The sequence below is a fragment of the Mirounga angustirostris genome, unplaced genomic scaffold (genome assembly GCF_029215605.1).
Source record: "Mirounga angustirostris isolate CCGP_5_RB_7025 unplaced genomic scaffold, mMirAng1.0.hap1 SCAF_2, whole genome shotgun sequence".
NCBI classification, from domain to species: domain Eukaryota; kingdom Metazoa; phylum Chordata; class Mammalia; order Carnivora; family Phocidae; genus Mirounga; species Mirounga angustirostris.
Genome location: NW_026991710.1, coordinates 81151978 through 81283917, shown reverse-complemented (window position 1 = coordinate 81283917; position 131940 = coordinate 81151978). Strand labels below are relative to the sequence as shown.

The following is a 131940-nucleotide window of genomic DNA, read 5'->3' as shown; positions in this document are numbered from 1 at the left end:
TCAACTGAGGGGCCCCCAAATTTATCCTAGGCTTAAAGATGTAACCACTGATCCCAAAATGTTAGCTCTTAACCTAGGCCACGCATTATAACTTTAGCCCACGGATGAGCAGTATTTTAAAATGTATACCCAAAGTACACGGGAAAGTATCACTCTTTCTAAGTTATTTCTGAGAGAACTCTGGTTTCTATGTGTTTTTGTTTTTTTGGTTTTTTCTTAAGCTTTTATTTATTTACTTGACTGAGAGAGACACAGCGAGAGAGGGAACACAAGCAGGGGGAGTGGGAGAGGGAGAAGCAGGGTTCCCGCTGAGCAGGGAGCGTGATGTAGGGCTGATCCCAGCACCCTGCTTTCATGACCTGAGCCGAAGGCAGACGCTTTACCGACTGAGCCACCCAGGTGCCCCTGGTTTCTACGTATTTTTATCAAGTCTGAATTTTACTGGGAAGTCCTTCCCATTTTTTCTTAGATCCAAGGTCTGTATAGAAAATGTGATTTATAACTATGCCCTATGGAAAAGAGCACCCCATTCTTGTCTTTTTGTGTTACAGATTTCTCTTGTACAATTTCTCATTGAAAATTGCCTCAGGATATTTGGAGAAGACATCACTTCCCTCTTGGGCGAGAACTCAATGAGTCGTGGTAACAGCGAGAAGGCTGCAGGTACCGGGAGTAATTTAATTGGCTTTAGTGAGAAGCAGACAGCAAGGTTGCCAGGGGTCATGGGAGATGCTTAGACAGAGCTGTTCTGGAGCCCAGAGCATCGCCAGGGCAAGGATTTCCATGGGCTCCTTCTTCCGAAGGCTGGCTCACAGGTCAAGGGAGGTTCCACACTGTTGTGAGACCAAAGAAAGGATAAGATGAGGTCTCTAACTTCAAGAAGTTTCTAGTGTAGATCATAAGGGCATTAGGACTCATCATGGTATGCTACAGTGTTTGGGAATTTCTCTAACCAAATTTGAATGGGTGCCATATATATATGTCATATCATACATATATGTTTAGTTATATATATAATATATAATTAGAAATTTAGAATATCTAATTTTTAAACACAATGTATATACTTATGTATATTAGATGTGCTCTGGTTGAAGCCAGAGCAAGTGGCCTTTCTTCCCCTCCCTCCTCTTTTGGCTCAGGGGCTCTTGAGGCACCACAGGATTCCAGTGTCCTTTGAACTGGGTTGAAAAGAACTGGCATCAGTTCTTTCTCTCTAAAATTGTGGATAAAAATATTGTCTAAATCTTAGAATTGTTGTAAAGATTAAATAAGGTGATGGATGTAAAATAAATTTCAAAAAAAAGCCATTAATAGGACTAGGAGAAGTGCCCCTGAGACTAGAGCTAGTATATTTGAGCCTAGCTAATCACAGCTAACTCGTAGCAGTCCACCTTATAAAAGACTTTCGATTCAGAACTTGGAGACACATCTCATCAATCCCTCTATATTTTTGACATTTCTTGGTTTTATGACGGTTTTGTCATTGCTTTGAGGAAATCTTTAGGAAAATACATGTCATCAGGAATTAAGATAAATCTAGTGTAATGTCTGAGAATATGCTTATATAAGACAACTGTTTATTTTTCATTTCAGTAGTGTCAGGAAATCAACCTCTTGAATCCAAGCCAGTGAGAGTGAGAGTGATTTACAAAAAGGCACAACTGCAGAATGATACGAAGACCCCATCTGGCATGGTTCCACCCAGCTACCTGTCTACAGTTTTCTAAGTCACTGAAGAGTACCATCTACATAATGACACTTGACTCTTCCGTTTTCTTTAGTTCCTATAAAATAGAAAATAAAATGAACTGTTTTTCCAATGAATGAAAAATGAGCCCCTTCCAAGGAACTTGCTCATCCCATTAGAATTTTTCTTTTGCCTCATCTCATATTATCCATATTGAGGAAATCTTCCCACAAAGTATCTCCTCTGTCTTCAATACCTACCATCTCATATTATGTACTTTGTTGCATTGTAGTGTATTGCATATTTTTATACTGATGCAATAAAAGTAATTCCATCACTCAGTGGGTTAGACAACCATTTTACTTGTTTATGATTCATATCAACACTTCAGTGGAGGCTCATCTGAGCAGTTCTGGTCTCAGCTGAGGTCACTTGAGCACCTGCAGTCAGCTGGCAGCTCATCTGGAGCTAACCTAGGAGTCTGTTTATTGGTGTTGGCTCTCAGCTGGTCCCCATGTCTTCAACGAGCTAGCCTGTCCTGCATATGGTGGAGGAAGAGTTGCCAGAAGCAAGAAAGGCTTTTCAAGAGTTAATGTGGGAGAGGACTGTGCAAAGCACCATGCCAAAGACAGTGATTTACAAGACAAGGAGGCATTCATTATTTATTAAGACCACACATGATAATCAAAGCTCAAGGCAGCACCACTACTACACACATCCTTTTATTCATCGGCTTTTAATCCTCAGTGGATTATAATCAGCATTTCCTAAAAGGCATTCAAAGTGTGGTAGGAAGTATCTTTGAAATAGTAACTGATTTTTTACCTCAGGTATTCTTTGCCTCTATCCTTGTCCCGGTCTTAAGCTGTCTTACGGACAACTAAATCACTTCCTCAGGGAATAGAAGCTATAGGAGAATATGAGGAAAAGGGAGCCCTTTGTTGCTTATGAGTTTTAAAAATTTAGCTTTCTAGGAAACAAAACTTACTCATGGCATAGAGTAGAAGATTTAGGTGGAAATCTCATGGGAAAAGCCCAAAATCATTAGGTACATGGGACATCTGCCCCTTTTCCTGGATAGAAGCCAAAAGAAAGCAGGAAGGCCTCACAGAATAGCTAATTGACTTGTCTAAGAAAGACGGGGCCCCTGTGGGTCCACATAGAGTTTCTTATACCTCAGCATGGAACAGATCAGTAAGAAAAGTATTCCCATCAATTCCAGAATAGTATGGAAGAACTACAGAGAGCCACCAGGTTTGAAAGACATGTCTCAACAACAGTAGTACTGACCAATTCCCCAGGACCAGAGAACAGTGAGGACATCTCAGCAGATGCTAGTATACATCAATGACCCAAAGCAGCAGATAAGTGCCACCTCGCCATTTCATAGCCTTCTAACTCCCTGGCACTAGAAGACTCCAGAACATAGACACACTCCTGGGGGAAATTAAGAGATCCTGAATTTCTACCAATCTGGGAACAGAGAATCAAACTAGACACCAAGCGAGCTATTTAAAAACACAGAATTGGACATTTATTACATATGTCAATGTATACATTGAGGTTGGTATCAATATATATAGAATATATGATCCAAGCACAGTTTTCCTAGAAAGGGTTCCCTGGTCAAATAGGTTAGGGAAATTCTGTATTTTCCTTTTGAAGTCAAATGCTCCAGTTTTTTCCACACTTATTTGACATTGCTTGGCCCTTTTGGAGTAACCCCATTAATTAATGATCCTGGGAACATACATTAATAAACATCGCTCTGAATTTATTTCTTCTTAACTCACAGATTTTACCATTTCACTCACCTGCTAAGAAGCCATCAATAGATCTTTGAATTTTTTTTTTTTTCAGAAAAAAATGTCCTTTTTTAGATCCTCCACAATGCAACCTGCTCTAGTAATCAATTTTGTCTTCACTCTTTCCCATTGTAGATCCTTTGCTTTAGCTAGGTCAGAAACGTTACTGGCCCCTGAATAAGTCACACTCACTTTTCTAACTATAATCCTCACCTCTCCTTGGTCTCTACGTTTCCACCCACTAACTAGGTAGCCATCTGGGTTCTCCACTCCCAGAATTTCACAAAGCCTTCCTGATCTCAAATTAATTGTTCTTTACATGAGCGCTTGCCCCTACTAGACATTGGCTCGTATGCTGCTTTGCACCGTCGGGAATTATGCCAGTGTGTTCATACATTATTCAGCAAATCCAAATTCCTGTGGTAAACAACTGTATCTTGTGTTAGTTTTATATTACTTTTAATGCCTGGCTAAATTTCTACTCAAAAAAATATGAATGAATATGTTCAATTTTCGAAGGGTGTAGAGATTTTATACACATTGGTAGCAACTGCAAGTTTTAAAACTGAAGAGGTAGAATACAGCACATATGGAATTTCAATGGGTGGCAATAAGACATCATCAGTTTGACCAATTTTTTTAGATATGACTTCACAGCCTTATTCACAAGTTCTGGGATATATTATTTTTATTCATTATGTAAAAAATCTGATATCGGTGTGATGCATTTGGGAATAATTGCATTTTTGTATTAAATTTCTTCTAAATATCAACAATCCAGAATAAAAGGGGCAAAAAAACATGGCTGGGCAATGCATCTGTGAGTTTTTAAGCCAAGGAAGATATTAAAAAAAAAAAAAAATTGAAAAGAAGAGGAGCTAGAAATACCAGAAGGTAAAGAAAAGCTGAAATTGAACTTATTTGTCAATGGCAACTCAAGAGATTCCTGACCTAGGAAAATGGTTAATAAATGTTAGTATTTCCTTCAGGAGACTCAAGCATAATGTCTCCTTGAGAATAACAATTTATTTCTTAAATTTGAGGAAAAGATCCTAGGAACTCTGATAAACTGTAAAAGAACTTAATTGCCTAATCTAGAATGAATAAAAGGCAATTAGACATTCTGATATTGGCCTTTACCGTACCTGGGAGTAAGATGTGTGTAGTCATCAGTCAATCTGCACTTAGTGATGTAGTTAAGGTTAAACATCTCCAGAAGTAAAATAAAGGTACTTAGAATGACTCTCCTATTTTATTCCAGAAAGAAAGTGACTCACAGGCTACCAATATCAGCAAATTAATATCATGGATGGTTGGGATTAATTACCATGATAAATTAAGTGGGATATATATATATAATCACTCAATGTTTATTCCACAAAAGCAACATGTAAGAATTTGGTGAATGGAATATATATTAGTACAAGAAGCCACTTCTTTTCAGAGAGCACTGAACGATGCCTTTTATATTTTTCTGTAATTCTTTCTATGCTTAAGCCGAATGGGCCAGTAATACTCTGAAGATTTATAGTGGATGGTGACTCTATTTTCCAGTTTTGTTTTGTTTTACTTACCCACAACATAATTGGTGCTAAGAAAAAATTGGCTTCCTTATGGTCCTTGGCCTAAATGTCAGTATTAATTTAGTTGGCTTAATCTTTAAAAAATGGTATCATTCCTTTGTCAAATAAAAGAAACAACTAGAAAACCAAACTGTCAAAGGAAAGTTATAATTTCCTAAAATGGAAAAAGAGAAACTGCTTTGTAAGAATGGGAGTTTTTCCAAAATGTAAAAATATAAAACTAGTTGGGAAAGAAAAAACAAAACAACACCGTCTTCAGGATAGTGATTACCTCTGTGGAAGGAAAGAATGGGATTGAGTAAAGGGGGAAAAAAGAAACTCCAAGCACACATATATTAATTTAATTTCTTGAAAGATTTAAAAATGCTAACATTTCACCACGTGCTTTACACTTCTTAAGAAAATGTTAGAGGTGACTTTATTACATAAATATCCACAACATACCCATGCATACACACACACACACACAATTTGTATATATAAACATACAAAACATTGTTAAATGAATAAGTAAACTACAGAAATTCTTATCATTCAGCAATTTTATCTTTTTACCATAGGTTTTGTGATTCCTCTGTATGGATGACCTGGTTCACTCCGTCTAGTATTCCATTATATGATAATGCATTTATGTGTGTACACATCTACCTTGATCAAACTTTCTAGAGGCTTGCCTAGTTTATTAGCTTTCAAAGAAATAGATTTTAAAAATCATCTCCATTAATGTTTTTTCCTAGGTTATTAATTTGTGTTTTGCTTTTACCATTCTATTGCTTCAACTTTCTTACTGTTTTCACTTCTTCATCTAGCTTCTTGGATTAAATGCTAGCTCATTTAAATTTAGTAAATATATTTAATAAGACTATTCATAACTTCTAAGTACTGCTTTATCTATATCTCACAAATTTTTCATATTTTAGTTTGTTGATAAAACCATTACAGTTTATGATTCTCTTTGTGAAGTATTTTTTCACTTACTCATTGTTTAAGCTTTTGTTTTTTTCAGATTTTCTAACCTATAGGATTTTAATTACTAGTGGTAGTAGTTAATTTCTAAATAAATTACATAGTAATTAGATAATATGGTTTGAATAACTGTGACTTTTTGTGACTGAGAGTATACAGTTAATTTTATACATATCTAATGTGTTGCATGCATGCTTTAGGAGAATGTGTATCCTCTGTTGTGTTGTCTTTTGGGTGCAGGCATATGTAAATTCACAATTATGTCCTATGCGTTCCTCAGATTCTCTGTATATTCTCCAAATATGTGGTTTCTGAAAGAGGTGTTAAATTTTGCCATTATGCTTACATGAGCTTTTCAATTTTATTTTGTAATTCTGAATTTTTGTAGTTGTTGGCTTTTGGTGTTTTAGAGTTTAACTCTATATTGTTAGGCAAATACAAATTTATCACTTCTATAGCCTTTTCATGAAGTATAGCTTATTTGCTTTATTCACATTAATGTGTTGACTTCATATTCTATTTTGACAGATATTGTTGCACCAGCTCTTTTTTGGTTCATATATGCTTAGTATATTTCTTTTTTTTCCTTTTTATATTTTCTGTTTCAGAGTGTGTTTGTGTGCATGTGTGTATAGCAGTGTGCCTTATAAGCAGCATATAACTGATTTTTTTTATATCCATGCTGATAATTTCTGATTTTTAATAGAGTGATTTAATCTATTTACATTTATTGTCGTTACAATGTACTTTGAGTTACACTGACCACCTTATTTTGTATTTTTCTTTCATCAGAGATTTCTCCTGGTTTCTTTTTTCTTCCTTTCCTAATTTTTATGTGTGTACACATCTACCTTGATCAAACTTTCTAGAGGCTTGCCTAGTTTATTCATGCAGGCTAATTTTTGTTGGATTGATAATTAAAGTTTAGTATTTTCTCTATCAATTTTTATTTATATATATTAAAATTTCTCAGCTATTATATCTTTGACTAATTTGCTGCACTATCCCTCTATTATCTTTTACTAGAATCCACTAAAATTTTATGAAACGGTGATTCTCAAAGGACACTCCATATAAACAACTCTTTCAATTTTTCTCTTTATACTGCATCCTGAGTAAAATTCTCAGTTCTTTCTTCCAGTTTATTAATTCTTTAACTTTGGACATTCTAGAGTTAATTCTTTTAGTTTCATGTCTTTTTTTCACGCCTATATGTTTTCTGGGATTACTAATCAGATCTTTTTCCTATTCATGTAATTTTATATTTTTTCAATAAAGATCATTTCAGGGGCGCCTGGGTGGCTCACCGGGCTGAGGATACGATTCTTGATTTTGGCTCAGGTCATGATCTCAGGATCCTGAGATGTATCCCCGACTGAGGCTCCCCGCTCAGCAGGTAGTCTGCTTGAGATTCTCTCTCTCTCCCTCTGCTCCTCCCTGCTCTCTCTCACTCGTGGGCTCTCTCTCTCAAATAAATAAATAAATAATCTTTAAAAAAAAATAAACATCATTTCATTCATTTTCCTCTCTGATTTTGGTACCAAGAAGGAGGATGCTGCTGTGACAAATACCTAAAAATGTCAAAGCAGCTTTAGAATTGGGGAAGGGGTAGAGGTTGGAGGAGTTTTGAGGGGCATGCTGGGAAAAGTCCACATTGCTGTGAAGGGACTGTTGGTAGAAATAATAGATGTTGAAGGTGATTCTGGTAAGTGTTCAGAAATAAAAGCGAGAGCTTCAGGGATAGACTCTATCTTCTTAGAGAGTATGTAACTAATCAGGAACAGAATGTTAGAAATATGGATGTTGAACATCTTTCTGGTGAGATCTCAGATGGAAATGAAGAACATGCTGTTGGAAACTGTAAGAAAGGAGATCCTTGTTATGAAATAGCAAAGAACTTGGCTTAACTAGTGTTCTAGTGTTTTCTGGAAGGTCGAACTTGCAAGCTATAAGATTGGGTATTTACCTGAGGAGATTTCTCAGGGAAGTTTTAAAGGAGTTTGTTTCTTCCTGATTGCTCATAGTAAAATGCAAGAAGAGAGAAATGAGTTGAGGCAGGTATTAAGCAAAAGGAAATCAGGACTTGAAGATGTGGAAAATTCTCAAGTTTTCCAAAATCAGTTTGTCATTTCTACTCTAACACATGTGCTCATGCTGTTGCTGCCCCTAGATGGTTCCTCCTGTTCTCTTCCTGTCCAAATCCAACCTATAGAGTGTCAGCTTCCCAACAAAGTCTGTCTTGATTTGTTCAGTCATGTTGGCATTTTCTCTTGTGAATTTCTATAGCCTTGTAATCATTTTCGTGTAATGTTTGTGACAGGTAGTCTTTAAGGCACATCTTTTTTTTTTTTTTTAATTTTACATTTTCTGAAACTGAAGTACCCCCCTGTCTGTGTATATATGTTTTTTTTTTTTTTTTAGCAATTCTCTGTCCGCCCTCAAATGCTTTTAAATGGATAACACATGCATAATCCATGGGTTCTAGAAAATGAGGAAGTAGGAAACTTGACTTCGCAATTGTTCTCAGGTGGTCCTCCATGGCACCTTCCAGAGCCACCAAGAGCAGGGCTAACGCAGTGGGAAAGTTAAGTAAACCAGTGGAGCCCTGCTCTGGTCACTCTTACAACCTTGAACAAGCAGCTCACCTCTTACTTTCTTTCTTTCTTTTTTTTTTGTACTTTTTGACTTTATTATTTTATTTATGGGTCTGAGGCAAAAGGTTTTGTGAACCTGAAAATATTGGTATAAATATGTAGTATGTTTTAGATTTGTCTCTCTCATTAGAACACAGGCTTCTGCACCCAAAGGGACTAGCGCAGTTATAGCTAGATAATTGGGTCAGCTTGTTCTTGATTGGTTTGTGTGCAAACATCAGACTACATCCACAGTGAGCATTCCTCTTAATCTTTTCAAACAACTGTGTGCCAATCTCCTAAATGTTAGTTTCTTTCTGTCTTAATTTTCTTAAAAAAGTGGTGTCTTAGGCCTCCCAGAATGAACATGAATTATTGCTCTAGTATTTATACACAGCAAGTTTTAGATTTCTTTCCAAAACACATGCATGGGTTTTAAGGAAATCTGTAAATGGCTATAATTTAAGATCAGAAAGTATTACCCTTAAGATAATATTAGAATTTGGAAGGAAAAAAACACAACTTTTATTTAGGAACTTGTTATCTCGAACATAGAATTCTGTTCCTGCAGAATTTCAAGTTATATACTTAGTTTGGATGCAAGAAGCAAATGTTGGAAAACTAGAAGTAGGTGAAGTTTGAAAAGACTACACAGGGAATGAATTACATTATCTACTTTCCCCCTTTTATTTGGGGGGGGTGAGAGAGAAAACAAGCATACACTTTATTGTAAGAAACTGGCTCACTTGGGGTGCCTGGATGGCTCAGTCAGTTTAGCATCCAACTCTTGATTTCGGTGCAGGTCATGAGATTGAGCCCCACATCAGGCTCCATGCTCAGTGTTGAGTCTGCTTGAGATTCTCTCCCTTCCCCCTGCTTGCATGTTCTATTAATTAATTAATTAATTAATTAATTAATTAAAATCTTAAAAAAGTAATGGGCTCACACAATTGTGGAGGCTGGCAAGTCTGAAATCTGTAGGGCACGCTGGCAGGCTTGAAATTCAGGTAAGAGTTGATGTTACAATCTTGAGCCCAAATTCCAGGCTGGTCAGATAAATGAGAAATTTAGGCAAGGTTTCTATTTTGCAGTCTTGAGGCTGTATTTCTTCTCCTATGGAAAACTGGTCTTTGCTCTTAAAGCCTTCAACTGATTAGATGGGGCCCCCACACACTAAGGAATGTAATCTGCTTTACTCAAAGCCTACTAATTTAAATGTTAATCACACCTAAAAAATACATTCACAGCAACATCTAGACTAGTGTTTGGCCAAACTATTGGGCACCATAGCATAGCCAAGTTAACATAAAAAATTAACCATCACAGTGTCTCATTACCTATTAGGCTCTGTTTTCTGACATCTTTTCTTCACTCAGCTCTACTTAGTTTCACCTTAATCCACCAAATAAAATGCAACATGATTTCAGCCTTGTAAGGGTCTCCAATTTGCTAAAGACCTGAAATCCCCGAACTAATCAAGATTTCAGAGAGCTGTCTAGATGACACAGCCACAAAGACCAAATCTCCAGGAGCTTTGTGTGTCAGAGGTTTTCCTGCATGGTAGGTTTGGTGGAAGAGACAATGAGTGAAAGAAGTGGATTATGTGAGGCAGGTTGAGCTCAAAATGTTAACACAGATTTGTCCCTGAATTGACCTTATGGATGGTGTATCACTTGTGTCATTATTTCTAGAAGTAAATTTTCATGAAGTCTTTAAAGGAGTACCTTGATACATATGTCAAGACTGATGAAGTGTGGGTAAGTAAAGGTGGATCTGAACTGCTCTTTCCTGCTGCATTTGGAATCTCAGTGGTCATCTCCTGGATTTGTTTAGAGCAGAACTGATACAGCACATTTCGAGCTCTCAAAATGACATTTGAATGCATTCAAATGAATGCAAGTAGCTGTATAAAGTAAGCACTAAAAAATGAGATTAACCACTGCTAGGCTTCATGAGCCCTAGCATGTTTTTCTTCTAGCACCGTGGTAATAATAAAACTTACTTGTAGAGGTCTTGGCAGTTTAAAAGCAGCACATTTGTATTTCCACATTTGACTCTCCCTCCAAATAGCATGATGGTGGGAGGGGGGAACGCCTGGATGGCTCAGTCGTTAAGCATCTGCCTTCGGCTCAGGTCATAATCTCGGGGTCCTGGGATCGAGTCCTGCATTGGGCTCCCTGCTCGGCGGGGAGCCTGCTTCTCCCTCTCCCTCTGCTGCTCCCCCTGCTTGTGCTCTCTCTCTCTCTCTCTCTGTGTCAAATAAATAAATAAAATCTTAAAAAAAAAAACAAATAGAATGATGGATAAAATATTGTTCTACAGATATGGAATTTGGGATTCAGAATTCCGATTTCACTTGCTGAAGGACAAATAGTAAATACTGGGGTCAGAAGTAGATAGACCACAGCTTTTTCCACTACATCATCTACTCTGTTAAACATTCTTAATTGCTGTTCTGGGAGATAAAAGTCATTATGTTTCTAAAGGAGATTATGAACAGCACTGAACGACTTGTTTTAGTGGTAGGGGTTCTTACACAGGAAAATAAAAAGCAACTACTTGTGGCATTACTGTGAAAGCCCCTTACTATGAATTATCAGAGAAAAAAGTTAAGTTTACATGAATTTCATTGATTTAAAATGTAACATGAAAATGCTGGAAGAAAAAAGAAATGGTGTTTTTCAGTTATGATAATAAAGGAAGTAATTTTCTTTTGTGACTGGTAATTGCATTGGAAAACATTAAAAAAAAATACGTGCCACTCAAATTTAAGTAGATCTTTGAAGAAGTGGAGGAAGGAGGAGATTCATTCTGAGGATCAGCTTGATCTTTGCTTCTTTCACAGAGATCAAAAGATTTATTGTTACTTGAGAAGGAAAAGCAGAATTCAGTTAGGACTGAAATGAAGGACGCTAGGAGCAGAGTAGCTGCATTCTGTACTTCCTAATTGGGTATCCTGTCTCCAACTAGATACTCTTAACTGATTCTTCAAATTCTTAATTTCAGTAATTAAGTCATGTAGACATCGGAAGGATGTTAACAGAGTCCAGTAAGAGCAACAGGATTCAAAGTCATTGCAAATGACTAGAGGAGCAAAGAGATGAAGGAATTGGAAAAGAGGAAAACTTTTTTCCTGGCCCTCCAAAGTCAATCTGCAATGCCTCAAATGAGTTCATTTATCATTCACAAGCTAGATAATAGGTCTCAGAAATCTCAGAACGGATTCTCTCCATATAAATCCATCCTTTGTTTTAGGTTCAAAACCTAATTATTCCCATTCTGTCATCATCAGCTCGCGGACTTCCGAGCCCTGCCCAAATCAGAATTTGCTGGCTGAAAGTATATTTAGGGGCCTGAACTTTGTGGCAGAATGTTCTTAACTTCCCTAAAATCAAACTCATCACACACAATACATTAAGTTCTGAAGTTGTGTTTTTTTTTTTTAATGTTTTATTTATTTATTCATGAGAGTCAGAGAGAGAGAGAGAGAGGCAGAGGCAGAGGGAGAAGCAGGCTCCCCGCCTAGCAGGGAGCCCGATGCGGGACCTGATCCCAGGACCCCGGGATCACGACCTGAGCCGAAGGCAGACGCCCAACCATCTGAGCCACCCAGGCGCCCCTGAAGTTGTGTTTTTTTTAAAAGCACAACCATGACAAAAGTAAGTGATAAAGCCCCAACTGCATTTCATTTCCATGACAATGAAATGTCATGGAACAATGAAATGTTCTCTGTTTCTAAGAGAGGATCATACGTTCTATAGCACATAATTTAAGAAGGCAAGTTTTAGAGCAGTACAGACATTCAAAATTTGGGCCATGTATTTAATTATGTTTTAAACTGCAATTGTTATTCATTCTCCGTCTTTTGCCCTTTGCTTATCTCAGTGGACAAGCATATTCTCAATAGCCTTCCTCTTTTTCCACATATATGGAATTCCAACCATATAGAGTTGAGAATTAGGAAGGAAATTAGTATTCCCTAAACACCAGTCACTGTCCTTCATAGTGCTTCATTTTATTTACTTCAGAGCTTTCCTCAATATTGCCTCGAATGACCTTGCTCTTTTGTTCAGTTGTTCATGGTTAATTTGTCCCTCACCAGAATGTAAGTTCCATGAAAGCAGAGTCCTTCTCTGTCATGTGCTCTTCTAGATCCTGAGCCCCCAGAGGTGTGCTTGGCACACAGTAGGTATTTATGCTTTGGTTTGTGTTTGTTTTTGTTTTTGTTTAGAGAGAGAAAGCACATGTGCGTGGGGGGAAGGGGCAGAGAGAGGGAGAGAGAAAATCTTAAGTAGGCTCCACGTTCAGCATGGAGCCCGACACAGGGCTTGATCTCATGACCCTGAGATCATGACCTGAGCCAAAATCAAGAGTTGGACGCTTAACTGATTGAGCCACCCAGGCACCCTAAGGTATTAATGTTTTTTAATAAACTCCAGGCACAGGATTAGACACATTGTGAACATTACCTCATATAATTCTCAAAGTGATCTTGAATATCAATGTATTATCCCTTTTTCACACGGAGGAATCAAGCTTAAGGGAATTAACTAACTTGTCAAAAATCAAACAATTAGGAATTTAGGTCTGATGGTGTGTTCTGTTTGGGGTCCATGTTATAAGGAATGTTCCCAAAGTGGTCCATGGCTGTAAGTGAGAGGATTATGGATAGTAAACAAAGTGGCATTAAGTAATGACAGCATTAGACCATAAGAAAAGTATTCCCTCTAAAACTTCTTTGTAATTAATTTTATTACATCAAGGATAAAGTCTCCGATTGGTGCCAGTGCCATTAATCTGGTGCTCAGATTAATGCTTCCCCAGTAATTGCTACTCTCTCCCTCTCTCTCTCCTTATTTCACTTAAGGGCGGCAGGTAAGTCTATAAAGCCAGAGTTTGTTGGCAGTGTATAAATTTTCTACAACTTAAAGCAAGTGGTTCTGGTTTCCCATTTGCAATAGTTACATAGTTCCTTCAGAAATGAAATTTTAGATAAAAGTCCTGAATTTAGGGGCGCCTGGGTGGCTCAGTCGTTAAGCGTCCGCCTTCGGCTCTGGTCATGATCCCAGGGTCCCGGAATCGAGCCCCGCATCGGGCTCCCTGCTCCTCCCTCTCCCGCTCCCCCTGCTTGTGTTCCCTCTCTCGCTGTGTCTCTCTGTGTCAAATAAATAAATAAAATATTAACAAAATAAAGTCCTGAATTTACTTAAGGAAAATATTAATGGTACAGGGGATCTATTCGGCAAAAATTGTGGAGGTGGCACAGTGTCTGGTTTAGGAAACCCTGCTCTAAAGCAAATTTACAAAGCCCTGAAATAGAAACAAGCAACAGAAGGCATTGCTATGATCGGGAAACTCAGACACATAAAATAAGTATCTCCAAAATTCTTTAGAAGTGGTGTGCTTGAGGAACAAAAAACGAACTCGACATAACTGGGGAAAATACCACTGAGATACAAATTCTGGATGTACAGTGAAGTTATAGTTCCTGACTAATGGTGCCAAAAATACAGTGGGGGACATATATAAGTAACCAGAATACAAGTAGGGAAATAAAAAATGCCCAAAAGAAGAAAAAAATACACGTGGATGTGAGAAATCACAGCTCTACGGTGTTAGTTACCTTTAATTACCTTCTGTTATCATTAAGTTTGTTAATTATAATTAATAATTATTTACAGTAATGCCATATTTGTTTAAAGTCATAATACATAAATTCTATAAATATTATAAATTAACTTACTTAATTTCAATTAATAATTTTGTCATGCATGCTCAGAATAATGAGTATCCTTGCTAAGCCTATCATATAAAAGGAGAAATAAGAACAAATAGCTTTAATCTCATTGTAGATGGCACACAAATGCAGAATATTCCCACTTGCAAAAGGGCTGGGCACTCTTTCTTATAACTAACTGCAAGAAAAGCCTCGATGGCTTTGGCAAACAGGACCTGCTAAACTGCCAACCATTTAGAAGAAATCGGAATTCATAACCCCGGTAAAGCTGCCACGTCTTTAACATGGCACCAAATCAGGGCTCCACCAAGGTATGGTGCTGCCCGAGAAACTGTCATCACTTAGTACACTTCTGCGTAAACCTCTCCCGATGAAGGGACTGGATTTGCTCTTCTAGTCTTTATGCTGACATCTGTTTGTAGGGAGTATCGGAGTCCATTCAAATGGTCCCAAAGCTGGGGCTTTCTGTGAGCCACCTGTCCGTGGCTTGCTCCTTGTTCTGCCATCAGCTTCCAAGGTAGAAGCTATAAGCTAATACAGGACATCTGCCACTCTCTAGCTCCGGAGAGGCTATCTGGTGACAGGGCGGGCAGGGACCCGACAGCACAGACTCCACGTTCAAATTCTGATTCTCCCGCTTATTTGAGCGAGTTGCTTAATTTCTCGAGGCCTCAATGTCTTCAACTGCAAATTGAGTGAACGGATCTTATTAGGAGATTTTGAAAATTAAGTGAAATAAAGCAGGAGGTTATTCGGTGAGGCCGGGCACATGATAAGTGAAACGTCAGTTATCATTAGCTACTATTAGCCTGTGTTAGAAGTACAGTGTTCTCTCCTCTGGGCATTCCAGAGCCCTTGGGAAACACGAGCCTTTTCATCGGACGCTCTTGTGTCGGTACTTAGGGTAGCGCTTCAGGCCCGCTTCCCCCATGCAACTTTTGGCTGTTTCCTCAGCCCCTCCGAGTTCTCCCCCCCGCTCTCTCTCTCCCTCTCTCTCTCTCTCCCTGTACCTCCCCGGCCAGAAGAGCGACTCTGGAGGCCCTACCTCCCTCAGTGACTCAAATCCCTCTCCTTCTGCTACACCACCAAAGAGAAAGCCTGCATTAAAATTCAAACAGGGACTTTGGTTTCTCCAGAGACGTGACTTTCACCATAACCTCCGCAGAATCTAGTCTGGAACATTCTTCTCATTTGCCACTCGCTTTAGTTGGCTAAGAGTTCACATCGAATACAGTGCTTGTGCTAATCTTTTTATAGCCACTGGACGGCAGCTCCCTGGAAACTTCTACCTTTTGCTTCTGACAAACAGTATGTCAGACATTTGCCCAAACAAAACACAAAGAAAGTGCCTGAACTCCGCCTGTGCTATCTTTGCATGCCTTTCACTTTATAGCCAAGTGCTACGATAAAGACGTTGTGTACATTTAGTGAGATAGAGTGTGTAAGACCCTTAGACTCCTTCGCCTGTGTCTAGAACAAAATGTTTACTTCTTCAGAATATCTATCTGGAGGAAGAATCATTCCCGAATGGTCTATTTCCAGGAGTGTTTGCCGAGTGGGCAGTGGGCCCCCGCTGCTGGGTTCTCAAGCCCTGCCAGGCTGGCTTAGCCGTTTGGCTTTCTGAGAGCCAACTGGAACGAAGACACCACAGAACTCTTACTCAGTCCTTGCTTTTACTCATCCTGAGGCTTGATTGTTCACATCTCCTCGGATTCTCAACGTACCGGAGTACCCTTATTATAAATTACCTCTTTGGGCTTAGGCGAGCACAAGTGGATATCTGCCATGTATAATAAGAATTCAAATTTAAAACTGAAATTTAAAAAAAATTTAAGGACATTCAGTTTCTCAGCAATCTATTGGGCTTTTATACATCTTAGTACATTTTTCTTTCACTGTAAAAGCTCATCGACTTGTTTCAACAGCCAACAGGTAGGGTTAACTGCCTCTAAAAATATCAGGAAAGAAAAACACTCTCATTCAGTGAATTTCTCAAAGTAATGAGGAATATAAAACACACACGTACATAGCATTTCAGATTTCATTTTACCCTCGCCAAAATTATCTTCTTGTTAAAATGACCTAAATCTTTTGAATTAAAACAAGAGGAGTTTCTTATGATACTCAATATTCAATATTCTTGTGATATTAGTAATATGTGCCAACTCTAGAATTTTAAGTAGTGATATGATATACTTTTGCAAATGCGTATCATTTATTGTAGCAACAGATTTTAAGCAATTTGCGGGACTGGGAAGTCACAGTAGCTGCTTTACTTCTTTTTGTAACGTATATGTTAGGAAATTTAGTCCCACCATCCTTCCTCAGGCTCTTCTTTGACTATTTACACATACCCTTCCAACATACTACGCACTTTCTTGTCTCTGCATCTCCCCCTTAACTAAGTTTGCAAGGAAAACTTCTAATCATCCTGCAGGGCGTGATTTAAACATCACCGTCGGGGCAAGTATTCTCTGCACTTTCTGTCTATAGCTCTCTGAGCAGAAGCAATTTTTTACTTCCCATTTATTTTTCGTCATATCACTTTGTAAAAACATCTAGCATTTTTATATCTGCTCTATTAGTAATTTCAGGCCTGTCACCCCAAGTTATCTGTAAATCCCTTTATGGCAAAAACTAGGTCACGTTCATAATCGTGTCTTTCTAGCACATTAGACAATTTCTCATTGATGACTGACATTTAGTACATGTTTGTTGTTGTCAACAAGGAATTTCAGTTCAGAAAAATGTGAGGAAAGTTTCAGGTGGTCCTGGAGTGATGGTTTTGAGAATTACTAAAATGTTATTAAATATAGTACTAGGGCCTTTTCTGGTTTAGACCTATTTTTTCGATTTATGATTTTATTAAATCTTGCCAAAAGTTTTTCAAAGTAGTTTTATCAATTTCTATTCCAAGCAACAGTGTGTGAGAGTTCCAGTTGTTCCCTACCTTACCAACGCTTAGCATTTTCACATTATATTTATATACTTATATACATACACACCTATTACTCGATTTGGTTTGACATCTTATTCAGCACTTTTGTTTCTAATGTTTATAAGTGAAGTTGGACTATATTAACTAAACTTTTCCTAATTTAATCATTTCCTTCATTCCACTTTGGGTACATGCTTCCTTTTTTCTAGTTTCTTAGAGTGAAAACTTAGGTTCACACAGATTCAATAGTCTTTCTGGATTTGTATATGTATGTGTGTATACACATATGCATGTATGTATACATATATTTATATATTAGATATCATTAGATATATATCTTAATATATTAATGGTATTTATAGTATATAATATCAATCTTATGTCTTACATATTCTTATTAATATCTACTTTTTTACTGTATTAATTAATATGTAATATAATTAGTATATTAATATTAGCTATAGTAATATCAGGAAAATATATCTTAAGGTAGAATTATTTTCTGAAGAAGTTTAAGTTCTAATGATAAATATTTAATATATGCAATATATAATACATATAATATATAATCTAATATATAATAAGATATATATTAATGACATAAGTTTATCATATATCTTCATTTATACATAATTAATATGCATATATTAAATATAGATTACATATTTTATATTTGTATTTGTATGTATATTGTATATTTATATTGCATTTTAAATGTATATTATATATTTTATATATATTACATATAATATATAAATTATACATTAGACTATATAAGTAAATAATATATAAGAAGTTTAAGATCTAATGATATATATCTAATATATACATAAATATATATTAGATTTATATATGTGAAAGATATATTCAATTATATATTAGACTATAATTTCATACTTATATGTAACTTAATATATAATGTACACATATAATGTGTGATTGATATATATTATATGTCTATACATTATATATTATATAATTTATACCTTTCGTGCAATCTGCCAAGATAGGTGGGATTCTTTCTCACCAGACTAGCTTTCTGTGCTTATGCTACTGTGTTTTCTCCCAATTACTTAAAACAAATAAAACCCAGAAGTTCCTTACTTCTGAGACAGCTAGGATTGCTTACAGTTACCCTAATTTCTGCTTATGTTCATTTATAAATATTGTGCTGTCATTTCAATTACCAAGAAACCAAGCTACAACCATTCATTGTTCTCAGGTACTTATGCATCCATGTTAGAAATCAAGTGACCAACCTCCTCTGCTAATGCTTTTGACTCTTCTCAAAGCCAGCCACAGAATTCAGGAAAATCAAAGGTAAATGAATAAGCAAATTCAAGATGCCTTTTTAAACTATTTTGTTTTCTTTTTTTCTTACCCTACAAAGGAAACACTACTAGAAATAAACTTTATTTAATATTCCATCTTTCACAATTAGCTCAATAGTATCATAAAAGCTACAAGGGAAGAACTGTGAAATCAGACAAGTTTCACCCTCATTGGTTGTTACATTCTGGTAAAAGTGTTATTAATTTAATGTATGTCAGAGATTATATACTTTATAGAAAAGCACTCATATATCATACATAATATGTTACTATCCTAAAGGGAAACTGATGTAATCCTTATGTAACATTTGCATATTCTACCCAAAAAGAGGATTTTACTTTCCTCCATTCTGATGTTGTTGGTTACTGATATAATCAACCACAGTCATTCATCCTTATCCTCCACAGGTAAAAATTTCCTTTCCTGCTTGCCCCAAAGCTCTGACATTAGGCAGAGAGGCCAAACACTGTCTTCTATAAGGAAGGACAGTTTCAGAGCCTCGTGAAAAGGATTGTACCAGGCACTCTAATGACGCTTCAAGGAATGGACTCAAAATACAGCACAGAAGCAGCAGTTTGAAAGACACCTGGAAGGAGACTGATTTCCTGATCTTGCAACTTGTGCTGGGGGTATAGGGATCTTTAGGAGATTTCTCCAAGAACAAAAGAGCTGGTGGGTGCAATTTCCCTCCCCCGCCCCCCGCCCCCCAGTCTAAATATCTAGACAACTGCAGGATCCAGCATGAATACTCTTCACTTAGCTTGCTAACACCGTATGCCTCACCCCTGCATTCTCCTGCGGACCTGCCCACTTCAACACACCCTCAGCCAGAGTCCATCCAAAGCCGCATCACAAGCCTGGCAGTGTGCAAGCAGCCCTAACAGGGGCCAGCACCACTCCACAGTGACTCCTGCCCTGGGGAGAGGGCAAGAAAACCACATACACCAGTTTGTCTGCAGCCCCAGCAGTGGGTTGGGGGCAGACATATGGTCTGACTGCAGGCCCCACCCCCCAACAAAAGCTCCTCGGGGGACAACACAGGGAAAGTACCCTACAGTTCAGTGAGACTGAAGCTCTGGCAAACTGCTGATCTGAGTAAACTCAAGCCCAGGAGGGCCTCAGACTGGCCTATTAACAGCACAGAGACCAAACCCTGCCCACAACAGACAAAGAGAGCCATTGCAGATGACTGGACTAAAGACAAACACAGGTCAGCCACAACAGTAAGGCACATACAACACACATAGGAGACGCCTCTGAAGCATCAGGTTCTGGGCAACAGGGGACATTGCACTGCAGGGCACAACAGGAACTCTTCTTCAAAAGGCCACTACCTTCAAGAGCAGGATATGTAGCTGACTTTCCTAACTCAAAGAAACAGAGAATTAGACAAAATAAAGAGATAGAGGAGTATGTCCCAAATAAAAGAACAGCACAAAATCACAGCAAGAGAGCTAAATGAAATGGAGGTAAGTAAAATGCCTGATAGAGAATTTAAAGTAATAGTCATAGAGATACTCACTAAATTTGAGAAAAGAGTGGAGAACCTCAATGAGACTCTCAACAAAGAGATAGAGAACATAAAAAAGAACCAATCAGAGATGAAAAACTCAATAACTGAAATTAAAAAGACACTGGATGGAAAAGAGGAAGCACACTGGAGGAAGCAGAAGAATGGGTCAGTGACCTGGAGGGGAGAGTAACAGAAAGCGATCAAGCTGAACAAAGAGGGAGAAAGAATAATAACAAAAAATGAAACTAGACTTAGGGAACTCAACACCACCATCAAGCATAATAACATTGCATAATAAGGATCCCAGAAGAAAGAGAAGAGGGGGCAGAAAATGTAGTTAAAGATATAATAGCTGAAAACTTCCCAAATCTGGGGAAGGAAACCGAGATCCAGATTTAAGAGGAACAGAGGGCCCCCAACAAAACCAACCCAAGGAGGTCCACACCAAGACACACAGCAATTTAAATGGCACAAAGTAGTGGGAAAGAGAATTTTTGAAGCAGCAAGAGGAAAGAAACTAGTTGCGTACGAGGGAAACCCCATAAGGCTATCAGGTGATTTTCAGCAAAAACTTTGCAGGCCGGAAGGGAGTGACATGATATATTCAAAGTGCTGAAAGAAAAAAACCTGCAACTAAATACTCTATTCAGCAAGGCTCTCGTTCAGAATAAATGGAGAGATAAATAGTTTCCCAGACAAAAAAAGTTAAAGAAATTCAGCACAGCCAAACCAGCCTTACAAGGAATGTTAAAGGAGATTCTTTGAGTGAAAAGAAAAGACCATAAGCAGGAATAAGAAGCACAAAAGCAGTAAAATCAAGTATATCTACAAAAACTAGTCAAAGGAGTCACAAAACAAAAAGATGTAAAGTATGTCACCATACACCTAAAATGTGGGGAGAGAGGAGTAAAAATTTAGTGCTTTTAGAATGAGTTCAAACTTAAGGGGAACCATCAACTTAATAAAGACTGCAATATGTGTATAGATGTTACATGTAAACCTAATGGTAACCACAAATCAAAATCTGGTAATATATATGCAAAAAATAAAGAGAAAGAAATCCAAGTAATCCACTAAAGAAATCCTCAAACTGTGAGAGAAGAGGGGTATGTTCCCTCTAGACCTACTTTGTTGAGGGTTTTTTATCATGAACGGATGTTGTACTCTGTCACACACTTTGTCTGCATCAGTTGAAATTATTGCATGGGTTTTATCCTTCCTTTGTGGTTGTGATGTATGATGTTGATTGATTTGTGAATACTAAACCACCCTTGCATCCCAGGAATAAATCCTATTTGATCGTGGTGAATGGTTTTCTTAATGTATTGTTAGATTCTGTTTGCTAATATTTTGTTGAGGATCTTTGCATCTATGTTCATCAGAGATACTGGCTTGTAGCTCTCTTTGTATTTTTGGTAGTGTCTTTATCTGGTTTTGGTATCAGGGTAATACTGGCTTCATCGAGTGAATTTGGAAGCTTTTCTTCCTCTATTTTCTGGAACAGTTTGAGAAGCATAGGTATTAACTCTTTAAATGTTTGGTAGGATTTGCCTGTGAAGCCATCTGGCCCTGAACGTTTGTTTGTTGGGAGTTTTTTTGGTTACTGATTCAATTTCATTGCTGGTAATCAGTCTATTCAAATTTTCCATTTCTTCCTGATTCAGTTTGGGAGACTATATGTTTCTAGAAATTTATCCATTTCTTCTAGGTTGTCTAATATACTGGTATGTCATTTCTCATAATATTCTTATAATCCTTTGCATTTCTGTGGTGTTGGTTGTTATTTCTCCACTTTCATTCTGATCTTGTTTATTTGAGTCCTCTCTCTCTTTTGATGAATTTGGTTAAAAGTTTATCGACAAAATTGATAACTTTGTTGGTCTTTAAAAAAAAACAAAAACAGCTTCTGGGTTCATTAAGAAAGACTTTTTGAGGTGGCAACCTTTGAATACAGACTTAAAGAATGAGAGATGACAATCTATGTGAAGACCTGGGCCAAGTATATTCCAAGCAGAAGGAATAGCAAATCTGAATCTCTGAAGCAGCAACAAGTTAAGGGAAGAGCAAGAAATCTGGTATGGCTGAAGCAGAGTAACAAAAAAGGAGGAAGTAGCAGGTAAGTTCATTAAGGAGGTAAGGACAAGATCATATAGGGCCTTGTTTACCATGGTAAGAAATTAGAATACAATTCCAACCAAGATTTAAGCAGAGTAGTAACATGAGGCAATATAATTTTTAATAAGATCACCCTGGTTGATATGTGGAGGACAGACTGCAGAAAAACCAAGAGTAGAAACAGGGAGATAAGTTAGGTAGTCCAGATGAAAAACGATTATGCACTGAGCCAGAGTGGCAGCTGAATAGACGGTGAGAAATAATTATATTCAAAATATACTTTGAATATAGAGTTAGAATGGTCCCTCTAAGAGCCCAATCCTAATGAAGAAGAAGCTCAAACTCAGAGAATTGAGTTCTCTCCTGCTGGCTCACAGGACAACCTTAAGTTTTCATGATAGGTTAAGGACCTTGCCATAGCTTAATGGGAGCTGAATTTCTAAAATATCTGGGCTGGCCATAGTGTGTCCTCAAAGCTGGGACAAGAGTTCCCATAGCTGCATATTTGACTGAGTGACTGACAATACTGTTCTCTGTGAGTGCCAAAATAAGCAGTTCTTTTTCCTCTCATTTGCCCATGAGGATCCATTATTAATACTTCATCTTTTTCATATACCTTGTTAATTGGTGGAGTAAATGATTTTGTAAAAAAATAATTTTCCTTTTCTTGGTAATGGAAAAGTCTTCATGTTATCCAAGCATAATAACCATCATTTATTAAGTGTTTATATAAGTCAGACTACACCAAATTTCTTACATATTTTATCTCATTTATTCATCTCAATATGCCTATGAAGTAGGTATTGTTATGACCCTATTTTTTTTTGCACATGAGGTAACTGAAGCCCAGAAAATATAACTGACCTGCCCAGAACCACATGGCCCATAAGAGTAAGAGCCAATGTTCAGACCCAGAACTTTTCCCAAAGTCGTTACTCTTAACCTGTATCATATGCATACACAAAAATAGGCTGTGGATAGCAAGAGGAAACCGATATAAATATTGTGAGACGGAAGAATATTCTAGCTTTCCCTTCTCATTCACATGTTCATCCAAGTCCGTTATACTTAAACAAAAAATTCCCCATTTCAGATCTTTGGGGGTCTTCTAGGGATTCTTTTACCTACCAGGAAAATTTTCCTACAATGGTGGAGATTTTTTTTAATAAAAAGGAAGAGAACAAAAGTTAGAAGTTAAAAATGGAAATGATAGAGAATAGTTTCCCCTCTACGTCTAGGTAAATTCATTTCACTTAACAGCTCTCTTTAATCTTGGTGAAGATAGAGACCCTGAGCGAGTAAAACCAGTATTCTTCCCAACACCTGCTCTCACACAACGAGGACTAAGGATAATCAGGGAAGAAGAACCTACTCAATCTGCATCACATGCTTCACTAGACTGGCATTGTTCCAGACGAATAAATTACTTGACTACAGAAGGAGCAGTTATATTGGAATTTCAACTAAACAACTACAATAAGAGCAAAAAATAACAATATTAACAACTATGGATTTGTGCACTTATTAATTGTTCAGAAATGTGAGATCCACAACTCTGATGTGTCTGTTGTCCAATGCTTGGTCTGTGGTATACAACAAAAACTTTTCCCTGAAAATTCGTGTGAAATTTACATCCAGTGAGATTCACAGAACCCAATTTTTTATTGTCCATTTTGTCCGGGACTCACTGCCTTATTAAAATCACTCTCTGTCAGCTATTTTTTTCTAATGTGTATTGGTTTCTTATTTAGTCAAACTTACACATTTTATTTCCACTGAATATGGAATTCTAATTCCTTATTATTTAACCTTAACTCAAATCTTACCCTTTTTTTGATAAATTAGGACACACTGGTCTTATAAAATATTATTTGTAATTATCTGCTAGTACATTCCTCTCTTCTTCTTTCATTTGACAAGTGAGACATACAATAACTCAATCTTTATGTAAAGATATTTGATGAAATAATATAGATTTTACAGAATACTGTGTATGTTATTTCTATTGAATAATTCATTTTAGTGTTTCCATCCATCAAAATATAGCATTCATATAGAGTTTCTCGAATAAATTTTTTGCCCCTTATGAACAGACATATATAAATGAAGTAACTGCCTTATAACATGAACTTGAGTTGACTTATTTATTTGTATGTGGGGGTTTATACACTGATTTGTCTCCAAAGATCAGTTGAATTAATTTTTAAAAATGGAAAACATAAAAATTTTACTGTGAAGACTACAGGGAAGGTTTTAATTAAGGAGAAGGCTGACAGATTTTCCTGGTGATGACAACACAGACCTTGTTAAATTTCTTTGTGAGGACAATGAGAGAAAAGATAGGAAGGGTGCTTTTATAAAGTTATTGTTATTATTACTCAAGTCAATGAGCTGTTAAGTACAAGCTTAATTATGACCTCTGTTCGTCATCTTGATACTTAATAATGCACCAGATGTGCTTTTCCTGCTTTGTCAATTGCCTGATCTATCAGTTGACTGAGTATTCCCTGCCAAATGTGTAACTATCTTCCATCTCCAGAGGAGATAGATGGTTTATCCACATCTAGCCTCCAGGCAAGTGCCAACTCATTTTCTTCTCAAAAGATCTTGCTCCCTGGGACAGGTTCCATCAGAAATTAAGCTGGACATTTGTTGCTTACTCACCACATCTTAGGTCAGAAGAAACATAGGAAACAGTATCTCAACTTGATAAGTGATTGAGCTATGTCAGATGGCAAAATAACTTTAAGTTAAACGGTTATTTTTGACATGGAGTCTTTCCAGAAGATTCACTAGCTCCAGAAGTTAATGAAATGAGTGTCCTACACAGATACAGCAAAGGAGCACTACTAATTCAAGTGCTGCTCTGCAGCTAACAATTCCGTGGAAGTCTTTCATTTATTTCTCAGAAAAGTTGAGCTCAAATTGAATAAAGAATTGTATTTTTTAAAAGATAGAGAATGAAAGATTATAAAAAGGAGTATTTGAGATTCTTATCAATGGAAAGATATAAATTATCATTTTTTTCATTCTAAACTATCCTTTTACTAATGCAGAACATAATTCTCCAATTTTCAAAGAGTAAAAACTGATATTAAATTCCAAATTTACTTACCAATTGAATTACCCTTCAGCTATTTCAGGTGCTCACTATTTTTTATTTTTGGTCTTCATAGGAAAATTTAGATCATAGTTTAGGTCAAACAACAGCCTTACAATTTTTTGTTTTGTTTTGCTTTGGTTAGGTAAAGTATTCTTTACTCAAAACTCAAGAGTTAGTCGTCAGTATTGTACTGACAAATACAGCCTAGGTAACATACACAATTATTTTTGCCTTTCAGAGTAAAAGACCTTTGTTCTTTAGCAGATACACACACATACACACACACACACCTACAACTTGAAAACTGAGCTTCCGTTAGGCCCTTTCGCCATCTGTCTGTAGAAGAAATCAGTCATTTGATAGGCTTTGTCATATAGACTGACCATCTGCAATCCTGGTAACAGTATTTAAGCTATGAGATCCCAGTAGGAAATCTGTTTAAATGTGCTTTCTCAGGTCATCCAATGCTTCATGTTTTCAACTATTTTAAAAGTAAATAAAAGGGAAACCTTGGTTATATTGGGAGAAGTTTCCTTTTCAAGCAGAATGATCTAAGTAAACACTTCTGAAGATGATATCTGGATGCATACAATTTGACATTGTGCATTTCTGCAAAACTATGAGATTAGTTGAAGGTATCAATTAATAAATAGGGATTATGAAAAGTCATTTTAACAAATATAGAAGATTTTGATATATTCACAGAAATAATATAATTTTGGATATAATATTAGATAATTTTAGTTCTTTAAAATTAACATAAATTAACATAGTTACTTTCAGGAAATTTAATCCCAGAGCTGAAATAAGGCTGTCTATGCCAGACTATCAAATATATAGCTAGCACAAGCCGAATGTACTAGAGAACAAAATTAGAAGATGACTTCACGAAGAGTTCCATGGCAAAAGTCATTTCTACAAATTATAGAAAGAACTATTAGTTTCCTCTCATAAATATACAGTAAGAGTATTTAGTTTAAGTTGTGAAAGGCTATCCACTCATGAAGGCTATTCATTAGATACTTAATTAAATATAAGGCATATTTTACAAAGGTACATTTTATGTGTAGCATATAATTCAATATTATCAAAATGCCTTAGTGTCCCTCAATCTTATAAAACTTAATATTCAAGAATGGGTCTGATTTCACTGTTTGTTCTTCATAAAACCAGGAAAGAGATAGTTGCAAATAATCCAAATTGTTCCTTCTATTATTAGGCATTACAGAGTCACTGAAGCATCTGTGGCCCCAACAGTCCTGCTTTCTAACTATAGACAGTCACCATGGGCTAGTGGGTACCTATATCCTCTAGATAACATAGAATGGAGCAGAGAATAAACACCTGTTCTTCAGGATCAGCACTCACTACCAGCCCTGGAGTCGTTCCTAGCAATTCCCCTATCCCTTCTACTCTACAGCTGGCCTTTTTTACTCATCCCTAACCTCAGCCAAGTTCCCTGAAGGTTATTCTTTGTCTCCTTAGATCTTCTACATACAGGTCTCTCCTCTCAGCCAGACTTCCTATTGAACTCTCTTGGCCATCTTGCCCAAATGCCACTTAACAGCTCAGGATGATCATCTGTGTCTTGTCTCTCCTTCTAGATTTAAAGTTCCTTGAGGGTATATACCATATTTTATGCCTCACTGTGATCTCATGTAAACCTACAAAGTACACTCAGTAAGTTTACATTAAGTTGATCCTAGGGCCATACAATTTCAACATAAAATTCATTGGACTGGATCAGAAAGAGTCAGACTTTAATTTACATGTTATATTGGAGTTGGCTGCCTGAAGAGCTGTGTGGATAAAGACTGAGCAGTGGTTATCTGCTGTTTCTGTAGGACATGAGAAAGATGACACCCATGCAAATAGTTGTGATCTTAGCATGAATTCGAGGCAAAGAGTTGCAGCTTCTCATCTAAATGTTTTCGAAAGATTCTGTAGAAGTGGTCTTGCGTGAACTTTTATAGGATAATATGTACTCTTGGTCACGCTCTGCTTCTGTATTGGTCAAATGAATATTTATTTATTTCCTTTAGACCAATGGGACCAGTCTCTGGCCAGGAATCTGGGAAATGGGCTAGGTAGAGCCCAAAATGAATGCTGGCTTTTGGAGTGTAGGCTTTTAGGATTGCATAATACTATCCTTTATAATTACTGCACTCCTAATCTGTAATGATAGGCCATGTAAAAGGATATTCAGCGTCCACAAAAGACTGACTCTTCATAGTTCCTGGCTTAGTAGTAACAACCACAATGAGAATTTCTTGATTCAGAAAAGCAGAATAAAATTCTCTAAATTTCAAAGAGTAAAAATTATTATTAAATTCCATATTTTCTTACCAAGTGAATCACCCTTCAGCTACTTCAGGTGCTCACCATTGTTTTATTGATTCCTTGCTTCAAGTTTCGTTTTATCATATTTAATAGCAATTATTGACATTTTTTATGACTTCTCATAAAACTGGAGGCCAAAGCAAGTGGACTCACTTGCAAAAATTCTGAAAGTAAGATTAGTACTTCCATCTTCCAGAACTTCCTAATCCTACATACACTAAAGGAACCTGAGTGTCACTAAATGTGTGCCTTGGGTTCTCATCTCTCCATCTCACATCCTCCAGCTGCACCAACGGTTAAAGCCAATCTTGATAAAAGTTCTTTATTAGTGTGTTCTCATCAAAAAACACCATACTCTACACTAAAAAGCTAAGGAGTCAGCCAAGTTACCATTTGCCTTTCATCACTGTCTTAAATCTTGGAAGTTTAGATTTCAGAAGACCAAACAGTAGTCCATTTAGAATTATAAAGCATTATGAAACCAACAAGGTGCTTTAATTTCACTCAATTTACATTTAGGACCTCTCAGCTGCTATTTCTCAAGAGTTGCTGAGAAACAGTTTTTACTAAATCTACAGAGCATTTTAAAAAGGGTGTAATTTTCCTCCTACAACATGGAATGTAGAGAAGCTAGCTAATCAAAAGCAGGCTCTTTACTAATGTAACAGTGATACAAACAATATTAAATATTAAAAGTTTTATTCTTGGAGAAATATTTATGAGTTATGGGAAGAACTAACACATAAAAAGTATAAAAAGTAACCACAGAAACTTAAAATATTAACAGCACATACAAACAAATGGGTTAGCCTGTACTGTGAAATGGTAAATGGACTGAACAAAATATTATGTTCCATTTTCTCTTATCTACACTCATCAGAGTTAATATTGTGCAAAATGCTGGGCTATGCTATCTGTTCCCATTTGTAAAGAAGACTTCTGCACACTTTTCAATGCTCTCTTTTTCTTTTTGATAGGCAGAAAGTTTCATATATACAATTTGCGTATTTTTCTGTCAACGGTTTCTGCAGGTCAGTGTAAAAATAGAATGATTTGATCTTTTTAAAAGTGTGCTGCTTTTTGAAAGAACTTTTAAAGAAAATTTTTAGAACTGGGTGTTATACACAACTAATGAATCATTGAACATGACATCAAAAACTAATGATGTATTATATGTTGGCTAATTGAATTTAAATAAAGAAAAAAATTTTTTTATTTCATTTGTTTTTGAGGGAGCAGGCACAAGAAGTTTAGAAAGATTAGGCATACTTTATTCAATGTATTGAAATGATTTTATTTCTCTTCTGGTACACTGAGGTATGAGCCATTTAAACACTCAAATGGGGTGATCCTGTGGATGGTACAATGACAAATACCTTTTTAAAGAAACATCTCATTAGTACTTAGCTGGGAGGGCAGAGTACCAAACTGAAGGCAGAACCTAAATCCCTTTTTCAGCATATGCATTAAGAAGTAATTGTACATCTAAAACCTTTAGAGTCTTTTCAGTTTCGTTGCCCTGTCATTATAAATATGCACTGTATGGTTTCTCTTCTTTAAGAGCTTAAATATAAGGCAGGCATATACATTTCTGTCAGCACCATCCCAGTCACATCATCTCTCTCCCACATATAAATACTTACATAAGGTTAATTTATACCTGCATTTAAGAATGTTTGTATTTTGTATCCATATGATTTTAATTTTGTAGAATATTAGGTTACTTTACATTCTCTATATCATAAATCCATCTGTATCGCATCCCTCTGTCAGGAAGGCGTGTCTAGTATCTGTCCAAAATCCCTCCTGTTTTCGTGGACGTCTATTTCCTCTGTGTGTGACCTTCGCTGATACAAAAAACAGCTGTTCACCATTTTCTATGTAATGTCTTTTTACATGGATCAGACTTTGTATGTCAAACTGAATTCCGGGGTGCCACAAGAGACTTGGGTAGAAAACCCTACGTTTGATTTGGGAAAGAAAATTCTCTGTACTGATGGGAATAATTGCACCATTATACAGCTTTATTATTCATAAGCTGGCTTAGTCTTTGAAATGGAAAATTATGATCTAATTTAAATTCACACATTTAAGATATTAAGCTGATCCCTGCTGTGCAACAGCTTGAAGCGTGTATTCCAACACCGTCCTCAGAAAACTATTTCACGTGAGCCCAGGGCTGCTAAGAGTAAAAGGTGATTTTATTAAGTGTGATAAGACTTCCAAAGACCATGAAAAGAAATAACCCTTCCTCAAAGATCAATTGCTAACATATTTACATACAATACACAAAAGTACTGCCAAAGTAATTTAAGAAAACTTTTTTTTTCAAATTGCCCCCACAAATATCTACTGGACACATGCTACATCGCACTCACTATGCTTTATGACAGTGTTATTCTAGAAGGATTCCTGAGGTGGCCTCCACGGATCCTTCTCCTGGTGTTCACACCCTGTTGTGATTCCCCTCCCCTTGTGTGAAGGCAGAAGCTTGACTTGTTCCCCACAAACAGAATATGGCAAAGGTGATGGGATGTATGTAATTATGTGTATGTGATTGCATGGTTATGTACATAAGATTATAGTCCCGTCTCGCTGGGGTCTCTCTCCCTTGCTAGCTCCAAGGAAGCAGGCAGTCATGGTGGGATAATGAAGGCAAGGAAATGAAGGCGGCTTCTTGAGGCAAAGGGGGGCTCCCAGCCAACAGCCTGTTGGGGTCCCAGCCAGAACTCAGCAAGAAAAAGAATCCCTCGGTTCTACAACCACAAAGAATTGGATTCTGCCAACAGCCTGAGTGCACTTGGAAGCAGATCCTTCTCCCACTGACCCTCAGATGAGGCAGCTCTGGCTTCCCGCCCGGTTGCCTTGTGAGACCTCCCCTGAGCAGAAGACACTGTTTAGCGGAGCCTAGACCCCTTATTCACAAAAACTGGGAGATGACAAATGTGTGTTGCTTCAAGCCACTAACATTGTGGTAATATTGTTACAAAGTAGTAAATAACTAGGTCCTCAGTCTTTCTTTGTCTTTCTTGACCTTGAAGTCTTGGAAGCATACAGGCCAGTTATTTTGTACAAAGTGCCTCAAACTGCGTGTGTTTGTTTGGAAATCCCTCAATCCGATCCTCAGGATTAGATTTAGGTTCAGGAATAACATAGAAGTGATGTTGTGTCCTTCTCAGAATATCCTATTTAGAGGTTTATATGCTTGGTTTGTCCCAATATAAGTGATATTAAATTGATCACTTGGTTAGAAAGGTATCCATAAGTTCTCTCCATTGTAAAGATACTATTTCCCCATGATGACTAATAAAAAACTTATGAGGAGATACTCCATTCATCATCAAACTCTCACTGATTAGTTTTAGTAACCATTAATGATTCTCTTACTACATAATTCCTTTTGTATTCATTAGTTAGCATTCTACTGTAAGGAACATTCTCTTCTTTCCTATTTACTTACTTATCTAGTGATTGACTTATAGCAGAGTGAAATTACAGTTTCTTATTTTAGTCAGCTGTTAAAATTTGTTACTATTACTGTATCCCAATTTTGATATTTAAATTGCCCTAGATTTGTCCATTGGAAGCTCCCTGCAGATATATCCTCTGTCCTTCTGATATATTGCCATCTTTTCAAGCCTTTCTAATTTTCTAGCAAAACAAGATTTTCCAGGCTTATCTAATACTTTCTGTGTCCTAGACCTGGAATTTTTTCTCCACAGACTTCTGATTCCTTTTAAAGTGAAGAATGGTTTTTAGACACCAAAATCTGGGTACTAACTGTACTCATTGCTACTGGAATGTCATAGCTTCTAGTACTTCTCAGTGACAGAGCTGAAGTAGATACAGAGATATATCCAACAAAATATGTGTAAGACAAATATACTAAAAACTACATTACTGGGAGACATTTTAAAAGACTAGAATAAATGGATAAATCCACTATGTTCATGGATTATAAGACTCATTATTATTAAGTTGTCAATTATGAAAATGTCTTAGCATCTTACAAGGCTGCAAGTCTATATATTGGCTGGGATTGTGGTCACATCTGGGGCTCGAATGGGGAAATATCGACTTCTGCACTCACACAGGTTGTTAGCAGAATTTAGTTCCTTGTATTTGTAAGACTGAGGGATCCATTCTCTTGCTGACAGGAACTCCTTGTAGGCTGTCAGCTGGAAGGTACCCACAGCTCTTAGAAACTGCCTGCATTTCTTCATCATGTGGGATTTCTCCCCGTGATACAACTCACACCCACACACAACCCCACATGTTTAATTTTTAACCTCCAATTCCATTTCAACACCACAATGTACCTTCTAGTCTTCCCCCTTCAATAGTGAGGAAACTGGATCATAAGTGCAAATATATTATAAGTGCAAATATATTAATTTTCTCAAGCCTGGAATACACTGGAAGGTTGCAAAGGGGACAGAATATACTGTATGGGATTTGAATGAAAAAAAAGCAGGTCAGTCACTGATATGAGGAATTCTTAATCGCAGGACACAAAGTGAGGGTTGCTGGAGTGGGGGGTGGGGTGGGAGGGATGGGGTGACTGGGTAATAGACACTGGGGAGGGTATGTGATCTGGTAAGCGCTGTGAATTGTGCAAGACTGTTGAATCTCAGATCTGTACCTCTGAAACAAATAATGCAATATATGTTAAGGAAAAAAAAAAAAAAGGAAGAAGAAGAAGGTAGCAGGAGGGGAAGAATGAAGGGGGGGAAATCGGAGGGGTAGACGAACCACGAGAGACGATGGACTCTGAAAAACAAACTGAGGGTTCTAGAGGGGAGAGGGGTGGGAGGATGGGTTAGCCTGGTGATGGGTATTGAGGAGGGCACATTCTGCATGGAGCACTGGGTGTTATGCACAAACGATGAATCATGGAACACTACATCTAAAACTAATGATGTAATGTATGGGGATTAACATAAGAATAAAAAAATTAAAAAAAAAAAAGCAGGTCAGGAAAGATTTCATGACTCCTGTAATTCACATTCCTTTTTTTGAGAATTTGATCATCATTGATTTATTTTTTTCTAGTTGTATGATCAAAACCTCAAGAGTAGAGGTAGGTAGAAGTCAAATCATGCAGAACTTTGTAAGCCACATTAGAGAGTTTGGGTTTTATTCTACTACGACGGGAATTGGAGGCCTTTCTGTTAGGCCTCCATTGTGCATTTGTTTGTTGTAAATAGCATGAACAGCATTTTTAAAGTTATTTCCTGATAATGTTTATTATTTACTCAATCTTCAACTCATTCTAAAACAAGATTGGAGATGCTTAGGGCAATCCATACCAGTAAGTTAAAACATTAAAAAATCTATCAGATAGGGATAAAAAATAAAATGGAGCTGGGAAACAAGAGGTCAGGGTGAGGTCACCTTTAAGAACTTTAAAGTTACAGAGATTTGTTACAAATTTTATCTGAGATCTCTGGAGACTAGAACAGTTTGAAATAACTCATCCCCCAAACCACTGTGATATGCTCACTTCAAGTAACCAGCCTTCACAAGAACCCCCAATCTGCCATGTATACCACACAGAATTCAGACTCGCCAATGGCAGAATCCACGGATTGTTTTTCTTGCAGTAACTTTTCAGAAAACTCTCTGGTTTCTGATAATTTAACCCTTTCAGGTTAAGAGAAAAATGGACAGTTAGATAGTGCTTGTTTATTTAATCAAGGCAGCCAGCTGAAGCAAACAATTCAAGCCAAAAATTCACTTCATTTTTTGTAGGAAAGTATAGTTTTAAATTATAACTGACCCTCTGTTAGGAGAAATGCATGGATTTCCACAGGGAAAAACTGAGCACTGAGGACAAAGTCTCGAGTTCACGAGCACTGTAATCACACATCAGGATCACAGAACTCGCATTTTAAAATCCGATATAATTTATTGCACATTATTTCACATTCTACTGCTTTGCTTACTTTTTGTTGGTTTGTGGTTACTTGCATACATCAGTAAAGTTTCAGAAAAACTATAATTGTAGAAGGACAATTATTTAATGCAGGAAGGATAAACCATTGCATTGGCGGATTGGAAGACATTTTTTAAAGTTCTTATATTATCAATTTAATTATGCATTTCTATGTAGTAATACTCATTCTATGAGTAATGTCTAACATTCTTGCCAAGAATAGTTTGAAAGGACTTTGTTAAAAGTATGTCAGCCAGATGAATGGATAAAGAAGATGTGGTATATATATACAATGGAATATTATGCAGCCATCAAAAGGAATGAGATCTTGCCATTTGCAACGACGTGGATGGAACTGGAGGGTATTATGTTGAGTGAAATAAGTCAAACAGAGAAAGACATGTATCATATGATCTCACTGATATGAGGAATTCTTAATCGCAGGAAACAAACTGAGTGTTGTTGGAGTGGGGGGTGGGGTGGGAGGGATGGGGGGACTGGGTGATAGACACTGGGGAGTGTATGTGCTCTGGTAAGCGCTGTGAATTGTGCAAGACTGTTGAATCTCAGATCTGTACCTCTGAAACAAATAATGCAATATATGTTAAGAAAAAAAAAAAAAAGAAGAAGAAGAAGAAGGTAGCGGGAGGGGAAGAATGAAGCGGGGGAAATCGGAGGGGTAGACGAACCATGAGAGACGATGGACTCTGAAAAACAAACAGGGTTCTAGAGGGGAGGGGGGTGGGAGGATGGGTTAGCCTGGTGGTGGGTATTTAGGAGGGCACATTCTGCATGGAGCACTGGGTGTTGTGCACAAACAATGAATCATGGAACACTTCATCTAAAACTAATGTTGTAATGTAAGGGGATTAACATAAGAATAAAAAAAAAAATTAAAAAAAAAAAAAAGTATGTCAGCTAAATCACTATGGGTATATCACTGCTAATGGTGTCGTTCACACGTTGTGAAACATACAACTCCATATTTCATTCTGCCCCCAAATTAGGTCATTGCAAAATACCGTTATTAAAACTGCAAATTGCGGGACAAGGAGATGGAGATGAGAACAAAGCAAAAGGAAGACACCAATTCCTTTTTGGAAAGCATGATTGGGATAGGACAAAATAGAGTAGGAAAGCTGAGCCCTTTGAAACGGATACTTTTTTGTGGGGTGTGTGTTAATTCCATTTAAATATAAATGACTAATAAAACTTGGGCTAACCAGTCTGCTCTGTACTATCCCCGGGTAGCGTCTATGCTCTCTAACCTAATTGTACAGAGGTTCCCTTGTCTTCTGACTTCATACACAAACCATGATGATTACTTCAGTTTTACCTTTTCCTTTTCCCAGAAAATCTTGTTGCAGTCATAAAAAGGGAATGTTTGATGCAAAGACGCCTACTTTATAATTATTTGTGGTTATTAACAACATAGTAATTACGGAAATGCCTTTGTTGGAAGTTACCCACCAGGAGCCGCAAATCCGTGGCACACCCCCCCGGGCTGCCTGGGCTCGGAGGAAGGTCGATCCCTGCACCTTCCAGACCCAAGCCCTGGGGAGGAAAGCGAGGCCGGGCGGTCACTGTTCACTCAGACCTGAGAAAAGTCGCCAGGGTAGCCGCACCTCTTACTTTTGGTGGAAGGTTCCCCTAACTCCAGCTTTCAGGACTTGGGATGGGCGCACACATCGCGACTCTCCCTTTCGTACTGTGGGGCACTCTGCGAACACACCCCCAGTCACCTCTGCGCGCTCCCCCGGAACCCGCTCAGCCCACAGCGCACCCCAGCGGCCGAGCGGCCTCCTTCCAGCGGCGGCCACTTAGCGGCCGGAGAGCTCGCCAGTTGCCTCCGCCGCCGCCTTGGAATCTGGGGACCCGACAGACGGCGAGACCCAGCCTCCGCCCGACCCCGGCGAGGCCGCGCGGCTGCTGCGCCTGCCCCACCCGCCGCACCTGGGAGCGGTGATCACCAGGAGAGGTGGGGCGTGGCGAGCGGCTGGCCGGGCGCCGGAGCAGCTTCGCCAAAAGCCAGCCGGACCGGCGCAAGGCGGAGGGGGAGGGTCTCGGGGCAGAGGCCGGCTCCTCCGAGGGAGAGACCCCAGCTGGGGTGGAAAACGGCACAAACCAGCTGCACAGACGCTGGGCGCGGATCATGGAGCGGGCCAGCCCCGGCTCCGGGGAGTCGAAGCTGCAGCGGGACCAGGATTCCGTGGAAGCGTGGCTGGATGATCACTGGGACTTTACCTGCTCTTACTTTGTTAGGAAAGCCACCAGGTAAGAAGAGGACCCCTGGAAGACCCACCCGGGGCGCTGAGAGTGACCTGGGGGCTCATCTCTCTCCCTTACTGAATTTTCCTCTTCCTTTACCATTAAACGACCTCGGTTCCCAGGCCCTTTGCTTTTGAAGTAGGTCTTTGGTCCTGTTAGGGTGTAGACACCTCGACTTTATGGCTAGTACAGTCGAAAAGCCCAAGCGTGGGATTCGATCCAACTTGCTCAAAAAGTTCAATGCAAAAATGTACATGCGGACCCCCCCCCCCCCAACACACACACACACGGCCGGTGAGAGCAAGATTATTCCCTGAGAGCAAGATTATTTACATACATCCGCGCTCACGGGCCTTCCCCCAGCCCTTCTTTAGCCTCCTAGTCCCCCTAAATCTCCTCAGCGAAACCAAAACAGTTTTGAGCCCCTTCCCTGCGGCTCCGGAAGCACCATTTCCAACTCGGTCCCAGCAGCTCCGCTCCTCCCCCGTCCCCCCTCGCCCTGGCCCTTGGCGGGCGGGGAAGTCGGGGTAGGGGCGAGACCACGAGGAGCCCAAAGGCAGCAACATGCCGGAGTCTTCCCAGAGTAAGCGCTGTCGCCTTTTGCCCCTTTCCAGTCCCTTGCTTGGCCCGGCGCTTCCTTTCACTCTCTCTTGCTCCCAAGGCGGCGCCGCTGAAAGGGCTCCGCAGAGGGGTTCGCGGCGCGCACACAAAGGGCGCTGGGGAGGCGCGGCGGGAGCCGACAGCGGGGCGCTGACGGGTCCCGCGCAGCCCCAGCCGACCCCAGAGGCCAGCTCTTCCCGGTCGAGAGCCAAGCGCCGGGCGGCCGCTGCCGAGGGCGGGGAGGAGGGTGCCTGTCCTTTGGGAGGTGGCTGCCCGGGGGGCAGTTGGGGCGCGCGTGGGAAAGGCTCCCGTAGAGTTGGGGAGGAATTGAGGTTGAAGCCGAGGAAGGAGGGGCCGGAGCAGAGAGTGGAGGCGGGCGGATGCCCTGAAGCCTGAGGAGTTGGTGAGAAGCCGCTGCGCGGGCAAAGGCTTCTACACGCGGACTCCGACTGACTCCAGGACGCGCCTCTTTGGAGAAGAGTCCCGGACCCGCCGCCGCCGCCGCCGCCGCCTCCAGGCAGCGGCCGTCGGGCAGCCGGCGCTGGCTGCCTTGGCCGCCAGGAAAGCGCACTCAGGGCGGTGATGGTGGAGCGGCCGGCCGAGGCTCGGCGCTGGGCTCCCCCCCGCCGGCGTTCGGCCTCCGCTCTGCCGGGCGCTCCCCGCCAGGGGGCGGCGCAGCGCGGAGCGAGCGGGCTGCGGCGGGCGGCGGCCCGGTGGCGGGGTCGGTAAGGGAGCAGGCTTGGAGTCACCGCCTCCCCTGGGCACGTCGTCGCCCCCCGGCGCCTCCCGGAGTCCAGAGTCTGCGGAGGCCGCGTGGTCTGCACTTCGACCTTCCTATGTTTGCTGTGTTGCCCTTTGGAGACAAAACAAGGTAGTCCCTTCAGCATCCCCCCACTTGCCACTTTACCTTGGGGGCGCGGGGCTGGGTGCTGGCTGGGGGCGCCCAGCGGGGGCGGGGGGGCAGAGGGATGCTTCATTGAAAATGGACTGTCTGATATTTTTGTCTTCCTTTATTCTCTTACGGTGTATTCCTTTGGGATTTTAGAAGGGGCTCTTTTTAAGGCAGTTTCTCCTAAACGAGTTTGTGTCGATTTCATCCCTTTCGGGGGTTTTGGACCGAGGCGATAGCTTAGGGCAAATCTTATCTCTTCTGTTTAATTACTCCGCCCTCCTTTTAAAGTCCTCTTTCCCCGCTTTGGCTGTCTTCCTTCAAAATCTGAATCTGGAGCAACCAGAGGATAAACCCTGAAAAGAAAAGTGGTTTCTTTTCAAAGGACAGTTTCCTGCGAGTTCGGGGTGAGGCACGAAGGCCATCTAGATCTGGAATTATTGATTGTTGTGGGCCCCCAGTTTTCAAAGGTCACCTGCTACTCCGAGGCCATCTGTCCCTAGTTTCCTTTCACCCTTGCACACTTCCACTTTTCTGCCCCCATTGAATGGGGAGCGGGCAGGAGAGCTGGGCTGATTTTTTTCAGTGTGTCAGGCTGTTCTTTGGAGATGTTCTGTAGGCAGATTATTAGTAGTTGAAAGAAAAAAGTGATTTGTCTTACAAATCAACATCAGTGTCCTCTTCTTTTTTTCCTTCTCTCCCTTTAAACACAGAAACTTAGGATAGTTTGGTGATCTTTTTAAGTAGTCATACATAAGAACACTTCACTCAGAGCCTGCCAAATCTTTGAAAGTAACATTTTATTGGAAGTTAAATGGAAGGGGTTACATTTAATTTTCTTTTCACATTACCTTTTCTCCCAAGTAGCACAGGATTACAGTCCTCATTTCTCAAAGTTACACTTTTCTGTGTAAAATTCAGATCATCTGAAACTCTATATAAAGACTTTTTTAGTTACGGTTTTTATATTATAGTTGATGTTGACAATAGGCTGACCACTTTCTATGACATGTATGTGTATATATATTCTTATATATTTCTAAGAGTTTATGTTGAGTAAAACTTGGAAAACGAAAGTGTAAAATATTTAAGAGTAGTACAGGCCCTCATTAAGTATAAAGTGCTGAAAGTTGTCAGTTTAAAGAATACGATCTAAGAGCTTGTGTGTAGTCAGAGGTTCCTGTTTGGGCTTATATTTGGTGGCATTAACTAGAGATTTAAGATTGAGAGATTAGACAGTAGTTGATTATAAAAATTCCAAACTTCTAAACCCAGTGTGATTCATATGGTTGTGGTAAAAACTTATTGCAGACATTTTAACTTTATAGCTAGGATTTTTTTTTTTTTCTTTTAACTAGAAGCTGTTACTCTGCTTTTATCCTGTTTGTTACACTCTGTAAGTGTAAAATGAGTACTGTGTGTGATTCAGGACCCCATGAGACAGTTCTGTAGAAACATTTAACATGTTTTTAAATTTAAAATAAATTTGGATTCACTTAGATTGGCCATCTGTGCCGGTAAACAGGCATGTTGATGGAACTACTTCCATGCATGACATTCATGCATGCTTTTTTATCCTATTCCCAAACTGAATGATCTGTACTCAGTAGTAGTCACTGAACAGAATGAAGGTTTCTGGCATCCCTAAATTCTCATTTAAATACCCGTGAATTTTGGTTGACCTTGAAAGCAGTTCGGCTGCTATATTACATTGTTTCCTATAACTATCTTCAAATACAGAGCTAAGCACCTAGTTCAAAGCTACAAGCTTGGAGCATAGATGCTTTTTAGTAATCACAGCCTGTTTATGTGAATTTGAGTGTCAGTTGAACAATTCAGAACATAATCTATTGGCATAAAAATTAACTGGAGACTAGTAAACTACAACATATGGAAACTCCCACCCTCACCATTCTAGACAACTTTGCAGTTCTACCCGCCTGAGATACTACTGTGTTAATTAAGGGCTCTAATCTTCATGCATTTGCAAATGAAGGCTTCCGGGTGCTAATGCCACTTTAACAGCTGTTGTTATTCTTGACAGCATATTAAAATAATGTTACCTTTCATTAGTTACTAATCATTTCTGCCATTGTGGGTTATGTTTTAGATCATTTAGTATTGTAGGGGTAACGTGATTGACTTCTTATTGCTTTGTTTTGTACTAGGCAAAAGCTTGAGAATATTTGACATATAATGGAAATAGGAGTTACTAATGAGGACCAGTTTGACCGCTTGGATCAAAGTCCAGAAACCGAAGTTTTACACTTCCATGTAACTTTCTATGAGAGACTTTTTACTTGACACTGCAAAACTGTGCTGAATTAGTTGACATTCTGGGTCCTGTGTTTGAGACTTTTTTCTTTTCTCTTTTCTTTCTTTCATATTTTTTTCTTATCTCTAAAAGCTGTAACATTTTTATTGGCAAGATATTTGTATTAAAATCAGATGATGGATATAAAATAAATATTGCCATCCACTTTTTAAAAACACTGTTTCTGTAATTACATAGGAATATCGTTTTCAGTTTTCAAACAAATGATTTGTTAAGCATATTTTATTAAGCTGTCAGTAGTGTTGAAGATAATAAAACCCTGTGGTTATTGACTCAGTGTGACTTTAATATTATTTATAATATTTTTTATGATGGTAATTCTGATGCAGTAATGACCTTTTCTTTTTGTATTGTTTATAAACAGGGTTCATATGTGTATCAGATTCTTTCCTCCTAAAAGAAGCTGTAGGAGCCCTTATAATGATGTTTCTCATTGCCCTTCTATCGCTAGTGTTCTCAGGGTTTCAAATTCAGATCCGTTTTAGAGTCTGCAATGCAAGGTCATGATTCCTAACAATGTGGTAGAATTAATGCAGTGGCAATTATTCATATTTGCATATCTCAAAATAAATCTATTTGCTTAGCTAACAAAAACTTAAGTAGGCATATAGTACAATTCAGTAGCTTTTTTTCAGATCTGTGAAAATGGCTGATATTTTCATAAGATCATGTTTTCAACACCTCAAGGTGTACAATTTTTAGCATTTTGAATATGGTGTGCAACAAAATTTTCTTTTAAAGTAATTCCACGTAAATATTTAAGTATTTAAAATATCTGAAACTGACCCTCCCCCCTCTCATGTGCTCTCTCTCATTCTCTCTCTCTCAAATAAATAAATTCTTTTTTTTTTTTTAAGGTTTTTATCCATTTATTTGACAGAGAGAGACAATGAGAGAGGAAACACAAGCAGGGGGAGTGGGACAGGGAGAAGCAGGCCCCCCGCGGAGCAGGGAGCCCGATGCGGGGCTCGATCCCAAGACCCTGGGACCACGACCTGAGCTGAAGGCAGACGCCCAACGACTGAGCCACCCAGGCGCCCCAATAAATAAAATCTTTAAAAAAAAAACCCAAACCAGGTTTTGGCGTCTTCTTCCCTCAGGCCGGTCTAGTAGACCACAACTACACACGCCCAGCCGGGACCCTGCGGAGCTTGACCACCCAGAACTGGGCGACCACGCCTACCCCCTGCGCCTGCGGACAGGCCAGCTCCGAAAAGCGCCCAGAGGACCTGCAGGCCCCGCCCCACGGGGCGGGGCCTAGAGGCTCATCGCGCCTGCGCCGAGGCCCGAGGGCGTGCTGCGCCGTTACTTTTGAAACGAGTGGCGGGGAACTGCTGTGGGCGTCTCCGCCGTCGCTCTCTGCCGGGGGGAAGCGCACTCCTTCGTCTGTAGGACTGGCCATGGCGCTGCAGCTCTCCCGGGAGCAAGGCATCACCCTGCGCGGGAGCGCCGAAACCGTGGCCGAGTTCTTCTGTAAGTCCTCCTCGCGCAGGCCGGAGGGCGGGGTGAACTGAGGCCAGGCCGCCCGGTAGGCCCGTGGCTCAGCCACGGAGGCGGGGGAAGCGGTAGGGGGCGGAGGGGAGGCCGCGAGGCCGCGAGGCCGAGAATTAAGCTCTCTCTGCCCCAGCCTCCTGCCCGGCGGGAGAATCTAGGAAGAAGCGGATGCAGACGCCGCCTCCGGGCTCCTTGCTAATGGTGGAGCTTGAGGCCTAGGTGCTGCTGAGGCCTGCGGCGCGATGTAGCCCCTCCACCTGCAGCGTTGCTTTCAACTACAGAGCCAGGCCCTTTCCGCCCGCCCCCAGCCTCCGCGACTTAAGAGGGCGTAGGGCCGGGGTGGGGGCCACGTATATTTTTAACAACCCCTCGGCCCCTCTTTGATTCTGGTATTGGCGGTGATGGACTAGATTTAGGAAACGCCATTCCGGACCAGGACAGTTGTGCCTTCTGATAGAATCTGGCAGGACTTGTGAGGAGAAAAGGAGGAAAAAGAGGGAAAGGTTTGCTGAGAGCATTGCAGAGAACAGTTAATCAGTTGCTAACTGAGATGCAAAAGCCTATTTTGACACCCTCTAACCACATAATCTGAATTGGGACTTGGATTACAGTGAGTTGTAGTACTACTTTGACAGTAGATTAATGCCGTTTGGCGCTTTTCTCTTTTTTTGCCACAGAAATGCAGGTATCGTGTTCTCTCTTAATTAGAAGCAAGGTTTTAAGAATGTTTAATGCCACTTTTTACCTACTCTGCTTTCAGCAAAACACCCACAAACACGTTAAGGCATTTATGGTTTTATACCATTAATGAAACGTAGCCACATCTAAATATGTTTTATTTTCCAGAGTTACAAAGTGATAATGACTTTTCTTTAACATTCCTTTTGTTTCCAGCATTTGGCATCAACAGCATTTTATATCAGCGTGGCATATATCCATCTGAAACCTTTAATAGAGTGCAGAAATATGGACTCACCTTGCTTGTAACAACGGATCCTGAGCTCATAAAATACCTAAATAATGTGGTGGAACCGCCGAAAGGTATTTAATTGTTGCAAACCATTTTGAGTTTTGCAGGCCTTGTAGAAACCCATATTTTCTGGCATCTTGGTGGTCATTTTTCAGCTCTGTACAAAAAGGTATAAAACACTACAGCCTCAAATATAGTGATTCTTAATTGGAAGGAAGCAAATAATATATAAATTGAAAGAAAGTCCACCCTTCCCATACTGCAGTTTGAGTGGGTTGAATATTTTGATATTAGGAATCTGATATGGCTTCACAAAACTGTCTCCATCAACTTCCTTAGAAATGATTTTTGCAGTTCATGTAGCCAGATGGAACAAGTTGGAATTTTCTGTCCTTATGATGGTGTTCACTATCGGAGAAAAATCCACTGTATATTTTTAACATATATTTTCTGTAACTGCCTAGAGTTTAAAGCCATCATTACTTAAAGGAAAATAAAATTGGATCCAACCTGGAAACTAAACTTAAAGAAAAGAACTACTAAGTAATAGAGCACCCAGTAGAGTTTTATTTTTTATATATTTCCATTTGTCTTTTTTAAAATCCTGCCTTTAATCAGTAAGCCTTTTCTATCTGAACACTCACTGTTTTTCTTTAGCTCAAGAAATTACTGTATTGAATCAATACTTGTTCTCCATCTATTCCTTTTTCCCCTCATATTTTTCTCTACTTAGGATTCTCACTTCTAATTTTTCTGTTGTAGGATGTTTCTCCCTAGCTCCCCATTTGATCTTCCAAAACTAGTTCCAAAAAACACTAGTCATCTTTTTTTCTTAATTCATGAGTCATATATATTTCTTTGTATCAAGTAGCTTTATTTTTAAAATTAGATTAATTGGGTTTTTTTTTTTGGATTATCTTCAGGGCTAAAAAGTAAGATTATTAGTAAGCAACTAATAATCTATATCATCTTAATTTGATGGAGAAGCAAACCCCACCTAAGCTACTGGTTTTTGGGTTGTCTCCTTTAAGACTACACTGAGGATATTTCTTCACCTCGGATGTATGCAGACCTTCCTCTTTAATTTCTCCCTTTTATTTTAGTTAAAATGGAGGAATTGCTCTTCTTAGAGGCAAATTGTTCAATCTGAATCCCCATTCTTCTAGCCTTAAGGATTTTATCCTAGTTCTTCTCTGGTATTTTTGATTTCTTTGTTTTGATCTCTCTTCAGTTTTAAAAGAAAAAAATTTCCACCCACCCCAAATCCTTAAGTTACTACCCAATTTCTTCCTTTTCAGAGCTAAATTGAGAAAAAGTTGATATATGTCAAGAAAAAGTTGATACATACGACAGCCCGTGTCTAGCAAGTGGCTATTTTTGTACTGCCTGCAAACTAAGAATGTTTTCAGATTTTTTTTTTTTTAAGATTTTATTTATTTGAGAGAGAGAATGAGATAGAGCATGAGAGGGGGGAGGGTCAGAGGGAGAAGCAGACTCCCTGCTGAGCAGGGAGCCCGATGCGGGACTCGATCCCGGGACTCCAGGATCATGACCTGAGCCGAAGGCACTCGCTTAACCAACTGAGCCACCCAGGTGCCCTGTTTTCAGATTTTTAAAGGGCTGTTTTTTAAAGACTATGCAACAGAGACCTAGGTGGCCCACAAACCCTAAATATTACAAAATTGTTTTGTCTCTTAAAAAAAGAAAAAAAAACACTACAGATTCCTGAGTATACTATCCCAATTTCCAAGATTAATTCAGGGCTTGTCCTGAGGCCCTCTTCTCACTATAATCTCTCTCTAGGATGATCTCTGACATGTACATAGCTTCACTAACAACCTTGGTGTAGTTGACTCACAAATGTACATCCAACCCAATTCTCCTAATTGTGCTCATATATTTCGTGGCTCCGTTGATATCTTCATCTGGCTATCCCAGTGATACCTGAAAACTAAACTTAAGGCGCTCCTGGCTGGCTCAGTCAATGGAGCATGCAACTCTTGATCTCGAGATATTAAGTTCCAGCCTCATGTTGGGTGTGGAGATTACTTAAAAATAAAATCTTAAAACTTAAGCATCATCTCCCATTTGCATTCTTTTTCTCAGTGAATGGATCAGCCATCCAACTAGCGATATAAACTAGGAAGTTGGGAGCTATCTCAGTCTTTCTTCTTGCTTACTCATAAGTAGTCAATAAATCCTAACAGTTTTAACCATGAAGTCTCTTGAATCTATCTACTGATCCATCTCTACCAGCTTATCCTTCTCTAAGCCTTCATTACCTCTTGCTTGAATTGCTAATTAATTGGTGTCTCTAGATCCCCTCTTTACCTCTACTCTGCTTTCCACATCACAGCCAGAAGGATAGTTCTGAAATACAAATTTAATTACATCACACCATACTTCAAATACAGTAATGACTTCCCTGGTTCTTGAAGTGTAACTTCTTTAATTTGGCCCATATGGCCTTGCATGGTCTGACCCCTGTGTATCCTACACAAACTGACCTTGTTCATTCTCCCCTTTCTTTACTGCAGTTGTATTACCCTTCTTTCAATCCTCTGGTCAGATGCTCTTCCCTTTTCAATATTTAAGACCTGTACTCTTTTCTGTATCATTTTGCATATTTAATGATAATTTATTTGTAGAACTGAAGTTAAGTGAGAACTCCCTGAGTGAGTCCAATTTTCCTCTCTTATGCTCTCATTGCGTCACATACTGCACCTTCATAGCGTTTACCACAATTAGAATCTTATATTTATCGGTGCAGTGATTAGATTAATGGCCATCTCCTGCATCTTACTTGGATTAGGGTGTACTTCCTGTTTTCTACTCTGTCTTCAGCACTCAGTACTATATCTGGTACAAATACTGAGAATTTGAAAACAGGAGCTAGGTTATTGTGGGGCAGGTTTTCTGTACAGGTTGGCAGAGTTCCAAAATACTAGCGGTAGGAATTTGCTGAGGATAGAAAGTGAGACCTGGGAAGAGAGTTGTTTTGTAATGCAGTGAAACAAAAAAGATTCCTTGTTATGTATTGAGATTGGTTATACAAGTGTTCAGTTCAGAAACTGGTGGTTGTCATCTCAAATATTGAAAGTGGTGAGGTACTTGAAAGGTGGCAATTTGATATTGAGTGTGACAAGACTGCCAAAGATGACAGGTAAGTATGAAGTAAATTGCTTCCATTTTTACAGATCTTTTTCCAAAACTGTTTTCTTTTACTAGATGAGTTCTACTTATATTGAACTAGTTTCATATAAAGTAGTTTGTTTCTAAGTATGTTAGATGTGACCTTTAATCTCCTGTGGAGAAGGATTGGGCTCACAAATTGTGCTCACGAAAGAATTTTGCCTATCACGGACTTTTAACATAATTGCGCTTAGGCTAAATCCATAAATTTCAAACTTTAGTGTTTATGATGCTATATGTAAAGCTACCATGCTGTCCGTCCTAGGTGGGCCATTTCATGAATTGTAGAAAGGTACTTTTAACCATGAAGTATTATCCTAGACTTTCTCCCAGCTTACTGTGCAGCTCTACTGTATTTCATTTAATGCTACAAACTTCTTAGACACTCCCCCCCTTTTTTTTTTTTTTTAGGATTTTATTTATTTATTTAATAGAGCATGCGAGAGAGGGAACATAAACGGGGAGTGGGAGAGGGAGAAGCAGGCTTCCCGCCAAGCAGGGAGCCCGATGTGGGGCTCAATCCCAGGACCCGGGAATCATGATCTGAGCCAAAGGCAGTCGCTTAACTACCTGAGCCACCCAGGCGCCCCTCTTTAGACACTTATTAAACTGAAGTTTTTAGATTATCTGGATGGGAGATGCCCATCATTATATGCTAATTTCTAGCATCGTCCTAGGCATGCTTACCTGTAAACTCTGAACTATCTCTCATAATGAAATGATGGAGTTTGCTCCTGAAGCCTTTGGTCTGTTTTAGAAAATGTTTAATTATTAACGCCATACACGATTAACATCTTATTTGAGGCAATAGGAAATTAGACATTTAGGCATTACTAAAAATGCCAAAATGATTATACCGATTCAATATTTTAGATACTGCTTGTTATCTTTATTTTAAGACATGCTGAAGCTTTCCTGACTTGAAGTACTTGGCAGGTTTTCTAGTCATCTGTTATTTAATGACCTGATACTAAGAACAACCCTAAAAAATGATTGGAAGGATAAATGAAATAATAGAGATACATATTGGGCCTACTAAGTTTCTTAAGGACATATATTTATTTTCATTTAAAAAAAAAAACTCCTTTTGAATGCATTACTTATTTGATTTTGGAAGCATTTAATCAGATAAATAATCTTACCTGTGTTTCAAATAACTTGTTAAAACTTAAAATGAATTAATTGGTTTCTTTGATAGTGCACCCAGAGAAAAGTCTCAGAAAGCTATCCAAGATGAAATCCGTTCAGTGATCAGACAGATCACAGCTACGGTGACATTTCTGCCACTATTGGAAGTTTCTTGTAAGTATTATACAACTTCACACTGGCTTAAATTTGTTGTGGAAAAGACTAAGCTACTACTTTAAGAATTAACGCGCTCATTAAGTTTTTTCTTAATTATAAATGTCATGTTATATGAATGAGAAAAGTGTGATAAAGCTAAAGTAATGCTATTTGCATTTTATTTACAAGTGCTGAAAAGGAAAGCAATGAAAGTATTCTACAGTACTCACTCTTGAATATTTTGATGTAATTTCTTTCATTTTATTTTCTACACATTTCTATGTATATAATTAAGATTTATAGCTATAATTGTGTCTTTGTTTTCTTAGTTACTCCTTCATTCATCAGATATATCCTAAATACCTACTACATGCGAGATGCTGTTCTGGGCACTGGGATACAGCTGTCACAGAACCAAGGTATTATCTTTTCTATGGCTTAGATTCATGCTGTCTCATGATTAATTTTATACTTTCTGCAAATATTTTTAGTGGTTTTCTCTTTAAAAAAAAAAAAACTTGAGTTTTTCATAAAGTAAAAGGAGTACAGTGTTTTCTGTACTAAAATTTCCATTGAGGAAAAGCAATTAGTTAATATAATTGATTAGAGATCAAGGTAAACTAGCTTTTCTGACACTATAGATGGTTCAAATGTGAAAGACACAGGAAGGGTGGTTGTACTTTAGAAAAAAATAATTGTACTTTAATGATCTTATCCCCAATTTAGGTTCATTTGATCTACTGATACATACAGACAAAGATTTGGTTGTACCTGAAAAATGGGAAGAGTCGGGACCACAGTTTATTACCAATTCTGAGGAAGTCCGTCCCTTCGTTTATTTACTACTACAATCCACAAAGTAAATAGCATGGTGGCCTACAAAATTCCTGTCAATGACTGAGGATAAGATAAGGACAGTGATGTACTTATAACTCTCAGATGTGGTTTTCCTGAAACCAAGTCAACTATAGTTGATACATTTTGTTTCACTGGTTAATTTTTAGATGGGGAAACTTAACATTATACTTCTATTGAACTGTGCATAATTGTTCCATTTTTTGGTACCTGTATGACTTTATACAGGGTTGGTATAAATTATTGCACATTGTTCAGAAGGGAACTAGCAGATTACATCAACATTGTTAATGTCAATTCCTTTAAAGGTGGTAACTGTAGATGGAAAGCTTTTGCCTAAAGCTAAATGCCTTCTTAAACCTTTTGGTCAAGTACCTTGATTCGGAATATAGGTAGGGAGATATTTAAATATAAAATACAGCAAAAGAAGTCCGAATATTCAGAGTCTTTGTTTAGATCCTGAAATTATCTAATGATAATCTGTAAGTAATGAAATACTTCTCCTGTTAGGTCCTTTTGCCATTTATTTTATTTGTATATTTTCTGTATTAAAAGCATTTCCAATTATTTGATTTTAATTTATATAACTTGAACTTACAAAGCTATGTATATTGCCACTGTTTAAATTCCTGTGATACAGAACACTTAAACATTTCTTTTTATGTTTTATAAAATCAAGCTTTAAATGATGTAATAAAGTTAAGTATGTATATTTTAATTTGTCTTAACATATTTTTATATTGGTGTGGTATTAACACAGTTAAATAGTAGGATGGATTCAGTATAGCAAATAATATCTTGTACCTACCAGGGCCTAAGAATACAAACTTGAGTCAGTCTGGAGGTGCTTTCAATTTAATGGACAAGCTTTGATTATACCCCTTTAATCTTATAACTGTGGACTTAAAATAAGCATCATTGTTTGTATAAAATAATACATGTCATTTGTTAGCGTATGTTGGGCTGTAGAACTTTTCTATACTCCTAGCCTTATTGCTAGCCTAGTCTTCCTTATTTTGCCAAGGTCAGTTGAAGGCAGACTTCTAAAAAGTCTCTTCTAATCTCTGTTCTAAATCTTATCTCATTTTGTAATAATTAAGTGCTTAGTATCAGGCACTGTTCTAAGCTCTTTATATGTATTAACTCGTTAATCTTCACTATAAAGTAAAAACACATAGCCTGTATCCATTCCTTCAAAAATTACAAAGTGAACACCTGTTAACGTGCCACGTATTGGGATGAATGAAACAGGGTCCTGGCCTTTCTGAAGTTTGAGATATGAAGGAGAGGAAAGTACATGGCAAGCTTCCAAGAAGTAACTACACAGATTTATCACATATGTATTTGTCTTTGTTATTTCACCTGAATGATCTGTTTGATCCTGTTGCCTGCTTGTTAAGAATAAAGGGCAATTCTCTCACTACAAGACAAGTGTAGGTCCCCGTATTTGATGATGGGTGTAGTGAATGCTGTTGCGAAAGCCCATTCCCTTGAGAGTTGAAGCTATCTAATTTTAGAGGTCCACCCACAACTCTTGCCTGAATAAGAAAAGTAGTTATGCAGAAATGGAAATGATTTTGAATTAGGTATGGTCAAGAGTCTGGTTTTCCAACATGAGATATAGTACAAAGTGGTCACTAGTAAGATTAAAACATTTGAATTCTTGGCTGTACATAACCTTCATAACATGACACATTAGGTTGAGAAAGAAAGCAGAAATGGAAGTTCAGTAGAAATATGGAGAGAGTTGAAAATTCTGGAACTACTTTTGGGACAAAAGTTTGAAATTCTTTTCAGAAAGCAGTAACTGCTTTAGGAAACACAATGCCTCTGCTAAATGGCCGGAAATAATGTGGTTCTTCCCCCACAAAAGCTCACTGGTAGCAACTTTCTTAATATATCATTGATAATACTTAAATTTCTGTCATTTGTGTTTTTATTTACCAAATTAAATGACCCTAATATTATCACTTTTAATTTGTGATTTCTAACATTGCTAATTTCCCCCCCTTATAGATTATGTATCATTTAAGAAATACAAATACAAAGCTATGAGCTTTGTTGGTAAAGCTCAATTGGAAAAGCTTTGGCCTATGGCTCCAGCTAAACTTGTCCTGCCTTCTTTCCTCTACCTTGAAGCTCACCTTAGGAGGGAGATATTTAAACCAACAGGTTCAAGAATTGGGAATGACTGATGAGTACTGGGTGTTACATGTAGGTGATGAATCACTAAATTCTCCTGAAACTAATATTACAGTATATGTTAATTAAGTAGAATTTAAATAAAGATTTGCTAGGAAAAAAAAAAAAACAAAACGTGCGTGACTTCCATACCATGTGAAACAGAGAAGCCAAGATTCCAAGAGAGTCTGATAGGCCTCTGATAGGCCTGGCCTGGACTCTGACTCGGTTTTGCTTACCATAGGTACAGGAATGAAAACAACATGTTCCGATTGGGCCTGTCGAGGTCTGAAACAGAGCCCCAGATGGGACTGAACCACACCCGGTCTTCAGGACTCTTCTCCCAGTGTCATCAATTGGACAGGGAAGTCAAGCCTGGATGGGAATTTTACACAGAGGTATAACGATCTCATGTTTTAGTTGGCTTTCGCTTCATAGCAAACAACCATAGAATAACCGTAAGCATTTTTTTTTTTTCCTGTAAGTCTGTGGATTATCTGGGGTGCTTGTTTTATTCTCATGCAAATCTGCAGGTCACATGTTTCATTCTACCATTGAAGGGGCAATAGCTAGCCAGGACTTTTAAAGCTTAGTTTCCAAACTTTGACACTGACATTTTTGCCCACATTCCACTGATTTTGGCCAAGTCTTGTGGCTGAGCCAAACTTCAGTGGGGCAGGGAAGTATACTCCTCCCATGGAGTTGGGGAAAGGGGTATGTGAAAATGTGATGAAAGTGATAATATTATTATTAGACAGGACAGATCAGAATAGCTATAATGCCGCATTGTAACTCATTTTCCACCAGATGTCACTAATGCTGCAATATTCAAATTAAGGTGAACTTTTGACTTTAAAGGCTGTAATATTCAGCTTTTCTTACTGGAAATTAACAGTGGGATTTCTGGCTACAAAAATATAGACATCCAAGGAAGGAAATACAGCATCTGTAGTTGGCTAAGCACTTCACATGAATTATTTAATTTAATTCTCATGCTTTAGTGCACAAGTAGAATTGCGGAATCAGCGGGCGTGCAAACTGCACTACATTTTTTAGAGTTTAGATGGGTCTCTTCTGTCCATGACCAAGGAAGCTCATCTGGCTCCTCAGCAAGCACATCAAAAGGAGTGTTTCTTCACCCGTTTCCTAATGGCTCTTACCTTTGACATCCTCTTAGCAATTGAGTGTCCAGAGCAAACTGGTTTTCATTTACTCCGCTTTACAAAACTCTACGTCTCTTTGGGTGCATTTGTATTTACACTTTCCTCAGATGACTTCCTGTAACTTATCCATATTGTGCAAAGAATAAATCAAGTGTGCATTTGTGAGCAGTTGTGAAACACTTTACCCACTAGTCAAAAGAATTGTTCGTTAAGTAACCTCAGTTACTCTTTAGGGAATTAATTTTTGGCTAAAGTTGTAAATAATAATTTCTTATTCTTGTTTTAATTAAATATGTGAAATTAGATTTTAAGTTATTTTGTTCAGTGTAACCGTGATAAAAACTTGTGTTGGAATAACTATGGAATAGAAATGCTGCTAAATTCCAAATTTTATGAGCTACATTTTCTAAGAACAGATCTTTAAAGATCTTTCCATTCTTCACGAACATGGCTTTGAAAGCCAGCAGTATTAACTGATGCTTATTAAAAAAAATCTAGTTGGGAAAGCTACTTAATCTTCATTAGAGTTGACAATGCTGTTCCAATCTGGCAAAAACACTGTAGCCTTAGCAACAAAACTATTAGAAAAGGCCTAGAGAGAAAAATGTCAAGAGTTGACCCTCTGATTACACAAGTCAGTTTATGTTACCGTTTCACCTATTTTTGTGCTCTTACCATTTGATCTATTTTTATACTAGAGAAACATCATTTCATTTATTTGTATAAAGTCCATTGTCATCTGCGTTTATCTGCACCATTTTGCTATGCAAGCTTGTTTGCACAAAGGTACACATCCTATCAAAATCTTTATTGTTTTGGCATTTTATCTGTGCTGAAAAAGGCCTCTGAATATAAGCACGACCGCTCAGGCTCCACTTCCATGCAAGGGAAAGATGCCAAACCTCTTTAAAAACTATCTAGATAGGGACATGCCCAGTGGATACCTAGACATGGATGTGAATTTCTTTCTGAATGGCAGTCTCGCTGACTCACACGCATTTCCTTTAATCCTCACAACAACCCTAGGAAGGTTATTGTTGCCATTTTACACACGTAAAACCTGAGATTCAGGGAGCCTAGGTAATTTGCCCAACTTCAAACATCCAGAATCTGTCCCCAGGCCCGACCCCAAGGCCAATATTCTTTCTAGTATATCTCCTTGCTTCTCAGAGACTAGGGAACAAAGGAGGGTGCCCCTGCTCCAGTGTGCACAGACTCAGCCAAAAAGACTAGACTGCTACATGACTCTAACCCCAAGTTGGGGAAGGAGAACTCAACAGTATTTTGAGTATCAAGTTTCATTAATTTTTTAAAAAACACTTTTTCATAACAAGCGATCATTAAATGTTTATATACACACAGTATTTTGCTGTACCATAGCTGCATGCATCTTCTTCCATCAACATTTTCTTCTCTCATTCTTTCACTTGTTTTTGTAACTACATGCTGTGTTGGAATTTGAACGAGTGAGAAATAGAGGAGACAGAAGGCGATTGAGATGTATGTTATCATCCAAATCATGGGGTTCCCTAGCAAAGCTGGGTAGAGTGAGGCTTAGATCTCAAGCAGAAACAGGGTTTGCTACTACACCTCCAGAAATGAGCCGGGAATGGCCAGGCAACTGCAGGCATCCTCGCGCAAGCCCACTCCAACATGGGAGCAAGAAGCCCTGCGTCCTGAACGCCAAGGGCACAATAAGAAAGCACTTGACTCGAACTCCTATAAGTCTTAGAAAGGTCTTTTCTCTGTTGCTTGGAATGGTGTGAGAGAGACAGTGGAGAGAGGGGCCCCAGATCTCTGCCCAACAGCACCTTCTGTCATCAGGATTGGAATGGAGACCTGGAGAGTGGAGTAGCATGCATCCCTCTCGTTGAATATTTGCCAGCTTTTTAAGCTTTTTAGTGTATTACACTGTGCGTTCCACGGGCGTCCTGTGAGTTGCTTTAGGTAGCATGCTCACGGGCATTTTTTTTTTAATTTTAGTAACTATGTATTTTAATCTGTATTCAGAAAAACGTATAACATGTTCTAACACATTACCATGAGCGAAGATTCTAAAGTCCACTCTGAATGTTTAAAGAAAAACATATCAGTATTTTGTATGGATGATGCAAATGTAGACAAGGTAAGAAGGCCGCGCACACACGATGGGAGGCTGAGAACCAATGTCGTAGCCCTTTGTGCTCCAGCCTCCGAAGGGAGCCAGGGCAGCAGTCCCCTTAGCGGAGCCGCGCCTGCTCCCGCTACTGCTGCGCTCACACACGCCTGAACTCGCCTCCTCCCCACAGAGTCCTTCTGGAACTGCTGAAGGGCATCTTGCTTTCTGCCCACAAAAGACTCCGGCCCCATGAGTCCGGTAGAACGCCATGCAGCACGCTAAGCTGAAAGTTAACTCTCCGGTCCATTTCGTATCACTAATTAGGTCCAGTCATGTTGTCCAAAGTGGCTCACCAGACTTTGATGAAATGAACACAGAGACTGTATCCACACGAAAATGTCCCAAATTTGAACAATAGGACACTCTTTGTTTATGACTCCACTTCCCCCCAAACTAAATCCCCTCACAAAAGCCCATAGAAATTAAAGTCCAAGTGCCTTCATTCTCAATCGTATACAGTTGGCTCAGTGTCAGCCAGAGGCTTTTACGCAGAGCCTGGGTTCCGGTAGCTGTAGCGGTGTCCTGGGATTTCACAGGAATGGGCGTAGCTTCTTCAGCCTCTTCAAAGTTGGTTCGAACCTTGAATTAGTTCTAGTCTCCAAGGGCCCAGCAGTCACAAAAGAGACTGCATCTCCCCTATAGAAGTTGTCACAAACAAAACTGTGGTCCCCCAATTAAGTGAATAGGTAATGGCGTGGCAGGTAACTTAGTGCTCCCTCTATTGGAGACAGCGAGGACCTGGGAACTGTTGGGTTTCAGTCCCAGGGCAAGCCAGCCAGAGGCACCCGCCTTGAGTCCACAGCCTGTGAGTCCGTATTCACTGAGCACACAGCGCCCAGCAACCGTTGTGCTTCCACATGTTTAATATGTGTGTGTATTTCTTTGTGTTTGTTGTTGTTACTGTTTTGTTTTGGTGACTCGTGTGTAGTCATCTCCCATATATATTGCCTACTTTCAGGGAGGGACCTTTTCTTTTTTTTTTTTCTTTCTATTAACATATAACGTATTATTTGTTTCAGGGGTACAGGTCTGTGATTCATCAGTCTTCCACAATTCACAGCGCTCACCATAGCACATACCCGCCCCAATGTCTATCACCCAGCCACGTCATCCCTCCCACCCGCCACCACTCCAGCAACCCTCAGTTTATTTCCTGAGATTGAGAGTCTCTTATGGTTTGTCTCCCTCTGGTTTCATCTTGTTTCATTTTTCTCTCCCTTCCCCTATGATCCTCTGCCTTGTTTCTCAAATTTAGAGAGTGACCCTGAGACATTATTGCCTTCTTCGAAAATTTAGATATTCTGGTTTCATTTCCTTGTGTCTCGTGTCCCATGCTTTTGGCACTTTGGTGCAAGATTGTGGTCTAGAGAAAACGTCTACTCCCAAACTCCTCCGAATGTGTTCTCTCCAGAACAGTGGAGTGAAACACATTCTCCTCTGTCAGTGCATGAGGAATGGGGTAATGAACGTCACCCTGCTCCCTTAGCACTATGTTTAACTTACTGATATGCCACGTCTTATTTGTTCTGATAGTAGTAATTGTCATCACTCTTCCATAGACTTTTCATTCCTACCTAGGCAAGCTGAGTTGGACCTGGCTAGGAAGTAGTTGACCAGAACCAAGATTCTAAGGAAATAAAATACCACGGTCACAGTGAGAGCCAATGAGTCAGGATTACTCTTTGTCAAGAACGAACAGAAGGATACCAAAGTTTAGCAAGACTTTAAGAAGATTCTAGATATCACAGATGAAAGTAGTCAAAAGTTAATATTCCAAAGAGTGGCGCCATTTGAAAAGACAGAACACAAGCACAAACAAATAAAAAGGATTCCAAGACACTTAAATTAAGGGCAGAAACTTTTCTTTTCTCTCTTACTCCTTCCTGTCTCAGTAGGATCTGACCACTGGTGTAAGGAAAGAGACTGCAGCTGGGAAGGAAATGATGCCAAGAGCTGCAGCTGCAAAGAGTCAGGGTTTTTTTTTTTTTTTTAACTTTTATAGTGTAAAATTAATACATACACACATTTTAAAAAACAAGCAGTACAGAGTGGTACCAAATGAAAAGGAAATTCCCTGCCTGAACCTGTTCCCCAACTCCTCATTTCCAGCTCCCTATTTTTAAATATTTTCTGTTCTACTGGTGGTTATCACAATACCTCTGAAACCTATTTAATACTTTCATTTCTTGTTTTATGAACTTGAAATAGCATCTATTGAAAGATGAGAAACTTATTTCTTTTATCCATCTGCTTCTACATTTTCCAGTTACATTGTTTTGATTTTTCTGGTTATTACCATTTTAAAGAGTATGCTTACGTCTGTATTTTGTTACATCAATTTTAGACAGTGTATCTTGATTTTTTGCTATATAAATAAATAGGTGAAAAAGATCTGTGACATTATCTCTTCCACGTCTCTGCTGCCTTAATATTCAGACTTCCATTTTTTTTATATTATCAATGTTAGTATTAGTCAGATTCTTTTACAGTTGTTGTCTTCCAAGTTTTGTTTATACGTTGATTCTACAAATTAAAATAGCATTTCCATTATTCCAATGATTAAATTACTCCTTACCGAAGGACCAAATAGCTCTACTTACTGAGAAAGAAAGGGTAATCTTATGTCATTAAAACTGAAAGATGAATGTTCCAAGTGTCAAAGTCAAGTGGGATTCCTGAAACTCAATCTTCAAGACTTTCTAGTACATTTAATTTGGTCGATGATATCTTTAATTTCCAAAAAATCTTTTTCTTTGTTCTTATTTTATAGCCACCCATTCTTTGGCTTCTTGACTCTGAAGATGTTAGTTGGTTTTGTTTTCTTAATCAGTTTTTTTTTTTTCCTGTTCTCTTACTTGTTTTCTTTAGGATTCGACTGTTACAATATCTGTTCCACTTGGACCTTCTCATTTTTGTTTTTCACTTACTCTAAATTTTCTGGGGTTTTTTCCCCCATATATGTGAGTGATGAAAAAGGTTGACCAGTATTGATAGCGTGATTTGCCACTGCGGTATTAGACCTCTTTCATGAATGAAAAGATGGATGGCAGGTTCTGTGTACATATAAGCTAGTAGTACTGTTTTAGGGTACATTTAGATATTTTGTTCACCATGTATTTTTTGAAAATTGACTTTTTAAAATACTACATTGAAATTAAAATATCGTATCTTATTTACTTAGTTTTTTGGTGCACCTCAAATTTTGTGTGCCTGGTTTCACTCACTGTAGTATCTATTTGGGCCAAGGGCCTGAAAGGTTAAATGTAATTTCCAGGTATGGTCAGTAGAGGGCAGCAAAGGGTAGTGGAGTGAGCACTCGCAGCCAAGGCCTGGGCATCCCTTTTTTCCCTCTATAGAGATAAAAATCCATCAGTGGTAGTAGAAAGTCCAGAGTGCCAGAATCAGGAGAGAAATTACTCATAGGGATACTGATCCAGAATGGGGATCAGCTGAGGAGGCACAATTCACAGCCTGGTATCTATCTTAGCGATGTGAACCACTAGACATCAGGAGGGGAATCATTCGACTTTCCCAGTCCTGACTCCTCCTACTCCCTGCCTGTCTAAAACCTCAGATCTGGCTCCGTAAAATAACAGGAGTCTCCTGTCCATCTTGGGAGCTGATGCAAACTTCCTGACTGAGAGTTAGGACATGGTCCCAGCAGTGGGCTAAGTGTTCCTCAACCAGCCATTTCAGGGAGGAGAGACTGAGTGGGATAGGGGCACCATAGGCAAACACTGACAGCTGATGAAAACACTCACATATGTGTCAGTTAAATAATCTGGGAGCCAACCTAAACGGGATGTGGCTTAAAATATATTTTCTTTCCTCCTCCAGAAGGAAAACATTGTTTAGGTGAGGAAAAACTATATGACTTTGAAATTAGACAAACTTGACTCTGCAGATTATTTGGTATGTGGTTCTCAGTTACTTCACTTTATTGAGCTTCAGTTTCTCCATCTGTAACATGGAAATAATGATTCTTACCTCACAAATCTGCTGCAAGGAAATGAGATGATGTCCATAAACTGCCTGGCAAAGAACTTGGCAATTTGTAGTTACTCAATTGGCATTACTACCTGTTCTCTCTCCCTGTCTTTGGTCATGGGGAGAATACCCATTATATTGTTGCTATTTTTGAATAAAAAGTCTCATTGTCTCCTGTAAGCATAACTAAATTATTTGAAGGATTAATCTGTTAGGTACCATACTAACTTTTCTGCAGTATGATCTCATTTAATTCTCACAACAACCCTATGAAGCAGATGCTTTTATCATCATTTTGATTTTGCAGATAAGGACATTGAGGCTTTAGAAGTATAACTGGTTTACCCAGTGTCATGTAGGTAGTAAATCATAAGGAAGGATTAAAACTAGGTAATTGGATTCCAGAGCTCATGCTCTTGACACTACATAATGTTTTCCAATATACACATTTAATCAAAGATTTAAAATTGTAAGGGAATAAATCAGAGAAGAAATTAAAAAATACATGGAGACAAATGAAAATGAAAACACCATGGTCCAAAAACTTTGGAATCCAGCAAAAGCTGTTCTATGAGGGAAGTTTATAGCAATCAAGGCCTACCTCAAGAAGCAAGAAAAATATTGAAGAAACAACCTAAACTTACACCTACAGAAGCTAGAAAAAGAACAAACAAAACCCAAAACCTAAAGAAGGAAGAAAATAATAAAGATTAGAGCAGAAATAAGTGAAATAGAAACTAAAAAAAAACCAATAGAGCAGATCAATGCAACCAGGAGCTGGTTCTTTGAAAAGATCAACCAAATTGATAAACCTTTAGCCAGACTCATAAAGGAGAGAGAGAGAGAGAGGACTCAAATAAACAAAATCAGAAGGGAAAGAGGAGAAAGGACAACCAACACCACAGAAATATGATGGATTATAAGAATATTATGAAAAATTGTATGCAAACAAATTGAACAACCTAGAAGAAATGATAAACCCCTAGAAACATATAACCTCCCAAAACTGAATCAGGAAGAAATAGAAAACTTGAACAGACTGATTACCAGGAATGAAATTGAATCAGTAATCAGAAAACTCCCAACAAACAAAAGTCCAGGAGCAGATGGCTTCACAGGTGGATTTTACCGAACATTTAAAGAAGAGTTAGAAGGAAAGCTTCCAAATTCACAAATTCATTCTGTGAGGCCAGCATTACCCTGATACCAAAACCAGGTAAAGACACTTAAAAAAAAAAAAAAAAAAAAAAAAAAAGGACGGCTGGGTGGCTCAGTCAGTTAAGCGTCTGCCTTCAGCTCTGGTCATGATCCCAGAGTCCTGGGATCGAGTCCCCCATCGGGCTCCTGGCTCAGCGGGGAGCCTGCTTCTCCCTCTCCCACTCCCCCTGCTTGTGCGGTCTCTCTCTCTCACTCTTGCTCTATCGCAAATAAATAAAATCTTTTTTAAAAAAGAGAGAACTAAAGGCCAATATCTCTGATGAACACAGATGCAAAAATCCTCAACAAAATAATAGCCAACCAAATCCAACAATACATTAAAAAAATCATTCACTGTGATCAAGTGGGATTTATTCCTAGGATGCAAACGTGATTCAATATTCACAAATCAATTAACATCATACATCACATCAACAAGAGAAAGGATAAAAAGCACATGATTATTTTAATAGATGCAGAAAAGCATTTGACAAAGTACAATATCCATTCATGATAAAAACTCTCAACGAAGTAGATTTAGAGGGAACATATTTCAATATAATAAAGACCACATAAAAACCTACAGCTAAAATCATACTCAATGGTGAAAAACTAAAAGCTTTTCCCCAAGATCAAGAGCAAGACAGGGGTGTCCATTCTCACTACTTGTATTCAACATAGTACTGGAAGTCCTAGCCCCGGGAATAAGACAAGTAAAAGAAAGAAATGGCATCCAAATGGGTAAGGAAGAAGTAAAACTTTCACTATTTGCAGGTGACATGATACTATATATACAGAAAACCCTCCAGACTCCACCAAAAATAGACTAGAACTGATAAATGAGTTCAGGAAAATCACAGGATACAAAATCAATATTCAGAAATCTGCATTTTTATACACTAATAATGAAGAAGCAGAAAGAGAAATTAAGAAACAGTCCCATTCACAATTATACCAAAAATAATAAACTACCTAGGAATAAACTTAAACAAGGAAGTGAAAGACCTATATTCTGAAAACTATAAAACACTGATGAAAAAAAATTGAAGACAACATGAATGGAAAAATATTCTATGCTTATTGATGGAAGAACAAATATTTTAAAATGTCCCATACCCAAAATGATCTACAGATTTAATGCAATCCCTATCAAAACACCAATAGCATTTTTCACAGAACTAGAACCAATAATTCTAAAATATGTATGGTACCACAAAAGGCCCCAAATAGCCAAAGCAATCTTGAGAAAGAACAAAATTGGAGGTATCACAATCCCAGATTTCAGGGTATATCACAAAGCTGTAATAATCCAAACAGTATGGTACTGACGGAAAAGTAGACAATAGATCAACAGAACAGAATAGAGAATCCAGAAATAAACCCATGATTTTATGTACAAGCAGGGAGGCAAGAATATACAATGGGAAAAAGATAGTCTCTTCAAAAACTGGTGTTGGGAAAACTGGACAGGTACATCCAAAAGAATGAGACTGGACCACTCTCTTACACTATACACAAAAATAAAATTCAAAATGGATTAAAGACCTAAATGTAAGACTTGAAACCAAAAAAGTCCTAGCAGAGAGCACAGATAGTAATTTCTCAGACACTGGCTGTAACAACATCTTTCTAGACATGTCCCCTGAGGCAAGGGAGACAAAAGCAAAAATAAATTATTGGGACTACATCAAAATAAAAGGCTTCTGCACAGCAAAGAAAACCACCAATAAAACGAGAGGACAAGTTACTGAATGGGAGAAGATATTTGCAAAGGATATAAAAGGTTAGTATCCAAAATATATAAAGAACTTATACAACTCAACACCAAAAAACCAAATGATCCAATTTAAAAATAGGAAGAAGACATCAACAGACATTTCTCCAAAGAAGACACAGATGGCCAACAGACACGAAAAGATGCTCAAATCACTCATCATCAGGGAAATGCAAATGAAAACCACAATGAGCTATCACCTCATACCTGTCCAAATGGCTAAAATCAACAACACAAGAAACAACAGGTTTTGGCAAGATTGTGGAGAAAAAGGAACTCTTGTGCACTGTTGGTGGGAATGCCAACTGGTGCAGCCCCCTGTGGAAAACAATATGGAGGTTACTCAAAAAATTAAAGATAGAATTGCTATATGATCCATAACTGAGTATTTACCCCCCAAATAGAAAAACACTAATTTGTGGGGTGTCTGGGTGGCTCAGTCGGTTAAGCATCTAGCTCATGGTTTCAGCTCAGGTCATAATCTCGGGATCATGGGATCGAACCCCACATTGGGTTCTGCGCTCAGCACAGAGTCTGCTTGAGATTCCCTCTCCCTCTTCCTCTGCCCCTGCCCCCACCTGTCTGCTCACCCTCTCTCATTCTCAAATAAATAAATAAATAAATAAATAAATAAATAAAATCTTTAAAAAAAGAAAAACACTAATTTAAAAAGATATATGCACCCCTATGTTTGTTGCAACATTATTTACAGTAGCCAAATTATGGAGCAAGCCCAAGTGTCCACATATATATATATATATATGTGTGTGTGTATATATATATATATATATATATATATATATATAAGTGTCCATATATATATATGTATATATATATACATACACACACACAATGGAATATTATTCAGCAATAAAAAAGATGAAATCTTGCCATTTGCAACAACACGGATGGATTTAGAGGGTATAATGCTAAGTGAAATAAGTCAGAGAAAGACAAATACCATATGATTTCACTTATATGTGGAATTTAAGAAACAAAACAAATAAAAAAGAGATAAACCAAAAGACAGACTCTTAGCTATAGAAAACGAACTGATAGTTATCAGAAGGAAGGTGGGTGGGGGGATGGGGATTAAGAGTACACTTATGATGAGCACTGAGTAATGTATAGAATTATCGAATCACTATATTGTACACCTGAAACTAATAATAACACTTAATTATACTGGAATTGAAATAAAATAAATATAAAAAAATTAAAAGAAAGAAATTGAATTAAGAAAATAGTCTGCATGGCTCATTCAGTTAAGCATCTGCCTTCGGCTCAGGTCGTGATCTCAGGGTCCTGGGATCAAGCCCCACATCGGGCTCCCTGCTCATAGGGGAGTCTGCTTCTCCCCCTCCCCCCCACCCCCCTCTCTGCTCATGCTCTCTCTCTCTCTCACTTCTCTCTCAAATAAATAAAATCTTCAAAATTTTTTTTTTAAATAGTCTTGTCTTTGCAACATGCTTAAAAATATTGGTATTATGGGCATAGGATTACCTTATACTATCTCTTCTATTTGATATTTAGGGTGAAAAGTTAAGTGTTCAATGAAATAGATGAAATAGATGAAATAGATGAAAACAAACCCTATCACTGTTATTCTATTTAGAGCTCATTCATCAAATTAAAATAAGTAGCAATGGTATTTTAGAAGAAATTAAGCTTTAGCTATTACTGTAAATGTAACTATTACATGACTAAGGAAAGCTCCCTTTATCTTTCTAAGAAAACTTTTCTCTCCTTGGCTTTACTACAAGTGGAAGATAGAATCAGAACACTACATCTTTCTCAATTAATTCCTGAAGATTAGTAACTCACAATCCTGGTTACAAAGAAGAATCACTCAAAAAATTTTTCAAAATACAGGTTTTCTGGATCTGATGAATCAGAACCTCTGGGGGTTACAGAGGGAGTGCCTGAAAACTCCCCCAAGTGAGACTGATGCATATCAGTATTGATAAGCAGATACTAGATTCTAGAAGGAGAGTTTTCCTGGTCTCTAAATCTCTAACCTCTCTGAAGGGAGAGGCAGAGAAATGGGACATAATCTGGGAATTGGGGAAGGTGCAGAGATAAGTTTGCCTACATTTTTACATTAAATAAATGTTGACAGATGCTTGATGGGAGGCCAGAAAGTGTTGCCCCATGAGCCTCCATGGTTCTAATACAATCAAACATGTCCAGACTAGCACTTGTCCCTTTAAAAGTGGTGAGAAGGGGCATCTGGGTGGCTAGTCGGTTAAGCTTCTGACTCTTGATCTCGGCTCAGGTCGTGATCTTGGTTCAGGTCATGATCTCAGGGCTGTGAGATCGAGCCCCAGGTCAGGCTCCACTCTCAGCACTGTTTGTGCTTGTCCCTCTCCCTTCTGCTACCCCCCACCCAAATAAATAAATAAAATCTTAAAAAAAATAAAAGTGGTGAAAAGTCTGAAGGCCACTATCTACATGTCACTTCTGTGCTAGTTTGGTTTTAAGATGAGAGGCCTCAGTAAAGTCTAAAAGGTCTACCAGAACTTGTGCTCTTGCCTCTACCTACTTTTTCAGGCATATTTCATGCTCCTGTACCTTCTGCCTGTATCTCCAAACTAGCAAACTCTTCCATGTCTCTGAAACGTCACATATTCGCATTCTGTCCCTTCAGCTGAAAAATGTATCTTCCCTTCCAATACACTTCTCTTCTTGTCCCTTCCCTCTGCCTTCCTCTTTTCTCTCCTCTCTCTAATCAATCCCTAATTATTCTTTAAAGCTCATTTTAAAGGAGCTCTTCAAAGGAGACTTCTTCACAACTGAAATCAGGTGTCAGGTCCCTCTTTTTTTTTTTTTTTTTTTAAAGATTTTATTTATTTATTTGACAGAGAGAGACACAGCGAGAGAGGGAGAGCACAAGCAGGGGGAGTGGGAGAGGGAGAAGCAGGCTTCCCGCTGAGCAGGGAGCCCGATGCGGGGCTCGATCCCAGGACCCTGGGATTATGACCTGAGCCGAAGGCAGCCGCTTAACCGACTGAGCCACCCAGGCGCCCTCAGGTCCCTCTTTTAATTTCTCATCTCACTCTTTAATTTTTCTCTGCAGTACTTTCCAGAGTCTGGTGTTACACAGTTATTGATGACACTCTTTGTTTAATTTCTGCCCCCCCCCACCCCCCATTTAAATCCTGGTTTTGTGAGAGTTGGGCCTGGCTCTCTGTTGCCCAGACCTAGCAAGTGTCTTTCTCCTAGTACAGGTTCAAACACTATCTGTTGAATGAATGAAGTAAATGAGAGAGAGACTAGTTTAGGTCATGCCTTTTCCCCATCCATCCATGCCAGAAAACTCTTTCATTCACCCATTCAAGAGAATTTTTGAAATCCTCCAATGTGCCAATGTTTGTGAGAATTAAAATGATAAATCAGACATAGACTCTTTCCTTGAGGCCCATAGAGTCGAGTGGGGAATAAAAGAGAGGGATTCACATACCTGTTAGAGGTGCCTATAAGGGAAACCATGAACTTTGTTAGTAGGATCAAATTTCAGTCCTCCACTGTTGTCAAAGGAAAGACACTGTCCGTGTGAGAAGAGTGGGGGCCCTCACAGGAAGCTGAGTGACCTCCTGAGTCAGCTGGATTTGAATCCTTCATGTTATGTCGCAGCTGCTTGAATTGAAAGCGTCTAACCTGTCCGTGAAGCACCTCCTCACCTGTAAAATGGTCAGTTTTCTAGTGGACAGGGAACACCGTCTCCACAGAAAATGTTTTTAACAGACTACTGTAGGTTCCGTCACACTGAAGAAGATGTCCGCACGGCAAATAGATGTTTAGCATCACTAACCATTGGGGAAATGCGCGTTAAATCCACAGTGAGATATCATGACACAGCTATCAGAACAGCTAAAATAAAAAATGACAACACTAGTTGCCAGTGTGGATGCTAGTGTGGATGTGGGGAAACTGAATCACTCCCACAGTACTGGTGAGAATGTGAAATGGCAGAGCCATTCTGGAAAACAGTTAGACAGTGTCTTAAAAAACAAAACAGAGCAGCTACCCTAGGACCTGGCAATTGGAGTCCTGGGCATTTAGCCCAGAGGAGAGAAGACCGACGCTGACACAAAAACCTGTACACAGATGTTTACAGCAGCTTTATTAGTGAACGCCCAAGCCTGCAGACAATCCAGAATTCCTTCAGCAGGTGGTGAAGCAAACTGTGATACAGCCATATCCTGGCATACTACTAAGAGACACAGAGAAATGAACTGTGAGCACCTGTGGCAATCCGGATGACTCTCCCGTTATGTTGATTGAGTGGAAAAAAGCAAATCACAAAAATGTTACATACTATATGATCCCCTCTGTATACCATTCTTGAAATGTCAAAATTATACACATGGAGAACAGATTCATGATTGCCAGGGATTAAAGAGGTGGGGGAGGTGGAAGGAAGTTTGTGTGGTTGTAAAAGGGTAATAGGAAGGATCCTTGTGGTGATGGAAGTGTCTGGAAGTCTCTATCTGTAGAAAATTGATGTAATCTCTCTGTATTATTTCTTACAGATACATATGAATCTATAGTTATCTCAAAATAAAAAAGATTACTTTTAAAAAATCAAAACGTGCAGGCCAAATCAGGGAAACAAGTATGTCAGTTTGGCAGTTACGACATGAGCCTTAGATCCGTGACATCATAATGGTAGTGCTCTCAGGTTACTGTGGAATCCTCAGGCTTCAAGCATTTTACAGTACTCTGCCTAGTGCTGTAGACTCACTTGATTTTCAGTCCTGAGAACTGAAGACAAAAGGATGTTCACATCATTCAGAAAGTATGCAGAACTTATAGGTGGTCATTCAAGGCTTCACTGCAGAAGGTAGTCTTTTGATATACTATTTTTGAGCCTCAAAACAGACTGACAATAACAGGAAGTGTTGTTCTCTTTTGTTTCTTCTAATACGTGTACACTAATGAGTAACTTCAGCACCAGCTTCGTGAAAGGCTACTCAGGTTCGTAAGATTCAGTGCTGCTGAGCTGAAGAGAGCAGGGTTTACATTCTCGGAGGAGACACTTTCTTGGCTCCACGAGAGAGAATTTTCCCAGGTCTATGAAAATATCTGTCCTATTTATGAAAGAACTTTTGCATTCTGTTCAATTTAGCTGTTTTACCTATGATGACCAGAAAGTCCTATCAGAGCTCAGTCAGAGCTCAGCCAAGTAATAGCTAAACTCTTGTGTTTAGAAACTTTTTGACGTTTCCAGTATTTTTGCCGATCTTTGAGAATTTTCCCCCCAAGTTTGAATATTGATTTAGATAAGATTTAGATAGATTTAGATAAGTAAATTTCCAGAATCTTCAGTTGTCTTCATTTTTATCTTAAGATGAAAGCAAATTGTAATTAATTCTTCACACACACACCATATCATTTTGTTTTATATTAGGCCGCCAATTGTCATGTTTGTTGTTGTTGTTTGTTTGCCTTCTTGTAATACACTCTACCTCTTGATCCTCCCCTTCCTAAAAGCTCATGATTAGCTTTGCTGCTTTCTCCACCCCACTGCTAAGTGTTGGCATGCCCAAGGGCTTTGTCCTTGAAACTGTTCTCCATCTGCATCAATTCACCAAGTGACCTCATCTCTCTCTCCTTTTTTAAAATATTTTGTTTATTTATTTGAGAAAGAGAGCATGTGAGAGAGAGAGAGAGAGAGCTCAAACAGGGTGGAGGGGTAGAGGCAGAGGGAGAAGCAGGCTCCCCGCTGAGCAGGGAGCCCGACGTGGGACTCGATCCCAGGACCCTGGGATCATGACCTGAGCTGAAGGCAGACGCTTAACCGACTGAGCCACCCAGACGTCCGACCTCATCTCTTTCAATAGCTTTCTATAACTCAGCGATCCCTGAATGTGAGCTCTGGAGCTCTGCTTTCGGGGTTGAGACTAAATTTTAGTGTTGTGCGAACCTTGACATTTAGCATAAAACTCTATTGTATATTTGACTAGTAACTAGCTGCTCCGTGGTGTTTGGTGGGTTGCAGGAAGAGCTCTTCTGTTGAGGTGGATGCCTGCAGCAAAAGCACTACATCATCTGAGGGTGCCGCCCATACCCTGCTTATCCACGGCCCCGTCGAGCTCAAGAGCGGCTGGAGGAGGCAGAAGCGGCACCTCTTCTTATTCAGCGATTTCTTGCTGGTGTCCAATACCAAGTATGTATACTAAGCAACGTGCCCTTGTGATGATCACGAGGTTACATTTCCATTAACCCTTACCATAAGAAGACATGACATTTTTTTTCTTTTGTTTTTGCCCATGTTTGGATCCTTCATTCATTCAACAAGTACTTATGGAGGTCTTGTTTTGTGCCATACCCCCCTCCCCCCCCCCGCCTGCAGAGAATACAGTAGAGAATGTGACAAGCAGTGTGTCTCTTGCCTGGAACTTACAAATGACAAAAATAAGAGGGGTAATTATAGATTGTGATTAGTGCTTCTGATAGAAAGTAGACAGGGGGCCGTGTGGAGATGATGGGAACGTATGCGAGAGGGGTAGTCCAGGAGGGCCTCTCCTAGGTGGCAGCACTGAAACTAGATCTATGGGATGAGAAGCAGCCACAGTCCTAGACAAGGTGCCTGAACCTTCTAGGCTGAGGGACCGGCAGGCTCCGTGGGTGCAACCTGACCCCTGGGGGGAGGGGCTCAGGAAGGCTGATTTGATGGGAGCCGAAAGCATGGGGCATGCGATCAGATGTGAAACTGCGCTCAGGGTCCAGGCACACACGGTCTTCACAGGCCATGTTGAAAAGTGGAACTATTTTGCCAAAGCCTTCTTAACTAGGACTGACCGACTCTGATTTATAGCTCTCGCAAATTTTTCTGACTGTTGGCAGGTAATGGGTGGATGGTTAAGCGAGAGTGGGGGCAGGGAGACTGGTTAGGGGAGGCAGTAGTCCTGATGGCTGCTCCCAAGGGCTCCAGGATAGGAGTGCAGTGAAAAGGAAGGAGGCAGCAGACAGCCTGGGAATGTATGCTGGAGACAGAACTAACTGCGTGCACTTTCCTCTCAACCCTGAACACAAAGGTAACTGATAGCCAGCCTGGAACCTGATGATTGCTCAATAATGTCCAAAAGCAGGTGGATGGGAGGTCAGCTGTTTACTTGCTCTGTCTCTGTTTTCATTACTCACAAAACATCATGAAAGACAGACTATTCCAACAAACCAAAGATCAAGAAGCTTTTAATCACCAGAAAAAGAACTACGCCCCCTTTATTTTGCTGCCCTCACCAGCTCCCAGTTATGCCATGCCATTAGTAAGACATGCAAGTACTAACTTGGCAAAATGCTGTACTCAATCTGAGTGACATTAATGATAATTTATCAGGGGCTTACTACATGACAGATGTTATGCTAAGAACTTCATGTATGTAATCTTCTCCAACCTCACAACTACCCTGTGAGATGGGATTATTTTCATTTTAGAGAAGACCTCTGAAAATCAGAGGTCTGAAGGTTTTGCCCAGGTCACCATATTAGTGATGAGTAGAGTCTACGTTTGAAATTAGGTCCGTTTCTTTCAAAGTACAGGCTTTTATTCTACGTGTGGTGCTGCTGTTTCTATTATTTCTATTTTTCTGAATTTCATGCAACATTCCATGAACACCTAGATTCTCTCTCATTATTGAAATCAACCTTTCCTTTATGTTGAGTAAACAACTCCAATCTGCTTGGTATCTGGTAAGAAATAGGTCAGAATGCTTAGTGAACTGAGAAATGAAGGTAGTGTAGCTGTCCAAAAAAAAAAAAAAAAAAAAAATCAGAGGCAAAGACAGAAATAGTAAAATATATTTGAGATGAGTGATATTGCCTACAGATGTAGCCTTGGAGGTGGTGATGTCATGAGGAGGACAGAGAGAAAAAGACTGTCCAGGTCCTGGCATGAGGTCCATATGACGCACTCTGCTCCTCCTGATAGAGGGCCACATCATTATTTTTAAAAAAGCAGACTAGTTACCATTCTCTTTATTTAACCAAGGTGAGTACAGGAGACTAAAATGTGTGGGATGCATGCTGGGGACCACACAAGGAGCATTACAGATTCCTCATGTAATTTCCCCACAGCCCTCCAAGGCCAGTATTGTTACCATCCACCGACTGCAGAAATGAAAGTGGGGATGGAGGAAGTCTCAGGAATGCACCTGTCATCCACAGGGAAATGATGGGAGAGACTCCAAGCCAGGCCTGCCTTCATCCCAAGGCCACACTCTTCCTGCCACACCATGCCACACCTACTCTTGCATGCTCAGCCTGAGACACGCTAACAAACAGCAAACTCCTTTCCTGCTCCTTGGGACCTTGCAGAGCACTCACATTCGATTTATAAGGGGAACAGGTTGTCCTTCACTTTGTTTTCATCTTTGTAATTATTATAGCACTTAGGGAGAGGAGAAGACCTTTCTTTTCTTACTAGAGCCATTTATTGTCCTGGATACTGCTTACCTCTCAGCGGGTTTTACGGAACCTACGGTGTTCTGCTGAAAAGATTTTATATAAAGGCAGTGTTCTTTCCCCATGAGAGAACTGCATCCTTTTAAGAGCTGAATTTTTTATTTTGATTGGTTCACTATTACAAAAGAAGTGCAACATTTTTCCTCTTCACATATTGCTTTTGAGATAGGTCTTTGTGTCTACGCAAGGGTTTTTATGATGTGACAAAATCTACATCAACGTATTTAATAATGTTCTCTTTAAGAGACTCAGCTCCGGAAAGATTATCTTATATACTTTTTACATCCATTTGGAATATTAGAAAATGTAAGTGATCTCAGGCACTTGAATTTGGTTTCTAAAACCAAGGCCCTTGACAGAGAGAGAACACAGATTTTTGGAAGTCCAAGTTCGGGACACCATCAGGGTCAGGTTCCCGCGAGAGCTGTCTTTCCCGCGAGAGCTGTCTTTCTGCTTGCAGATGGCTGCCCTCTCGCCTATGCCCTGTGGGGTTTCCTCAGCGCCTGCACGTACACACACACACACACAGAGCTCTCTCTCCCTCTTCTTACAAGGGCACCAATCCTACTGGATTAAGCCCTTACCCTGATGGCCCCATTTACACTTAGTTACCGCTTAAAAGCTCTCTCTTCAAACATGGTCATATTGGCAGAGAGGGCTTCACGGTAAGACTGTGGGGAGCAGTGGGGGAGGGGACACAATTCTGTCCCTAGCAGTCACGAGCAGCACTTCATGCTGTGGCCGCGTACAAGTTTTTGCCACAGTTTTTAGAAAACGACCATGAGGACATTCCCATAGTAAATATTTGGGTATATTTATGATCACTGTTAATATTGGAAAAGTTTACATTTTTTTTCTCTAGAAGGAAACAACTAAAAAGAAATAGCTCCTGCATTAACAACCTTGTTTCATCCCTGTCATCCTTGTTCTTGGAGGATTGTGTTATGCCCTGAATCAATCTGTTCAAATTAATAATCTGAATTTAGGGCCTACGTTTTCCAATTAGCCATAAGAAGGGGTTGGGGTGACCCAGGTTCCATTTTACCTCAGCTCACCTACAGGCTTCAGCTGGAAACTCTCATCTTTAGGTTGACGCTATAGAAATTATCACAAATTGGGTAAGTAGTTGACTAATTGCTACCTATTTATTCTGTCAAAATTAGTGAATTTTAGTTTGTGTGTAATAATAAAAGGAATTTAAATGTTTGTTTCTTCACAAAGAAATTATATTTCTCTAGTCGTACAAGATGTTAATAATAGTGAAAATTGTTTGGGGATTCTTTTCATACACCTTCAGAAATTTCTCAAGAATTGAGGTCAGATGGAACCTTCCTTATTACTTTTGATATTCATTAGAATACTAAATAAGTTATTTTTCAAAGAAAATTATTACTTTATTTTTAAGAACAGTATCTGCTTGATAAATATTAAGATATTAATACTAGTAGAGGCCCATGAAGAATTTACAAAAAGGAAGGGACTGAACTTAGTTCTTTAGACATCACATTCCTCATATGTAGTTATTAAAGAATATAAAATGAAACAAAAAATGAATTTAAATTAGGTCAAAAGATGAAGATGACTATTAACTCATTATCCGTGAAATTACAAAGAATTACTTACAGAATATAACAGGACCCCCACTCCCAACATCTGTAAAAGGATACCCCTATCTTAGAACAGGGGAAATCCCCCTAGAATCCTGTAAATTTCCACAGTGCACTGGGGCTTCCCTTCTGGTATAAAGGTTGAGGTAGCAGAAAGCAAGAGTGATATCCATCATGTTAATACAAATATAATAAAGGACTATTTTTAGAAATAAAAACCACAGTTCTTTCTCCTCCTCTTTCTTCTCCTCAAGTCAGTTTACATCAGATTAATACTTTCTAATTTCTACTGAGATAATCCAGTTGGGTCAGTGATTGAGAGTGAAGAAATGCAGTAAGACCCTAGAAGAATCCACTGAAGTATGAAGCTTTGTTGTAATAAACTTTAAATATTTCCAAGCTAGTAACCAGCTTTGTTAATATAATGTCTTGAGATTTATCCTCTCACTCCCCAGATAATCCAATGAGAAAGCCTGATGGCTCTGGGGACCGAAGTGAGGCTGAGTGAGGGTAGGAAACATGAGAAGGGTAGTTCATGGAACGATAGGTCAGCACCCACAGAGGCCAAGTGGTTACAAACATGGGCTCAAGAGTTAGGCTGTCTGGGTTCAAACTCTCTTGCCTTTGGCAATTTAGTTGACCTTTCTGTGAGTTTCCTTATTTGTAAAATAGAGCTAATAAAGACCACCTAGTGTAGTTGTTTGAGGATTACATTTTTTATATTTGTATTTATAAAATATTTAGAACAGTGCTTGGCATATGATAAGTGCTCCAAATGTGATAGGACAGTCGAAACCATGCTCTGGGCTTTGGGATAACTCCTTGGTTTGGCGTAGATAATCTTGGTGCTTTCTTGAACTAAGGAGAGAATTACTGAAATGCCTTTTTCCAGGTCAATGTATTTGGAAGTTCCCACACAGTACCTTGGGTGTCTGTATACACACAGATACCTACATTAGAAAAAAAAAAAAATCTTAAAAACCAACAGATATATGTCTATCTTTCCCATTAGCCATATATTTTTACCTTGACAATGCCTTTGGAGTTACTATCTAGAAAAATGATTTTATCTGATATCTGATAATGATTTTATCCGATGACTTTATTCATTGTGTCATAAACTTTGAATCTAGATTATCCTTCAAGTGTGCTTCCAGCAAAATTATTTTTATTTCATAAAACCCATTGGAGAGTCTTAGCTTTAATTGTTCCATGAATCACTGGAGTCATAGGGATTTTTGCACATGAGGTGTCTTTGATCTCATTTTAGTTTAGTGTTTCCACATGTGTTTCTGAATAGTAAGGAGTTCCAGAGTGGTGTGTCCAAGTTCCCTAAGCATCCCTCAGAGGGCTTATAACTATTTAAATCCCAAGCCCACCTGAGAGTTAAAGTTGTGAATTAACCAAATTAGTCAATATGGTGGTTTTCATGTTAGAGATCAAAGAAGATTAGGCAGAAATTGTCAAAAAGCAATTTCACCACTGACAAAGTTGATCACCTTCTGACTCCTCAGAGAAATGGGAAGTATCCATCACTCACATATAAGACCTCCTGACCACTGATCTGGGATTGATTGATGATGGATGGATTGATGATTTTTAAATTGGGCTCAATCTGTAGGCTAACAGTTTTTCAGTTTTAGCCAGAATCTAAGGGAAAATGATATGGATAAAATTTTAAGAAGGGAAATTGAAAATAACCTATGCTTTAAAGGCTAGAAAGTATTTTTTTAAAATTAAGGGTTGAAAATAACTTTTAAATCTTTCTGATCCCCCCCCCAAAAAAAAAAAAAATCTTTCTGATCCAAGTTTATTTTTTGTTCTTGGTTTGTCTCTCTCTCTCTCTCTCTCTCTTTTTTGAAGATTTATTTATGTATTTATTTATTTTAGAGAGAATGAGCGTGAGCGGGGGGAGGGGCAAAGGGAGAGGGGAAGCAGACTCCCCACTGAGAGGGGAGCCTTACATGGGGACTCGATCTCAAGACCCTGAGATCACCACCTGAGCCGAAACCAAGAGTTGGATGCTTAACCGACTGAGCCACTCAGGCGCGCCCCCTGGTTTGTGTCTCTTAAGCAAAAAATTGTATGACTATTTTTATAAATCGTGTATCAGGTAGCTTTGTTCAGCCCCTCAAATACTTTTTGAAGTAAGCAAGTCATAAATGAATAATTAACTATAATAATAACCATAAAACTATATATAATAAGAAACAAATTCTAACAATAATAAATGAATTAATGGTTTTCTTAAAAAGCTCTGGAATATATAGTCTTTACTCAACACTCAACATTCAGAAAAATGGCCACTTGCTGCCATTTGAGGAAGTGTTTTCAGGGCCTTCCTAGGGCCAGACTTCGCTCAACACACACTTTGTAAAGGTCATGTCACCATTTGCTGTGCTGGGCACAGAGGGTAATAGAGACAAGGGAGGCATGCTGTGCCCTGGAGCAGTGAGAACTGGTCTCTGATGAGCACAGCTGTTCCCATAACATTTATGAAACAAACTAACAGAGGTCTTGTTTGGGTATCTTTCTAGGTATAAGAAAAAACTTAAGATAAAAAAGAAAATACCACTGAACACCATGTGGACTGCCAACTGTATGGACAGAGTGGAGGATGCCAACATCTGTGCTGGGAGGTCCTTTATCCTGGGCTGGCCCACGGTGACCTTTGTGGCCACCTTCGGGTAAGACCGACCGTTTGGTCTTGTATTTACATGGGTTAAAAAGGAAAACATTTTAATCTGATTATATGTCAAGCCAGTGACTCCCTTTTTGACTTCCCATAATGACACTCATTTGCCTTGTACTTTCCCCCAAAAGGTATGTACACATGGGAGCAAGTAGATAACATAGAGTGGGAACTATTGGAGTAATTTCTTTTGGTTTTGATCAGTGGTTTTTCCCATGGGCTCTAGGAGCCACTTGAGGAATTGGGTGTTTTAGGCATATGGAAGGAGAATCAAGAGAGTGAGGTTCTAGAACCCCTCTCCAATATCCTGCCCCCTAATTCCCAGGGGGTATGTGTCTTTCTAAATCACTGGCATATTTTTCTTGAGCAAGTACTATTAAAGAGTCCAATTAAATTTGAAAAATTGCTCTTATACTCCCAAGGTCATTCCTTTAAAAATAGTATGGAATTATACAAATAAATTAATCATGTCATTGAATATGAGGTTGCCTGAATTGCTGTGTACTGATTATCTTAGTTGGTGTCTCTAGAGAGGTGACCATCTAAAACAAAAGTATGATTGCATTGAGTAGAGGTTAGTTGTGCAAGACACATTCTTAGGCTGACACGAGGATGGGGAATGTGACTCTCTACCCCGGACATCCTGAGCAGACACTCCTGAGTTTACAGGGGTGGTGCAACACTTACATCTGCTGTTTGAAACAACCACACCCCAAGTCTCATTCTTGTTTTGCACAATGAGTGTTCATCACATGCACTTAACACCCTTCTTTCTTCTCCTCACCCCACTCCACCAAAATGTCCCACGTCATCACAAAGGGAAGACAACGAAAATGTTTACAAGTTGTTAATTTATGAAGTCCTATAATGCAGCGTTGACTTAAGGAGAAGTTTTCAAAGCTTATTGGGAAGAAATATGTATTTATATGCTCTCCGCATGTCTTCTTTTCCACGACGTATTTCTGTAAAGATTCTCAGTTCCTCTTGCTTCCTGTCTTCTCCATGTTGCAAATGGAAGGAAACAGTTTCAATTGGGAATGTATAAAGTCTTTGACAGGGGAGTTTCCAAGAGACTTTTTTTCCCTAACAAGGAGGAAAATGGGGAAGCCAGGCTTATACATGCTATATTAGTTAAAAAGCTGTGTAAACATATAGAAGGCATTTATAACAATTCCTGGCACCTAGTGCTTTTGCTATTTGTGATTATTACTGTTCTGCAGATCAGCATGGCTAACTAGAAGCTGTGTCCATGCGCATAGGCAGGCTGGGACGCTAAGTGGGCGTTCCATTTTCCAGATGGGACAAATCCTGAAACAGCGATGGAGGGGTTGGGGAGCAGTGTTGCTGGGAGGAGTATAAAATGTGGCAGCCGCTGTGAACAGTTTGATGGTTCCTCAGTAAGTCAAACAGAATTACTATACGACCCAGCAATGCCACCCCCAGATAGATACCCAAGAGAAACATAGGTCCACACAAAAATTGACACACAAACATTCATAGCAGCATTGTCGACAATAGCCAACAAACAAACAAACAAACAAAAGTAGAAACAACCCAAGTGTTTATCAACAAATACACAAAATATGGTACAGGAGCTAGAAACAGGAAGGAAGGAAGAGTGACTGCTTCGTGGACACAGGTTTGCTTTTGGGTGAAAAAATGTTCCAGAACTAAACAGTCACGGTAGTTGCACAAAACTGTGAATGTACTAAAGGTCACTAATGGTCAATTTTATTTTGTGTAGTTTACCACAGTAAAAAAACGCTAGTAAGTGGTAAGGCCATGTATGCATGAGGCTTAAAACATTCGCAACTTTGGGTATTAAATGCTGTGAAAACTTTAGTTGAGAAAAGACTAACCTTTAGTAGTTTAGCACTAGCTGGATTGATCTTGCTCAGAGGATCACAGTAACGAAGAATGTTTTCTAGAAACTAATTTAACACATTCCAATCTACTATGTGTATAAAGAAATAAAAATATTACAGGTGTTTTTTCCTAAAAAGCTATTCTTGTTTCTGGGCCAAGATAGTTCCATCCAAATGCCAAATTCCTTAAGTATGATTTAATTTGAATAATAATGTTCTTTATATCTGAATAGCACTTGCAGCTGCAGGAACACTCGGGGTATAATTAACCCTTTTCCAGTTCTGGAAACTGAAGATCAGCGCAGTTAAGCAAAGTGCCCATGATCACATAGCTTGCATCACATAGTTACAATTAAGTGTTCAGATTCAAAACCAACTTTTCTCCCACTTTAGGGTCTACTTCCCATTGCTTTAATACGCTCATAAAAGAGTGGGGTCCCTCCAAAGCGCAACTATGAGGACAGTATGATATTAATACATGCATCCACATCCTTAACAACTGGCTGCTGATATTTTTTTTTCTGGAATGGTGATCTTATTTTGCTAGTATAAATATTGTATCTATCTTAATTTTTTCTTCCCATTTTTTTTAAATCGCAGTTCTTCGGAACAAAAGGAAAAATGGCATTCTTTCCTTCAAAGGTATCTTGTCACTATACATATTATACATCTTTAACCCATGAGAAAAGAATAAATCTCTTCAAAGCAGTGCCCCCACACACTATGCTTCCCCTACTTAGTAGAAATTGTTAGACTATCCTCAAATAATTTCTTATTTAGATGTACCCTGGCTGCTATTGCAAATAATCTGCTCTTATTTACATGCACATATTGCTTATTTTTGATGAAATTCTGGTTATCACTCTCATCTTCCCCTTCTCTCAGACCTAATGATTGGAGCTAACATTATTCTCAAAAGATACATATTAAATTTTCTTAAGTGCAATTTACTCTCCTGAGTGATGCTCAAAGCACCTTCTCATTCCTACCCTTGAAGGTGCTGGGCCCTCCAGTCTAGGCAGGAAAGCTTTGATGACTGGATCTGCTACTCACATCTTACATGACAAGAGCAACCTGTTGTTTTCTGAGTCATGTCTTATTTTCCTGAAATAGTTTTGCATGTTTTCTTCCAACCCATAATTTGATGTTGCTGAGTTTATTTACATGCATTTAAAAATAACAGAGTATGTTGAAAATTTTAGCCACATAGATCAATTTGAAAGTAAGCTAATAGCTAATTCATCCTACTCTATTTGGGGTTCTTATTGAATTTGATTAGGTATATCAGTCTGGCCAAAGAGAAGGACCAGCCCAAAAGCATTCCTCTCAGAATCTTCACTGAGGACATCAAGAACTGTGCCTGTGTAAGTGTTTTTAAGACCAAAAATTAAATTCCATGTTCCTGATTCAGATAGAATGAAAGAGATGGAGATGGAGATGGAGATAGAGAGAGGGAGGGAGGGAGGGAGGGAGAGATGGGGAGGTAGGAAGGAGAGAGCAAAAGATAAGAAGAGAGAGAGTATTTAGAAAAGTACCATGTGGGAAAATGTATTTTCCTGTCTACACGTGTCTTTGTATACATAAAGAGTGAATCCTAGGTAATATGAAGCGAGAGGAATCCATGCCACGGTACTTAAGCATGGAAAGAATATTGCATGTTAAATATCCATAATATTTCCCTGGCTCTTTCTAATAGCAACAACACTGGCTTCTAATAAGGTGATTTTCACATGCAGGTATTTCCTACTAGAATTAAACATTTTTCCCAATGGTTACTACTTATGTACAGAATGGTTTGGATTGTTTCCACAGTTCTCCACCCTCCCCCCATTGACGCTTTATTTGGTATAACTGTAAACTCACAGAAAAGTTGTAGGTATAAAAATAAAACAAAAAACACCCCATGCACCCTTTACCTAGATTCAGCTATTAGTAACATTTTACTCCACTTGCTTTATCATTTATTTTCTTTCTCTGTCCCTATTATGTGTATGTTATACTTATTTTTGAGGGTCATACAAATGCCATGGCCCTTTATCCTTAAACCTAGGTATTTCCCAAGAATAAAGATATCCTCTTATATCACCATCACACAGTTATCACCTTTAGTAAATTTAACATCGGTGTAATACTTTACTCTGCCTTCCATGTTCCCATTTTGTCAGTTGACCTCAATAATGTCTCCTTTCCAGTACAGGATCTCCTCAAGGGTCAGGTATTTCACTTAGTAGTTATATCAACTGCAGAGGGGTTTTGAAAGGTCTTTTGATCCAAGGAATATCAGGGTTGAATTGAGCTCAGAGGGATGACACTTTTAAGGGATCAGCATATTTCTATCTCATTTTCTTTTGGCTGTTGGGGGAAAAAAATCAAAACAGTTGCCCATTCTTGATATAAAATTTGATTTCTGAAATTGTAGTGCAGTAGCCAAAACATTTGCAATGATGAACAAGATACTTTGGGTATCTTTAAGTGACATTTTTTTTTTTCCTGTTATACTTTACAGTAGCTCTAGGTCACACAAAATAGTATTTGAAGGTGGAAAAAGTGGTAGTTATTCCTGGCCAAAGCAAAAGCCATGCAAATATTTTGATTGGTTTCTAAGCACCAGGTAGATGCATTGCATGAAGGAGATAAGGCCAGAGGGTTCTCTAGCAGCAGAGCACACTCTTGTCTCTGCCTGCTTTGATTTCAGCTGTGGCAGTGGGTTACATTCAGAATTTTCCATGGAAAATTACCTTGAAATCTTTAAAAATCAACTTTATTTATGTATAATTTACACAAAATAAGCATTTCTAATGTTCTTCACTTGTTCCTGAACATCCAAGTTTCCCTCTAACACTGTTTTCATTTCATCCTAGAGAGATGATCCTTAGCATTTCTTGTGCAGACCTGGTGCAAACAGATTTTCTTAATTTCTCTTATCTGAATATGGCTTTATTTCACACTCACTCTTGAAGGATATTTTGAGGGATGTAGAATTTTGTTCGCAAACCTTTTCCTTTCAGCTCTTTAAAGATGTTCCACTGTCTTTTTGTCTTTGTGCTTTCTGATGAGTAGTCTGTGATCAATCAAACATTAATCCCCTATAGGTGATTTGTCATTTTTCTCTAGCTGCTTTCAAGAGTTTCTCTTTATTTTTGGTTTTTAGCAGTGTGGCTATGAAGTATCAAAGCATGGTTTTCTTTGAATCTGTCCTCTTTGGCATATTCTGAACTTCTTGAATTTATAAATTTAATTTCACCAAATTTGGGAAATTTTAATCATGATTACCTCAAATATTTTCTTCCCCATTTTCTCTCTCCTCTCCTCCTGAGAGTCCAGTTATATGTATATTAGACCCTTTCATATTGTTCATAGATCCCTCAGACTCTTAATTTTTTCAATCTTTTTTTCCCCTTTTCTTCTTCAGACAGGATAATTTCTATTATCTATTTTCAAATCACTGACTTCCTTTTGTCATCTCCATTATGCAATGCAGCCTAGTCAGTAAATTTTTTCTTTAAGATATTTTTCAGATAAAAAATTTCTGTTTTTAAATATTTTTAGTTTCTATGCTAAGATGCCTCTTTCGTTTATTGTGAACATATTTTCATTTGTATCATTGAGCATTATTGTAATAGCTGTTTTTGGCTAACAGTCTGAACATCTAGATCATCTCAGGGTTGGCTTCAGCTCTTGAGAATTGATCACATATTCCTTGTTCTTCCTATATTAAGTAACACTTTGACTCATATAAAAAAAAGTAACATTTCTTTTTCTTTTAAATTATTTCAAAAAGCAGCTTATTTTTCTGAAGTCATTTGTTTACAGAGAGCTCTATCTACTGGAATTTATCTGTTTTGGAGAACCTACAACATGCAGGAAAATATACATACATCTCTGGAATTACTATTTTGAACATAGTATGTTCCTTATACCATGAAAACCATTATCTTGCAGACCAGATAAATTAAAAAGTGATTATTAGTATTTCAAAAGAGATTTTTTTTTCTTTAAAAAGATTTCATGGGAGGGATGCCTGGGTGGCTCAGTCAGTTATGCATCTGCCTTCGACTCAGGTTATGATCCCAGGGTCCTGGGATGGAGTCTTGCATCAGGCTCCCTGCTCAGAGGGGAGCCTGCTTCTCCCTCTGCCTTCTCTGCCTGTGGCTCCCCCTGCTTGTGCTCTCTCTCTGACAAATAAATAAACAAAAATCTTAAAAAAAAAAAAAATTTTGTGGGAAAGATTTTAAGTTGTACTGAAAGGCTTTCAGACATCTTAAAAAAAATAGCAGAGCCATTACTTCTAACTAAATTTCAAGCTAAGACCCAGTCTTGAATCCTCTAGACAATTTAACATAGGAAGCCCCTCCTAGACAATTTAACATAGGATATCCTTGAGTTTGGGTGCTCTGAGTCCTACTGCTAGGTTCTGAACACTTTTTTTTATAATCCTTAAAGCTCAAGTAGTTTGAAATCAATGAACACTTTTGTTTATAAAAGTTCGATTATCAAACAACTTTTGGGCCATCTGTCATATCAAGCAATTGCATTTCAATTCATAAGAAGAAAAATACAATGAAAGAACAAGTTTCTTTTAACTTTGTTTTTAATATTTTTAAGGACTGTGAGTGTCCACTTCTGTTGCTTGTCTTCTTCATGCACTGTTTCTCAAAGAACACAGGCCTCATTGCCTAATAATGTTATAAAAAGTGTATGCGTGGTTGGTTACATATTGTCCTATTTTAAAATGTCTTTTGGAATTCGGGTAGTTTTATAGATATCATCTCAGATTCCTATCCATCCCTTTCAGATAATTTTCAATAACTGTTTTCCTTGTTGTATGGAGCAGTTTCTCAATATAAGGTGTGATAGAGAGATATTATAAGTAACTACTCACTGTCAGAGTTGCGAATGGAATATAAACTTCTAAAATTTTCAGTCTCATTTCCTAGACTCATTGGTTTTATTTGTCTCAACAGATTTCAACAATGGAAATCTTAGTAACCATGATGACACAAAGACAGTACTGACTAAATAGTAGTTTAAAAAAAAAAAAAATGTCTGTCACAGACGGTTCTTATTCTGATTTTGCTGAAACTGAGTATGTAATTGCGAAGAGAGAAAAGTATCTAGCTCCTCCTTTTTAAACTATCTCCCCTCTCTATTTTGGGAATAGCCTTATGGAGCTGAGGGTCAGTTCATGTCCCCTCGTGGAATTCTGTTTTTCTCTTTCTTGCTTAAGCTGCTATATTTTGTAAGCCACAAATCCTTGAAGGGAAATATATGTTTCATTGAAATGTTTCCTACTAGCTTCATGTTATGTAAAGAAATGAAAATATAATCAAGGGTGTGTGCTCTACATATGCTTTACTTTGTCATTAACTGAAAACAAGCTTTGCCTTTAGAGTATGGATAATAATTTGACAATAATTATTTGGTCACCTGCTTTAAATTTTTAAAAATTTATAGCAATTTTTCTTATTTCTTTTTTACAGTCTGTAACTGTAACAGTAACAAATTCAGACACAGTGAATGACATTATCAACATGTCACTACCAATGCTAGGAATAACTGTAAGTTCCCTTGCAAACTATTTTTAATTTAAAAACCATCTTTGACTTTTGAGATTTGTGTGTGTGTGTGTGTGTGTGTGTGTGTGTTGTGTACCTCCCGTTATAAGACAGCTGATTATTATACATATCATAGTCATATTTTGTCCCCCAGATTTAGAAATTGAAGGCAGCAAAGCTATATTATTAGCCTATACATGGGTGCTCTTCTTGTCTTCCCATTTTAAATTTTCTGCGAATTCAAAATCATAGCATAAAATTGGGCTATAATTTTAGAGTGCTAATAACAACATGCAGTTTATTGTATATATTTTATACACAGACAATAAAATATTTCTAAGTTTCTAAATATTTCCTCCTCTATTGGACTCTTCTGTCTGTGTCTTCGTTCCTGATTCCTCCCCATCCCTGTTTACCCTGGTCATCACCCAAGGACTCAATCCCAGTTAGATGAATCCTAAATTATATGTTTTGTTGTACATTTTGACATAAAGACCACATGGCTAGAAGCTACCTCCTCTTGATGCAGTTCCTTGGGATGAGGCGGCTCACACCCCTTATGAACTGGTAAAGAGGACAAGTTCTGAATAAGACCATGATCTGGGGGCAGTTGCGTACATATCACTTTCATCTTGTTTTGGTTTTAACGGCCTGTTCCTTTATGTTTTGATGGTGCTGGTGTGAGTTGCTGGATTTTTTTTTTTTTTTTTTTTTTTTGATGAAAAACATGGACATATTTGAGGATGAGGTTTTCTAAGGGAAAAGAGCGGGAGAGTGATAGTCAGATGGACAGAACTGAAGGGAGCACTTGTAAAGCACAGCTTCTTATATAAAATCCTCTATAAATGCAAAAATGTCTTGCTATTATGACATGACATAATTACAAGATTCTTACTTAAATTCTGTCTGACCCAATGGTATAATAAAGCCCCTTAAAAATTCAGAGCAACTGGAATTTAGCATAAGAAATCAATGATTTCTGTACAAACAAAATTTAATAATATATCTGAAATAAAATTGAATTTATAGGTACTGAGTAAAGCACATATCTACATTGATTTCTAACCTGTATGATATATATACCCTAAATAGGAATTAAGTCTTAGAAAGAGAGTGAGTGGTTTTAGGGATGAAGTTGAGGAGATTGATTAATGATGAAGCTCATTTTATTTCATGTTTGTGATTTTCCTTTGCATAAAGTGATCAATCTCAGCACACAAAGAATTTCTGTTTTAATGAAGAATTGGGGTTATTTGGCTTTATGTATGCCTGATTTAAGGGATCCCAGCATAGCATTTCCAAACCCTACCCTACCTTACTGGCTCTCACGAGTTATTTGCAATACAATTTTGAGCAGATTTAGCTATGTGTGTGTGTCTGTGTGTCTGCGTGTGTCTGTGTGTGTGTCTGTGTCCATACCTATGACCTTTCTTCATAAGGGCAAGACCATGATTTTGAATCAGGAGTCCAGGGCAAGCATAGTACCTATCACCAACAACTCCACGTCAAACATTTTTTGCTTTAGTCTCCTGGAAGACTCTCTAAAATAGTTCAGCGATCTTTATAATTTAGATGTGTTTGTTTCAAGTAGGACTTCCAGGTTTACTGGGCGGTAATTCTGCTGGGAGTAATTGTTTTCTGCATCTGATATGTTGTCTAGGTTAGAGTCCTTGTTCTTTCTCTCCCTGAAGTGGGGCTTGCCTGCACCAAAGCCAGTGGCTGACTTCAGTCCACTATCTCCTCAAGGCCTCTTGGGCGTTTGTCTCCTTTTGCCCAGGGCTGCTGAGCTATTGATGCCTTTCAAGTTACTTTGCTCAGGAATAGTCATAGCAGGGTATATGGCTCTCTGGACAATATGCATGTCAGGGCAGGGACATTTGGCGGCAAAAGCCAGCATTATCCAAGGAATCTAGAGACAGCGGACGGCAGGACTCTGAGATTAGAAGTTTCCTCCTTAGCGAAGGGGCACAACTGTGATTTCTTATGCCATGGGCCACCCACACCGTGAGGGGCTGATTGTACTGTGGTTTCCTGGCCTTTATCAAAAATGACAAGAACCTGGGACGGTCCACTGGAGGCTATGAGGGAACAAGTTAACAAGTACTGTAGCTACCTCCATGGACCAAATGGCATTTATACTGGCCCCAATTCTTCCTTTCTGGAAACAGAGAAATGCAAAGGAAATGTGTTCTTCAAGTACTGTGAAAGATTTGTTATGATGCATAGTTCTTTTTGTTTCCAAGGGCTCTGAGAAAGACTACCAGCTGTGGGTGAGTGCTGGCAAGGAAGCGTCCCCACACCCACTCACTGGTAAGTGTCAGGGAAAATCTAAGATGGGATTGATTAGGTTCAAAATTGTAACTCTACATCTCAAAGTAATGGTTGTTCTGTCTTCAGCTTAAATACCCTTAAAAGTGAAAATCACATGCAATATTCACTCTCACGTTTATTAAAGAATTACCAGGTGCTTACTTTTTCCCAGGCACTGAGGACATCTCTTCATTCATCAGCTTAAGGTCTAGTTAGGGAGAGAAATGTAAATTTTTCGTTTCTACTTCATTTTACCTGACAAACAGAGCTGTCTTAAAAATTTTTTTGTTTATTGTTTACTTACTTATTTACTCACTTAGGTATGAAAGCAAAGAATTGGAATTTCTTTTTCCCATCCATTTATTTTTCATATTCCAGTCTTGAATTCCAGTTCCTAACAACTAAATAGCCTCTATTTTGTGAGAATCCGCTAAAATCCAATCATGTCTCTGAATCCAGGTATAGGTATGTATTTAACACCTGCTCTGTGCCCAGAAGTTTTCTCAGCATCATAAAGAAAATGAGATAATCACATTTAAACTCCTCAAGTCTTCACTGACTAAACTACCTGCACTTTGCTGTTTCTCAGGCTTTTTCCATCACTGTTCTTAAGGTTATTGATAAACAGATTACACCTCTCCTAAAGTAGTTATCAGCACAAGTTCTCTAAAAAAAAATCTTTGGATTAGCAAAATTGTTCAGTGCTTACCAGAAATAGAAGGATTAAAAAACCAGAGAAAAAAGAGAGGATCTGTAGCAGACCTTGAAGTATAGTAATGTATGGTAATGGTGACAATGATTTCTGCTAGAAATCTTAGAGCATTCCTTCTTACATGCATTTTTCAAAATCTTTTTAATAATCCTGTGAGGCGGGATGCCTGGGTGGCTCAGTTAAGTGTCTGCCTTTGGCTCAGGTCATGATCCCAGGGTCCTGGGCTCCTTGCTCAGTGGGGAGCTGCTTCTCCCTTGGCCTGCCACTCCCCCTACTTGTGCTCTCTCTCTCTCTCTCTGACAAATAAATAAATAAAATCTTAAAAAGAAAATAATCCCGTGAGGCTATTACTCTTTTTCAAGTTATCTAAAGAATATTTTCAAGTGATCTGGAAATCTAAATAACCAATTTCTTTCTACGAAATGTATATTCCCAGTCTTAGAATACAGAGAGTCACCAAGGGCATAGCTGAGGAAAAAAATCCCCCCCACCATTTCATGTTTCATATTAATATTGACATCTCTGTAAAAGTCGGCCAACCACAAAAAGGAAAAAGTCAAATACTTAAATATATTTATTTTAATAAAGTGATTAATTTAGGTAAAACAATAGAGATGATAACTTTTTAGACTTTGAGCAGCTTCACACACCAAGGCAGCTCTAAGGAATCCAGAGAGCCTGTCATTCATGATGATCCATTGGCAGCATTCAAAATGCATTTTTAACCAATGCTCTCAATTCTCAACTGCAGATTATCTCCTGGTTATCTTTGTGATTTGGTTGTATTGCTGTCGTAGAAGCTTCTTTTTCCTTAAAAGAGGGAAGTCACTGTGATTCTTGTGAACACATCACTGACACTGCATCCATGACAGATGAGAAGGAACAGCAAAAGCTCCCCAAGTTACATTCAATAATAAATCAGAAACGACAGAAAGAGAACTTCCATTCTGTTCTTAAAAAATGAGATCCATATCCTATAGCACAGGGTCTTTGAGAATTCTATAGAGAGGAAACAATTTAAAGCATACAAGAACAAAACAAATCACTTGGCAGGCAACTCTCACTGACTCTGGGTGCAGTTTTCCACTCTGTAAACATCGTTTTGCACTTTGCTTCTGGGTTCCCAACACTGTGCAGCCTTCCCTCTGATCATCACCTGGCAGGACTCCCCTTGGAGGAAGGGCAGCAGTGGGAGGGAAGTATAAAGCATAAAAGCAACCCATCCCACTGCCCTTGAGTAGCTCTGCCTCTAGAAATTGACAAAATGAAATGAAAAAAAATCTGCTCAACTGACATTATGTGAGAGAGAATAGCAATTCTTAATATATATGTTCAATTATTTAAAAAATATTACCCACCAATGCATATTAATATATTTACTCTGATCCTTATAAGTTTGTGTGAGGGCAAGCATTTCAAAGGATGAATGTAAGGCTCAGAGGGGTCAAGTAATTTGCCTAAGATGTGCAGATCTCGTTAGTGTCAAGGCAGAAACTAGAAGGCCTTAAATATTCTCAGATGGAAACACAGCAAAAGTCAGCATTGTGCAATGCACTGATGAATCTTTGTATTCCAAGTAAAGTAACATGCTTTAAATTTTTTTTCTCTTTTAAAAATCTTTTCCTTGGGCACCTGCTTTTTGCAAGGTGTCTCCAACAAGAGCGAATATGATGCTCACTCAGGAGGCACAGAGTGAGTGCCAGAAGCCCCAGGAGAATAGCAGCATATACCAGTGTGATGCATACACTCATGGGAAGGGGGATTTGATCAGAGCCATCACCATCAGCCTGAATCTATATTTTTTCCATATAGGACATAAACATCCCTATGGAATTAAAATGAGCCATCTTCCATCTACCACACTGCTGCCGCAGACACCAGAGGACTCCATCTCTCCTTCCACCCTCCAGGAGTCCCTCCTTCTGGAGCAGGGGTTCGCAGAGATGCAAGGCCAGTTCATCCTGAAGCCCAGGCACCCAACGCAGAATGAGCAAGGGAGAGGTGAGCCCCTTCCCTTTCTTCAGGTGTCTTCTCTTGGCTCATGTCTCCACTCTTGCCCACAAATTGAGGACACAGAGCTCACTCTCTCTGTGGGGGGTGGGGAGGAACAGTAGAGGCAAGAACCCCCAAACTGCACAGAATCAAGCTTAGAGAAACCCAAAGGTCTTAAGACCCAACTCACTTCGAGGAAGGTTGTTTGCTTGTTTTAATTCTCCTAGGTAGACTGTTAACTCCTTTCTCTGTATCCCCAGAACACTTTCTACATATAATTATGTGAGTATACATCTGTGTGTCTTCTTAGAGCACAAGCTGTTTGTGGCCTGGAAACAGGTCTTCCCTATTCCAGGGTTTTATCTAGTATCTCAGGCCATCACAGGATGGAATCAAATGACTGCATGGCTTAGACGCACCTGGAATGGAAGAACTCCAGTGGAGTAAAGAGTTATGGAACTGAATTGGATTTATTCTGGGCTTAGGCTGAAGTGGCCTTGGGCTTACAGTTAGAATTCAAGTCTCAATTCTGCCCCCACTTTCCATGTCTGCTTCAGACACAGGTCAAGGCTGGAGCTAGACTGAATGTTTATGGTCAGGGCTTTTTCATCTTCCTTCTTGCTATTTTTTTCCCTACCATTCCAGTATTCTCCCATTGATATTTTTTTCTCTGATGAAAATGTGTTATTCATCTGAGAAGTATTGGGCCAAAATAGAAAGTATTTTATTGTTATGATTGTTATTCTATAAGCACAAGGTTTCAAAAATTTTATTTTTTAATATTCATACCCTAATTCAAGCATTAGGAAACATTAACCCAAATCTTGCCAGGACTGTTTAAGAAAGAATAGGTTTCCATGAAGTTAGCTTGTTTAATCATTCCTATATTTTTCATGGCTATAGCATATATTTTTATTAGTAATAGAGGCAACATGACCTCTAACAGCAAATAATGTACATTATAAAACATCCAGCTAAGCCTGAAAATACCTTGGAGAAAGTATAGGACTCAATGTGTACTTATTTTCTGTATATACTCATAGAGTAGCTAGATATATAGCTTTGTACCAAGGGATACAACATTCTTCTTAAGAGCATTCTTCTTATTAAAGCTGAAGAATGGAATATATTTGGGTAGTTTTAGAAATAATAAAACTAGGGGAAGAGTAGGGAACCCAGGTTGCATACAACAACTCAACTTACATATTAACACGTATCTTCAGCAAATGCATACATTTTGATGTACAGGACTCTCCTCCTGGATTTAAGAATGTGTTTGCTTTCTTTCTTCTCTCCTTTTAAAATGGTAGGGGTATCAATTTCAGGGCAGGAAGAAAGAGCCTTAGTTAAGTAAAGTGGTAGCCATCCTTCATGATTGCCTACCTTCTAGAGGTTGCAAAATTAAATAGAGAATGGGAGTGATGTCTGCTTTGGAGGGGGAAGAGACTGATGTCTAGACTGCCTGAGGCCTTCTGAGCAAGGAAATTACTTTTATCAAGGCTGCCACGAGCCATGCCTTGTGCTGAGTAGTACATTACATTTAGTTCAACGAGTTGTAGGCAGCAGCATTTATGTTAAAGTGAAGCAAACCAAAGCTTCAGAATCTTTGAGTAATCTAACTAGGTGGCAGAACCAGGATGCTTCTGGTTCTTAGATCCTGGTCTTTCTGGTCAGGTGCCATGAGTGTTGCCACCCACGTGAGTGGATACGGTGATGCACTCACTACATCCCAGAAAAGCCCAGTGGACAGGTGTTTATGGGTGTTTGGTGAAATGTTGCTCATTTGTTTATCCTTCTACAGCTTGGCTCCTCTGTGGACTTTTAAAGAATTCAGTTATTTAAGCAGATTTTGGAAGCAAATGTTAAGGTATCTTCTAAGGAAAACATTCGTAGCTGAGCAGTAGAAACTTTCAACTCAGCTTTTCACTGCAGATCACCTTTTCTTTGTAAAGCTCTTCTTCTGCATTCCTTTGATAGAGAATGTTGGGTAATTCAAAATCATCTCTGGAAATTGGGGATAAATCAGGCATTCATAATCTCTCATTGTTTTTCTTTTTGTATGTTTTCTTTCAAGCCTTGTACTGGTATGGTGTATATACATGTATGTTTGAGTATGTGTGAGGAATTGGGTGCAATTCATTGTGGATTAGACTCTTTTCAGTAAATATCAAACATAATTTACAAAAAAAAAAAAGTCATCTCTGGGTAGCTTGGTGGGGTATCACAAAAAAGCACAGTCACCTGGAATCTTACCACATAGCCAGCATGTAATGACTATTTCCCAAGAACCCTGACTGCAGGAAGTCATCCTTGGGGATGGCCCAGAGCAGAGACACCAGAGGCTGCCTGAGAAGTGGGGTCAGGCGGATCATGTCATGAAAGGCAGATCCTTTTGATCATAGAAAGATGAGCACTCAGGGGCACCTGGGTGGCTCAGTCGTTAAGCGTCTGCCTTCAGCTCAGGTCATGATCCCAGGGTCCTGGGATCTAGTCCTGCATCGGGCTCCCTGCTCAGTGGGAGTCTGCTTCTCCCTCTCCCAATCCCGACCTGCTTGTGTTCCCTCTCTTGCTGTCTCTCTCTGCCAAATAAATAAATAAAATCTTAAAAAAAAAGTTGAGCACTCAGAAAGCCAAAGAGGAAACTTAAGGCTGGGAGGAGACTCACTGTGAAAGCAGATGATTAACAAACTCAGCTTGATTTGAATATCAGATCTTTTGAGCTTTTAAAATCAGATCTGACACTGGATGAATCCACTAATCATACTTACCAATAGGAAACAACAAGTTAAGTGCCTCATGATAAAGCCCAACGGGCAGTAGATGGGATTGAAAGCATTGACACTAAATCTGATCAAGTCTCTAGGTTTAACCATCAGTTTGCAGGATCTGGGGAAGAACTCTTAACACCGTAAGAATGCTATTGGCCAATTTCAAAACATGGAAAATTCTACACAAAAAATGCCTCAGTTTCCCTCTTCTAGCCATTGCAGTGAATGTACCGTAGAGTGGGAATGGTGAAAATAAGGTTAAGCGGGGTGCCTGGGTGACTCAGTTGTTAAGCGTCTCCCTTGGGCTCAGGTCATGATCCCCGTGTCCTGGGATTGAGCCCTGCATTAGGCTCCATGCTGGGTGGGAAGCCTGCTTCTCCCTCTCCCGCTCCCCCTGCTTGTGTTCCATCTCTCACTGGCTCTCTATCAAAAAATAAATAAAATCTTTAGAAAAAAAAAAGAAAAGAAGGTTAAGCAAATAAAACAACAACTACTACTACTAATTTCACTTCTTCCTTAGATTACGGGCAGAAGACACTTAAAAGCCGTTTTTTCAGAGACTGGGCCTGTTGTCTGGGCTCCAGCACTAGCCAGCACAGCCAGTGCACAACCCCACCTTCTTCAAAGCCAGGACAGCTCTTTGGAGTTTCCCTCATGGATGTGTGTGATAAAGACAACCTGCCGTTGCCAATTCTGGTAGGTCATCTCCTTTTGGTCTTCTATAGCCCTCCTGAGGAGTGGAAACTCTGAGAGGCTACGTGTCCTCATCCAAATCTATCCCCAAATGGAGAAGTCTTTTGACAGCCCCTGACTTTGGCTGAGAAGCTCTGTTAGTGTTATTTCAAAGAATAGAATCTGATTTAGGTCCTGCAGAGTCATGAGGCAAATACAAGAGGAAAAGACATTCTTCTCCATTCCACTTGGGTCTTGTTTCCACAAAGACATGCGGAGGCTTGTTCAGATCAGTCAAAATGGACTCTGTGTATGTGAGTCTCTGAGAGTCCACCTCATCTTCACACTCTCCCTTCATTGCCTTGCTGAACTCACATGAGTCTCAAGTCTCCTTCAGCGGAGTCTACTCAGTCTAACAATTGTAAACATCTGACATGAGCATAGACTCATCCCCTGGCAAATAGGAATCTGTTAATCCTAACAGAATATGTCAAATGAAAGCCACAGAGTTTGGCCTGTGTTATCTCAAACTGCTGTAGTGACTTGTCAGTGTGGACCTTCACTGAGTATTCGGTGTCTCTGCAAGCACTGTACGGGATGTAGGGAACGTTCTGCTAGCTATGAAGAAATGTATTATACTAGCTAGCATGTTACCTGCTAGCTACTACCCCAGTTCCTTGCATCACAGCAAATTTAGGGGCTAGCTAGGATTATCATCCTCCGCACTGCCTAAACGAATCAGAAAAGCCTCAGTACAGGATGTATGTGCCCCAGCTCACACAATAGATAAGTAGCATAATAGACTTCAGATCCGTTGGATTCCCTGAGTCCAGCCCTTATTAAATTTCTACACAGCAGGGAGAGGACATGAAGATAGAGCAAAAGACAATGAAAGACTCATGAGAAGGGAGGGTAATCAGAGAAGGGGAAGAGAGTTTCTGAGCCTGACTTTAAATGAAGGGAAGGAAATAGAACAAGTAGGAATGGAGTATACAGTCACTTAAAGAGAAATAAACAAATGGGAAATGAGTATTTCCTAAATAGACTTCCATACTTGGGGAAGAGCATCTACGTAAGGGGATAATGAGAAAAGAATGGTCAAGTAGGAAACAGACGGTGATTGCGCAAAGGCCTTGAAGCAGAGAAATTTGATTTAAGAGTGGAAACTCAATGGAAAGGAAAATCTGATTAAAAGAAGTGTTTAAAATGTTTCAGTGTATGACTGTAAAATGGATATTTGGGTAGAAAGTATATAGAGAGACACTGAAAAAACAGCCATCTAAATTGACTTTAGTCCTTTCTGCACGAAAACAGTATACCATTGCATTCCCCTTCTCTTTCAAAACGGAGGCAAGCTTGAGCTCTGCGTTTGGGGATATGAGATGCGATATAATTTCCTTTTCTTCCTACAGGATATGCTTTCCTTTATTAATCAAAAAGGGCCACTCACAGAATGCATCTTCAGCAAATCACCCAATATAAAATCAACTAGGGTCATAAAGGAGAAACTAAATTCTGGGGTCAAAGTGGACCTGTACAGCGAATCTGTTCATGTGTTCGCATCCGTCTTAAAGGTAGGGAAGGTTCTAGCATTATCCACACATGAGTAACTGACGCTATGATTGGTGTCTTTCATCATGACTGCTCAAGAACCATAATGGGCATAATAGATTAAGAACCTGACAAGCTGGTAAACGCTTGATAAATCAAAATTTAAGGAAGCTACTTTAGGAGTTAAAAGCCCCATATGTTAGAAATACTTTCTGTTTTCACTACACACCGCCTACCCTGCCTTCACTCCTGAAGTCGCCATGCAAAATACTAATACTGAAATGACTACTAGTCATGATAATAAATTTCAAAATACACACCAATACATACACACTGTTTACTCATGCAAACATCCTCCCCACCCTCCTAGTGAAGGCAAACTTTCCAAAAGAAATAGAACAGGGAAAGAATTTAATCCATCCACCTTGGCACTTATGAACAGCTCTGAACAACCCTATGTTAACGTAGTAATGACTACAGTCTTAGAATCTCAGTCACATTTGGTCTTCCCTTGTTCCCCGTTAATGTTCGAAGATGTGCTAAATAGCAAAGTCCAGAAATGACTTCGGTAACCACTCCTACACTGGGGCCATAGTGATATCCAGTAGTAATATACATATAGGCATCAGGAGACAGGAGAAGAATGCTGATACATTAGGTAGGAAGATGAGTGTTGCCCTCTGTAAGGTGCGCACATGGAATCGATTTTCTAGCAAGAGTTAGGAGGTTCTTTCCCCGATTCCGTGTTATAAGCACCGACTAGGGAGAGGGTGAGCACTTGTGGGTATAGTGCTTAGACATTTCTAAAGTTTTCTCTTCCTGAAGTTGACGGATCTTGGTGGAGAAACAGACTCTGCAACCTTGGCCTTGATAATATTGTCAAACTAACTGGGAATTGACCTAATCTAGAAATGAATCTATCCTCAGGACCTCAGTGAGTCTACCATTAGACTCTCGACATTTAGACAGTTAAGAAAAGGAAAAATGAAGCAATTGTGAGAGTAGCTTTCTTCCAAGGAGCACACCTACCCCGAGTGAGAAGACCTAGTTCTTTCCTAATATGTGTGCAAGAGCCCACCTGTTTGTGTTTTGATTGTTTCAGGCCTTTTCTTGCTAGAGTTAAGAGCTAGCACTGTGTCTAAAACAAGCAACATGGGTAAGCGTATTTCTGTCCAAGAAGCTAATAGGATTTAGGATGGTCTATAGCCAGACGCTGTCAGTTTGTGGTACTTTGCAAAAAAAGCACACAAAGAAAATAAGTTCCAGATGATAGAAGGGAGCTTTATCTTCATTTCTACCACAGCCTAAGCTCTGCTTTTATGCCTCTAAGATTTAGGGGGAGAAAATCCAAGCACCTGCTGCTGCGTGTGAAAGTCAATAGAGAGTCGGAGCCGAGCTCCGTGTGGGTCACAGTTTGGGTATCTGTGAAGGAAGTGGGGGCTGAACTGAATTTTTTAACTACATATTTTCTCTCTAATATTTCCAATACATATTTTCTATAATATATATACATATTTATTTTTATCTCCATAAGGATTTCCTAAGAAATATCCCAGGAAGTATATTTTTGTTCAATCTCTATGACAAATGGCTCGGTGTTATTGATCAAGGGAACGAAGAGGAGAAGATGACTGCAGCGCGGAGGTAATGATGCAATTATTACTCTACTGTGGTCACATCTCCAAAATACAGCGAACATAGTATTAGCAAAATATTGGCTTACGTTTTGCAGCTTTGCCCACTAAAATCATGACCAATGTCAAAGAGTTTCAATTCTTCACAGCCATGGGGGTCAGCTTCAGAATAGAGGTACGCCTTAGGGCTATTATTGTTCTTCCTCTGATCTTATTAATGTGGACTCCTTGGCCATTTGACACCTTCTGGATCCATGAAACTTGTAGACGAAATTCCCTGGTTGAAGACACATGAAAGAGCATCAACTGCCAGGGCTATGACCTTAAAAGTCTGTCAAACATTTAACTAACCAGAGAAGTTTTTATCTGGCTCAGGAACTGAATTCAGTGCACCAATTTTGTCTACATTCATGCCTGGAACTCTGCTACAGCGGGTTGTGTGCTAGATATACAAGGTTGTATCCTTTTCCCTGTCTCTGTTTTTCCAATCTCCTAAGTGGAATCACTTTCCTAATTTAAAAGTGTGTTTTCTGACCTTAGGCTTTTAGCCCAGCTGCCAAGAGCAAATGTTGTTCTCTTGCGATACCTTTTTGGAGTGCTATACAACATCGAGCAACATTCCTCATCCAATCAGATGACAGCTTATAATTTATCCGTTTGTATAGCCCCAAGCGTTCTTTACCCACCTGATTCCAACAGCTTGGAATTGGAAGACAACTTGATAAAAAAGGTAATGAGAGCTCTCATTTTTGTCCCCCATGGGGTAGAATCCCTACTTTGACCCGGACATGTGCAGTAGTAACTCTGACAAAAGGAACTTTGTGAAGTGCACATTTTCATTAGGCCCCTGTGGAGTGGCAGAGTTCTTTATCCTACTCTGGTGGGGTCTGGGAAGGGGTGTTGTTAAACGGAAAACTCAGAGCGGTCGAGTCACTTCTTCCCGCTCCAGGAGACTAAACCTAGACTGACTAAACGAGAGAGAAAAGAGTCGTGTGATACGATAGAAAAGAACCTGGGCTTTGGAGCTTCACTAGTCAAGGTTCAACTCTCAGCCTAATCCCTGAGGGACTCGTAACCTTGGGCAAAGCCATGGTTTCCTCACTACACAATGGCGACAACAGCCAGCTCCTCCGGTCATCACTGGCACATCCTAGGTGGCTTGGGCAATATGAGCCCCCATGGCTCCAAAGACATTGGCCTTCCTCTGCCAATTGTGGCTCATCTAGAAAAGTACTCGGCTACTATTTCACCTCTGCTATGTCAACAGAAACTAGCAAGAGATTCCAGAACATCCTAATAAGATGACAGGTCTTCCCCAAGCTCACCCAGAGAGAGCCTGTATGAGGCAAAGCCATGCGTGTGAAGGGACTGAAGTTAGACAGACAGATACGTTTTCTCTCCAGCTGTGTGGGTTTTCCCTCACAACCCCACAAAAATCTCTACTTCCCAACTTTAAGATACTTCTTCATTTAAGAAATGGTTTTCTTAAGTTTTTGTTCATACTTTATAAAGTTTCATAAGATGGTATACATCAGTTACAGCTCAATAAAACTGGAAAAAAAATTTAAAAACAAAAAATAAGTAAACTTTAATAAGGTAGGCTACTTTGAAAATTATCCTAGTTTTATTTATTTTTTGATATGTATTTATTTGAGGGAAAGAGAAAGCGTGAGCGGGGCAGGGGCAGAAGAAGAGGGAGAGGGAGAGGGAGAAGCCCAAGCTGATTCCCCGCTGAGCACAGAGCCCAAAGTTGGCTCCATGTGGGGCTGGATCTCACCATCATGAGATAGTGATCTGAGCCAAAATCAAGAGTCAGATGCTCAACAGAGGGGCCCCAAAAATTATCCTAGGCTTAATGATAACCACTGATACCAAAATGTTAGCTATTAAACTAGGCCACATATTAAAACTTTAGCCTACTGATTAGCAGTATTTTAAAATGTGTACCCAAAGTACACGGAAAAGTATCACTCTTCCTAAGTTATTTCTTAGAGAATTCTGGTCTCTGTTTTTTATTTTATTATTTTTTTTAAGATTATATTTATTTTCTTGACAGAGGCAGACACAGCGAGAGAGGGAACACAAGCAGGGGGAGTGAGAGAGGGAGAATCAGGCTTCCCGCTGAGCAGGGAGCCCGATGTAGGGCTGATCGCAGCACCCTGGGATCATGAGCTGGGCTGAATGCAGACGCCTGACCGATTGAGCCACCCAGGTGCTCCTGGTCTCTATGTATTTTTGTCAACTGTGAATTTTTCTGGGAAATCTTTCACATTCTTTCTTAGATCCAAGGTCTATAGACATAATGTGATTTATAACTATGCCCTATGGAAAAGAGCACCCCATTTTTGTCTTTTTGTGTTACAGATTTCTCTTGTACAATTTCTCATTGAAAATTGCCTTAAAATATTTGGAGAAGACATCACTTCCCTCTTGGGAGAGAACTCAATGAGTCGTGGTAACAGCGAGCAGGCTGCAGGTACCGGGAATAATTTATTTGGCTTTAGTGAGAAGCAGACAGCAAGGCTGCCAGGGGTCATGGGAGATGCTTAGACAGAGCTGTTCTGGAGCCCAGAGCATCGCCAGGGCAAGGATTTCCATGGGCTCCTTCTCCCGAAGGCTGGCTCACAGGTCAAGGGAGGTTCCACACTGTTGTGAGACCAAAGAAAGGATAAGATGAGGTCTCTGACTTCAAGAAGGTTTCTAGTGTAGATCATAACGGAATTAGGACTCATCATGGTATGCCACAGTGTTTGGGAACTTTTTCTCACAAAATTTAAATGGGTGCTATATATATATCTATGTAGTTATATATATTACATAATTATATACTGATACTATATAAATATATAAACATAATGTATATATTTATGTATATTACATGTGCGCTGGTTGAAGCCAGAGAAAGGGGCTTTTCTTCCCCTCCCTCCTCTTTTGGCTCAGGGTCTCTTGAGGCACCACAGGATTCCAGTGCCCTTTGAAGCGGGTTGAAAAGAATTGGCATCTTTGAGAAAAAAGGACTTGACTTGATGTCAAACAACCTCTCCAGAGTGTAAATTCCTGTACCCCCATTTACCAGCTATATTATCTTTGGCCAGTTATACCAGCTCAGCATCAGTTTATTCATCTCTAAAATGTGGATAAAAATAATGTCTAAATTTTAGAATTGTTGTGTAGAATAAATAAGATGATGGATGTAATCCAAAAAAAGCCATTAATAGCACTAGGAGAAGTGCCCCTGAGACTAGATGTAGTATGATTTGAGCCTAGCTAATCAGACCTAACTGGCAGCAGTCCACCTTAGAAGGTAGACTTTCGATTCAGAACCTGGAGACACGTATCATCAATCCCTCCATATTTTTGACATTTCTTCTTTTCATGACACGTACCACATGCTTTGAGGAAAGTTTTAGGAAAATACAAGTTATCAGGAATTAAGATGAGTCTGGGGCACCTGGGTGGCTCAGTCGTTAAACATCTGCCTTCAGCTCAGGTCATGATCCTGGGGTCCTGGTACCGAGCCCCGCATCAGGCTCCCTGCTCCAAGGGAAGCCTGCTTCTCCCTCTCCCCCTCCCCTTACTTGTGTTCCCTCTCTTGCTGTCTCTCTCTCTCTGTCAAAAAATAAATAAAATCTGTAAAAAAAAAAAAAAAAGGAAAAAGAAGGTTCAACATATTAAACAACAACTACTACTACGAGTACTCTCACTTCTTCCTTAGACTCCAGCCTGAAGACTGTGAAAACCCGTTCTTTCAGAGACAGGGTGTTTTGTCGGGGTTCCAGCACTTCCCAGCACAACCAGTGCACAGCCCCACCTTCCGCAAAGCCAGGACAGCTCTTTGGAGTTTCCCTCATGGATGTGTGTGATAAAGACAACTTGTCCTTCCCAATTCTGGTAGGTCAACTCCTTTTGGTCTTCTAGAGCCCTCCTGAGAAGGGGAAACTCTGAGAGGCCAAGCGTCCTCATCCAAATCTATCCCCAAATGAAGAAGTCATTAGACAGCCCCTGGCTTTGGCTGAGAAGCTCTATAACTGTTATTTCAAAGAATAGAATCTGATTTAGGTCCTGCAGAGTCATGAGGCAAATGCAACAGGAAAAGACATTCTTCTCCATTCCACTTGGGTCTTGTTTCCACAAAGACATGCGGAGGCTTGTTCAGATCAGTCAAAATGGACTCTGTGTATGTGAGTCTCGGAGACTCCACCTCATCTTCACACTCTCCCTTCATTGCCTTGCTGAACTCACATGAGTCTCAAGTCTCCTTCAGCGGAGTCTACTCAGTCTAACAACTGCAGACATCTGACACGAGCATAGACTCATCCTCTGGCAAATAGGAATGTGTTAATCCTAGGAGAATATGTCAAACGAAAGCCACAGAGTTTGGCCTGTGTTATCTCAAACTGCTGTAGTGAATTGTCAGTGTGGACCTTCACTGAGTATTCGGTGTCTCTGCATGCACTGTACGGGATGTAGGGAACGTTCTGCTAGCTATGAAGAAATGCATCATCTTAGCTAGCATGTTACCTGCTAGCTACTTACCCCAGTTCCTTGCATCACAGCAAATTTAGGGGCTAGCTAGGATTATCATCCTCCGCACTGCCTAAACGAATCAGAAAAGCCTCAGTACAGGATGTATGTGCCCCAACGCACACAATAGTTAAGTAGCATAATAGACTTCAGATCCGTTGGATTCCCTGAGTCCAGCCCTTATTAAATTTCTACACAGCAGGGAGAGGACATGAAGATACAGCAAAAGACAATGAAAGACTCATGAGAAGGGAGGGTAATCAGAGAAGGAGAAGAGAGTTTCTGAGCCTGACTTTAAAAGAGGGAAGGAAATAGAACAAGTAGGAATGGAGTATACAGTCACTTAAAGAGAAATAAACAAATGGGAAATGAGTATTTCCTAACTAGACTTCCATACTTGCGGAAGAGCATGTATGTAAGGGAAAAATGTGAAAAGAATGGGAAAGTAGGAAACAGACGGTTATTCCGCAAAGGCCTTGAGGCAGAGAAGTTTGATTTAAAAGTGTAAACTTAGTGGAAAATCTGATTAAAAGAAGTGTTTAAAATGTTTCAGTGTATGACTGTAAAATGGATATATGGGTAGAAAGTATATAGAGAGAGACACTGAAAAAACAGCAATCTAAATTGACTTTAGTCCTTCCCGCTCTAAAACATTGTACCATTACATTCCCCTTTTCTTTCAAAACGGAGGCAAGATTGTGCTCTGCGTTTGTGGATATGAGATGCCATATACTTTTCTTTTCTTCCTACAGGGTATGCTTTCCTTTATTAATCAGAAAGGGCCACTCACAGAAGGCGTCTTCAGAAACTCAGCCAATATAAAATCCCGCAGAGTCCTAACGGAGAAACTAAATTCTGGGGTCAAAGTGAACCCGTACAGGGAATCTATTCATGTGTTCGCATCCGTCTTAAAGGTAGGGAAGGTTCTAGCATTATCCACACGTGAGTAACTGAAGCGATGATTGGTGTCCTTCATCATGACTGCTCAAGAACCATAACGGGCATAGTAGATTAATAACGTGACAAGCTGAAAAACGCTTGACAAAATCAAAATTTAAGGAAGCAACTTTAGGAGTTAAAAGCCCCATGTGTTAGAAATACTTTCTGTTTTCACCACACACAGCCATCCGCACCTTCACTCCTGAAGACTCCATGCAAAATGCTAATACTGAAATGACTACAGTCATGATAATAAATTTCAAAATACGCACTGACACAAACACACTGTTTACCGAAGCAGACATCCTGACCACCCTCCTAATGAAGGCAAACTTTCCAAAAGAAATAGAACAGGGAAAGAATTTAATCCATGCACCTTTGCACTTATGAACAGCTTTGAACAACCCTATGTTAATGTAGTACTGACTACAGTCTTAGAATCTCAATCACATTTGGTCTTCCCTTGTCCCCCATTAATGTTCGAAGATGTGATAAATAGCAAAGTCCAGAAATGACTTCGGTAACCACTCCTACACTGGGGCCATAGTGATATCCAGTAGTAATATACATATAGGCATCAGGAGACAGGAGAGGAATGAGAATACACTAGGTAGCAAGATGAGTGTTGCGCTCTGTAAGGTGCACACATGGAATCTATTTTCTAGCAAGAGTTGGTAGGTTCTTTCCTGTTTCTGTGTTATAAGCACTGACTAGGAGGAGCGTGAGCACTTGTGGGTATAGTGCTTAGACATTTCTAAAGTTTTCTCTTCCTGAAGTTGACAGATCTTGGTGGAGAATCAGACTCTGCAACCTTGGCCTTGATAATATCATGGCAAACTAACTGGACAATTGTCCTAAACTAGAAATGAATCTATCCTCAGGACCACAGTGAGTCTGCCATTAGACTCTCGACTTTTAGACAGTTAAGAAAAGGAAGAATGAAGCAATTGTGAGAGTAGCTTTCTTCCAGGGAACACACATACCCCGAATGAGAAGACCTACCTCTTGCCTAATGTGTGTGCAAGAGCCCACCTGTTTGTGTTTTGATTGTTTCAGGGCTTTTCTTGCTAGAATTAAGAGCTAGCACTGTGTCTAAAACAAGCAACATGGGTATGTGTATTTCTGTCCAAGAAGCTAATAGGATTTAGGATGGTCTATAGCCAGACCCTGTCAGTTTGTGGTACTTTGCAAAAAAAGCACACACAAAAAATAAGTTCCAGATGATAGAAGGGAGCTTTATCTTCATTTCCACCACAGGCTAAGCTCTGCTTTTATGCCTCTAAGTTTTAGGGGGAGAAAATCCAAGCATCTGCTGCTGCATGTGCAAGTCAATGGAGAGTCAGAGCCGAGCACCGTGTGGGTCACAATTTGGATATCTGTGAAGGAAGTGGGGGCTGAACTGAATTTTTTAACTACATATTTTCTCTGGAATATTTCCAATACATATTTTCTACAATATATATACATAGTTTTTTTTATCTCCCTAAGGATTTTCTTAGAAATATCCATGGAAGTATATTTTTATCTGATCTCTATGACAAATGGCTCGGTGTTATTGATCAAGGCAACGAAGAGGAGAAGATAACTGCAGCCCAGAGGTAATGATGCAATAATTACTCTACTCTGGTCACATCTCCAAAATACAGCCAACATACTATCAGGAAAACATTGGCTTACGTTTTGCAGCTTTGCCCACTATAATCATGACCAATGCCAAAGAGTTTCAATTCTTCACACCCATGGGGGCCAGGTTCATAATAGAGGCACACTTTAGGGCTATTATCATTCTTCTTCTGATCTTATTAATTTGGAATCCTTGGCCGTTTTACATCTTATGGGTACATGAAACTGTTAGAGGAAATCCCCTGGTCCAAGACAGATGCAAGAACATCAGTTGCCAGGGCTATGACCTTAAAGGTCTGTCAAACATTTAACTAACCAGAGAAGTTTTTATCTGGCTCATGAACTGAATTCAGTGCAACAATTTTGCATACATTCATGCCTGGAACTCTGCTACACCGGGTTGTGTGCTAGATATACAAGGATGTATCCTGTTCCCTGTCTCTGTTTTTCCAACCTCCTAAGTGGAATCACTTGCCTAATTTAAATGAGTATTTTTCTAACCTTAGGCTTTTACCCCAGCTGCCAAGAGGAAATGTTGTTCTCTTGCGATACCTTTTTGGAGTGTTATACAACATTGAGCAACCTCCCTCATCCACTCAGATGACAGCTTATAATTTATCAGTGTTTATAACCCCAAGCGTTCTTTACGCACCTGATTCTGGCACCTTAGAATTGGAAGACAACTTGATAAAACAGGTAATGAGAGCTCTCATTTTTGTCCCCCAGGGGGTAGAATCCCTACTTTGAACCGGACATGTGCAGTAGTAACTCTGACGGATGGAACTTTGTGAAGTGCACATTTTCATTAGGCCCCTGTGGAGTGGCAGAGTTCTTTATCCTACTCTGGCGGGGTCTGGGAAGGGCTGTCGTTAAACGGGAAACTCGGAGCAGTCGAGTCACTTCTTCCCCCTCCAGGAGACTAAACACTAGAGTGACTAAACGAGAGAGAGAAGAGTCGTGTGATACGATAGAAAGGAACGTGGGCTTTGGAGCTTCACTAGTCAAGGTTCAACTCTCAGCCTAATCCCTGAGGGACTCGTAACCTTGGGCAAAGCCATGGTTTCCTCACTACACAATGGCGACAACAGCCAGCTCCTCTGGTCATGACAGGCATATCCTGGGTGGCTTGGGCAATATGAGCCCCCATGGCTCCAAACACAATGGCCTTCCTCTGCCAATAGTGGCTCTCTAGAAAAGTACTTGGCTACTATTTCACCTCTGCTACATCTTATGGAAACTAGCAAAAGATTCCACACCATCCTAACAAGATGACAGGTCTTCCCCAAGCTCACGCAGAGAGAGCCAGCATGAGGCAAACCAATGTGTGAGAAGGGACTGAAGTTAGACAGACAGATACATTTTCTCTCCAGCTGTGTGGGTTTTCCCTCACAACCCCACCAAAATCTCTGCTTCTCAACTTTAAGATTCTTCTTCATTTAGGAAATGGTTTTCTTAAGTTTTTGTTCATACTTTATAAAGTTTCATAAGATGTTATACATCAGTTACAGCTCAATAAAACTGGAAACAAAATTTAAAAACAAAAAACAGGTAAACTTTAATAAGGTAGGCTACTTTGAATATTATCCTAGTTTTATTTATTTTTGGATATGTATTTCTTTGAGAGAGGGAAAGAGAGCGTGAGTGGGGCAGGGGCAGAAGAAGAGGGAGAGGGAGAAGACCAAGCCGATTCCCTGCTGAGCCCAGAGCCGAAAGTTGGCTCCATGTGGGGCTGGATCTCACCACCATGAGATTGTGATCTGCGCCGAAATCAAGAGTCCGACGCTCAACTGAGGGGCCCCGAAATTTATCCTAGGCTTAAAGATGTAACCACTGATCCCAAAATGTTAGCTATGAAACTAGGCCACGCATTATAACTTTAGCCCACGGATGAGCAGTATTTCAAAATGTGTACCCAAAGTACACGGGAAAGCATCAGTCATTCTAAGTTATTTCCTAGACAACTCTGGTCTCTATGTTTTTGGTTTTTTTTTTTTAAGATTTGATTTATTTACTTGACAGAGAGGGAACACAAGCAGGGAGAGTGGGAGAGGAAGAAGCAGGCTTCCCGCTGAGCAGGGAGCCAGATATAGGGTTGATCCCAGCACCCTGGGATCTTGACCTGAGCCGAAGGGAGATGCGTAACTGACTGAGCCACCCAGGTGCCCCTGGTTTCTACGTATTTTTATCAACTCTGAATTTTTCTGACAAGTCCTTCCCGTTTTTCCTTAGATCCAAGGTCTATATACATAATGTGTTTAAAACTATGGCCTATGGAAAAGAACACCTCATTTTTGTCTTTTTGTGTTACAGATTTCTCTTGTACAATTTCTCCTTGAAAATTGCCTCAGGATATTTGGAGAAGACATCACTTCCCTCTTGGGAGAGAACTCAATGAGTCGTGGTAACAGTGAGAAGGCTGCAGGTACCGGGAGTAATTTAATTGGCTTTAGTGAGAAGCAGACAGCAAGGCTGCCAAGGGTCATGGGAGATGCATAGACAGTGCTGTTCTGGAGCCCAGCGCATTGCCAGGGCAATGATTTCCATGTGCTCCTTCTTCCAAAGGCTGGCTCAACAGGTCAAAGGAGGTTCCACACTGTTGTCAGACCAAAGAAAGGATAAGATGAGGTCTCTGACTTCAACAAGTTTCTAGTGTAGATCATAAAGGCATTAGGACTCATCATGGTATGCTACAGTGTTTGGGATTTTTTTCTAACAAAATTCTAAAAGGGTGCTATACATATACATACATATATATTTATATATATATGTATATATGTAATAATGAATCAGAAAAGCCTCAGTACAGGATGTATGTATATGTATGTATATATTTGTATATATATGTATATATATATATGTAAAACACATCATACATGTGTATGTAGTTATATATAATATATAATTAGATACTTATAGTATATAAATATATTATCATAATATATATATTTATGTACATTAGAAGTACTCTGGTTGAAGCCAGAGAAGGGGCCTTTCTTCCCCTCCGTCCTCTTTTGGCTCAGGGGCTCTTGAGGCACCACAGGATTCCAGTGCCCTTTGAAATGGGTTAAAAAGAACTGTCATCATTGAGAAAAAAGGACTTGACTTGATGTCAAACTACCTCTCCAGAGTGTAAATTCCTGTGCCCGCATTTACCAGCTATATTATCTTTGGCCAGTTATACCAGCTCAGCATCAGTTAATTCATCTCTAAATATGGATAAAAATAATGTCTAAATCTTAGAATTGTTGTGTAGAATAAATAAGATGATGGATGTAATCCCAAAAAAACCATTAATAAGACTAGGAGAAGTGCCCCTGAGACTAGAGCTAGTATGTTTTGAGCCTAGCTAATAACAGCTGTCAGCAGTCCACCTTGGAAGGTAGACTTTCGATTCAGAACCTGGAGACACGTATCATCAATCCCTCCATATTTCTGACATTTCTTGGTTTTATGATGCTTACCACATTGCTTTGAGGAAATCTTTAGGAAAATACAAGTCATCAGGAATTAAGATGAGTCTGGGGCACCTGGGTGGCTCAGTCGTTAAGCAACTGCCTTCAGCTCAGGTCATGATGCCGGGGTCCTGGGATCGAGCCCCGCATCGGGCTCCCTGCTCTGAGGGAAGCCTGCTTCTCCCTCTCCCCGTCCCCCTGCTTGTGTTCCCTCTCTCGCTGTCTCTCTCCCTCTGTCAAAATATAAATAAAATCTGTAAAAAAAAAAAAAAAAAAAAGGAAGAAGTTTCAGCGTATTAAAAAACTACTACTACTAGTACTCTCTCTTCTTCCTTAGACTCCAGCAAGAAAACTGTGACAAGCCGTTCTTTCAGAGACAGGGCCTTTTGGTGGGGCTCCAGCACTTGCCAGCAGAACCAGTGCACAGCCCCACATTCTGCAAAGCCAGGACAGCTCTTTGGAGTTTCCCTCATGGTTGTGTGTTATAAAGACAACCTGGCCTTCCCAATTCTGGTAGGTCATCTCATTTTGGTCTTCTATAGCTCTTCTGAGGTGGGGAAACTCTGAGAGGCCACGTGTCCTCATCCAAATCTATCCCCAAATGGAGAAGTCATGAAACAGCCCCTGGCTTTGGCTCAGAAGCTCTATTACTGTTATTTCAAGGAACAGAATCTGACTTAGGTCCTGCAGAGTCATGAGGCAAATACAACAGGAAAAGACATTCTTCTCCATTCCACGTGGGTCTTGTTTCCACAAAGACATGCGGAGGCTTGTTCAGATCAGTCAAAATGGACTCTGTGTATGTGAGTCTCGGAGACTCCACCTCATCTTCACACTCTCCCTTCATTGCCTTGCTGAACTCACATGAGTCTCAAGTCTCCTTCAGCGGAGTCTACTCAGTCTAACAACTGCAAACATCTGACATGAGCATAGACTCATCCTCTGGCAAATAGGAATCTGTTTATCCTAACAGAATATGTCCAATGAAAGCCACAGAGTTTGGCCTGTGTTATCTCAAACTGCTGTAATGAATTGTCAGTGTGGACATTCACTGAGTATTTGGTGTCTCTGCAAGCACTGTAGGTATGTAGGGAACGTTTTGCTAGCTATGAAGAAATGTATCATATTAGCTACTTTGTTACCTGCTAGCTACTACCCCAGGTCCTTGCATCACAGCAAATTTAGGGGCTAGCTAGGATTATCATCCTCCGCACTGCCTAACCGAATCAGAAAAGCCTCAGTACAGGATGTATGTGCCCCAGCTCACACAATAGATAAGTAGCATAATAGACTTCAGATCCGTTGGATTCCCTGAGTCCAGCCCTTATAAAGATTCTACACAGCAGAGAGAGGACATGAAGATACAGCAAAAGACAATGAAAGACTCATGAGAAGGCAGGGTAATCAGAGAAGGACAAGAGAATTTTTTAGCCTGACTTTAAAAGAGGGAACGAAATAGAACAAGTACGAATGGAGTATACAGTCACTTAAAGAGAAATAAAAAAAGGGAAAAGAGTATGTCCTAAATAGACTTCCATACTTGCGGAAGAGCATCTACGTAAGGGAATAATGAGAAAAGAATGGTAAAGTAGGAAACAGACGGTGATTCCGCAAAGGCCTTGAAGCAGAGAAGTTTGATTTAAAAGTGGAAACTCAATGGAAAGGAAAATCTGATTAAAAGAAGTGTTTAAAATGTTTCAATGTATGACTGTAAAATGGATATATGGGTAGAAAGTATATAGAGAGACACTGGAAAAACAACAATCTAAATTGACTTTAGTCCTTCCCACTCTAAAACAGTGTACCATTACATTCCCCTCCTCTTTCAAAACGGGCAAGCTTGTGCTCTGCGTTTGTGGATATGAGATCCCAAATACTTTTCTTTTCTTCCTACAGGGTATGCTTTCCTTTATTAATCAAAAAGAGCCATTCACAGACGGCGTCTTCAGAAACTCAGCCAATATAAAATCCTGCCATGTCCTAAAGGAGAAACTAAATTCTGGGGTCAAAGTGAACCCGTACAGCGAATCTGTTCATGTGGTTGCATCCGTCTTAAAGGTACGGAAGGTTCTAGCATTATCCCCACGTGAGTAACTGAAGCGATGATTGGTGTCCTTCATCATGACTGCTCAAGAACCATAAAAGGCATAATAGATTAAGAACCTGACAAGCTGTAAAATGCTTGACAAAATCAAAATTTAAGGAAGCTACTTTAGGAGTTAAAAGCCCCATGTGTTAGAAATACTTTCTGTTTTCACTACGCACCGCCCTCCCCACCTTCACTCCTGAAGACTCCATGCAAAATACTAATACTGAAATGACTTCTAGTCATGATAATAAATTTCAAACTACGCACCGATACATACACACAGTTTACCCATGAAAACATCCTCACCACCCTCCTAATGAAGGCAAACTTTCCAAAAGAAATAGAACAGGGAAAGAATTTAATCCATGAACCTTGGCACTTATGAACAGCTCTGAAAAACCCTATGTTAACGTAGTAATGACTACAGTCATAGAATCTCAGTCACATTTGGTCTTCCCTTGTACCCCATTAATGTTCGCAGATGGGATCAATAGCAAGGTCCAGAAATGACTTAGGTAAGTAACCACTCCTACACTGGGGCCATAGTGATATCCAGCAGTAATATACATACAGGCATCAGGAGACAGGAGAAGAATGATGATACACTAGGTAGCAAGATGAGTGTTGCCCTCTGTAAGGTGCACACATGGAATCGATTTTCTAGCAAGAGTTAGGAGGTTCTTTCCTGATTCCGTGTTATAAGCACCGACTAGGAAGAGGGTGAGCACTTGGGGGACAGTGCTTAGACATTTCTAAAGTTTTCTCTTCCTGAAGTTGACGGATCTTGGTGGAGAATCAGACTCTGCAACCTTGGCCTTGATAATATCATGGCAAACTAACTGGACAATTGGCCTAAACTAGAAATGGATCTATCCTTAGGACCACAGTGAGTCTGCCATTAGACTCTCGACTTTTAGACAGTTAAGAAAAGGAAGAATGAAGCCATTGTGAGAGTAGCTTTCTTCCAGGGAGCACACCTACCCCGAGTGAGAAGACCTAGTTCTTTCCTAATATGTCTGCAAGAGCCCACCTGTTTGTGTTTTGATTGTTTCAGTCCTTTTCTTGCTAGAATGAAGAGCTAGCACTGTGTCTAAAACAAGCAACATGGGTATGTGTATTTCTGTCCAGGAAGCTAATCGAATTTAGGATGGTCTATAGCCAGACCCTGTCAGTTTGTGGTTCTTTGCAAAAAAAAAACCACACACAAAAACTAAGTTCCAGATGATAGAAGGGAGCTTTATCTTCGTTTCCACCACAGCCTACGCTCTGCTTTTATGCCTCTAACTTTTAGCGGGAGAAAATCCAAGCACCTGCTCCTGCGTGTGCAAGTCAATTGAAAGTCAGAGCCGAGCTGTGTGTGGGTCCCAGTTTGGGTATCTGTGAAGGAAGTGGGGGCTGAACTGAATTTTTTAACTACATATTTTCTCTGGAATATTTCCAATACATATTTTCTATAGTATATATATATATATTTTTTTTTTCTTTTATATCCCTAAGGATTTTCGTAGAAATATCCAAGGAAGTATATTTTTATCTGACCTCTATGACAAATGGCTCGGTGTTATTGATCAAGGCAACAAAGAGGAGAATATAACTGCAGCCCAGAGGTAATGATGCAATAATTACTCTACTCTGGTCACATCTCCAAAATAAAGCCAACATACCATTAGGAAAACATTGGCTTACGTTTTGCAGCTTTGCCCACTATAATCATGACCAACGCCAAAGAATTTCAATTCTTCACACCCATGTGGCCCAGCTTAAGAATAGAGGCACGCTTTAGGGCTATTATTGTTCTTCTCCTGATCTTATTGTGGACTCCTTGGCCGTTTGACACCTCTGGATCCATGCAACTTGTAGACGAAATTCCCTGGTTCAAGACACATGCAAGAGCATCAACTGTCAGGGCTATGACCTTAAAAGTCTGACAAACGTTTAACTAACCAGAGAAGTGTTTTTCTGGCTCAGGAACTGAATTCAGTGCAAGAATTTTGTCTACATTCATGCCTCGAACTCTGCTAGAGCGGGTTGTGTGCTAGATATACAAGGATGTATCCTTTTCCCTGTCTGTTTTTCCAACCTCCTAAGTGGAATCACTTGCCTAATTTAAAAGTGTGTTTTTCTGACCATAGGCTTTTAGCCCAGCTGCCAAGAGCAAATGTTGTTCTCTTGCAATACCTTTTTGGAGTGCTATACAACATCGAGCAACATTCCTCATCCAATCAGATGACAGCTTATAATTTATCTGTTTGTATAGCCCCAAGCGTTCTTTACCCACCTGATTCCGACAGCTTGGAATTGGAAGACAACTTGATAAAAAAGGTAATGAGAGCTCTCATTTTTGTCCCCTGGGGGGTAGAATCCCTACTTTGACCCGGACATGTACAGTAGTAACTCTGACAGATGGAACTTTGTGAAGTGCACATTTTCATTAGGCCCCTGTGGAGTGGCAGAGTTCTTTATCCTACTCTGGTTGGGTCTGGGAAGGGGTGTTGTTAAACGGAAAACTCAGAGCGGTCGAGTCACTTCTTCCCGCTCCAGGAGACTAAACCTAGACTGACTAAATGAGAGAGAGAAGAGTCGTGTGATACGATAGAAAAGAACCTGGGCTTTGGAGCTTCACCAGTCAAGGTTTAACTCTCAGCCTAATCCCTGAGGGACTCATATCTTTGGGCAAAGCCATGGTTTCCTCACTACACAATGGCGACAACAGGCAGCTCCTCTGGTCATCACTGGCACATCCTAGGTGGCTTGGGCAATATGAGCACCCATGCCTCCAAACACATTGGCCTTCCTCTGCCAATTGTGGCTCATCTAGAAAAGTACTCGGCTACTATTTCACTTCTGCTACATCATACGGAAAGTAGCAAGAGATTCCAGAATATCCTAATAAGATAACAGGTCTTCCCCAAGCTCACCCAGAGAGAGCCAGTATGAGGCAAAGCCATGCGTGAGAAGGGACTGAAGTTACACAGACAGATACGTTTTCTCTCCAGCTCTGTAGGTTTTCCCTCACAACCCCACCAAAATCTCTCCTTCCCAACTTTAAGATGCTTCCTCATTTAAGAAATGGTTTTCTTAAGTTTTTGTTCATACTTTATTAAGTTTCATAAGATGGTATACATCAGTTACAACTCAATAAAACTGGAAACAAAATTTAAAAACAAAAAATAAGTAAACTTTAATAAGGTAGGCTACTTTGAATATTATCCTAGTTTTATTTATTTTTTGATACGTATTTATTTGAGAAAGGGAAAGAGAGAGCGTGAGCGGGGCAGGGGCAGAAGAAGAGGGAGAGGGAGAGGGAGAGGGAGAGGGAGAGGGAGAGGGAGAAGCCCAAGCCGATTCCCCGCTGAGCACGGAGCCCAAAGTTGGCTCCATGTGGGGCTGGATCTCACCACGATGACATCGTGATCTGCGCCGAAACCAAGAGTCAGACGCCCAACTGTGGAGCCCCGAAATTTATCCTAGGCTTAAAGACGTAACCGCTGATCCCAAACTGTTAGCTCTTAAACTAGGCCACGCATTATAACTTTAGCCCACGGATGAGCAGTATTTTAAAATGTATTCCCAAAGTACACGGGAAAGTATCACTCTTTCTAAGTTACTTCTGAGAGAACTCTGGTTTCTATGTGTTTTGGGGGTTTTTTGGGGTTTTTTTTAAGCTTTTATTTACTTGACTGAGAGGGACACAGCGAGAGAGAAAACACAAGCTGGGGGAGTGGGAGACGGAGAAGCAGGCTTCCCACTGTGCAGGGAGCCCGATATATGGCTGATCCCAGCACCCTGGAATTACGACCTGAGCCGAGTGCAGATGCTTAACCGACTGAGCCACCCAGGCGCCCCTGGTTTCTACATATTTTTATCAACTCTGAATTTTTCTGAGAAGTCCTTCCCATTTTTTCTTAGATCCAAGGTCTGTATACAAAATATGATTTATAACTATGCCCTATGGAAAAGAGCACCCCATTCCTGTCTTTTTGTGTTACAGATTTGTCTTGTACAATTTCTCATTGAAAATTGCCTCAGGATATTTGGAGAAGACATCACTTCCCTCTTGGGTGAGAACTCAATGAGTCATGGTAACAGCGAGAAGGCCGCAGGTACCGGGCGTAATTTAATTGGCTTTAGTGAGAAACAGACAGCAAGGTTGCCAGGGGTCATGGGAGATGCTTAGACAGAGCTGTTCTGGAGCCCAGAGCATCGCCAGGGCAAGGATTTCCATGGGCTCCTTCTTCCGAAGGCTGGCTCACAGGTCAAGGGAAGTTCCACACTGTTGTGAGACCAAAGAAAGAATAAGATGATGTCTCTGACTTCAAGAAGTTTCTAGTGTAGATCATAAGGGCATTAGGACTCATCATGGTATGGTACAGTGTTTGGGAATTTTTTCTATCAAAATTCCAAATGGGTATAACATCATACATATATATGTAGTTACATATATATAATATATAATTAGATACTTATAGTATATAAATATATAATAATATATATATTTATGTATACAAGATGTGCTCGGGTTGAAGCCAGAGCAAGGGGCCTTTCTTCCACTCCCTCCTCTTTTGGCTCAGGGGCTCTTGCGGCACCACAGGATTCCAGTGCCCTTTGAAACGGGTTCAAAAGAACTGGCATCATTGAGAAAAAAGGACTTGACTTGATGTCAAACTACCTCTCCAGAGTGTAAATTCCTCTGCCCTAATTTACCAGCTATATTATCTTTGGCCAGTTATTCCAGCTCAGCATCAGTTTATTCATCTCTAAAATGTGGATAAAAATGATGTCTCAATCTTAGAATTCTGGTAAAGACTAAATAAGATGATGGATGTAATCCCAAAAAAGCCATTAATAGGCCTAGGAGAAGTGCTCCTGAGACCAGAGGTAGTATGATTTGAGCCTAGCTAATCACAGCTACCTGGCAGCAGTCCACCTTAGAAGGTAGACTTTCGATTCAGAACCTGGAGACACGTATCATCAATCCCTCCATATTTCTGACATTTCTTGGTTTTATGATGCTTACCACATTGCTTTGAGGAAATCTTTAGAAAAATACAAGTCATCAGGAATTAAGATGAGTCTGGGGCACATGAGTTGCTCAGTCGTTAAGCGTCCAGCTTCAGCTCAGGTCATGATCCCGGGATCCTGGGATCAAGCCCCGCATCGGGCTCCCTGCTCCGAGGGAAGCCTGCTTCTCCCTCTCCCCCTCCCCCTGCTAGTGTTCCCTCTCTCGCTGTCTCTCTCTCTCTGTCAAAATATAAATAAAATCTGTAAAAAAAAAAAAGGAAAAAGAAGGTTCAGCGTATTAAACAACAACTACTACTACTAATCTCACTTCTTCCTTAGATTACGGGAAGAAGACTGTGAAAAGCCGTTATTTCAGAGCCAGGGCCTTTTGGTGGGGCACCAGAACTTTCCAGCACAATCAGTGCACATCCCCAACTTCCGCAAAGCCAGGACAGCTCTTTGGAGTTTCCCTCATGGATATGTGTTATAAAGACAAGCTGCCCTTTCCAATTCTGGTAGGTCATCTCCTTTTGGTCTTCTATAGCCCTCCTGAGGAGGGGAAACTCTGAGAGGCCACGTGTCCTCATCCAAATCTATCCCCAAATGGAGAAGTCATTAGACAGCCTCTGGCTTTGGCTGAGAAGCTCTGTTACTGTTATTTCAATGAACAGAATCTGACTTAGGTCCAGCAGAGTCATGAGGCAAATACAACAGGAAAAGACATTCTTCTCCATTCCACTTGTATCTTGTTTCCACAAAGACCCACCGAGGCCTGTTCAGATCAGTCAAAATGGACTCTGTGTATGTGAGCCTCTGAGAGTCCACCTCATCTTTACACTCTCCCTTCATTGCCTTCCTGCACTCACATGAGTCTCAAGTCTCCTTCAGCGGAGTCTACTCAGTCTAACAACTGCAAACATCTGACACGAGCATAGACTCATCCTCTGGCAAATAGGAATCTGTTAATCCTAACAGAGTATGTCAAATGAAAGCCACAGAGTTTGGCCTGTGTTATCTCAAACTGCTGTAGTGAATTCTCAGTGTGGACCTTCACTGAGTATTCAGTGTCTCTGCAAGCATTGTACGGGATGTAGGGAACAGTCTGCTAGCTATGAAGAAATGTATCATCTTAGCTAGGATGTTACCTGCTAGCTACTACCCCAGGTCCTTGCATCACAGCAAATTTAGGGGCTAGCTAGGATTATCATCCTCTGCACTGCCAAACCGAATCAGAAAAGCCTCAATACAGGATGTATGTGCCCCAGTTCACACAATAGATAAAAAGAATAATAGACTTCAGATCCGTTGGATTCCCTGAGTCCAGCCCTTATTAAGACTCTACACAGCAGAGAGAGGACATGAAGATAGAGCAAAAGACAATGAAAGACTCATGAGAAGGGAGGGTAATCAGAGAAAGAGAAGAGAGTTTCTGAGCCTGACTTTAAAAGAAGGATGGAAATAGAACAAGTAGGAAAGGAGTATACAGTCACTTAAAGAGAAATAAACAAATGGGAAATGAGTATTCCCTAAATAGCCTTCCAGACTTGGGGAAGAGCATCTATGTAAGGGAATAATGAGAAAAGAATGGTAAAGTAGGAAACAGACGGTGATTCCGCAAAGGCCTTGAAGTGGAGAAGTTTGATTTAAAAGTGGAAACTCAATGGAAAGGAAAATCTGATTAAAAGAAGTATTTAAAATGTTTCAGTGTATGACTGTAAAATGGATATTTGGGTAGAAAGTATATAGAGACACTGAAAAAAAAAACAATCTAAATTAACTTTAGTCCTTCCCGCTCTAAAACAGTGTACCATTACATTCCCCTCCGCTTTAAAAACGGAGGCAAGCTTGTGCTCTGCGTTTGTGTATATGAGATGCCATATACGTTTCTTTTCTTCCTACAGGGTATGCTTTCCTTTATTAATCAAAAAGGGCCCCTCACAGAAGGCATATTCAGAAACTCAGCCAATATAAAATCCTGCCATGTCCTAAAGGAGAAACTAAATTCTGGGGTCAAAGTGAACCCGTACAGCGAATCTGTTCATGTGGTCGCATCCGTCTTAAAGGTAGGGAAGGTTCTACCATCATCCACACACGAGTAACTGAACCTATGATTGGTGTCCTTCATCATGACTGCTCAAGAACCATAACGGGCATAATAGATTAAGAACCTGACAAGCTGAAAAACGCTTGACAAAAATAAAAATTTAAGGAAGCTACTAGAGGAGTTAAAGGCCCCATGTGTTAGAAATACTTTCTGTTTTCACTACACACCGCCCTCCCCACCTTGACTCCTGAAGACTCCATGCAAAATACTAATACTGAAATGACTACCAGTCATGATAATAAATTTCAAAATACACACCAATACATACAGACTGTTTACTCATGCAAACATCCTCACCACCCTCCTAATGAAGGCAAACTTTCCAAAAGAAATAGAACAGGGAAATAATTTAATCCATCCACCTTGGCACTTATGAACAGCTCTGAACAAACCTATGTTAACGTAGTAATGACTACAGTCTTAGAATCTCAGTCACATTTGGTCTTCCCTTGTCCCCCGTTAATGTTCGAAGATGTGATAAATAGCAAGGTCCAGAAATGACTTAGGTAACCACTCCTACGTGGGGCCATAGTGATATCCCGTAGTAATACACATATAGGCATCAGGAGACAGGAGAGAAGAATGATGATACACGAGGTAGCAAGATGAGTGTTGCGCTCTGTAAGGTGCACACATGGAATCGATTTTCTAGCAAGACTTAGGAGGTTCTTTCCTGATTCCGTGTTATAAGCACTGACTAGGAAGAGGGTGAGCACTTGTGGGGAGAGTGCTTAGACATTTCTAAAGTTTTCTCTTCCTGAAGTTGACGGATCTTGGTAGAGAATCAGACTCTGCAACCTTGGCCTTGATAATATCATGGCAAACTAACTGGACAATTGTCCTAAACTAGAAATGAATCTATCCTCAGGACCACAGTGAGTCTGCCATTAGACTCTCAACTTTTAGACAGTTAAGAAAAGGAAGAATGAAGCAATTGTGAGAGTAGCTTTCTTTTAGGGAGCACACATACCCCGAGTGAGAAGACCTAGTTCTTTCCTAATATGTGTGCAAGAGCCCACCTGTTCGTGTTTTGATTCTTTCAGGCCTTTTCTTGCTAGAATGAAGAGCTAGCACTGTGTCTAAAACAAGCAACATGGGTATGTGTATTTCTGTCCAAGAAGCTAATAGGATTTAGGATGGTCTATAGCCAGACCCTGTCAGTTTGTGGTACTTTGCAAAAAAAGCACACACAAAAAATAAGTTCCAGATGATAGAAGGGAGCTTTATCTTCATTTCCACCACAGCCTAAGCTCTGCTTTTATGCCTCTAAGTTTTAGCGGGAGAAAATCCAAGCACCTGCTCCTGCGTGTGCAAGTCAATGGAGAGTCAGAGCCGAGCTCCGTGTGGGTCGCAGTTTGGGTATCTTTGAAGGAAGTGGGGGCTGAACTGAATTTTTTAACTACATATTTTCTCTGGAATATTTCCACTACATATTTTCTATTATATATATATATATATTTTTTATCTCCCTAAGGATTTTCTTAGAAATATCAAAGGAAGCATATTTTTATCTGATCTCTATGACAAATGGCTCGGTGTTATTGATCAAGGCAACAAAGAGGAGAAGATAACTGCAGCCCAGAGGTAATGATGCACTAATTACTCTACTCTGGTCACATCTCCAAAATACAGCCAACATACTATCAGGAAAACATTGGCTTACGTTTTGCAGCTTTGCACACTGTAATCATGACCAACGCCAAAGAGTTTCAATTCTTCACGCCCATGGGGCCCAGCTTCAGAATAGAGGCATGCTTTAGGGCTATTATTGTTCTTCTCCTGATCTTATTAATGTGGACTCCTTGGCCGTTTGACCCCTTCTGGATCCATGCAACTTGTAGACGAAATTCCCTGGTTCAAGACACATGCAAGAGCATCAACTGCCAGGGCTATGACCTTAAAAGTCTGTCAAACATTTAACTAATCAGAGAAGTGTTTATCTGGCTCAGGAACTGAATTCAGTGCACCAATTTTGTCTACATTCATGCCTGGAACTCTGCTACAGCGGGTTGTGTGCTAGATATACAAGGATATACCCTTTTCCCTGTCTCAGTTTTTCCAGCCTCCTAAGTGGAATCACTTGCCTAATTTAAAAGTGTGTTTTTCTGACCTTAGGCTTTTAGCCCAGCTGCCAAGAGCAAATGTTGTTCTCTTGCGATACCTTTTTGGAGTGCTATACAACATTGAGCAACATTCCTCATCCAATCAGATGACAGCTTATAATTTATCCGTTTGTATAGCCCCAAGCATTCTTTACCCACCTGATTCCAACAGCTTGGAATTGGAAGACAACTTGATAAAAAAGGTAATGAGAGCTCTCATTTTTGTCCCCCAGGGGGTAGAATCCCTACTTTGAACCGGATATGTGCAGTAGTAACTCTGACAGAAGGAACTTTTTGAAGTGCACATTTTCATTAGGCCCCTGTGGAGTGGCAGAGTTCTTTATCCTACTCTGTTGGGGTCTGGGAAGGGGTGTTGTTAAACGGAAAACTCAGAGCGGTCGAGTCACTTCTTCCCGCTCCAGGAGACTAAATCTAGACTGACTAAACGGGAGAGAGAAGAGTCGTGTGATACGATAGAAAAGAACCTGGGCTTTGGAGCTTCACTAGTCAAGGTTCAACTCTCAGTCTAATCCCTGAGGGACTCATAACCTTGGGCAAAGCCATGGTTTCCTCACTAAACCATGGCGACAACAGCCAGCTCCTCTGGTCATCACTGGCACATCCTGGGTGGCTTGGGCAATATGAGCACCCATGGCTGCAAACACATTGGCCTTCCTCTGCCAATTATGGCTCATCTAGAAAAGTACTCGGCTACTATTTCACCTCTGCTACGTCTTATGGAAACTAGCAAGAGATTCCAGAATATCCCAATAAGATGACAGGTCTTCCCCAAACTCACACAGAGAGAGCCAGCATGAGGCAAAGCAAGGCATGAGAAGGGACTGGAGTTAGACAGACAGATATGTTTTCTCTCCACCTGTGTGGGTTTTCCTTCACAACCCCACCAAAATCTCTGCTTCCCAACTTTAAGATACTTCTTCATTTAAGAAATGGTTTTCTTAAGTTTTTGTTCATACTTTATAAAGTTTCATAAGATGGTATACATCAGTTACAGCTCAATAAAACTGGAAACAAAATTTAAAAGCAAAAAATAAGTAAACTTTAATAAGGTAGGCTACTTTGAAAATTATCCTTGTTTTATTTATTTTTTGATACGTATTTATTTGAGAGAGGGAAAGAGAGAGCGTGAGCGGGGCAGGGGCAGAAGAAGAGGGAGAGGGAGAGGGAGAAGCCCAAGCCCATTCCCCGCTGAGCACGGAGCCAAAGTTGGCTCCATGTGGGGCTGGATCTCACCACCATGAGATTGTGATCTGCGCTGAAATCAAGAGTCAGACGCCCAACTGAGGTGCCCCGAAATTTATCCTAGGCTTAAAGACGTAACCACTGATCCCAAAATGTTAGCTCTTAAACTAGGCCATGCATTATAACTTAGCCCACGGATGAGCAGTATTTTAAAATGTGTACCCAAAGTACACGGGAAAGTATCACTCTTTCTAAGTTATTTCTGAGAGAACTCTGGTTTCTATGTGTTTTGGGGGTTTTTTTGTTTTCTTTTTTTAACTTTTATTTATTAACTTGACTGTGAGAGACACAGCGAGAGAGGGAACATAAGCAGGGGGAGTGGGAGAAGGAGAAGCAGGCTTCCCGCTGAGCAGGGAGCCCGATGTATGGCTGATCCTAGCACCCTGGGATTATGACCTGAGCCAAACGCAGACGCTTAACCGACTGAGCCACCCAGGCGCCCCTGGTTTCTACATAGTATTATCAACTCTGAATTTTTCTGAGAAATCCTTCACATTTTTTCTTAGATCCAAGGTCTGTATCCAAAATGTGATTTATAACTATGCACTATGGAAAAGAGCACCCCATTCCTGTCTTTTTGTGTTACAGATTTGTCTTGTACAATTTCTTATTGAAAATTGCCTCAGAATATTTGGAGAAGACATCACTTCCCTCTTGGGAGAGAACTCAATGAGTCGTGGTAACAGCGAGAAGGCTGCAGGTACCGGGAGTAATTTAATTGACTTTAGTGAGAAGCAGACAGCAAGGTTGCCAGGGGTCATGGGAGATGCTTAGACAGAGCTGTTCTGGAGCCCAGAGCAACGCCAGGGCAAGGATTTCCATGTGCTCCTTCTTCCGAAGGCTGGCTCACAGGTCAAGGGAGGTTCCACACTGTTGTGAGACCAAAGGATAAGATGAGGTCTCTGACTTCAAGAAGTTTCTAGTGTAGATCATAAGGGCATTAGGACTCATCATGGTATGCTACAGTGTTTGGGAATTTTTTCTAACAAACTTCTAACAAAATTCTAAGTGGGTGCTATATATATATATATATACCTCATAAATATATATGTAGTTATATATATATAATATATAATTAGATACTTATACTATATAAATATATAATCATAATATATATATTTATGTATATAAGATGTGCTTTGGTTGAAGCCAAAGCAAGGGGCCTTTCTTCCCCTCCCTCGTCTTTGGCTCAGGGGCTCTTGAGGCACCACAGGATTCCAGTGCCCTTTGAAACGGGTTGAAAAGAACTGGCATCATTGAGAAAAAAGGACTTGACTTGATGTCATACTACCTCTCCAGAGTGTAAATTCCTGTGCCCCCATTTACCAGCTATATTCTCTTGGCCAGTTATTCCAGCTCAGCATCAGTTTATTCATCTCTAAAATGTGGATATAAATAATGTCTAAATCTTAGAATTGTGGTAAAAACTAAATAAGATGATGGATGGAATCCAAAAAAAAGCCATTAATATGACTGGGAGAAGTGCCCCTGAGACTAGAGCTAGTATGATTTGAGCCTAGCTAATCACAGCTACCTGTCAGCAGTCCACCTTAGAAGGTAGACTTTCGATTCAGAACCTGGAGACACGTATCATCAATCCCTCCATATTTCTGACATTTCTTGGTTTTATGATGCTTACCACATTGCTTTGAGGAAATCTTTAGAAAATACAAGTCATCAGGAACTAAGATGAGCCTGGGGCACATGAGTGGCTCAGTCGTTAAGCATCCGGTTTCAGCTCAGGTCATGATCCTGGGGTCCTTGGATCAAACCCCGCATCAGGCTCCCTGCTCCGCGGAAGCCTGCTTCTCTCTCTCCCCTTCCCCCTACTTGTGTTCCCTCTCTCGCTGTCTCTCTCTCTCTCTGTCAAAATATACATAAAATCTGGGAAAAAAAAGAAAAGAAAAAAGAAGGTTCAGCGTATTAAACTACAACTACTACTACTAATCTCACTTCTTCCTTAGATTACGGCCAGAAGACTGTGACACACCGTTCTTTCAGAGCCAGGGCCTTTTGTCGGGGTTGCAGCACTTGCCAGCACTACCAGTGCATAGCCCCACCTTCCGCAAAGCCAGGGCAGCTCTTTGGAGTTTCCCTCATGGATATGTGTTATAAAGACAAGCTACCCTTCCCAATTCTGGTAGGTCATCTCATTTTGGTCTTCTATAGCCCTCCTGAGGAGGGGAAACTCTGAGAAGCCACGTGTCCTCATCCAAATCTATCCCCAAATGGAGAAGTCATTAGACAGCCCCTGGCTTTGGCTGAGAAGCTCTGTTACTGTTATTTCAAGGTACAGAATCTGACTTAGGTCCAGCAGAGTCATGAGGCACATACAACAGGAAAAGTCATTCTTCTCCATTCCACTTGTATCTTGTTTCCACAAAGACCCACCGAGGCCTGTTCAGATCAGACAAAGTGGACTCTGTGTATGTGAGTCTCTGAGAGTTCACCTCATCTGCACACTCTCCCTTCATTGCCTTGCTGAACTCACATGAGTCTCAAGTCTCCTTCAGCGGAGTCTACTCAGTCTAACAACTGCAAACATCTGACACGAGCATAGACTCATCCTCTGGCAAATAGGAATCTGTTAATCCTAACAGAGTATGTCAAATGAAAGCCACAGAGTTTGGCCTGTGTTATCTGAAACTGCTGTAGTGAATTGTCAGTGTGGACATTCACTGAGTATTCGGTGTCTGTGCAAGCACTGTACGAGATGTAGGGAACGTTCTGCTAGCTATGAAGAAATGTACCATCTTAGCTAGCATGTTACCTGCTAGTTACAACCCCAGGTCCGTGCATCACAGCAAATTTAGGGGCTAGCTAGGATTATCATCCTCCACACTGCCTAACCGAATCAGAAAAGCCTCAGTACAGGATGTAAGTGACCCAGCTCACACAATAGATAAGTAGCATAATAGACTTCAGATCCGTTGGATTCCCTGAGTCCAGCCCTTATAAAGATTCTACACAGCAGAGAGAGGACATGAAGATAGAGCAAAAGACAATTTAAGACTCATGAGAAGGGAGGGTAATCAGAGAAGGAGAAGAGAGTTTCTGAGCCTGACTTTAAAAGAGGGAAGGAAATAGAACAAGTAGGAATGGAGTATACAGTCACTTAAAGAGAAATAAACAAATGGGAAATGAGTATTTCCTAAATAGACTTCCATACTTGGGGAAGAGCATCTATGTAGGGAATAATGAGAAAAAATGCTAAAGTACGAAACAGATGCTGATTCCCCAAAGGCCTTGAAGCGCAGAAGTTTGATTTAAAAGTGGAAACTCAATGGAAAGGAAAATCTGATTAAAAGAAGTGTTTAAAATGTTTCAGTGTATGACTGTAAAATGGATATTTAGGTCTAAACTATATAGAAAGACACTGAAAAAAAAAAAAACAATCTAAATTGACTTTAGTCCTTCCCACTCCAAAACAGTGTACCATTACATTCCCCTCCTCTTTCAAAATGGTGGCAAGCTTGTGCTCGGCGTTTGTGGATATGAGATGCCATATACTTTTCTTTTCTTCCTACAGGATATGCTTTCCTTTATTAATCAAAAAGGGCCACTCACAGAAGGCGTCTTCAGCAAATCAGCCAATATAAAATCCTGCTATGTCCTAAAGGAGAAACTGAATTCTGGAGTCAAACTGAACCCGTACAGCGAATCTGTTCATGTGGTCGCATCCCTCTTTAAGGTAGGGAAGGTTCTAGCATTATCCACACACGAGTAACTGAAACTATGATTGGTGTCCTTCATCATGACTACTCAAGAACCATAACGGGCATAATGGATTAAGACCCTTACAAGCTGAAAAACGCTTGACAAAATCAAAATTTAAGGAAGCTACTTTAGACGTTAAAAGCCCCATGTGTTAGAAATACTTTCTGTTTGCACTACACACCGCCCTCCCCACCTTGACTCCTGAAGACTCCATGCAAAATACTAATACTGAAATGACTCCTAGTCATGATAATAAATTTCAAAATTCGCACCAATACATACACACTGTTTACGCATACAAACATCCTCACCACCCTCCTAATGAAGGCAAACTTTCCAAAAGAAATAGAACAGGGAAAGAATTTAATCCATCCACCTTGGCACTTATGAACAGCTCTGAACAACCCTATGTTAACGTAGTAATGACTACAGTCTTAGAATCTCAGTCACATTTGGTCTTCCCTTGTCCCCCGTTAATGTTCGAAGATGTGATAAATAGCAAAGTCCAGAAATGACTTAGGTAACCACTCCTACACTGGGGCCATAGTGATATCCAGTAGTAATATACATACAGGCATCAGGAGACAGGAGAAGAATGATGATACACTAGGTAGCGAGATGAGTGTTGCCCTCTGTAAGGTGCAAACATGGAATCGATTTTCTAGCAAGAGTTAGGAGGTTCTTTCCTGATTCCGTGTTATAAGCACCGACTAGGAAGAGGGTGAGCACTTGTGGGGAGAGTGCTTAGACATTTCTAAAGTTTTCTCTTCCTGAAGTTGACGGATCTTGGTGGAGAATCAGACTCTGCAAACTTGGCCTTGATAATATCATGGCAAACTAACTGGACAATTGGCCTAAACTAGAAATGGATCTATCCTCAGGACCACAGTGAGTCTGCCATTAGACTCTCGACTTTTAGACAGTTAAGAAAAGAAAGAATGAAGCAATTGTGAGAGTAGCTTTATTCCAGGGAGCACACATACCCCGAGTGAGAAGACTTAGTTCTTTCCTAATATGTGTGGAAGAGCCCACCTGTTTGTGTTTTGATTGTTTCAGGCCTTTTCTTGCTAGAATGAAGAGCTAGCACTGTGTCTAAAACAAGCAACATGGGTATGTGTATTTCTGTCCAAGAAGCTAATAGGATTTAGGATGGTCTATAGCCAGACGCTGTCAGTTTGTGGTACTTTGCAAAAAAAGCACTGACAAAAAATAAGTTCCAGATGATAGTAGGGAGCTTTATCTTCATTTCCACCACAGCCTAAGCTCTGCTTTTATGCCTCTAAGTTTTAGCGGGAGAAAATACAAGCACCTGCTCCTGCGTGTGCAAGTGAATGGAGAGTCAGAGCCGAGCTCCATGTGGGTCGTAGTTTTGGTATCTGTGAAGGAAGTGGGGGCTGAACTGAATTTTTTAACTACATATTTTCTCTGGAATATTTCCAATACATATTTTCTATTATATATATATTTTTTTATGTCCCTAAGGATTTTCTTAGAAATATCAAAGGAAGCATATTTTTATCTGATCTCTATGACAAATGGCTCGGTGTTATTGATCAAGGCAACAAAGAGGAAAAGATAACTGCAGCCCAGAGGTAATGATGCACTAATTACTCTACTCTGGTCACATCTCCAAAATACACCCAACATACTATCAGGAAAACATTGGCTTACGTTTTGCAGCTTTGCGCACTATAATCATGACCAACGCCAAAGAGTTTCAATTCTTTATGCCCATGGGGCCCAGCTTCAGAATAGAGGCATGCTTTAGGGCTATTATTGTTCTTCTCCTGATCTTATTAATGTGGACTCCTTGGCCGTTTGACCCCTTCTGGATCCATGCAACTTGTAGACGAAATTCCCTGGTTCAAGACACATGCAACAGCATCAACTGCCAGGGCTATGACCTTAAAAGTCTGTCAAACATTTAACTAACCAGAGAAGTGTTTATCTGGCTCAGGAACTGAATTCAGTGCACCAATTTTGTCTACATTCATGCCTGGAACTCTGCTACAGCGGGTTGTGTGCTAGATATACAAGGATGTATCCTTTTCCCTGTCTCTGTTTTTCCAACCTCCTAAGTAGAATCACTTGCCTAATTTAAAAGTGTGTTTTTCTGACCTTAGGCTTTTACCCCAGCTGCCAAGAGCAAATGTTGTTCTCTTGCGATACCTTTTTGGAGTGCTATACAACATTGAGCAACATTCCTCATCCAATCAGATGACAGCTTATAATTTATCCATTTGTATAGCCCCAAGCGTTCTTTACCCACCTGATTCCGACAGCATGGAATTGGAAGACAACTTGATAAAAAAGGTAATGAGAGCTCTCATTTTTGTCCCCCAGGGCGTAGAATCCCTACTTTGAACCGGACATGTGCAGTAGTAACTCTGACGGATGGAACTTTGTGAAGTGCACATTTTAATTAGGCCCCTGTGGAGTGGTAGAGTTCTTTATGCTACTCTGGCAGGGTCTGGGAAGGGGTGTCATTAAATGGGAAACTCGGAGCAGTCGAGTCACTTCTTCCCCCTCCAGGAGACTAAACACTAGACTGACTAAACGAGAGAGAGAAGAGTCATGTGATACGATAGAAAAGAACCTGGGCTTTGGAGCTTCACTAGTCAAGGTTCAACTCTCAGCCTAATCCCTGAGGGACTCGTAACCTTGGGCAAAGCCATGGTTTCCTCACTACACAATGGCGACAACAGCCAGCTCCTCCGGTCATCACTGGCACATCCTGGGTGGCTTGGGCAATATGAGCCCCCATGGCTGCAAACACACTGGCCTTCCTCTGCCAATTGTGGCTCATCTAGAAAAGTACTCGCCTACTATTTCACCTCTGCTATGTCAACAGAAACCAGCAAGAGATTCCAGAATATCCTAATAAGATGACAGGTCTTCCCCAAGGTCACCCAGAGAGAGCCAGCATGAGGCAGCGCAAGGCGTGAGAAGGGACTGAAGTTAGACAGACAGATACATTTTCTCTCCAACTGTGTGGGTTTTCCCTCACAACCCCACCAAATTCTCTGCTTCCCAACTTTAAGATACTTATTCATTTAAGAAATGGTTTTCTTAAGTTTTTGTTCATACTTTATTAAGTTTCATAAGATGGTATACATCAGTTACAGCTCAATAAAACTGGAAACAAAATTTAGAAGCAAAAAATAAGTAAACTTTAATAAGGTAGGCTACTTTGAAAATTATCCTAGTTTTATTTATTTTTTGATACGTATTTATTTGAGAGAGGGAAAGAGAGAGCGTGAGCGGGGCAGGGGCAGAAGAAGAGGGAGAGGGAGAGGGAGAAGCCCAAGCCCATTCCCCGCTGAGCACGGAGCCCAAAGTTGGCTCCATGTGGGGCTGGATCTCACCACCATGAGATCTGATCTGCGCCGAAATCAAGAGTCTGACGCCCAACTGAGGGGCCCCGAAATTTAACCTAGGCTTAAAGACGTAACCACTGATCCCAAAATGTTAGCTCTTAAACTAGGCCACGCATCATAACTTTAGCCCACGGATGAGCAGTATTTTAAAATGTGTACCCAAAGTACACGGGAAAGTATCACTCTTTCTAAGTTATTTCTGAGAGAACTCTGGTTTCTATGTGTTTTTAGGGGTTTTTTGGTTTTTTTTTTTTAAACTTTTATTTATTTACTTGACTGAGAGGGACACAGCGAGAGAGGGAACACAAGCAGGCGGAGTGAGAGAAGGAGAAGCAGGCTTCCCGCTGAGCAGGGAGCCCGATGTAGGGCTGATCCCAGCACCCTGGGATTATGACCTGAGCCGAACGCAGACGCTTAAACGACTGACCGTCCCAGGCGCCCCTGGTTTCTACATATTTTTATCAACTCTAAATTTTTCTGAGAAGTCCTTCACATTTTTTCTTAGATCCAAGGTCTGTATCCAAAATGTGATTTATAACTATGCCCTATGGAAAAGAGCACCCCATTCCTGTCTTTTTGTGTTACAGATTTGTCTTGTACAATTTCTCATTGAAAATTGCCTCAGGATATTTGGAGAAGACATCACTTCCCTCTTGGGCGAGAACTCAATGAGTCGTGGTAACAGCGAGAAGGCTGCAGGTACCGGGAGTAATTTAATTGGCTTTAGTGAGAAGCAGACAGCAAGGTTGCCAGGGGTCATGGGAGATGTTTAGACAGAGCTGTTCTGGAGCCCAGAGCATCGCCACGGCAAGGATTTCCATGTGCTCCTTCTCCCGAAGGCTGGCTCACAGGTCAAGGGAGGTTCCACACTGTTGTGAGACCAAAGAAAGGATAAGATGAGGTCTCTGACTTCAAGAAGTTTCTAGTGTAGATCGTAAGGGCATTAGGACTCATCATGGTATGCTACAGTGTTTGGGAATTTTTTCTAACAAGCCTAGTTCTCCCTGTCCCCCTCCCCCTTCTTGTGTTCCCTCTCTTGCTGTCTCTCTCCCTCTGTCAAAATATAAATAAAATCTGTAAAAAAAAAAAAAAAAAAAGGAAAAAGAAGGTTCAGCGTATTAAACAACAACTACTACTACTAGTACTCTCTCTTCTTCCTTAGACTCCGGCCGGAAGACTGTGACAAGCCATTCTTTCAGTGACAGGGCCTTTTGGTGGGGCTCCAGAACTTGCCAGCACAACCAGTGCACAGCCCCACCTTCCGCAAAGCCAGGACAGCTATTTGGAGTTTCCCTCATGGATGTGTGTGATAAAGACAACTTGCCCTTTCCAATTCTGGTAGGTCATCTCCTTTTGGTCTTCTATAGCCCTCCTGAGGAGGGGAAACTCTGAAAGGCCAAGCGTCCTCATCCAAATCTATCCCCAAATGGAGAAGTCATTACATAGTCCCTGGCTTTGGCAGAGAAGCTCTGTTACTGTTATTTCAACGAACAGAATCTTAGTTCCAGCAGACTCATGAGGCAAATACAAAAGGAAAAGACATTCTTGTCCATTCCACTTGTGTCTTGTTTCCACAAAGACCCACCGAGGCCTGTTCAGATCAGTCAAAATGGACTCTGTGTCTGTGAGTCTCTGAGAGTCCACCTCATCTTCACACTCTCCCTTCATTGCCTTCCTGCACTCACATGAGTCTCAAGTCTCCTTCAGCGGAGTCTACTCTGTCTAACAACTGCAAACATCTGACACGAGCATAGACTCATCCTCTGGCAAATAGGATTCTGTTAATCCTAACAGAGTATGTCAAATGAAAGCCACAGAGTTTGGCCTGTGTTATCTGGAACTGCTGTAGTGAATTGTCAGTGTGGACATTCACTGAGTATTCGGTGTCTCTGCAAGCACTGTACGGTATGTAGGGAACGTTCTGCTAGACATGAAGAAATGTATCATCTTAGCTAGCATGTTACCTGCTAGCTACTACACCAGGTCCTTGCATCACAGCAAATTTAGGGGCTAGCTAGGATTATCATCCTCTGCACTGCCAAACCGAATCAGAAAAGCCTCAGTACAGGATGTATGTGCCCCAGCTCACACAATAGATAAGTAGCATAATAGACTTCAGATCGTTTGGATTCCCTGAGTCCAGCCCTTATTAAGATTCTACACAGCAGGGAGAAGTCATGAAGATACAGCAAAAGACAATGAAAGACTCATGAGAAGTGAGGGTAATCAGAGAAGGAGAAGAGAGTTTCTGAGCCTGACTTTAAAAGAGGGAAGGAAATAGAACAAGTAGGAAAGGAGTATACAGTCACTTAAAGAGAAATAAAAAAATGGGAAATGAGTATTTCCTAAATAGACTTCCATACTTGGGGAAGAGCATCTATGTAGGGAATAATGAGAAAAAAATGCTAAAGTAGGAAACAGATGCTGATTCCCCAAAGGCCTTGAAGTGGAGAAGTTTAATTTAAAAGTGGAAACTCAATGGAAAGGAAAATCTGATTAAAAGAAGTGTTTAAAATGTTTCAGTGTATGAATGTAAAATGGATATTTCGGTTGAAAGTATATAGAAAAACACTGAAAAAAAAAAAACAATCTAAATTGACTTTAGTCCTTCCCACTCTAAAACAGTGTACCATTACATTCCCGTGCTCTTTCAAAATGGAGGCAAGCTTGTGCTCTGCGTTTGTGGATATGAGATGCCATATACTTTTCTTTTCTTCCTACAGGATATGCTTTCCTTTATTAATCAAAAAGGGCCACTCACAGAAGGCGTCTTCAGCAAATCAGCCAATATAAAATCATGCAGAGTCCTAAAGGAAAAACTAAATTCTGGGGTCAAATTGAACCCGTACATCGAATCTTTTCATGTGGTCGCATCCGTCTTCAAGGTAGGGAAGGTTCTAGCATTATCCACATATGAGTAACTGAAGCTATGAATGGTGTCCTTCATCATGACTGCTTAAGAATCGTAATGGGCATAATAGATTAAGAACCAAACAAGCTGAAAAACGATTGACAAAATCAAAATTTAAGGAAGCTACTTTAGGAGTTAAAAGCCCCATATGTTAGAAATACTTTCTGTTTTCACTCCACACCGCCCTCCCCACCTTGACTCCTGAAGACTCCATGCAAAATACTAATACTGAAATGACTACTAGGCATGATAATAAATTTAAAAATACACACTGACACAAACACACTGTTTAACGAAGCAGACATCCTCACCACCCTCCTAATGAAGGCAAACTTTCCAAAAGAAATAGAGCAGGGAAAAAATTTAATCCATCCACCTTGGCACTAATTAACAGCTCTGAACAACCCTATGTTAATGTAGTAATGACTACAGTCTTAGAATCTCAGTCACATTTGATCTTCCCTTGTCCCCCGTTAATGTTCGAAGATGTGATAAATAGCAAAGTCCAGAAATCACTTAGGTAACCACTCCTACACTGGGGCGATAGTGATATCCACTAGTAATATACATGTAGGCATTAGGAGACAGGAGAAAAATGATGATACACTAGGTAGCGAGATGAGCATTGCCCTCTGTAAGGTGCACACATAGAATTGATTTTCTAGCAAGAGTTAGGAGGTTCCTTCCTCATTCTGTGTTATCAGCACCGACTAGGAAGAGGGTGAGCACTTGTGGGTATGGTGCTTAGACGTTTCTAAAGTTTTGTCTTCCTGAAGTTGACGGATCTTGGTGGAGAATCAGACTCTGCAACCTTGGCCTTGATAATATCATGGCAAACTAACTGGACAATTGGCCTAAACTAGAAATGAATCTATCCTCAGGACCACAGTGAGTCTGCCATTAGACTCTCAACTTTTAGACAGTTAAGAAAAGGAAGAATGAAGCAATTGTGAGAGTAGCTTTCTTCCAGGGAGCACACATACCCTGAGTGAGAAGACCTAGTTCTTTTCTAATATGTGTGCAAGAGCCCACCTGTTTGTGTTTTGATTGTTTCAGGCCTTTTCTTGCTAGAGTTAAGAGCTAGCACTGTGTCTAAAACAAGCAACATTGGTATGTGTATTTCTGGCCAAGAAGCTAATAGGATTTAGGATGGTCTATAGCCAGACCCTGTCAGTTTGTGGTACTTTGCAAAAAAAGCACTCACAAAAAATAAGTTCCAGATGATAGAAGGGAGCTTTATCTTCATTTCCACAACAGCGTAAGCTCTGCTTTTATGCCTCTAAGTTTTAGTGGGAGAAAATCCAAGCACCTGCTCCTGCGTGTGCAAGTGAATGGAGAGTCAGAGCCGAGCTCCGTGTGGGTCGCAGTTTGGGTATCTGTGAAGGAAGTGGGGGCTGAACTGAATTTTTTAACTACATATTTTCTCTGGAATATTTCCAATAAATATTTTGTATAATATATATACATATTTTTTTTTATCTCCATAAGGATTTCCTAAGAAATATCCAAGGAAGTATATTTTTATCTGATCTCTATGACAAATGGCTCGGTGTTATTGATCAAGGCAACAAAGAAGAGAAGATAACTGCAGCCCAGAGGTAATGATGCAATAATTACTCTACTCTTGTCACATCTCCAAAATACAGCCAACATACTATCAGGAAAACATTGGCTTACGTTTTGCAGCTTTGCCCACTAAAATCATGACCAACGCCAAAGAATTTCAATTCTTCACACCCATGGGTTCCAGCTTCAGAATAGAGGCACGCTTTAGGGCTATGATTGTTCTTCTCCTGATCTTATTAATGTGGACTCCTTGGCCATTTTACACCTTCTGGATCCATGAAACTGGTAGACGAAATCCACTGGTCCAAGACAGATGCTAGAGGACTACCAGGGCTATGACCTTAAAAGTCTGTCAGACATTTAACTAACCAGAGAAGTGTTTATCTGGCTCAGGAACTGAATTCAGTGCACCAGTTTTGTCTACATTCATGCCTGGAACTCTGCTACAGCGGGTTGTGTGCTAGATATACAAGGATGTATCCTGTTCCCTGTCTCTGTTTTTCCAACCTCCTAAGTGGAATCACTTGCCTAATTTAAACGTGTGATTTTCTGACCTTAGGCTTTTAGCCCAGCTGCCAAGAGCAAATGTTGTTCTCTTGCGATACCTTTTTGGAGTGCTATACAACATCGAGCAACATTCCTCATCCAATCAGATGACAGCTTATAATTTATCCGTTTGTATAGCCCCAAGCGTTCTTTGCCCACCTTATTCCGACAGCATGGAATTGGAAGACAACTTGATAAAAAAGGTAATGAGAGCTCTCATTTTTGTCCCCCAGGGGGTAGAATCCCTACTTTGAACCGGACATGTGCAGTAGTAACTCTGACGGATGGAACTTTGTGAAGTGCACATTTTCATTAGGCCCCTGTGGAGTGGCAGAGTTCTTTATCCTACTCTGGTGGGGTCTGCGAAGGGTTGTTGTTAAACCGGAATCACGGAGCAGTCGAGTCACTTCTTCCCCCTCCAGGAGACTAAACACTAGGCTGACTAACCGAGAGAGAGAAGAGTCATGTGATACGATAGAAAAGAACCTGGGCTTTGGAGCTTCACTAGTCAAGGTTCAACTCTCAGCCTAATCCCTGAGGGACTCTTAACCTTGGGCAAAGCCATGGTTTCCTCACTACACAATGGCGACAACAGCCAGCTCCTCTGGTCATCACTGGCACATCCTGGGTGGCTTGGGCAATATGAGCACCCATGCCTCCAAACACATTGGCCTTCCTCTGCCAATTGTGGCTCATCTAGAAAAGTACTCGGCTACTATTTCACCTCTGCTACGTCGTATGGAAACTAGCAAGAGATTCCAGAATATCCTGATAAGATGACAGGTCTTCCCCAAGCTCACACAGAGAGAGCCAGTATGAGGCAAAGCAATGCGTGAGAAGGGACTGAAGTTAGACAGACAGATACGTTTTCTCTCCAGCTGTCTGGGTTTTCCTTCACAACCCCACCAAAATCTCTGCTTCCCAACTTTAAGATACTTCTTCATTTAAGAAATGGTTTTAAGTTTTTGTTCATACTTTATAAAGTTTCATAAGATGGTATACATCAGTTACAGCTCAATAAAACTGGAAACAAAATTTAAAAGCAGAAAATAAATAAACTTTAATAAGGTAGGCTACTTTGAAAATTATCCTAGTTTTATTTATTTTTTGATACGTATTTATTTGAGAGAGAGAAAGAGAGAGCGTGAGCGGTGCAGGGGCAGAAGAAGAGGGAGAGGGAGAGGGAGAAGCCCAAGCCGATTCCCTGCTGAGCACAAAGCTCAAATTTGGCTCCATGTGGGGCTGGATCTCACCACCATGAGATTGTGATCTGAGCCGAAATCAAGAGTCAGACGCTCATCTGAGGGGCCCCGAAATTTATCCTAGGCTTAAAGACGTTACCACTGATCCCAAAATGTTAGCTATTAAACTAGGCCACGCATTATAACTTTAGCCCACGGATGAGCAGTATTTTAAAATGTGTACCCAAAGTACACGGGAAAGTATCACTCTTTTTAAGTTATTTCTGAGAGAACTCTGGTTTCTATGTGTTTTTGTTTTTTTGGTTTTTTCTTAAGCTTTTATTTATGTACTTGACAGAGAGAGACACAGCGAGAGAGGGAACACAAGCAGGGGGAGTGGGAGAGGGAGAAGCAGGCTTCCCGCTGAGCAGGGAGCCTGATGTAAGGCTGATCCCAGCACCCTGGTATCATGACCTGAGCCAAAGGCAGATGCTTTACCGACGGAGCCACCCAGGTGCCCCTGGTTTCTACGTATTTTTATCAAGTCTGAATTTTACTGGGAAGTCCTTCACATTTTTTCTTAGATCCAAGGTGTATATACAAAATGTGATTTATAACTATGCCCTATGGAAAAGAGCACCCCATTTTTGTCTTTTTGTGTTATAGATTTGTCTTGTACAATTTCTCATTGAAAATTGCCTCAGGATATTTGGAGAAGACATCACTTCCCTCTTGGGCGAGAACTCAATGAGTCGTGGTAACAGCGAGAAGGCTGCAGGTACCGGGAGTAATTTAATTGGCTTTAGTGAGAAGCAGACAGCAAGGTTGCCAGGGGTCATGGGAGATGCTTAGACAGAGCTGTTCTGGAGCCCAGAACATCGCCACGGCAAGGATTTCCATGTGCTCCTTCTCCCGAAGGCTGGCTCACAGGTCAAGGGAGGTTCCACACTGTTGTGAGACCAAAGAAAGGATAAGATGAGGTGTCTGACTTCAAGAAGTTTCTAGTGTAGATCATAAGGGCATTAGGACTCATCATGGTATGCTACAGTGTTTGGGAATTTCTCTATCAAAATTTGAATTGGTGCCATATATATATGTCATATCATACATATATGTTTAGTTATATATAATATATAATTAGAAATTTAGAATATCTAATTATTAAACACAATATATATACTTATGTATATTAGATGTGCTCTGGTTGAAGCCAGAGCAAGTGGCCTTTCTTCCCCTCCCTCCTCTTTTGGCTCAGGGTCTCTTGAGGCACCACAGGATTCCAGTGCCCTTTGAACTGGGTTGAAAAGAACTGGCATCAGTTCTTTCTCTCTAAAATTGTTGGTTAAAAATATTGTCTAAATCTTAGAATTGTTGTAAAGATTAAATAAGGTGATGGAAAAAAATAAATTTCAAAAAAAAGCCATTAATAAGACTAGGAGAAGTGCCCCTGAGACTAGAGCTAGTATATTTGAGCCTAGCTAATCACAGCTAACTCGTAGCAGTCCACCTTATAATAGACTTTCGATTCAGAACTTGGAGACACATCTCATCAATCCCTCTATATTTTTGACATTTCTTGGTTTTATGACGTTTTTCTCATTGCTTTGAGGAAATCTTTAGGATAATACATGTCATCAGGAATTAAGATAAATCTAGTGTAGTGTCTGAGAATATGCTTATATAAGACAACTGTTTATTTTTCATTTCAGTAGTGTCAGGAAATCCACCTCTTGAATCCAAGCCAGTGAGAGTGAGAGTGATTTACAAAAAGGCACAACTGCAGAATGATACGAAGACCCCATCTGGCATGGTTCCACCCAGCTACCTGTCTACAGTTTTCTAAGTCACTGAAGGCTACCATCCCCATAATGACACTTGACTCTTCCGTTTTCTTTAGTTCCTATAAAATAGAAAATAAAATGAACTGTTTTTCCAATGAATGAAAAATGAGCCCCTTCCAAGGAACTTGCTCATCCCATTTGAATTTTTCTTGCCTCATCTCATATTATCCATATTGAGGAAATCTTCCCACAAAGTATCTCCTCTGTCTTCGATACCTACCATCTCATATTATGTACTTTGTTGCATTGAAGTGTATTGCATATTTTTATACTGATGCAATAAAAATAATTCCATCACTCAGTGGGTTAGACAACCATTTTACTTGTTTATGATTCATATCAACACTTCAGTGGAGGCTCATCTGAGCAGTTCTGGTCTCAGCTGAGGTCACTTGAGCACCTGCAGTCAGCTGGCAGCTCATCTGGAGCTAACCTAGGAGTCTGTTTATTGGTGTTGGCTCTCAGCTGGTCCCCATGTCTTCAACGAGCTAGCCTGTCCTTCTGCATGTGGTGGAGGAAGAGTTGCCAGAAGCAAGAAAGGCTTTTCAAGAGTTAATGTGGGAGAGGACTGTGCAAAGCACCATGCCAAAGACAGTGATTTACAAGACAAGGAGGCATTCATTATTTATTAAGACCACACATGATAATCAAAACTCAAGGCAGCACCACTACTACACATATCCTTTTTTTTTTTTTTTAAAGATTTTTTATTTATTTATCTGAGAGAGAGAATGGGAGACAGAGAGCATGAGAGGAGGAGGATCAGAGGGAGAAGCAGACTCCCCGCTGAGCAGGGAGTCCGATGCCGGACTTGATCCCGGGACTCCAGGATCATGGCCTGAGCCGAAGGCAGTTGCTTAACCAACTGAGCCACCCAGGCGCCCCTACACATATCCTTTTATTCATCGGCTTTTAATCCTCAGTGGATTATAATCAGCATTTCCTAAAAGGCATTCAAAGTGTGGTAGGAAGTATCTTTGAAATAATAACTGATTTTTTACCTCAGGTATTCTTTGCCTCTATCCTTGTTCCGGTCTTAAGCTGTCTTACGGACAACTAAATCACTTCCTCAGGGAATAGAAGCTATAGGAGAACATGAGGAAAAGGGAGCCCTTTGTTGCTTATGAGTTTTAAAAATTTAGCTTTCTAGGAAACAAAACTCACTCGTGGGATAGAGTAGATTTAGGTGGAAATCTCATGGGAAAACCCCAAAATCATTAGGTACATGGGACATCTGCCCCTTTTCCTGGATAGAAGCCAAAAGAAAGCAGGAAGGCCTCACAGAATAGCGAACTGACTTGTCTAAGAAAGACGGGGCCCCTGTGGGTCCACATAGAGTTTCTTATACCTCAGCATGGAACAGATCAGTAAGAAAAGTATTCCCATCAATTCCAGAATAGTATGGAAGAACTACAGAGAGCCACCAGGTTTGAAAGACATGTCTCAACAACAGTAGTACTGACCAATTCCCCAGGACCAGAGAACAGTGAGGACATCTCAGCAGATGCTAGTATACATCAATGACCCAAAGCAGCAAATAAGTGCCACCTCGCCATTTCATAGCCTTCTAACTCCCTGGCACTAGAAGACTCCAGAACATAGACACACTCCTGGGGGAAATTAAGAGATCCTGAATTTCTACCAATCTGGGAACAGAGAATCAAACTAGACACCAAGCGAGCTATTTAAAAACACAGAATTGGACATTTATTACATATGTCAATGTATAGATTGAGGTTGGTATCAATATATATAGAATATATGATCCAAGCACAGTTTTCCTAGAAAGGGTTCCCTGGTCAAATAGGTTAGGGAAATTCTGTATTTTCCTTTTGAAGTCAAA

The 131940-nt window shown here is 40.0% G+C and overlaps 4 protein-coding genes across 14 annotated transcripts; all 4 read left to right on the top strand.

The window, feature by feature from the left end:
- Positions 1-35511: 35511 nt before the first annotated feature.
- LOC135363615 (mitotic spindle assembly checkpoint protein MAD2A-like) lies at positions 35512-66210 on the top strand. 10 transcript variants are annotated; one of them, XR_010409472.1, is made up of 8 exons: positions 36278-37429; positions 40883-41255; positions 42171-42317; positions 45289-45409; positions 46637-46740; positions 47052-47141; positions 50003-50156; positions 54099-57594. XR_010409472.1 is itself a non-coding variant. In XM_064584835.1 (7 exons), exons 2-7 carry the CDS (start codon positions 41183-41185, stop codon positions 47583-47585), a joined length of 672 nt encoding a protein of 223 aa, XP_064440905.1. In that variant the 5' UTR covers positions 35512-35964; positions 40883-41182; the 3' UTR covers positions 47586-54059. The 10 variants fall into 10 exon arrangements, 7 of the variants coding, with proteins under 7 accessions (XP_064440905.1, XP_064440910.1, XP_064440909.1 ...); XR_010409471.1 differs by lacking the exon at positions 54099-57594 and adding an exon at positions 66039-66210 and having other exon boundaries at positions 36280-37429; XM_064584835.1 differs by lacking the exons at positions 36278-37429; positions 54099-57594 and adding an exon at positions 35512-35964 and having other exon boundaries at positions 47449-54059.
- On the top strand, positions 50839-92585 carry LOC135363534 (rho GTPase-activating protein 20-like; the record flags this gene model as incomplete). The annotated part of the gene is made up of 12 exons (XM_064584016.1): positions 50839-51038; positions 66039-66206; positions 72648-72797; positions 75268-75309; positions 75947-76031; positions 80148-80225; positions 82466-82532; positions 85057-85245; positions 88525-88700; positions 90089-90250; positions 91762-91871; positions 92402-92585. Coding segments are annotated over exons 1-12 (1611 nt in total), but the record flags the coding sequence as incomplete, so codon positions are not given.
- Positions 92586-94145: 1560 nt separating this feature from the next.
- Positions 94146-113243, top strand: LOC123842413 (uncharacterized). Of its 2 annotated transcripts, none has more exons than XM_064584831.1 (14): positions 94146-94337; positions 95577-95752; positions 97138-97299; positions 98813-98922; positions 99454-99643; positions 101258-101369; positions 102737-102912; positions 104296-104457; positions 105986-106095; positions 106621-106810; positions 108480-108549; positions 109829-110004; positions 111391-111552; positions 113068-113243. In XM_064584831.1, the coding sequence occupies exons 1-14, from the start codon at positions 94307-94309 to the stop codon at positions 113179-113181; spliced, it is 1941 nt and encodes a 646-aa protein (XP_064440901.1). In that variant the 5' UTR covers positions 94146-94306; the 3' UTR covers positions 113182-113243. The 2 variants fall into 2 exon arrangements, with proteins under 2 accessions (XP_064440901.1, XP_064440900.1); XM_064584830.1 differs by having other exon boundaries at positions 94148-94337; positions 108480-108591; positions 113068-113231.
- A 426-nt stretch (positions 113244-113669) lies between these two features.
- Positions 113670-131244, top strand: LOC135363613 (uncharacterized). Its single transcript, XM_064584832.1, has 13 exons — positions 113670-113898; positions 115547-115658; positions 116923-117098; positions 118488-118649; positions 120158-120267; positions 120799-120988; positions 122640-122751; positions 123215-123390; positions 124776-124937; positions 126452-126561; positions 127089-127278; positions 128923-129034; positions 129966-131244. Exons 1-13 carry the CDS (start codon positions 113803-113805, stop codon positions 130097-130099), a joined length of 1842 nt encoding a protein of 613 aa, XP_064440902.1. The 5' UTR covers positions 113670-113802; the 3' UTR covers positions 130100-131244.
- Positions 131245-131940: the final 696 nt, after the last annotated feature.

Coding starts and splice junctions, on each gene's coding strand:
- LOC135363615 (XM_064584835.1), top strand. CDS start 41,183: ATGGCGCTGCAGCTCTCCCGGGAGCAAGGCATCACCCTGCGCGGGAGC. Junction 41,256..42,170: donor AACCGTGGCCGAGTTCTTCT/GTAAGTCCTCCT, acceptor TTTTGTTTCCAG/CATTTGGCATCAACAGCATT. Junction 45,410..46,636: donor AAGACTGCCAAAGATGACAG/GTAAGTATGAAG, acceptor TTTCTTTGATAG/TGCACCCAGAGAAAAGTCTC.
- LOC123842413 (XM_064584830.1), top strand. CDS start 94,307: ATGAGTCGTGGTAACAGCGAGCAGGCTGCAG. Junction 97,300..98,812: donor TGTTCGCATCCGTCTTAAAG/GTAGGGAAGGTT, acceptor TATCTCCCTAAG/GATTTTCTTAGAAATATCCA. Junction 110,005..111,390: donor AGCTGCCCTTTCCAATTCTG/GTAGGTCATCTC, acceptor TTCTTCCTACAG/GGTATGCTTTCCTTTATTAA.
- LOC135363613 (XM_064584832.1), top strand. CDS start 113,803: ATGACAGCTTATAATTTATCCGTTTGTATAGCCCCAAGCATTCTTTAC. Junction 113,899..115,546: donor AAGACAACTTGATAAAAAAG/GTAATGAGAGCT, acceptor TTTGTGTTACAG/ATTTGTCTTGTACAATTTCT. Junction 127,279..128,922: donor AAGACAACTTGATAAAAAAG/GTAATGAGAGCT, acceptor TTTGTGTTATAG/ATTTGTCTTGTACAATTTCT.